Here is a 144179-nt window from a genome sequence, read left to right as displayed (position 1 = left end):
TAATGGCGACCGTAGAAATGTTGACGTATTAAATAGATATGTAAGCTACTTACCCCAGAACGCTGTACTGATTTGTATTAATTCATATTGTCACCCCTTACGTCATCTTTGACTAAATAGAGTCGGCAATATGTGTTAATACAAATTTCAACACATACATAATTACACGACTTCTCTTCAGAAACAGATTTAATATCACCAAAACATGCATCATTATCATCATCATCATCAGTCAAATCATCCGATACGCAAATCTCGGTAAAGACTCCGAATGCGTCTCAGTTGCTCGAAGACATAATAGCGGTAAGTTCATATAAGTGAGACTTCATTATTGTTACAACTGTACTACATCCCTTTTATTTTCTTTGTATAAAACAAAGACAGCTTGTTTGTACACATGTTACGATAATTGAATTTCACGATAACATCGCTTTCAGACATATATCATTATTACATAGCACACGTAACCTGGAGGCAGAGATTATGAGTTTACCGCAATTCAGGCACGCCTTGTACGCTTCTTTTGCATACCGACATAACCTTGTATAGATGATACAAGCCATGTCGGTTACGGTACCTAATGCTTATAAATAAATAAAAATCCTACAAACACTGAAGTTTACATTTAAATGTACAATCAAGAACCTTTATTTTCTACCCAGTTCGGTGATACAACTTACGGTGACAGTTTGCTTTATTCGATGTAAAGTGGGAAGCGAATTTAATTCTTTGACTAGAGATGGTTCATTCGTTCAACTGTTCTAACACTTTTTAGATGAAATGTGTAATTATTTATTATTGATTGTTTATTTATTAATTATTTATTTATTTATAATACAGGGTTAACCTTGGGAATACAACTACGTCCCGTAAAACTATTTAAAATAATTTGACTGCATAATTCTTGTCATTAAAGTATTAAGTGTATTTAAAGTATGAAGAATGTATATTATATTTCATCTTGAAACCTTACAACTTTAACTTCAAATCTTGTAAAGCCACTGCGCATAAATAGTTACACACTACGGATCCATCTATGTAAGGTTTCTGAACCAATTGTTATAGAAAATGCTTCTAAAGGTATTTCAAATCCGATTTGAACGAAACACTTTACGAAAATATATCGCTGTCATTCTGTTTGTAAAACACAAAGATACTTAATATGTTTTTATACATAATGTTTTGTTAAAAGTAATATTTGTATCGACATAACGATATTCTTTTCTAGATACCCATTAATACACTTGGAGCGGTAAATAAATTCTTAGAAAACAATGTTCCTGCGAGAAGAAGGGTAAGAATTTTTAACTTAATATTTATTTAACACTACCAGTTGCCTGAGAATCTTTTCGCGCGGAATTAAAAAAATCTCTTCATAAGAAGTCTATGTGTTCTTACAGACTATGTATTACATCCATACTAAATTTCAGCGAGATCCGTTGAGGAGTTTTGAAGATATCTTCTGACATCTATCAATTCATCCACCCATCCATCTAAATATTAGCATTTATAATATTAGTAAGATATAGCGTATAGTTTATATCAAATATTTATTTAGTAATATAATAAAAATAATGTATGTGATTGTTTCTCATCACATCGTTAGCAAACATAGAACAGTAATTGTGAAGGTATATGTGAGTATATAGCTTAGTGAGGAAAATAGAACACCTTTCATGATGGCGCACCAATCACATCCTTCATTATATAACCTTCTATAAATACGAAAAAAATCTTCTATATTTTACGCTATAGTGAGGTGCCTTATATTTCTAATCATATTACGTTAACATAAATACGATGATCTCAAAATTATTGATAAGTGTTGAAACTCGCCGAATTTCACACTCGAATTATTATTTTTCAGGTAACTATACAAAATGGGGACGTACCACAAGTTATTAGATATCCAGGCCGTCACGCAAGACGACGGGCTTTTAAGAAGGAAATCATCGCTTCTCAAGAACAAAACAACGACAATTTGGATAAAATAGAGGCAACTAACTAAATAAACTAAAACTTTTGAGTACAAATACAAAAAGTATAGTTAAAAAACTGTGGTTTATTCTTAGTAATATAATATTTAAGGAAATATATGAACAATTGTTTTATTAGCATATTTACCCTAATTAGGCAAATTAAATTAAAACAATGGCAAAAGAGGGTAACTTCCCGGCAGAATTCGAGCCGCTTTACAGTCGCTAATATTAGGTCCTTACATATGAAATTGGCGTTTTTCGTACTGGCCAATTTAATCACGAATTTCTCCTCTTTGGTAAGGAATTCCAAATTCAAATTTGTACAGCTATAGACTCATGTATCTGTGGTTCGATGACCGTCATTCGTTTGTTTTTTTTCTTCTGTTTTTTTCTGTTTGCGTCACTCGTTTTACAAAATGGAAAACTAAAAATATCGCATTATTTACGAGTACGAGTTCCACGGTGGCACTAGTGCTGCGGAAACGACTCGAAGGGTGAATGATGTGTATGGCGGTCGTGTTGCAAAAGAAAACACAGTTCGTTTTTGGTTCAACGTTTTCGTTCTGGAAATTTCGATCTGCAAAACAAGCCCCGTGGACGGCCTGAGACTCAAGTTGATAATGAAGAGTTGAAGGCTATTTTGGAAGCGGATCCATCGCAAACCACGTCCGAGTTAGCTGCAGGCTGCGATGTTAGTGATAAAACTGTTTTAATTCACTTGAAGCAAATTGGGACGATTAAAAAGCTTGAAAGGTGGGTACCTCACAAATTGACTGAAGCAAACCGGCAAACGCGCGTCGACTGTTGCGTTACATTACTAAACCGGCACAATAATGAAGGTATTTTAAACCGAATCATTACCTGTGATGAAAAATGGGTTCTTTACGATAATCGGAAGCGCTCAGCGCAATGGTTGGATCCTGGCCAGCCAGCCAAATCCTGCCCCAAGCGAAAATTAACCCCAAAAAAGTTACTTGTAAGCGTTTGGTGGACTAGTGCCGGTATTGTTCATTACAGTTTTCTCAAATCTGGCCAGACTATTACGGCTGATGTCTATTGTCAGCAATTGCAAACCATGATGGAAAAGCTATCGGCTAAACAACCTAGGCTGGTCAATCGCTCCACGCCACTGCTGCTTCACGACAACGCTAGACCACACACTGCGTAACAGACGGCTACTAAATTAGAAGAGCTTCAATTGGAAAGTCTAAGACATCCTCCGTACTCCCCGGACCTTGCTCCAACAGATTACCATTTTTTTCGAAATTTGGATAACTTCTTGCAAGGGAAAAAATTCAACTCCGATGGGGCAGTCCAAATCGTCTTCAAAGATTTTATTGATTCCCGTCCGACTGGTTTTTTTAGTAAAGGGATCAATGAACTACCTATGAGATGGCAAAAGTGCATAGAAAATAATGGTTCATACTTTGATTAATTAAATATATTATATTAAAAAATATTCGACTTTTTTTCCTCCCATACAAAACGCCAATTTCATATGTAAGGACCTAATATTAAAAAAATTTCATTCTTCTTTATTTTATCTCCTGTCACTTTCATTATACCTACGTGTTTGACATTAAAAATTATAACAAAAACAATATTTCAACAATACTAGAAAAAGCTCTAGAAATTTATTTTAATAAAGTTGAGGCTTCATCTGAATGCAGATGTTAAGAATTTATTCGAGCTATCTTTTAAAAACGCTCGCTCGAAAAACTATTATGTAAACTCGCTTGACAGAGAGAGTGCTATTATATTTTATACAAGTTTTGAATTTGAAAAACCTTTAGGTATTTTTTGAAGTGCACACACTACATAGTGAAAAGTTAAATTCCCAAACCAAGGACGCAAGGTTTATTATACTTATTAATTTTATATCATCAAAGTAAAAGTAAGATATTATTCGCTTAATTTTATTTCTATTGACATTCGTCGCTTACATCGAAGAGTAATCTTAGCTTTAAGAAAAAATTGAGTGTATCGTTTCAAGAATATTTAAATTTTGCGAGTACCATAGCAACTAATTTTGTTCTAGCATATAACATTAATGCAAATTAGATAGCGATTATGTATTAGTCTTTAATTCGAATAACATAGGCATCTGCTTACTACAAAGACATATATCAAATTTCAACAAACAAGTACCAACTGTGTAGATTGTAATGTGTGTATTTAATTCACTTAACTTTGCTACTTGAACGTCTCGGCAATATTGCTGTAATACTGACCTAACATTTCACAACGACATATCCAATTTTCCGAGTACAGTTACAAGTGGTCAGCATAATGGATCTCAGAGTTGGTTGGCCATTGTACATCGAGCTCCTATCCCGGTACCATATCCTGTTTTTGAAAGATTAATATCAGAGCAAGACGTACAACTATTATACAAAAGCGAAAATCTGATTTTATACTTCAAAAACCTTTTAGAAGTATTTGAAAAGTGACATTTTAACATTAACATGATACAGATTTAATGTGAAAAATGAAAATTCTATTTTTGTTACGAAACAGTCGACAATTACATACGACATTATTTTTATTTAGTAGTAAAATGTTTGTATCCATCTGGCTAGCTGTTAGATAACGTGAATACAATAAATATATATATAAATAAATTATAAAGGCTTCTAACTTTTTGTCTCCGCTTGATTATCTTATACGTACTCATTTATTTACTTATTATCTATATAATACACTACTTGTCGCCCGTGACTCCGTCCGCGCGGCATTAAAATAAAACATAATAAGTAGCCTATGTGTTCTTCCAGACTATTTTCTACATTTGTGCTAAATTTCATCAAGATCCGTAGAGACGTTTCGGAGATACTTTCAAACATCCATGCATCCATCTAAACATTCGCATTTATAATGTTAGTATGATAAATTGATGATAAAAAATAATATTATTATGATTTAACTTCTTTATTATATTTATGTACAAAAATTATATAAAAAAGAAATCGCTAACCTTCAAAATACAACTTAAGTACTTCAATGATTCATTTTACAACAATTTTAGACTAAGATAAACATAGGTTAATAATAGGTTTACATTAAACTTACTATAAAATGTTAACTGATTAAAGCATGAAGCGAATGACGTCTCACACTTTAAAAAGCAATCTTTAAAACGACAATCGATCAACACGGAATACGGAATAACATATACGTGAATATAAAGATTATAAAATAGTAAGGTTATATTTGTATGAACTGTTTGGTCACGGTCTACTAGTCTTTCTTGTTACGAAATGTGACTTAAGTTGTAACTTATCCCATAAAATTCAAAGATGAGATATGTTGACGTCGTGGTCGTTTAAGTTATTGTTAGACGATTTGCTACATCTGCTGCCTAGTATTTTACCAAAGTAACAAGATAGTTGGCTTTACTTTCGGCGAACTTCTTTTAGCTGCTTTAATTATGTAATAATGACCCAAACGAATTCAATGACATTGTTCATTGAAGTTAAAAATTATTCTTGGAATATTTACATGACTTTCAAATGCGGTACATGTATTTCCAAACCGCTACGACTTAGGGTCCTTCAAGAAGCGAGCGTATCACCTTCTCAAAGGCTGGCAACGCGTCTACGATTCCTCTGGTATTGCAGATGTCCATGGGCGTCGATGAACACCTTGGTGTTCCCGCTGCTCGTTTGCCCCCTTCTCTTATAAAAAAAAAAGTAAATTTTGAGTAAAAAAGTAATTATTTCTTGTATTTCCATCACATTCCCGAAAAAAGAAGTCAAAAAATTCCACTTTGCCTAAAATTGATGATAAATTTAAAACCAACTCTGTACGAAAAAAATATTTAATGGTAATTCTGTGAACTTTTAATTAAGGTTCTAAATGTGTCTAGAAAATGGCGGTACTTTAGACAATATTAATGTGAATCTCGTGAAATCTGTCCGCTGCCATGAAAAACTGCGGTAAGGGCTAAGCCCGTGCCTGGGATAGAAACCAAAATCTGTACGCTGCTTTAAATTCAATTTATTTAAACACTTAGAATAATAAATTACTACATAGTTTAGCCGAGAACTCCGTACTCCGTACTCTATCGACTAATCTCTTGAGAGTCTTGTACGCTTCTGAGTCACTTGTATTATTAAATTATAGTTATATTCAGGACAACGTGATACTTTATTAATTTTTAAAATCTGAGTAGATTATCTATATAATGATTTATATTTATTTTAATCGTTCCTTATTAGCTTAAACCTTGTAAGGATATGTTTTACGGCAATAATCAAATGACAGATTTGAACCCACGGCCACGAGGTCTGAGATACTAATACCTCAACCTATTGGCACTTACATATAGGATGGTAGTATTTTTCTGAATCGAAATAGTAATTGTTCCACTATAACTAGTTAATACTTACAATCGCACTACTATATGATTGACATTGTCGGTCAAAGTAATAACAAATACTAGTCTACGTAATGATATTAACTAATTCATTTGAAAATCACTCTACGAAATAATCTGCCAATATAATCTTGTTCCATTGTTCAATGTGACATTTCAATGATCAATTGTGTAAAATTAATTAGTCAAGCGCTATTATAGACCGACAAACTTATCTGACCCGGTGGCACTAACCTCTATATATGGACAGGCTATAAACCGTGGTATTTTGTCTCGACGTGGTGTTTGGTTTCTCGCTGTGGTATTTTGATTCTGGCTTACTATCGTTTCTCGATTTTGGCGCTGATGATAGCGTTGGTGGCGGCGGTGAGATTTCAAACTAATTTTTATTTTGATATTAAATTTGTAACGAAGCCATTTCCAATAAGCTACCTTATAGAGCTACCTTTTTTTAATTACCATAAATAAAGAAACAGTAATACTTATACGATATTAAATGTATTATCATTATTTTTTTTACGCAACGATCAATTTTACTAAAGTTAGACACTTTGATAAAAAAAATCTTGTTTTAGGTTTAATTGCCCGGCTAAAAATTGAGTAATTACTGAGTAAACACATAGCATAAATTTCTACACCGTGTTTTTATTATTCCTGACGTGACAATTTCCAATAACCTAAGACAGAATACCCCAATAGGATATTTTAAGTACACCTTCATTATATATATGTCAAAAGTTCCTCTGCGCTATATAAAACTCGGCACGTACGTTATCGACCTAAGGCTTAATTTATTCATTGCTCAAACCAAATATCCAATCCATCCTTTGAGTTCAGTGTACGTATAACCTATAACGTATTACAACCCAATGATATCGCGTGCGGAATAACAATTCACACTCCGTGATTTGTTAATATTTTTATTTAAGAAGTCTTTTTTTATTCTCGCGTTATAAGGAAAGATAACACTGGGCTTCATTGTACCGGAGATTTACTTTCTAAAAAGGACCCGTATGACTTAGCGACCGTTGTTACTTAACAAAGCCTATCCCTGCTTAGGGACCGTTGCCTATGCCCGGAACGCTATTATATTACTCTATAGTTGACAGCTAAATACACAACTAGCATGGCAATATGACACACATTTTTAATGAAAGTTAAATACTTTTTGCATAAAACAATATATGTTGAAAAACCAAAAAATAGCATTAAATGATTAAACAAGATAAAAAATAATAAATGTCTTATAGAGACCAAGAAAGGAAAAAGTTAAATAATAAAGGTTGTAAAACCATGTATATACGAATTCAATGGAAATGAGAAATTATAATAAACCTATATAACGAATTTTACCTTTTTTGTATGATTAATTTAAACACTAAATACGTTCCAAAATAAATCGTAGACAATAAACAGCATTGTCAGCGAGTGAAATGTGTAAATACAATCTCATTTCCGTGTAATTTGACTATAATATTGTAATTATCCAGGAAGCATTACTAATATTTTTGCATACAAACGAAATACCACCAAAAAATAAAAGAAAACAATATTATAAATTGGTACCACTTTTACTCTTCCTCTTTATAGCCCATTTCCGATCATACTAGTTTTTTAACCGAACACAAGCAAATATAGAAGTACTACTAATTGCTTGCACACAAAAACCGAAGCAACGATACACGAAATCAAACAGCATCCGATGCTCTGAGCCGCTTTAGTATTCTATGACGGTAACTCACGTCTCCAGTAAAATCGTTCCGTACGCATACTGCCATTATATGTATGTAGGACGTCAGCACTAAGCAATATTGCTGTGCAGTAGTAAAAAATTACGTTTCAAAAGATTAAGTGAACAAAAACTTGTAATTTTCTCATTATTAGTCTCCACCGCGGGGCTCAGAGCTTCCACAGTTAAGACCAGGCCATAGTCAACCACGTTCGTCGAGTGCGAGTTGGTTGACTTCGCTGGTATATTCAGGTAGCATCAATAGCATACAGCATAAGGGTCGTGGTGAAGCACAATTTCATTCATTATAAATTAAAATCTAATCTAAATATAAATCTTATTGCAATGGTTTTGGATTACGGTAATGTGGAAGCAGAATTTTATAAGGAGTATAAAATAAGTATTATTCGAAGTGTGCTTACTATTACGTTAAATTAATATGCAGTATTAATATATACTTTGTTTATTGTCAGTAAAATTGATTAGAATAAAATTACAATTTATGAATATATAATGACGTCTCGTACTTCGGTCTTCATTAAAAGCTTTTACTTGCGCGCTATTCATTTCAGTACTTTTCTGACATTTTTTATTTATGTCACTATAAATATCTTTCCGACTGACTGGAGAGTAGTTTCTTTGCGGGTATATAAGTATGATGATAAGTCTCTTAGCAAAACTTTGAATGTATGTATTTGTCTTTATTTTAAAAATAAAGTTGTCTTTGAGGAAAAAAATCAGAATACTTTCTCAAGAGGTGACATAAAATTCTATTTTTAGTACAAGACGTAAGCACAAAATTATGTCGATTACTCATCTCTCATTTTGTAGAAATCTCAGAGTTTTGTTAAAACAATACATAAGTTACAGAAAAGCGACGCTAATGATGTCTTCTCTACCGAGTCTAAAAATGTGACACGACAATTTTTTATTTTATGTAGTATTTTATGACTTTTGTGAATACGAAATTAAAATTATTTTTAAAATTAGGACACAGATGAAACTAATCGTCGTTTTGAAATGAAAGAAAACATTGTATTGCGACCTGCAGTCAGTGCAGTCAACCGGCACTGGGCCAGAGTAGTTGACTAAGCCCTAGTCACTCTAAACTCAGTCCGTAGGACCGGAGCCCCTCATAATATATGAGGTGCAGACGGTACCATTATTTTTTTTCCTGTTAATAATTTCAATATTTGATTTTATAGTACAAATATGATAATTAATATCTATGCAGGCGTTTTCTATAATATTCATTACGAAAACAAAATCTAAATGATCACTCTCGATAACGTTATTATCATAGTAACGTGCACCTAGTGAGTAAAAAAAAAAGTATAGGTGTGATGTTAAACGCTCGGGCTAAATTAAACAAGAATATCCGACATGCGGGCGAATTGATTAACGCCACTACGTAGAAGCAATAAAGCGAATGGCATCTGGTACACGCTGTTTATATAATTGTAAAACCAATTATGCGCTTAAAATTTCCTACTGTACAATATTATCATTTATTTCATCGTTATGACTTTCAAAAATAACGTTAAATTTGGCACGTGTTTTTTAACTAAATTAATTTATTATACTCGTAGCACTCTTGACTATTTGTACGAGTATTATCATGCTGGAAATATGAAATATTTTGTTTTTCACAACCACTACGACTGAAAAATAATCTATATTGTAATAGTCACTTTGGGGATAATATGATTTTTGGGACAATTCAAGACAATCGGGCGTCAAAGTTCCTAGCAGGGTAAATGTCTTAAAAGTTGTCAAACAAACAAATTAGCAAAAGATAGAACTCGGTTATCTTTACCTAGTGTTTATTATTTTATTGTATGTTGGCAAATTACTATCAATTAATTAATTGTTTTGCACACTACCGCGAAAGCGAACGGGATGCGAATCGAAGCGGATAACAAACGTGAAAACGTAGCACAAAGGGAACACTGGAGCATATACGTGTCAGTTCGAATCCAAATTATTCGTTAGATTCGCTTCGCCTTCGGTTCACTATTGCGTCAGAGAGTTAGAGGCGGAAATACTCTCATTCGCAAAACGCGAATGTAAACTGGATGTGGAACTTATACTCGTAGTAGGGGAGGCGAAGCGTGATCACGTATTTATATTTAACATATTATACTGGATAATACTTTTATTGCTTGCAATTATAATTTTCCAAAATATTTCGAAATAAATTTGTTTTGACTCTTAATTTATGTAGAAATAAAACCAATTATAATTAAATTTATTTTATTTATCTTACTCATTTACATTACACTTATGATGGACACAATTAAAACATTTACAAAAGATTAACATTTTCTTTGAAAACTCAGATGTAACAAACTTTATACATCTGTCCTGTAGAGGCCGTCAAAACCGTTCATAATGAACTAAACTTAACCTTTACTTAAGTAATTTGTCATTAGACATAGTGATAAAACGTTAATGTGATATATGGATATCACAAAAGATTTGAAGTCTTGAGCAGACGAACGAATTCGTTCATCGGACATAACACTAGAAGCAACGATAATATTACGTTTTCTTGTTTCGTTGTTCCTTGTTTCTTCAACAATAGATCCCTGCGTTACCTCTGGTTGACTGCAATTCTGAGTAACCTATAATAAAATACGATATTTTAATGACATAGTAAAGTTTCCTAATTAGTTTATCCTAATTATTAGATGTAGGGAAAGTTAAGTCGTTAACTAAACCCTTTCACAGGAGTTTATGAACAAGGGTAACACGTGGTCACTCAACCGTCGATTTTATAAAGTAGCGGATCAATAATCATCCACCGCTTGGCTATTGTTAGGAATAAAAACTCCCGAAATATTTTTACCCAAAAGAATTTTGTAAATTTTTTTCTTGAAATTTGGCACAGATGTGCCATAACATAGTCTGGAAGAACACATAGGCTACTTATTAAGTTTTTTTTAATGCCGCGCGAACAGAGTCGCCGGCGACAGCTAGTTCATAATATTAGTATGATTAAACAGCCTACCTTTCTTTCGGTTGTATTATTGGTAATACATCGATGTGATTGATGAGCTAGACAGGCTGCATAAGCTATCGCATGCGGTATATAGCTTTGCTCCACCACACCCGCAAATAATATTGTCGCCATAGGACCTTAAAAATATGTGATAAAACAACTCATATATTTTCTACGTAACATTGGATAAATGTAGTTAAATATCAAAAAGTCCTACGGGTTTTATAAAGATCGTGGGAAGAATACGAGTCAATTGACACCATAAACATCGAAACAGTTCCAGCTATTTATATGCCAGGCACGGTCACAATTAAACGGACATCCAATCCCACATTTTAATATTTATTACCCGCTTGAAAATCGGCTGATTAGTAATCAAAATCTTTCACTGTCATTGCTTCTTTCGAGTAAATTGTGCAAGCTAAGAAACTTACCTAAAGCATAAACAGGTACATCTTCTCCACCATGTGTAGACCACATCTTAGGTACAGCGGCAGCGTGTACTACATCATGCTTCGCTATAAACTTAGTGCCGCTGCTTGGCAACGTCCGTGGTTCAGAATGGCCAGGGCCAGTCCCGTAGAGTATTGTTGTGTACCCCAAATCATCAACATCTGATATAACTGAATCGGCACCTTTAAAATATTTGAAACTATAATAATGTCTCAAGAAACTTTTCTAATTTGGCAATCAATATCTCAGGTAACTTTGAGTTCATTTTACTTTAATATGTATCATACCTAGAATTGGATGTCCTCTAGGTGTGGATAGACCTCCAAAAGTCATTACTTGCCCGTGATCAGCTGTAACTACTACTAACGTCTCTGCGGTATTAACTAGTTCCAATGCAGCTAGGAGCGCAGTTTCCATTTCCAATGTTTCATCAAGAGCTCTGTACGGATTATTGTTATGATGACCGTGATCAATTCTTCCTCCTAAAAGACAACATTGATATACGACAAACAACACTCTCATCTTAAGTCTAAAAAAAAGTTGTTCTACCTTCAATAAACAAGAAAAATCCTTTTTCATTCTTCAGTAGTATGGACAGTGCTTTTCTAGTCATGTCAGCGAGCGAAGGATCGCTCTCTTTCTTCGTTTTTGAAGTCTCGTCTTCGTGTACGACATCACGATCAACGTTAAAGTCCATATGACTGTACTCGAATAAACCTATGTGAAAAATGTTTTCAAGTAATATGATTGGTAAAACCGTTAATTAATTATAATATCTTATATTATTTTAACATAAATCGGTATCGTTGAATTAAAGACAAAGAAGAGCCTAAGACTGTACAGTTGGAAATTTACACGTCAGTTGACTGTAGGATTTCGTATAGTGATCACAGGTAATCTACTGTACTGAGTGAGTAAAACCAGAGTTGTTTTGACGTCCAGTTACATTAATTAAAACACTTATTTTATTATCGAATGAGGTGAACGTGGTATAAAAGCTGTCACTTGTAGTCCACTAACTGTAGAAATTCTATACTTCTAGCGAATTCCCACGTAATGCTAAATACGTGCCTGACACGAACTGAACCGATATAAATGTAAGAAAAGAAAAAAGTTTTACTGTTGAAATAAATTAATAAACAACCGGGTGAAATCTGATGTCCAAGATCCTATTACATAAGTATTTTCCGTTCCAAGAACATTGGAATTTAATTTGACCTGTGTGGATCTGTCAACTTAATTTCGGCGTCAAGTTCAGCTAATGTTATATCTATGTTAATAATAGCTATGATAAGTTTAATACCTAATAAATAATCAGTTGTTAGTGGATCGACTTTGGAGAGTTGATCCCGCGAATAAATGTACTGGGCACGTTGTCGTCTCTTCATTTTGTCTCTGAGCCAATCCTCCGCAAGGTTACGTCCATCAAGTCTTTTCCCTTCTTTGTCTGGATGCTCCGGATCCATTGTAATTGTTGGCAAGAAATGTCTTCTTCCACCTCCCAAAATTACCTTTTTAAAATAATGTTACAATTATGTAATAAGCGTAGATTTCGAATTTAAACTTAAATGAATTGTTTTGTTATTGCTAACAATAATATTGATAACATTGCAAATGTAGGACAAAACCAAGATCAAAATGTTTAAATTGACTCATATAAGATTACAGAAAAATTAAATTTACTTCTTTTATTCATCCTCAACAGTTTGAAAAAATTAAAACATTACTTCAACACTAAAATAAAAATCATCTCATGAAAAACGAAGCGCTGTATTGTACGAGTATTACGTCAAATGCAAAAATTAAACTTTTTGGATTAATTCATATCAATTAAATGAAATTAAAACTTAAAAATAAAAGCCTTGATAAAAAAAACTACACTTATTTTAGTTATCGAATTCTGATTAATCGTATTTTATTATTCCAATTACAGGCTAAAATATTTTTTTTGCTAAAAGACTTTTTATTCAAAGTATTTTGCTTACTCAGCAACATTTCCTTCCTTGCTGTTAGGCACGTTTTGAATTGTCAAGATTGTCTGCAAACTTGTAAAGATCGTTGCTTCCTTTTTTATAATTTTTACTTTAAAGATAAATAAAATATATCGCTTTTTGTTTATAAAACGAAACTTGGTTGTCAAATAAATACGAGGACCTCATAAAGTACATTTGCTTTACCGCCTACCCAGAACCTTGGCGAGAAAAAAAATCAGACCTGTCTCTGTGTCAAAATATGATCAGCTTTATTGCTAATTACTAAACAGAGTTAAACTTAACTAACTTAACCTTACTTAAATAAAACGGAATTACGAAAAATTACTTTTATGTTATGTCCTTTGAAAAATTCGTAATTAGTTAGTATAACATCAGTTTAAAAGAAATACAATTTATGTTACAATTCAGTTAAGAAAAACATTATTTAACCTTTTCCAGAAATAAATTTTTCAAAAAAAATCTTACTTTTATACTTCTGCCTGGTTCATTTTCTAGAAGCTGGAGGGCAATATCTTTACAGTCTCGTCGGACGGTTGGTGGAACGCGGCTGTCGTCCTCCCAGAACCGGGACGGTGAGTGAGCGTACAACGCCGCGGGTGTCGCGTGCGTCACTCTAGATGTTGTTACAATCCCACTCCATTTGCCTAAGAACATTAAACCACTAAAGAAAGTTCTAACTGACACACATCAAATTAATGATTCTACGATATCTTTTTGGAGGTGGTTAGCTAAGAGTGCATGATTTCCCAGTCGACTGGTGCAATATCCCGCCAATGTATAGTCGCCAATATATTTGAAATGTACTATACAACTGGTAAGCATTACTCAAAAACTATTGAGAGAGGAAGTAACTCTTACCTGCAGCGTGTGCCCAATCTATTAATGATGTGACTTTGGTGTTAATAGTCGATGCGCAGTTGTTAAATCGTCCTCCAGCGTCGATACCCAGAGTTTCATATCGCGCTTTGACTCCGCAGAGAAGTGCCGTGGCGCAAGCTGATGACTCGCCCGTTTGAACGTCAATATTATACGTCTGTAGAAATTGATAAATTAATTAGAAACGGCTTAACTCACCTATGATCGTCCGGTAACAGTACCGAATAGTTTCGGACCCGTCGGGGGTCCATTTTCAGGGCGAGAGTTTATTTTAAAAACTTCGCGGTCGCTTCGCGTCAGCGAGAGAAAATACTTAATCTCTTATTTTTCAGTCTGCCTCTATTATAGCTACAGCTCAAGTTTGATCGTTTTTGTACGTATCAATATGCAAATAAAATGTAAATTACCTTAGCTAGAGCGACTGCGGGAAATGTATCCCAAACTAAATCTGTATCCTCTCCGGGGAGGCCCTTCCGTTGACCTCGCAATATCCTCGCCGCTGTGGATGTCGTCAGGCTCATACCGTCACCCACCACAAGAATGATGTTTCTAAATATAGAAATTAAGTGTTATTAATAATTTCTTTAAATGATATTTCCCTATACGTCCCCTCCTCCGCGAAATCCACTTCTCCTTCCCATCCTTATAAAAAATGGTGAGACGGGAAGGTGACTAAAATTAGTCCTCCGGCACGCACACTCATCAGACCAAAAGCGGATTGCTTCCACTTGGTCTTCTGTGTGGTCGGGGTAGTAGTAGTAGTAGTAGTAGGGGCTCAGTTATACGCAACTCCACGACAAGCGCGTATTTTGCGTGAAGGCAGGCTGTCGGTTACTCCAGCCAGCCCAGCTCGCCAGTGGTCGGGGTATTTCACCGAGGTTGAGCCGGCCCAATCGTGCAACAGATGTTATTGTTGCTGGCGTGTACCACTGATACGTATTTGAATTTCACGTAACTGTTATTTCTTATTTCCCTTGCGTTTTTTATTTCCTTCAAAAATAAAATTAAAAAGCATTCAAACTAAAAGCCAAAGTTAAAATAGTAAAAGTATTCTTACTTGGCAATTGGTTTCTTGTCCGTAGCGTACTGTAAACGCTTTTGGAGCGTTTGCTCTGCTTGAGCATACCAATAATGGCGATCTGTGCCAAGAAAAATACTAAGCATCGTTGGAAAGAAGCAAGCAAGTCTTAAAATATATAAATGTTGAAAAGATTACACTGAACACTTTAGAAAAAAATAAATGATGTCATTGACAAGAATTTTGTTATACATCTTTTATATGTGAAGTTAAGAAAATAAGAAGTAGTTACAGTTTAATGCCAAATGAAATACTTTTTTAACATTAAACTGACAAAACTTAACAGTAGATTTAATCTTTTATACAATGACATATAAAGCCTGTACTAAAATTGTAAAGGTCAAAGTTTTTCACATCAACCGCTTAAGTAATTATGAAATATTTTAGAACGTAGATAATCTAAGGCTAATAAAATTATATTCTTTGTTGTCAATTGAGATTTTGTTACAGAAAATACATTTATTATTTAGTTTTTGTTAATAAAATGTTCCTGTAGATTAAGAAATGACTATGTATTCTCTCGTATTCACTATTCGATAGTATATATAAGATTTATAAAAGATCTGACTGATTGGACTAATTGTAACATATGTAGTAACGATTTCTCAACGACGCGAATCAATATCGATAGCTCGTCCCTAAACTCCTTCTTAATAAAAAGAATAAAAATTGTTACTTATTACCTACCATAGACCTCCTTCTCCTCACTTTGCTGTGGTAATTTGAGTAGAGCGCCATGATTCATAGTGGTAAATATGATCACGAGACAGCACAAAGCACTCATGGTTAATAACTCGCTTTAGTACCTCATCGGTCTCACTTGTGGTAAAACCAACAGCACTATTCTTCTTACATTTATACTGCTTTTTCCTGAAACAAAATTACGTTTAACGTCCCAGCAGTTTGTTTGCCCAGGCTTTCGTTTCATTGGAAGTCCCGGATCTTTATAACCGACTTCAAAAAAGAGGAGGTTCTAATTAGTCTGTATGTTTTTTTTATTTATTTATCTTTTGTTATTTTGTAACTCCGCTCTTGATTGTCCGATTTTCATAATTCTTTTTTATTCGAAAGGTCTAGCGTAATAGCGTCTCATTTGGTCCCATTTTTTTTGAAAAATTAAAAATTATCTAGTAGTTTTACAGTTATTTTTAATAAACCGTGCAAAAAGTCGGTGAAAAATAGAACAATTTTACGTTCTTCGCTTTCGTGGTCTAAACTATTGTACCTACATAAAAATGATGTATGAAAAATTGTAGCTCTTGAAATGTGCTAAAGTGCGACACCGTCTCCGAAATAACAATAATTGTACAATATTGACATTATAAGAAAGACGAGAACTTTTTTACTTCCGGGTGTATTCATTACATTATTTTGTTACTTTTGCATTTTGTTGAGAATGTTTTTTTTTATTGAAGTCAGGTTTTCTTTTTTTTTGTTAAGTTAATTTTATGGTCTAAATATAATTCAAAGCAATATTGTTTTGTTTGTTTCTAATATACAAAGTGTCCGGGAAAGCTGTACAAGCACAATGAAGTCCTCAGATTCCTTGGTCGAAAATATGACGATTTAACCCCACTTATCCCTGTGCAAAGTTGCTTCGATTAGGCGCTAATAAGATTTAAAGGTTGCAAATTATTTAACAATTATAATATATCACGAAAAGTCTTTATTAGATATATTCATATTAAAACCATAGTTTTTATTTGATAAAATACATCTTTTTGTAAAATAAACCTTTGTTATAGATTCAACAAGGGACTCGAAAACATGACTGTCATATAAAATTTCAATCACATTTTTGCAACCGCCTGTACAATCTTACATATTTTTATTTCGCTAGAAAATTTCATTTACCAAATTTTAGATGACTGATAAGATTTTGATTTGTCAAGCGGTTTTTCCACAAAACACATTTTTCTAAAATCTTTTGCATTTTGTTTAATTTTTTTACATGAATAACATAACTGATGTTATTTAGTGAAATAAGTGAGGATGCAAATGCCACATCTACAGCCATACCCTAGATCCAATTACAATTAAAATAAACAATTATGTATGAAGCTGTAACGTGGTATATAAACCTGAATTAAATTTTGATAAAAATTTTAGTAGCGTTATCTCGTAGCTCCAGAGTTAAGCGTACAGTACTTCGTAAACATTACTTTGTGGCAAAACCGCTGAACAATTAAAAATTTACCAGAGAATTAAAATCTTGTAAATTAAACTTCCTATCTAAAAAAAAGTTGAAAGCGATTATTGCGATTGCAAAAGTATGACTATTCTTTCGATATTCGTGTTTTCGAGACCCCTGTAGGTTTTATGAAAAAGGTTTGTTTTACAACATGGTCTAGTTTATCCATTGTACACATCTTTCCTGGACATCTAGTATAAACAGCTAAACACTCACTATTTGTCAGGTGACGGCACCGAGGTGGGGGCCGCGTTGTGCGCCGGCGTCTGATGAGGGGCTTCCGATGAGCTCGAAACTAGTCGGTGCCATCACCGGACAAATACGTGAGTGTTTAGCCGTTTATATATTAATTCACATAAGCATGTGTTATTTGGTAGTTTCTTTTAAAAATCATATTGCATTTGTGTCAGAATTTGAATTTTACTCTGGTCTCCTTTGCTTTGCTCCATTAGATTTAGTCCGTAATCCCCTAAATAGATGTAATTCACGGTGATGTTTCATGCATCCGTTACATTAAGACGATCCGTTTGATATTGTAATTCGTGCAACGGCAAATATCAATTGGGCTTTAGTAGACATTTGAGATATTATATCAACTATATAATATATTATATTGGAATCTTATTAGGATCTATTATGTGTGTGTAACATTGTTAGGAAAACTTCCATCAAGTTACAAAAATAAGGTCCGAATTAAGGTTGTTACAAGCACTTTTATATGACGATCACGTATTATTGACTATGTATAACGTTATTTTAAGTATCTTACAAGCCAATATTATTACAATCCTATATAATGTTATGTACGTTTATAGATCAATATTAAAAAAAAGATCGATAGTTACAAGTCTTTCTGGGAAGCGGATATATGACCATTGTATTGTGACCTCCTTAATGTTAAATGTTTTCATAATTTTCTGACTTCCACTCAATTACCTTATAAAAACCGTTTATTACGTGAAACCATTTTTCCTGTACCTATTTTAAGGCACGTCATGTTTTAACCTTGTAAGCATTACCGACTAGAATAACAGAATTTCATGGTACACAGGCCCTTCGTACACAAGACACCGTATACCTATACACAACGTTGAATCGTCGACGCCAGTCATCTATCTGATCAATACAGGCATAGCGACTACATGTCAACTGTATAGATTTTGAAAATTGCAGTAAATTTTCTCACGACAATCTTGACACACAGGTTTCGAGCGACTGTGGTTGGCAATGACAGATAAAAATGTCGGTGACACGCGCTGTGTACAAACCTCTATGACATTCTCCTCCAAACCTCTATGTATTGCGGAAGTCACTTAGCAACTTAATTCGCCGGGTTTGGAAAATATACGTTGGCTTGTGTACGAAGGGCCTGATTGTACAGTAAGATCAAAACCATCATGTAACACCTAAAGTGTGCTAAGAAACACTGCCTGCTACGGCCTGCCACTGCACTGCTACTGCCTGCACGGCCTGCTAAGAATACACTTTACAGTTATCAGTATAAAAAATTAAACTTATCGTTTCCTTATTTATTGAATATTTTTTATACTTAAAATACTTTGCATGCTCGTATTTTATATACTAAAACTTTAACCTGTCTTTTAACAGCAAAGAAATAATGATTGTAATAAAAAGTAACTGGTTTGAGACAATCACAACAAAATAATTGCATTGTCTAGGACGAAAACCCTTTACCTCTCCGCTGTCCGCTTTAGTAATCTTCTTTTATCGCTTTCCTAATATAATATTGGACCTTTGTACAATTTTATCCTACAATTTCTTTCAGACATTGCGTGAGATAATTAATTTTTACGTCGTTAGCTACGTTTAACTGTAACGTGTTCATTCCATGTTTTTAGTGTTCGTTTTGTCGGTTCGATTGGAAATTTAGATACTTACTGTGACAGCACTTTTTTGCTGGTACTATGTGTGTGTGTCTTAACTCATATTTGTCCTACCAAGTAACTAGGCATTTGTCAACCACGCTAGCCCAGTGCAGATTGATTGACTTCACCCAGGCCGCTGGACAGAAAAGGGCGCCACAGATCTGCGAATTGCACAGTATCAAATAACCCTGGTAACCCCCACACAAAAGAATGCTAAAAAGGCCAGGTCGCCGTAGAAATCTCGCCCAGTCCGCTAATAAAATAAAAACTGTTCCATACTTCACATTCATCTTTGAATTTCTTTTCAGATAAGAAAGTTGCATCACGATGTTATTCATCACCGTCAATAGTAACTATTAGTGGTTTAAGTCATACAAATTTATTAAATTAAAGCATTTTTTTTAGAAACGCAACATCTGTGTCTATTTATATTAACATCCTCTATTTATTAAACTGTGGAATGCTTGCGTTTTTTATTGATGGAATTTTCACTCTCAGTTGTTTTTATAAAAGGTTCTATCTTATAATATGAGACATCTTAAATCGTCTCGACGTGAAGATATCCCTTATCTAGCAACTTGAAAATTGAGTTTATAAACTGAAGTTTGCCAATTGTGCAATCGCGTTTTCTTCCCCTCAGTTTTGCCTTTAAGGGTCTCATGATATTATAGAACGCCTTACTGTCGATTTTCATTGCCGAAACACTTCTTATAAAACTTCTGCAATTCTCCTAGTGTTGCGGATGTCCATGGGCGTCGATGATCACTTCGGTGTTCGCGCCGCTCGTTTGCCCCCTTCTCTTATAAAAAAAATATATTAATATCTCTATTTTCATATTAAAAATTAGAGTGATGACACTATGTTTGAACAAATGTTTTGACTATGGAGACACAAAATTGACTTTATCTTATGGTAAATCAAGAATTGTCAATTTAAGCGACCTTAAAAGCCCCCATTCGCACGAACGTTTTTTATAACTTAGGCTAAAAATAAACCCAATGCATTCGGCAGCGCTTTTAATATGCATCGCTTTTTATTGCATATATGAAACAAGTGTGATTTTAAAACGCTCATCGCTATGATATGCAGAGTTTTATCGCGGCGTTAAAAAAGCGCCCGTGCGTATTCGCTCTAAGCGACAGTCAAGACTGTATTGAGCTAACAGAATGAAATTTAAATACAATACAAAATATTTATTTTTAAATAAAGACCATTTTCATGTAATTTTTGTGCAAAATTTCAATTGTATATGAACGCAAACTGACTCAATTTACACGAAAGGAGCACACGAGTGAACAAGTGACAGGTCCTGGCATTTAAAGTTTGTCATGTTGACATCCCTTACATTATTTTTGACAAAACGGAGATAACAATATGTAATACAAGTGTCACGGCAATAGAGTTCTGCGGTTAAAATACATGTTTTTCCCGGATTATCATAATTGAATATTAGATTGTTGTTTTTTTTCTGTCGATCAGCCTCACAGATCAGCCAAAGCGACTAAAGTTTTAATTTATTCATTACTTTGAAATATTGTTGAAGTTCAATGTGGTAACGCAAATCTAAAAATTCGAAAGAGGAAAAAAACACGTCGACCTTGAGATGACATTGACACTACGTAGAGGACACAGCGAAGCTAAATTATACTTTACTAGCTTTTGCCCCCGACACCTTCAAACCTCCGTCTGCCAAATTTCATCAAGAACCGTTGAGCCGTTCCGGAGATACCTTCAAACAAACATCCATCCATCTATCTAAACTTTCGCATTTATAATATTAGTAAGAATATGGTTCCTTATGAACGCATAATACTGACTTATACCTATAACATTAAACATGGGAGTATGATTGAGTGTGTCAAAATATCTCGGAAATGTAGCGATTTGTATTTAAATCTTTTACTTGAATTAGGCCAAAATATAAATAATCCTTGTTTTGTAAAAAGCTTGTTATTATTGAAAAAAGTTAGGATTACGAGAGAAATACTAGAGGTTGAATGGAGGATTCGTATTTACGAATGCCGTAAAACGGTAATAACCGAACTGTCAACGTATTTACGGTTTGGGTTCCGGCGGCAAAATATTGCCAACGCATCGAATAACCTGGTAGCAACAGTTATGCAGATTGTTAAACTGAATACGTGTTTTCAGTTGTTAAAAATTGCATCGGCTTTTTTTTTTAATGAAAAATGTATTACTTTACCGCAAAGTTTTTTTTTTATAAGACGCGTAGCGTACATAGTAAAATTTGTTCAATTGTGTTTTCCTTGAAAATATGCCTTTGTTATTTTAATTATCTCTCTCTTTATTTGGGTCAAATTTAAATTAACCCCCCCCCCCCCTATGATGGCATTGTTAATACAATATGAAAATGAAATCGCATGATGCTAGAAATTATTTGAACGAATTTATGTTTCACTAGTTGACCTCGGAATAATATCAATAGTCAAAATAATGTGTACAAGCAAAGTCTCAATATTTTAGTCAATATCGGTTTTTAGGGCACAAATCTTGTCTTTACCTCCCCAGAACTTCAAAGTGACACTGACAAACGTTACATTTAAATTAAGAGCTCGGTGACCACCCAATCCGGCAATAATAATGAAGTAACAGCCCGAGCCGAGGCTCCTGATGGAGCCCTCGAGCCTAGTTACTCTTAAACGAGGTTTAGGCTAAACGCCATCCGCGCCCGGCCACCTCAAGCCCGGTGAAACTGTTAATGCCTCCTCAAGGCAAACAGTGACAACTCAGTCACAAAAAAAAGTTACATTTAACAACGTGGAAACTTCCAATTACACAAAAACATAGTGATGTACCAAACTCTAAGGCCCTTTGTACAAGGCAACGTAAATCTTCGACACCTAGCGGCGTCGCCTAATGTACAATAGGTCAAAATGTTTTTTTTATTCCATTTTACCTCTGATAAATATAGGTCAGAGATCTTATGAGACTTTGTGTTTTATCTTGTTTACATTGATTCTTATGTTATGATTTTAATTTTACTTATACAATATTTAATTACTTTTATATATTTAGCTACGTTTAACAAGTTACATTTTTTATTACATTTTATATAATTTTTCTCTTAAAGTTATGATTTTTCCGAGTGTATAACTATATTACCATTTCTTAATATTTCTCTATATTTTGTCTATTTGTTTATATTACATACGAGGTAGATGCTACTACGCTTCCAAGCATATTTATTCGAGACACTATTTTTGGTATTGTCTTTATTTATATTTTATTGTCCAAACTATCGCACACGAGTGTCACATCAGATATTACACATGTTTTGTAGTACGGTATGTCCTTAGTTTTAGTCTCACTATTTTGGCCATTTGGCCTCTTGAATCCAGTGCTTCCTAAGACTTCAGCATCTGGTAGCGGTTTTTATTACTTATTGTAAATGGTTGGACATACTGCAAATATGATCCAATGCATTTGCTTGTTTATCCGCCTGATTTTTTATGGCCTTTTGGAACATTGGTAACTTTCTCTTCTACTGTGATTTCTATTTATTCTGTTGCATTATTCTTCTTGTTTCGTTGCATTACTTCCTTAACTTACTTTCATAATTTTTCTACACTTGGTTTTGGACTGCTGCTATTTCTTAGACTTCTGGTAATTGGTCTAAATGTTAGCATGCATAAGAGCTGACCACAGTTAAACTAGGTGTATAAAACGAGTAAAGAACATTATAGATGGCAAGGGTAACTGTGGCTCGTTACGACTGCCAGTTCTTTTCATTACATGTAGCGTTTGAAAGATTGCTCGACATTTTAAATTTTAATTCACTTTAAATGATCTCATTCTTTTTCAAAGAAGTTACGTATTTTTTTATTTATAATTAAATAAGCGTGTTGTTTCAGAACAATGCAATTGGTATAAATAAGGATACAAATGCTGTATTCAAGCATGTAAATATCCGATTTTTATGAAAGCATAAAGAGTTTAGAGATCGTAAATGGCGCTGTGCTCCGCATAAAAGTCTCGGGAAAAATAAATATAATTGTAGAACTACCAATAGACAAGAATGGCATTTTTTCCAGCAAAGATGGGTGATATATGTTTTGCTATATATTTTACTATAACACGAAATACCTTCCTAAGACTACATTGTCTTTTAGAAGTTTATTGTGCTTAAGTAAACCGGTATATAGATTACACTGTTTACTTTTTTTGGCTAGTTTTCCTATTATCTAATTTTTTTGATTATTTTGATAAATTCATGTATTACATATTAAACAGACACAATATTAAAGGAAAGCAACACATCTGCAATTGCTAATGTCCATGGGCAGCGTTCGTTTCGCTATTTCTGCGAATTCAGGTGGCCGTTTGCTCGTTTGCCACCTTATGATATAAAAAAGCAATAATATATTTAGTATAGCTTTAATACGTTATGGTTACATCATATAAAAGCTCGGTCTACATCTATATGTATAGTAACTGTGTATAGTAAATAGTAACATATACATTACATTTTAAGTTTATATAAAATTTCATATTTGAAAACGTGAATTAATTAGGCCTTTATTGTATTGGCGTAACGTAACCGCGAATAAAGCCGGATAAATACTCGCCCTGAAAATAATCTACGACGGGTCCGAAACTAGTCGGTGCTGTAACCGGACTTATGTGTGTGTTAGAGCGTTTGTCCACCAACACCGCCACCGCCACCGGCACCGTCGCGAGATTATTTCTGGCCGAGATCGAAATGACGTGACGGCGGTCATTTGTTCACAGCGATGATCTCGTTGGAATTTTTTCGTTATATTTGTTTTGGCCCACAGACATTATTTACTTTCTACTAGCTCTTTTAATGATTAAATATCATTTTGAATTCCTTAGCCATTATTTATTTTAATCAACTAACTAATAATAACAAACAATAACCGTACGTTTACAACGTGACGGCGCCGGCGAGGTGGGCATGCACAAGTCTGTTTTGTATGGCCGGCACATTGGCCCGTCATAATCTCTCGCCATTCTAGTGGTAGCGCCGATCTACGCACGATATCGGCGGCCGGGATGACGGCGCTCTTGTGACGGGCGTGCGATGGACAAGCCACTATAGTAAATGTATTGTCGCTACCTGTGCTCCGTCAACTCGTTCCCGTTGACGTGACTTTGACGGCGTTGGTAGACTTAGCCTAGTGACTTAAATAATATAGATTATTATTAAGCGATTGTTTAGGTTACAATTTTAACGAAATCGACAAATTTTAATAGCCACTAAACAAATATTAGGTCCTTACATATGAAATTGGCGTTTTGTATGGGAGGAACAAAAAGTCGAATATTTTTTAATATAATATATTTAATTAATCAAAGTATGAACCATTATTTTCTATGCACTTTTGCCATCTCATAGGTAGTTCATTGATCCCTTTACTAAAAAAACCAGTCGGACGGGAATCAATAAAATCTTTGAAGGCGATTTGGACTGCCCCATCGGAGTTGAATTTTTTCCCTTGCAAGAAGTTATCCAAATTTCGAAAAAAATGGTAATCTGTTGGAGCAAGGTCCGGGGAGTACGGAGGATGTCTTAGACTTTCCAATTGAAGCTCTTCTAATTTAGTAGCCGTCTGTTGCGCAGTGTGTGGTCTAGCGTTGTCGTGAAGCAGCAGTGGCGTGGAGCGATTGACCAGCCTAGGTTGTTTAGCCGCTAGCTTTTCCATCATGGTTTGCAATTGCTGACAATAGACATCAGCCGTAATAGTCTGGCCAGATTTGAGAAAACTGTAATGAACAATACCGGCACTAGTCCACCAAACGCTTACAAGTAACTTTTTTGGGGTTAATTTTCGCTTGGGGCAGGATTTGGCTGGCTGGCCAGGATCCAACCATTGCGCTGAGCGCTACCGATTATCGTAAAGAACCCATTTTTCATCACAGGTAATGATTCGGTTTAAAATACCTTCATTATTGTGCCGGTTTAGTAATGTAACGCAACAGTCGACGCGCGTTTGCCGGTTTGCTTCAGTCAATTCGTGAGGTACCCACCTTTCAAGCTTTTTAATCTTCCCAATTTGCTTCAAGTGAATTAAAACAGTTTTATCACTAACATCGCAGCCTGCAGCTAACTCGGACGTGGTTTGCGATGGATCCGCTTCAACAATAGCCTTCAACTCTTCATTATCAACTTGAGTCTCAGGCCGTCCACGGGGCTTGTTCTGCAGATCGAAATTTCCAGAACGAAAACGTTGGAACCAAAAACGAACTGTGTTTTCTTTTGCAACACGACCGCCATACACATCATTCACCCTTCGAGTCGTTTCCGCAGCACTAGTGCCACGGCGGAACTCGTACTCGTAAATAATGCGATATTTTAAGTTTTCCATTATGTAAAATGAGTGACGCAAACAGAAAAAAACAGAAGAAAAAAAACAAATGAATGACGGTCATCGAACCACAAATACATGAGTCTATAGCTGTACAAATTTGAATTTGGAATTCCTTACCAAAGAGGAGAAATTCGTGATTAAAGTGGCCAGTACGAAAAACGCCAATTTCATATGTAAGGACCTAATATAAGACTTATATAAATTATGTTTGTAGAAATTACTAACAATTGTAACATGTAAATGTTAAGTTGAGCAGCCCCGAAAAATATGTTCCTTTTCCACTAACAGCAGCCAGACAATTGATTTATCTATTAATAATGTTGTAGACCTTGGCAGGCAAAGAGCGTTGTAAAAAGTTATAAATGATATTCCCAGCACTTATCTAACGTATATAACCGAAAGATATTTTGATTAGATAAAACTCGGCAGACCTGAAAATGGCTAAATGATCTAGCCTCCTTTTGAAAATATTGGCCACAAAAATCAAAGGCCAGATAAGTTAAAAAAAAGAACCCGAGTAATCTATCAATATATAAACTGTAACTATTTTATTCTTTAAATCGCCCTTGGAGTTTGCAAAAGATATTTGACAAAATACTACACCTATCAAAAATGTCTTTCGATAACTTGAAAGCTCCCTCTAACTTTTCAAAATAAGCTATTTTAACTAGTAACAGCAAGAATAAAAAAAAATTTATTGATCCACAAAAATTTTTACAAGGAAGATTTTTACAAGAATCCTAGGCTATATTTTGACCTTGTTTACGCGGAGGGTAAATGTACAATATGTTTTAAATCTGTGATATATGCTATATCAGCTAGTTATTGTTATATCTAACTATAAATCATCAACAGATTACAAAAGAAAATTCAACAAAGCATACGAATATTTGAACGAATACAAAGCGTTAAAGAAAAATGTGATGTACATTACTATTAGTCTAAATTGATGTAACTCAACCCAACTAAATTTGAGAAGAATACGCGGATAGTAAAGAAGGATTTATGATCGTTGGAGCTTACATTTATTTGGTTATTTTTACAGACTACTCGTGAAATGTGAGCTTAATCAATCTTTACGCCACGGGTTGAGAGCCGTGTTATTTCGAAAGCTATTAAATCCGCAATAGCTACCCTTTTAGATAAATAGTTACTTTAAGTATATAGCGAAGAAATAACAAAAAGACATCAAAAATAGTTTTGTATCACTAGCAAAAGTTGATTAAGTTTTAAAAAGGAATCTGTATAAAAGATAGTTATGTTGGACGCTCGCCCCTCAGCCTTAGATTAGGGCTCTGTACCTAAAGGTGCAGCGTCATAGTTTTAGGAATTAGATTATAAGTTTTACTAACATTAATTTTAAGAAATTAGATTATAACTTCCTTTATAACTTCCTAAACGATTAGAAGTAAGCAAACCTTTAATATTGTTCTAGCCTTCACATCGGCAGGACGTATTCATTAGTTTAGATAATATTGTTCTCGCCTTCGAATCGGCAGGACGTATTCGCTAGTTAAGTCCTAATTAAATGTATTTCTTTAATTAGTAGTTTATAAGTCTTAATTAAATGTATTTTTTTAATTAATAGTTTTAATAAATAAAGTTAGTTTTTAAAAACACACTAAGGGCATATAGAAACAAGACTGGCGCTGCGGACAGGATACGCTCGTTAACAGTAGTGTTGTCTTTCGTATTTGGGTATCCAAATTTGCCTGAATTTACGCGAGTGCGACGCGATTAATACTGGAGCGTTTCCTAAATCAAATAAATTTGTCTTTTTCGAGTAAAACCTAGTGGTGTCAACATGGGATTAGCAGTCGGTTGGTGAGTACAACTTTTTGCCTTCCTTAACATCCTATTCCATGTATATTCTTGAAGTTAAAATCCTTCGTTAGAAATTTAAGTCTATTAGATTGTGCTATTTGAGATAAGACTTTTCTCGGTAGCGCGTTATCTGGTTTTTAGCCATAACAACTCCACATCGTTGTATGGTATTGTAGCATTAAGTTATAACATTATTTCATGTGTGATTATTTTATATTTAATTTGTGTATTTCTAGTTTTTAATTGTGTAATTAATTTTAAGTGCTATAAAAATGGAAGTTCAAATAAAGCCCATTCCCGAGACAATGTTAAAAATCATCCCTATTTTTGAAGGAGATAATAGACATTTAAATTTATACATAAAAAAATGTGAATATGTAATCGAAAGATATCGCGGTAATGACGAACAAAATTTATATGTATACCACGTTGTTACTAGCCGTTTATCAGGTAATGCAGCCGCGTTATTATCTGAAAGAGACGATATAGTGACATGGTCACAACTAAAAGATTTACTAGAGCAACACTTTGGTGATCCTAGAAGTGAAGAATGTATAAATATCGAACTTGAGAGTTTAAAAATTAATCCCGGCGAAACATACCTTTCTTTTTGTAATAGGATTCAGACAGTACGATCTAATTTAATTTCAAAAGTAAATACCCATACAAATCAGGAATTAAGAACTGCTAAAATTGCCATTTATAATAATACGGCCTTAAACGTCTTTTTATATAATTTGCCAGAGAATATGGTACGTATAGTGCGTTTAAAATCACCCTCTACACTAGAAGCCGCATTAAGTGTGGTCCTTGAAGAAGTAAATTTCCATGATCAATATACTTTAAGAAATAAAATGTATGGATCTTCATCTAAGCCCGCGCAACATTCGAATCATTTAATGCCATCGCATCCACCCATTGGATTACGTTACAAGCCTAACATGCAACAAATGCCAAGTAGAACGCAACAAATTTTTGGTAACTCCGTTAATCAAAATTCCGGTTTCCGTTTACCTCAACCTGGGTTTCGGCCACCAATAAAAGGTTTTAGTAATCATCCCCAAGGTCAGCAGTTTGGCTACCGCCCTCAGTTACAGCAGTTTGGCTACCGCCCTCAGTTACAACAGTTTGGCTACCGCCCTCAGTTACAACAGTTTGGCTATCGCCCTCAGTTAACCCAACAACAATTCGGTTATAAACCCCCAATAGGACAGACATCCTTTAATAAATCCATGCCCCCACAACAGTTTCAAACAGACGTATCAATGCGAACTGCCCCACTTAACAATAATGCCTTTAAAGTCAACGAACTTACGGAATCAGATTACGTAAACGAAGATTATTATTACGACCCCAATTACTATGAGCAACATCAATACAATACAGACAACTACGATGAATACCCCATTGAAAATGATACCGACGAGAGTATGAACAACCCTAATCAAGTTAACACTGACCAAAACCACCCTTTCGAGAAACAAGCCTCTCTCCCGAACAACACATAGAGTTAAATTGCGACCCAAGTCTAAAACTCCCATATATTTATATACCAGAAATAAATGCAAAAATGATGATAGATACCGGTAGTACAAGATCCTTTCTTAGCCCTTCAAAAGCTTACCAATATTTTCCTGAATACATTAATTACGAACCCTTTAAAGTAGTCAGTACACATTCATCAAGCCAACATAACCAAGTCGCACAAATACCCCTTTTTCCAACCTTCCAAAGTAACGACGAACATAAATTCTATCTATATGACGTCGATAAAAGATATGATGGACTCATAGGTAATGATTTGTTAAAGCAACTAGATGCAGTCATTGATTTAAAAAACTTGAAATTACATACTAATACGACATCTATTACTATAATCAACAACAACTTAGATTATGTCTTACAATTACAACCGCGTAGTGAACAGCGAGTTAAGGTCCCTACAGACCAATATTCCGGCCATGCTATACTTGATTATTGTGAATTTCAACCCAACGTAAGAATGCCTTCAGCAATAGTAAATTGTACCAATGGATATGCTACTACGGTTATCCAAAATACTTCTAATAAATCAATTACTTTAACATTCTCAAGACCACTAAAAGTGACGACATATGACGACGTACAATGTAATATAAATTTTATGACAGACAACGATAACAAACAGACTGACGACTTATTAGATAAAAATTTACGTAACAAACTTAGACTGGAACATACTAATGACGAAGAAAGACACAAGATACAGAACCTTTGTAATGAATATAAAGACATCTTCTATTGTGAAGACATTCCATTATCATTCTCCAGCCAAGTCAAACATGAAATTAGAACGCGTAACGATGATCCTATATATGTGAAACCTTATAGATTAGCTCCTTTCCAAAACCAAGAAATAAATAGACAAGTCGAACAGCTATTACATGACAATGTCATACAGGAATCGCATTCACCGTGGAATGCACCTGTCCATTTAGTGCCTAAAAAGCCTGACGCATCAGGACAACAGAAGTACCGAATGGTGATAGACTTTAGACGATTAAACGAAATAACCATAGACGATAAATATCCCTTGCCCAACATTACAGACTTATTCGATAAATTAGGTAAAAGTACATATTTCAGCACGCTAGATCTCGCTAGCGGTTATCATCAATTAGAGGTTAAGCCAGAGGATAGACAGAAAACAGCCTTCAGCACACAACACGGACATTTTGAGTTTACCCGAATGCCGTTTGGCCTTAAAACAGCTCCTGCAACATTCCAAAGAGCCATGGATAGTGTTCTAAGAGGTCTTCAGGGAATCCATTGCATGATCTATCTTGATGACGTAATTGTATTCTCATCCAGTCTCGATGAACACATTCAAAAGTTACGAACCATTTTTGACAGATTCCGGCAGACAAATTTTAAGATTCAACTTGATAAATCCGAATTCTTACGTAAAGAGGTATTGTATCTTGGACATACTATAACTAAAGACGGACTACGACCAAATAACGACAAGATAAAAGCAGTACTTGACTATCCCCTTCCCAAGACTACAACTGAAATTAAAAGTTTCCTAGGTTTGATAGGCTACTATCGACGTTTTATTAAAGATTTTTCCAAAATTACCCAACCATTAACCTCGTGTCTCAAAAAGCGAAATAGAATGGTTATAGATCAAAAGTACATTGACGCATTCAACAAGTGTAAAGAACTTTTAACTAACGCCCCACTTTTGCAATATCCAGATTATTCAAAACCATTCATTCTAACAACTGACGCGTCTAACGTCGCCCTAGGCGCAGTATTGTCACAAGGTCAGGTAGGCAGTGACAAACCTATTGCGTACGCAAGTCGCACCCTTAGCGACACCGAGTCACGATATAGTACAATAGAAAAAGAGCTATTATCCATTGTATGGGCTGTAAAGCATTTCCGCCCATATCTCTACGGAAGAAAGTTCATAATTTATACTGATCACAGACCCCTTGCTTGGTTAAATTCATTAAAAGATCCTAGTAGTAAACTAACCAGATGGAGACTCCGACTACAAGACTACGACTTTGACATTATCTATAAAAACGGGAAACAAAACACAAACGCTGACGCTCTCTCCCGCATAAAACTTAACGCCCTTGACTCTGACGACGACTCTATGAAGGTTAACATAGATCCGAACTATCAAGCTAAAATTTCCGAAATAGTAGAGGAACTCGAGAAACATTGTGCTAAGAAACAAAACCGACATGATTCCTCGACCATAACAATTTCTGATAAAAGTGCCACAATTAGCCCCACTGATAGATCTGAAACACTTTCTGTAGCAAGCACTGGCAAACCTAACAAACATCGTACAAATACACCCTTAGGCTACCCCGTTAGGTCACCTTCGAACTCTAACAATTCGCAAACAATACATTCAGCACCTGATTTAGAGCCTATCGGAATTCCCATATTAAGAGAAGCAATAGATACTAAGCCTAATCAAATTTTAGTTCACTCTTGGTTTAAATCCGAATTTCAAGTTAAAAATTTATCGCATAATCAACAGAAAATCTTAGAAGTTTTTATGCCAATCGGTAATGATGATTTAATTAAACAATTTTTAAAGGAATACATAAAGCCGAAAGTTAAATATTTTATATACTTTGAGGAGGAAGAACATAGACATCAATTTAGCAGAGTAGTTATACAGTTATTTAAGAAAGATCAGGTTAAATTAATCGAATGTACAGAGCGAGTAATAAGAGTAGAGGACGAAGAGGAACAACGTGCGATAATTCTTAAATATCATGAAGGAAAACAATGCCACCGTGGTATTAAGGAAACACTAGTTAGATTACGTAGAACTTACTTTTGGGAGAAAATGCAGGAAACTGTATCAGCCGTTATTAATGCATGTACCCTTTGTAAACGAATGAAATATGATCGCAAACCCTTAAAGCCATTCTTACAATTAACACAAACTCAAGACGCCCCTTTTCAAGAAGTTTTCATCGATATATTTAGTATTGAAAGCAAGTATTATCTCACATTAGTCGATTCATTTAGCAAATTAGGACAAGCGATTGAAATTACAAACAGATCAACTCCTGAAGTAATTAGAGCCCTCATGAAATACTTTGCATTTTACGGTATTCCCAAAAGAATTAGCGCTGATCCAGGAATGGAATTTAACAATGTTTTATTAAAAGAATTCCTTAGTTTACACAAAATCGAACTCCACATTAGCACTCCCCGAAATCCTAATTCCATGGGACTTATTGAACGTTTTCATTCAACATTAATTGAAATTTACCGACTTGCGAAATACGAGAGGAAGTGCACTGATGCCGCCTCTGTAATGACGTACTCTATTATCGCCTATAATAACACAATTCACACGACAACCGGCCTTACGCCTTTTGAAGTGACATTCGGTCACACTGATACAGATAGCCCATTCAATACTCATTTTGAAAAAAGTTACACACAACAACTCGTCCGAGATCATGCTAAACGTACAAAGTTTCTATATAAACATTTAGCGGAAAGCATGTTAGACAAAAAGGAAAAGATTAGAGAAAAGAAAGGAGGAGAAGGCGAAATTCAATTTAATAAAGATGATATCATTTTTGCTAAAGCAGTCAACACCCGGAATAGTAAAGATAAAGCCAAATACACAAAAGCAAAAATCATAGGTCCCATAGAAAGAAACGTAGTCCCCGTACAAATAGGAGAACGAGAAACGAGAGTCCCTATTAAAAATATAAAACGACCTTCACAGGTGGTGGCTGATGTTGATAGGCGCACCGTCGCTGGCCCTTCATCTGAAATCACTTGAAGGCAATCCTGGAATCTTACCCGTTAAGAAAGGAAGTGCGTATTTACAAAAAGACCATTGGACAATATTAAAAGTTCTAAATTTAGACCAATTATATACTGATCTTATTAATATCGATACAAACTACCAAGTATTAGAAAACTTGTTAAATTATAATCGTTCCATACCTCTAGAATTTCTCTCTCTTGAGAAACACGTTCAATATCATCGTTTTATTACATTTGAAAAATACAGCCAACTTGTTCCTCAGCGTCTGAAAAGAGGCCTAGTTGATCCCTTAGGTTCTTTAATAAAAATTATTACCGGCAACCTTGATCACGAAGACGCTCTCAAGTACGATAAGCTTACCACAGAATTAAATAAAAACCAAATTGTTATCTCTAACAGGCTCACTTTAATCACTAAAATAATAGATGGTTTAATTAATAATACAGACCTAGTTAATACTAATATTAGACAGTTAGAAGAGAGACTTAAAATCTTTGAAACCGAATTGAGAACTCAAAAGAATTGGATATTTGGCACATATTTAATGGGATTACTTAATTTGTTTATCAATAATTATCGTACAATATTCATTAAGTTAAGTGAAATTGAAACAGCCTTAGCTCTAAGCAAATTGTCAGTTTTACATCAAAGTATTGTAAACTCTACTGAATTATTAGGTCATCTACAAGCTATATCTTTGTATGGTAATTTACTGTATACACCTACTGAAATGAATTTAGTAAAAATTGAAGAAACCATTATTGTAAAATCGTATATTAAGAAAAACCAGATAACGTTCATATTGGAAATTCCTCTTATTCATAATGAAACTTATAATTATTATAAAATCTATTCCTTACCCATCTATAATGAAAAGATAAACCTCACTATTACCATATTTCCTAATTACCCCTTCCTCATGGCAAAAGGTACGAAAACTATTCCGATTGTAAAACCTTGTCGCACCCTAGCCGCTGGAGAAGAGTTTCTTTGCACAGACAATGATAGAGCTCTATATGCAGAACCTACATGTTTGGAACAATTAATACCGTGTTACAAAATTGCAAAGACGATATTACTAGATTCTCTGTTTTTGGAACATATATGATGACCCTAAATGAACCCTGCGAGATCGTGGTGGACAATATTAAAATTTACCATCACTCCGCCTACTCCATGAATGCCGAGATTGAGCCAATGCCCATAGTGAGCCTGCCACAACTACATAGCGACATCGATACATTATCCGGTGCGCATGCACTCGATATAAAGGACGTCAACCTCGACGAGATCAAGTACATGTCACACGCGTTGAAAAACAGTGAATTAGTGCATAGTGTTACAAGTGATACCAATGTGTACAGCTCTAGCTGGTTTATACTTACGTGTGTTTTAATGTTCATCTTTATAATTTCTGCCTTTATAATTTTAAGAAAATATTTGTTAAAATTTGTATGTTTGCAAAATTATCGGAAAAGCCGTAAAAACGACAAATCCGATAATTTCGCTCTTGAGGGGGGAAAAGTTATGTTGGACGCTCGCCCCTCAGCCTTAGATTAGGGCTCTGTACCTAAAGGTGCAGCGTCATAGTTTTAGGAATTAGATTATAAGTTTTACTAACATTAATTTTAAGAAATTAGATTATAACTTCCTTTATAACTTCCTAAACGATTAGAAGTAAGCAAACCTTTAATATTGTTCTAGCCTTCACATCGGCAGGACGTATTCATTAGTTTAGATAATATTGTTCTCGCCTTCGAATCGGCAGGACGTATTCGCTAGTTAAGTCCTAATTAAATGTATTTCTTTAATTAGTAGTTTATAAGTCTTAATTAAATGTATTTTTTTAATTAATAGTTTTAATAAATAAAGTTAGTTTTTAAAAACACACTAAGGGCATATAGAAACAAGACTAGATTTTTTACATATTTTAAGAAATAAAATCACACCTTTTTCAATAACAAAGGCATAAAATCTTGTACTTCATAAATATACATTTTTAAAACAATCAACTTTTGCTAGTGGTCGCAATTTTCTTTTTTGACAAAACATTCATAGATATATAAATAAATGTTCATGAATTAATTAATTAACGCACCTGCAATTGCAGATGTCTATGGACAAACGTAGTTTCGATATTTCGGCTAATTCAGGTGGCCGCTTGCTCGTTTGCCAATTTATAATTTAAAAAATAATGTTCATTTTTATTATCTTTTACTGTGCAAGGTTTATTCCGTTCATTTATTTAACTAGATTTTAAGAGGGTGTCTAATATTGGTCATATTATACAGCCTCCCCTTAGAATTCTAGTAGTCCAAAGGTGATCGTAATGAAAGATTTTTAAGAAATAAAATAAAAATAAAAACGAATGTGTATAAAGTTAAAGGGATAACAGCCAACTAACCATAAAATACTCCATATATAATTTTGATGGATTTTTCAAAGCTTTTGTTAGAGTAAAACGAATTTTAAAATAAAACCAATAGAAGCACAAAGCAATAAAATCACAAAATCTCAATTTATTCGATCTGTTAATCCGTTAGCTGTTATGCCTCTCCGGAAAACAATAATTGTAAGATATGAGAGAGTTATTCATTAAATAAATATTTTATTTTTACAATCGCTGGACATCTGTTGCATTATTTGAATGTTACAACTTACCACCAAACTACCCGAATTCTGTAAAAGTTGGTATCGTTTGCGAAACTAGTGTCGGGTCGTAAGTCGAACGCCCGCATCGCGTAAATAGTTCCCAGTACGACTTTTACGACTCACACGGGAAAATTCGTCGGTGAATTCTTTGCACGCGGCGACTATTTTTATGTTCAACAAGTTATTTAATCACCACACATTAAAATATATGTAAATATTTATAGCTTTAAGACTTATTCTCTGTTTTTGTTTGTAATTTTTTTTTTATTAATTACAATAAAAAACTTGTACACGTCAAAGTAATTTCTTCGGAAATTTTCATAGTGGAATGTATAAAGAATAAGTAAATTTTATTTCCCTGCAACTATTTCTGTAACAGAATGTTATGTAGCACGTCTGGATTTTAGGATTTTTTTAAAAATACATATTTTTAAATTTATTTGTAATTTTCGATAATAATTTTTTTCCTAAACATTATAAAATAGTCAGTACATATATGAAATAAAATTTCGTAGGTACTTGGAGAACAAAAAAAAATATCATAAGGGGGCAAAAGAGCAATCGACCACCTGATTCGCTGAAATAGCGAAGCAACCGCTGATCATAGACATCCGCAATTCCAGAAGCGTTGCCTGTTTTTAATCGACGGAGGATGGGACGCACAGAAAGTGAATAATTCCCCTTACTATAATAAAAGATGAGGAAACGTATACGTCCTCTCTTCCGACAAATGTCGATTCCATTCCCATCCTTTACTTTATAAGAAATGGGTGGCAAGGGAAAGAGGACTAAAATTAGGCCTCCGGCGCCACACTCATCAGTCGAAACGCGAAAATTGCTTTCACTTCACGCCTGTGTGGTCGTGGTACTGCATCGGGCGAGCCGACCCATTCGAGCAACAGATGTTGTTGCTGGCGTCTTCCACTATTAAACGGTCTATTCTTGTGTATTTTCACATGTTTATACATTTTATCTGAATCCTTATGTACAAATGAAGTAAAAACTCCTTATTTTATAATGTAATCATCGTTCGAAAGATGTTTGTTTGTTCAAAGCAAATAAAACTATTTTGATTAAACCACCTTAATTTTTAAATTTTGTTTCCATATTATTCTTCGGTTTCAGAGCACACCATCTAAAATTATTATGCATCAAAACTTAAAGGACAGATTTTTTTTTAAACAAGAGTTTTTATTAATACTCGCTAATAGTAAACAACAATCGCCCACTGAATTTAGATACACAGATCCCTTATAGACGTGGTACATTGACGGTTCTGATTCAAAGTATGACTTCTAAGTTGTCGTCCTTCTTTCATAATAACCATACCTAAGAACATTTATTCATTAAAAATGTTTGACTCGGAAGCTGATTAAAGCACAAAAAATCTATATTAAACATTAAAATTACACAATTTTTTGTACATAGTAGAAAAAATTATAATATAAAATAACTACTTATTGCCAAAGTATATAATTGCAGTGTCACTAATGATAAATACGTGTAAAATCAAATCAAAATACATGTTTTATTATTACTTTTTTTTAATATGCAGTAACATTACCCAAAAAAAGATTTATATAGTCTCATTTTTATAATCAAAATTAACATTTTTTATTAATAAATTAACAAAATAATGAATATATTTAAAACTTACAAAATTATCAGTTATTAAATGTACTACAAATACTCACTCAGTTGTTTTCTAATCTCGATTGAATCCTTTAATAAATTACATACACGTCACTTCTTAACTTTATATTTGCACGTTCAATTTAAGTTTTACAAACTGTTGTAAAGTTTTTAAACTTTTAATAAATTAAATTAAATCACCATTCACACTAAAATAATGTTCAGAATGCATGTTAACGAAAACCATTTTTTTTAAATAAACTAACGTAATCGTATTCGAAATTTAGAAGCACTGAAAATTCAAATAGGGATAACTTAAACACAGAACAGCACATTGCGAAACCCTGGAGTAAACTGACGAGTAAGTACGACCCTTACACGCATGCGTCAGGGATTTCCTCGAAACATAAGTTCGGTAAGTAATATGTTATTATTGCTCAATCATAAATTGTCTACTTTTACCTGTATTCTATATAACATTTATTTTATATTAGAGACTTGCCAAAGATCAACGTACAGAGAAAATACTTATTCATCTATACGTTTTAACATTTCATATATTAAATGTAATGCAAAAGAGACATCACTATTTGAGACTGAAACATTTAGGTGTCGTAAAAACCTCGACTTACGCTCACTTCCACAATACCAACTTCTTACATATTTTAATTTAAAAAGCTGAAGTCTAAAGCAAATTTAGAGATAAATTAGATTTCAATTCGAACTTACCTAAGTAAGTAGTGGAAGTAAGCAAAAGCTGTAACAAGTTTGGATTCGAGATACACGTATGTTATTGAAACACAAAGTGTACGTTATAAATTACCTTTTCCGTATTTTATTACTTTATGGTATTTAATTGGTCATTCAAGTGTTTAAATACAAATTAAACTTTTCTACAAATCAATAAGTATACAAGTACAACGACTCGTACATGTCAGTGTGTATGTGATAAAATTAAGTGAATTTAGGACCTGATTCACAATGTTCAATTAAGTCCAGAATAAGTAACTTGGAAGTTATTTATCAAATAAAGTTTTCGTTGGCGTTTTACAATATCCAAATAAGTTGTGAAACAAAAACTATTTGTACAGGAAGTCTTATGTGTCAGTTAATTTATTTGTTAGTTATCTAGCAATTTACATGGCCGTAGTGAAACAAATCCTTAGGTACATAACTTTGAGAACGTACAAACACGAAGCTTTTGTATTCATACTGCGGGAGTTTTTTTTATTTGTACCACGACTACGGGATTATGCGGGGTTTTCACGAAGACACCAATTAGTGACTATTGTGTAGCTAAATTTTTGTGTTGGCCTTTTCGTAGTGAAACATGTTTTTATCCAAATGAAGTAAACAGCTAGAAACAACCACTCTTCACTTAATTAGGCTGAGTTACTCGCTTTGACAATAATCCTTTTGTAATAAACCCAAAATAAAAACAACAATTTTTTTCTACATCATCATGATCATGTCAAATGGAAAATCAATCTCAACTTATTTCAAAAGCGTCGCAAGTTGTTTTTAATAAATAAACGTAGACATCTCAAAAACATTTTTTAATCATATTTATAGTTAAATGAAAAATCTCTAGTTACAAATGATCGTAAAGGTGCACATAGTTCAAGTTTGAAACTTCGTAATTCTGACGCAGTCGGCATATCCCTACGAGATGGTGTTTTGTTTAATTTTCCAGATATTATTTGACTTATCTTTATCATAGCCTGAAACAAAAACATATTTCAGGGTATTTTCAAAATTCACTCTAAATATCCGTCCCTTGTCAGTGCCATTGATCATTACCAGATTATTCGACATTTTATTGCATTTCCATGTTCATTATTTCTAGAAGCACTGTCATCAATCTAGCAAATTAGATTTAGCAATTCTAAGATAAATTAGGGTCTAAATACACGCACAGTTTTAAACAGTAGGTATTGACACCTTCAAGTGGGTGGCATAATGTGATCAGCGGTTAAAATTCACCGTACAGGGGAATCAGTTTGCATTCGTCATTAAAAAAAATGACGCTCGTACGCCGACCGCATGTAGCCAAGCATTGCTGGAAGAAGTCCGTGCATGTCGACCCTTAATTACAATATTTACCGTTCGTGAGGGCAAAGGTAACGTAGGAAGGGCGTAGACTGGAGGGCAAGCCAACAAAGACGATAGCGATACACGCATTTTTAAAACATCGAAAGGCCTATTAGAAGTAACCATTTCTGGAACAAAAACATTCAACGTTATCAACAAGAAACCCAATTATAAAATATGTAAAATATGTACGAATTAACTCGCTGACAATTAAGCTGTTAACTGGAAAAAAGATCCAAAACGCTTAAGTAATATTAAAAATCTATTACAATGTATAAATTATACAGAATTGTTATAAAATAAATACACATAAGGCATTGTTGCTATGACAAAAATAATAAATAGAGATATAGGAGAAAATGTTTATTAAAAAGGTACGGTCGCTTCAATACAGACTGGACGTTCAACACAATGTTTTTTGTCTTCTGCAATATATTTCAGGAAATATTAAAAATGCACAAAAAAATGGTGGGCGTTAATAAGTCACTTTGGACAAAGTTAACTAACGCTAGTTTTTTTAATAATCGAACAAAAGCGATATTACTTTTCGATAGAACATTAAACTAAAAAATGCGTACCTGGGTAAATTCTCTCCAAATAGGTATCTGAACTAGAGAAATTACATATAACATTAGGATAATAATCTTCAATTTCTTCCCAAAGTTTGATAATATCCTTATTCTTTTCACCTTCTATAAAAATGAAATGTTTGTCACCGGTATCGAGGTAAAATCCTGTTAAATAATGTTCTTTCGAGCGTATTCTTTGATTCAACTCTTCAATATTTTCTAAAACATCATATGCTACTTTCGCGCTTTTAGCTAATGCATAAACTCGGGAATAACTTTTCCATAAATGTATTTCACATCCAAGTAAACCAATTGATAGTTCAAGCATCATTTGTGAATCAAGTACGATATGCGGTTGAAAACCATTCTTGTTCTTTTGCATAGAACATATTTCATTGATATCATTTGTGCAGTCACTTCTTAAATTTGAAATGTCAGTATGTTCTGGATACAAGGAGAACTCTCCAGATATGACTTTATTTGATCCTTTGGACAATTCTCGGACATCGATACGAGTGACTGCTATAAGAATATCTTCTTCATTATTAACATTCATAGAACCAGAAGTCGTATTATTCGATTGTACACTAAATAAATTTTGAAAATTTTCCATCTCTGGATTTTTTCTAATTCCGCGCAACTGAGGTGAAAATAAATTTACATTTTAAAACATCCACATTTTCTTACACTAGAAAAATACAACAAATTATTCATAACAAGAAGTAATATTTATTTACCTGCACATCAAAGGCATTATCCATAAGTGCATTAAATAAATCAATTATTAATGATTTATCAATCGGTATAACATGGTTGTCATTAAATACAACTTTGATGTCAGTGGTCACATTTTGCAACACAGAATCATGCTCTGTTTTTCCCACTTTCCAACGTGTATAAATTTGATGAATACTAAATTGAAATATAAAATGTTATCTTTGCCTTTATCTATTTGTTTTTTCCCAACTTTAAAGAGTGATTTATGCCAGTATGAAAAGTGTTCTCAGTATCCCTGGACTGGTTCTTCTACTGGTAGAAATTATTTCAATATGTTTATTTATGCAAGAGACATACCAGGAATAATAAGTAGAAGATTAAATAATAAGTAGAAAAGAAATCGATAATAAAGTTTTCTAATATAGGTATTAATGGGAACTTGTTAGAAGGGATTATTCGCTTTAAAAGTAATAAAGAAAATATTAAATCTAAGAATCTCAAGCAACGTACAAAAAATTTAAAGATGAAGAAAATAAATTTTAAATACGTGTAGGTGTTTTTTTCTTATTAATTTACCCGGCTTTTAGAAATTCATCTGTAGGTATATTCTCCAAGTTTTGAATATTAACGAACATAATAGGTAAATCGTCTTGTGCCGGCAAGTTGTTAGCACTAACTACAGTCAAAATGCGACCGTGTAGTGTCGAACGATGTCCGACTTCGAGAAATCGATTTAATTTTCCAGACCCTGCAATATTCAGAGTCAACTATTACTCAATGAAGTAATTGAACAAAGTTAAATAGAACTAAATTATTATGTCTTTCTGTTGACCTTGCTTTTTCTTGTATATATTTTATACAAAACCTTTGTTGACTATGGCTTAGTCACCCTTAACTTTGGGTAGGCTAGGGCCCCTCAGTGGAGACGTAAAGTGAGCTGATGACGATATAGCTTATTGAAATTTTTAGTTCGACCTTTTTCATTTTTGTTTTGTAAACATGTTTAGTCTTTTAATGGAAATGTAATAATCACCAGCAAGAATGGCTTCTCCGTTTATTTTCAGTTTATAACTTTCCGATTCAGGCATAGGCTTTTTTAATTTATCTTTATGATTCGATGATTCACTATCTCCACCAATGTTATTGAATTGAAGGTTAGATGTCAACATTGTTTCTCTTATAAATCCTATGATTGCGTCTTGATGTCGAACATCTGAACACATGGTAAATACTTAAATTACTATTTTTATATTGTAAAAAAAAACATACTACCTAACTCATTTTATGCATATTTGTCTATTTTAAGTAATAATTTCAGGATTTTTAAAGGAACATTCTAGTTTTACAGCTTGAAAATAGTGCGGTATGCATACTGAATTTCAAGTTCCCGGAAAACTAGTGCATTAGTAATTTTTACAAGTGATGGATGATCTAATTGTAATAAATACTAAAGCAACATATTGAAGTAAAAAAAATAAATTCAAACCTGACACTAATAACGGAGTATCGAATGCTCCATCAAAACACGACGCTGGAATGTATTTAATAACATTTTTCCAAATGTAATTTATAATTGATTTAATAATACCCTCTTCTTCATTTTCCACTATTTTTCCAAAATATCGAGGCTCGCCAAACACTAGAGGTGGAATCAATATTAAAAAATCCTTGTCGTTTCTTGCGCTAGGAAGAAAAAACAAAATATTTCTTTACAGGTAAAATTATTTGCAAACATATTTAATTGGTACAGAACTTACTTGATACCTAACGATCCAACTCCGACTGTTGGTACTATGACAATTTCAAGATGGCGGAATTCTTCAACTTTTACTGGAAACTTATGTCGTATAGTGAACACCATCCAATGCTTATTAAAGAATTGCCAAGTTCTCACCCAACCATATTTGTTCCCACACCATATCTTTCATGAAATGAAAACAATGTTTTTTTTTTGTTTTTGTTTTTTGTGGGCGGCGCTATGCCGCCCTCTCGTTCTCCCCCTGGCATGTTTTTGGCCAGAGACTTTTGGGTTCTTTATTGATAATCGTAAAATTCTTATGCTAGTTACTTATAATATAATACATATTTTCTTAGTGCTAATTTAAAACTTAATGCTATATAAAATAAAATTGAGTAATAAAATTTCTATCTATGTCATTTATATTACGTTAAAAAGTACATTTATATATATATATTTTTTTTTTGTTGCTAAGATTACAATATAAAAAATAAAGATATATTTACAATTAAAATTTCCTAATACTACAGCTAATGTCGAAGGCTAAAATGTAAATAATTAAAATAAAATAATATCACAATAATTCGGTAACTAGCTAACTTTTTATTAACTAAGGTCGACAACATTCGGATTATGTTTTATTCCTTTCTATTAATTTGTTTGCTATTTTTCTGCTATACTCTATGAATTTTTCTCTGCTTTCTTTACTTCTTATTAATTTACTTATGTTTTCTAATACTAATTTCTGTTTTATTTCAGTTTCCAAATCTACTCTACTTCTACCAAATACAGGACATTCTACAAGGGCGTGCAGCACTGATTCGCCCCGTGCCGGATCGCAGATGCACGAGGGGCTCGTCTTACACTTGAACCTGTGTAAGTATTCTGCGAACCCCCCGTGACCTGTTAAAACTTGTACCAGCACGGGGTCCAACTCTATCTTGCGGAGCACTGGGTAGGCGCTGATCACGTCAGGGAAGAAGACTCTCGTTGTCGAGGCCGTGACTCCCTCTTTGTAGCGCCTGTTCCACTCGTCAAGCGAGTCCAATCGGAGTTGTCGCTTGACGAATGAAACAGGGACTTTGTCGTAATGAGGTTTGGTCTTTACTCCGACTGCCGCTTGTTTTGCAAGTTGGTCCGCCCTCTCGTTTCCCTCCACCCCCACGTGCGCTTTTATCCAATTCAGTCTCACTTCCTTCCCCACTTCCACACAACCTTTCACCATTTTCCTTATTTTCCCTACGAGGGGGTGGAGGGACTCGATACTTCGCAGCGACTCTAGGGCGGACCTGGAGTCGGAGTAAATACCAAACCTCCTTGAGGGGCTCCTAACTACAAACTTCACGGCCTCATATAGGGCATACAGTTCCGCCTGATATACGGTGCAGAAGTTCCCCAGCTTTAATTTCCGGCAGGAAGTCTCCGCGGCGCCATCCCATATGGATATCGCCGCGCCGACTCTGCCGTCAATTTTGCTCCCGTCGGTGTAAATTCTTACATCGACGGTAGCTCGCTGCGCAACTTCGTCACCGTCCGTCAGGCAGTCGAACTGCAGCCCTTCCAGGTGGGCGGGGTGCTCGGCCTCTTCGTACTTTGTCGGTCTCTCCAAATCTCGGTCCCGCAGCACTCGCTGGCTGTGGCCCTTCTTGTACCCGTAGGTCCAGAGGAAGCAGGCCAGCGAGTGCTACGGCAGCGTTTAGAGAGACCGTCCTATAGGCCCTTACGATTTTTTGAGCGAACCCGCGCTGCACCCGGTCTAACAACTTTTGAGTAGTCTTCTTCCGTGCCGCCGGCGCCCACACACTGGCGGCGTAGAGGACGATGGGCTCCACTACCGCGACGTATATGGTTCTGATGATCTCGGGGTTCAGTCCCCATGATATCCTAGCGGCGGTTGACAGTTGACGATAGAGCTTTTGCACTTTTATTGCAACATTTTCAATGTGCTTGTTAAAAGTGAGCTTATCGTCAACTGTCAACCCCAAGATCTTCATGCTGGTGACCAGCTCAATGTGTCCCCCTCCCATGCTCAGACGTGGGGAGTCGTATTTACGCTTTCTGGTGAAAACCATGGCCCGGGTCTTATGGGCTGCAAACTTTAGCTTATTACGGACTCCCCACCCCTGAACGTGGTCGAGAGCCACATTGGCGGCACCTTGTATGTCCGCGGTGCTGTTGCCCGAGAACATCAGAACCACATCGTCGGCAAACGCTTGGCAGCGGACGCCCATCTCCCTCAGTTCCACCAGGAGCGGATTCAGCAGTAGGTTCCAGAGCGTAGGACCCCCAATGGAGCCCTGCACGCACCCCTTGGTCGGCTTTCGGGTCCACTCGGACCCCGCATACCTGACGCGCACTATTCTGTCACTAAAGTAGTGGTCGAATAGGCGCCTCAGGTTTACGGGGCACCGAGTCTCGGCTAAGCTGCACCTCACAGCCGGCCACCAGGCGTTATCGAAGGCTCCCTCTATGTCTAATGATATCAGCACAACGAGCCTCCGTTTTTCAACTTCGGCTCGAATGTGCTGAATCATGTCATAGAGGGAGTCTTCGGTACCGCGTTGCGGCATGAAGCCGTACTGGTGGCGGCTGATCATTGGCGCAGTGTGCCAGCGGACCCGCCGTACCAGCATCTTCTCTAGGACCTTGCCCATAATGGGCAAGAGTCCTATAGGCCGGTACGATCTGGGGTGCGTGTAGTCCTCCTTATTGGGTTTCCTAAGCACTGCAACCACTGCCTCTTTCCATCTCCTGGGGAAACACGCCAGCGCCAGACAGCGATTTGCTATCGCCAGGAACAGCTCTGGATCCAGAGTGATGGCAGCCAGGCAGATGTCCGCCGTGAGGCCGTCGGGACCAGGGGCTTTTTTGGGGTTGAAACTGGACGCGGCCCACATGAGCTCATGCCTAGTGAAGGGCGGGTCACATATTTCATTATGTGACCCCCCATTTACTGTTTCGGCTGTCTTTCTCATTTCTGTGTGGGCCGCGTCGTCATCCCCGAGTGAATCCTCGGGGAAGAAAGTTTCCGCCAGCATGAAAACAATGTTGTCAAAGTAACTGTGTACAAATAATGTAATGCCGTCAGCTTATACACGTCCCCAATAAAGTTGCTCGGAGCCTATCCAAGCTAAAAATGACCAGGTCTGAGCACCAACGCTGGCCCGGCCCTGTGCGGATTGGTTGTCTTCACACATCTTTTTTCTGCAGATTGGTGGAGCGGAGTGGTGATTGCTTCACGATGTCTAGCATCACCATAAAAATCTAGTAATCTTGCAAAACTAACTTATGGCCGTCGAATTCAAACTTATGAAACTCATGAAACTTAAATTTTAATAGTGCAAGCTATTTAAAATAGTTTTGTAATTTAGAATCACTTCAAATATACCTAATTGTAAACAAAAGTTACATACTTTACCAGCATTCGACCACATTAGAACATCTAGGTCATACGTATAGCCTTGATATAATGTGTAGTGAAGCCTTAAACCTTGGCTACACGGCCCTAATTCCGTCCAGTCCATACTTAAGTTGTCATTCTGAGAATTTTCTTCATTTAATACGACTTCTATCGCAAATGTTAGAGTGAAACAACTATCCAACATATTAAATAGAAAATAGATTTAGTCGAAATCTGAAAATAATTATTTTAAAATTTTTTAGATAAGCTTTTCAATTCTATTTGTGTATGAAAACAATACTAAATTTAAATTTGTTTAATTTAGGAAAAAATACAGATCTTACGACAGTACAATGACATAAAGTCATAGACAATTATTATTGATTGTTATTAGAGTCCCATAAGGATATTATTGCAGTTTTTTGACATTGACAAAGGGGCACCTACAAGTTTTAATTGGGTTAAAATATACATTATTGACGGTCGAGTTGGCGATTGTAGCTTTTATGGCGAACACAATTATATCTAAGGACTTACTAGCCAAAATTAAAAGTTGCGGAGACTGGTAGTTTTTTAGTTATTGAATAAATTTTAGGTTAGTTATTTCCACTACTTTTGATGTAACTTTGACAGTTTTTATTATTAGTGGTCAAAGGCTTTTATTTTATACAGCCATAAGTCATGTATGCTGCTTAAGTAAATTAAAAAAAATAACAAAAAAACATATGAAATAGGCAGAATTTGATTCCCTAACAAGAGAAATTTGCAACGTCTTCGGCGCTATGGGATGAGCAGCCCCTCCGCCTTAGCGTACCAAGGCGGGGGCTGCTCCCCCTCCGCGCCTCCGGCTTTTCATAAACACTCTAGGGGTAGGGCAGAAAGTACCACGTGAAGTCGGGGTTGACTGATTCGGTTCTGTGACTCAAATCCAACCTTACAATTCAAATTTACAAAGAACTGAATTTACAGGAAGCATCTGAAAAATCGTTGATGGATAATGCCAAAGAGTATGTAACTATTTCGCTAGTATACTACGAAGTAGTTACATACTCTTTGCTACTTCGTAGTTTTGCGTTCCGTGTCTTCAAAATTATGAAATAATTAAACAATGTAAATGTCAGATTTTTATTATTTTTAATCAATTAAAGATAACATTTCGCTTTAAAAATTAAAATAAATAATATGTTTGGTTTAAAAAACTTTAATCGAATTAAATAGAGTATTTTTTTAATTTATTTAAGCAGCATACATGACTTATGGCTGTATAAAATAAAAGCCTTTGCCCATTTTTTAAATAAAACTGTCAAAGTTACGTCAAAAGTAGTGGAAATCTAACCTAAAATACGATTTTATTTATTCAATAACTAAAAATCTACCAGTCTCCGCAACTTTTAACTTTGGATAGTAAGTCTATACTATAACGAAGAGCTACGTCTGGAGATGTAAGTGTTAAGACAATTTGTTTTATTAGAAACTATCTGTCATGCTTTACTATATCAAAATTAAACAACGTCAAAATACATAATAAAAATAAAATCATCAGTCATGGGGAACGGTTTCAGGAACCAACAAACAAACATTGATTTTTATTTATATAGAATACAGCGGAAGATAGAAATCAATGAAGCCGTTACTTTACCGACGAATTAATCCTATGAATTATATCTTTTTACTGTCCGTGTACTAGTCAGTGAAATTCAGTCGTTGGAATAAAAATAAAAGTAAAATAGAAACGTGAAAATCTCGTGGGCTTACCTTTAAAATTATAACAATCTAACTCAAGCCTGCATAGGGAAAAAGCTTTAATTATAAAATCTTTTATGTTATATTTTTCTCTTTTCTTAAATCCCATGTGTCGAGGAAAAGGCATAATTTAATATGTGACTATTTCAGAGATTAAAACAAAGTAAAATGAAACATAAAAACATTTATCCATTGTTTAATTAAACGATAGGAATAGTTGAGTTCGACATTGCTTTATGAGTGGCTTACCCTTTGAAACAAGATAATTAACTGTTAAAAGATTTTAGAACAAGCAAATTACGCAAACAGAGTCAGGCGGAATATTTTAACTTACTTTCTTATTCGCTTTGAAAAAGATTAAAGTCATCTTTTTTATATCATAAGGTGGCAAACGAGCAAGCGACCACACTCAGCAGACGAAACGCGGAATTGCTTCCACTGAAGCCTGTCGTGGTATTGCCCCGGGCGAGCCGACCCATTGGTGCAACAGAAGTTTTTGTTGCTGACGTCTACCACTGTTAAGGAAAAAAAGCTTATTAAATCTACTTAATATTACAGCTCTTAATATGCGAATTAATTTGTTCCTAATTAAATATTATAGCAGTTCTTCTACAAAAATATCTACGTTATCTTAAGAAAATTCTTTATGGTTACTAGTTGCCACATAACGTTTAGCCAAAGAAAAAGTAAGTAAAAACTTATTTTTTCTCGTTTTCCTTCATCTTGCGAACAGGTCATAATGTTGCGAATGTATAAAGGTTGATTGACATTACCAGAATTGCGAAGTGTAATTTACTCATCTTTCACTCACTATATATCTTGTATTTAAATATTATCTGTTGCCCACGACTTCGTTCACGTGGAATTAATAAATATTAAATCAAATGTTACTTTGATTTATAAACTTTTATTCAATTAAAAAAACGGCGCAGGTCGGAATAAACTATCTTTTGCTTGGACATTCCCAGATGAAAAATTGACATGACTATTTTTATTTTGCACTAAGTAATTAAGATGAATCAAACGCTTATGTTGAGTCAAACCTACAACTATGTACTACGAATTATATTAATTAAATCCTATAGAAAATACGTTAATTTTTTTTCTAAAGGTAAGCAATGAGTTCTTATTTTTATATAAATTCATTTATGAATTTAATTTTATCTATTCACCGATATTATTCTTCTAAAAAAACCACTTCTAAAAAGTCATTCTAAAGAACAAAAATAAAAAATTTGATAAAAATAAGCACCTACGTCCGTAATCCTGAGTTAGGTCGATATTAGGTGGCAAAAAGTTTTAAATCATTTGTTCATCTTATCCGCGGCATTAAATATTATCCTATTAATTTTATGTTTACGATAAATGTTTACCATAAAATATTTTATATAATTTTTGTATTTTTATATGCTTTCATTCATTATAAGAAATTATTTTAAATCAACGGAATAACCGAAACCGAGCCGTTTCGTATCACCTTAAGCCCAGCGAAAAGCATTTGTTATTTAAATTAACCGGAAAATAAACAGTGCTGATGCGGAATACGCTATACTTCGTAAATAATCTACATCGTATATTTCAAATTTATCTGAATAATAATCTTACGTTAACATTTATTTATATTATTAAGATAAAAGATCCTATTCCCAGTTGTTAGTAGCATATTTAACTTTTAGGCATCTAGTTCGGAGATACCTAAATTGTCAAATATTGAAATATTTTTCGATTTCCCTGGAGGATTAAAAATCGTCCTTGCTAGTCAAAGGAAAAAGTGTACCTTGAATTCAGTGCTCAAACATTTTCCATTTAGACGTCCATTCGAATTTAAATAAACCAATATTTGTGTATTCCCTAAACACAATCTGAATTTTACTTTTAAGAAAAGATTATGTAAACTTATGTGCACACTTAAAACCTTTTTCATTATTTCATCAAAATTAATCATTTAATCAATAAAAAGAATAATACATTCAGTAAAAGGTTTTAAATCGAAAAGAAAACGATGAAAACACTAGTCGGAACAAACAAGGTTCGCGCAACATCGTAATTGACAATTTCGTAAATTTTACATAATTATTGATGTTCTGAAGCCTTCGATAGACTATTATGTATTTTTATATGTATTGCTTTTTGTTACAAGACTGATGTTTTTTTATTGAAGTGAGAAAACAATGAATAAAATGCCAACAAGAAAAAGTAAAGAAAAATAAACATACAAAAAAGGTTGCGCTGTGCGCAATGGCCACACAAGCCCGGGGCCGGTGTTGCCGCAACAATAATAACGGAACGTTTTCGTGCAGTCAAAATCAACAAAATTGGTATAGATTTATTTGGAAAATCGCTTTTTTTCCAAATAAATTCCAAACAAATAGTTTCGAAATGAAACAGACAGGTCAAGTGGTCATTAAAAGTTGAATTTAATAAATTTAACCTCTCGACAATCTCCAGTGTTGTTTTTCGCCGGTTTACAACAAAGAAACCTACCATAATGTGGTGATCTTCGACATTTAATTTGCTAGAGAGATTTGATTTCGCAAACACATCTTCTGTAAACACATTGGTAAATTTCTTTCTAACGTAAACAGTATTTATATTCTAAAACAAAAATATTACAAAGATGCTGCTGTCCCCATTTAAAAAGGCACCAACTAAAAACTGCTACGTGTAAACTCTAATGGACTCTTTCACTCGAAATTAATTAAATGAACATGCGGCTTAAGTGTAAAAAGCATAATGAAAATCTCAGCCAGGAAAAAATAATTTGCATACAGACTCATTATTTTTTAACTATTATAAATTGAACTTAATTACGCAACTTAAAGTATCAGCAAAAATAACATATTTCCGGTAAGCACTATTTGGTGACGTTAATCCTAATGTAAAAAACTGTTTCGTATCTCATTCCATTCATTTTAACGTAATAAGAAAATTATATATAAAACATAACATTTCTTTTTCAGTACGTATCTTTAATGGAATAAATTAATAAACCCACTGTTTCTTAAGTCAGAATCTTGCGGAAAGTTTCATACGACGAATTTGGAAGTTTAAAATATAATAATACTCTGCTCATTTCATATATCTCTTCCAACATGTGCTGAGTTTAGTTACAAACTGAAGAAGTGCCTTATGTATCATAATGTCGGTGGAATAACATTTAAATATGTTTAATGCTTATTACTATTACATATTAATGTAAAAATAATAAAATACTTTTATATTACAAGTGAAAGAACTTCTAGAGAGAAAACTCAAAAAAAAATTCAAGCTCACTTCGGTGGATTTCAATTATTTTCATGGTACAGTGAGTAAGTGTGGCATTTGTAAAACAAGCGAAACTAAGTTTCATTGTTTGCAATATAAAAAATATTTCACAGTCTAACGAGCAGCTAAGCTACTATTTTAATGTGAACCTGGATTATATATTAAAAAATATATTAGATATAAAAATTTGGGCCAAAAATCTTCGCCCTACATTGGTCTTTAGAACAGCCTACCAAAATAGTTTTCATGAATGAAAGAAAATGCTTATTAAAAATAGCAAGAATCTCTCACAAATATAGATTAAGATATTTTCCAATTATTAAAACTTTTTTAAACTCTTGCAGTGTAAGTTATATTAGGCAAAGTTAAGCCACAGGCTCCACTTCTTGAGACAGACATTGAAATATTAAAGTTCCAGTCTGTTTACAAACTTTTTAGCAAGAATGTGCTTTAATATTAAATTTATATTTAGACACAACTAAAAAACATGTTGAAAAGTTACAGATTGGGATTTTAGTCAGCCACAGCAATGTCTATAGTTAAGTGCAATAATTTCTAGGAATATTAATTCAATGTTACCTAGACAACTAACACCAAAGATCATTATTATTTTATTTAACAACGTAAATCGGTCCGGATAGTCAACGGACAGTCGACGGTTTATATCAGGACCCGCAAAGGTCTGCAATTAGACCGCCAAAAATAACATTTTCATAAAACAAGCCATATTTTCAGTCCGTCAAAAGCATTAAAATGTTATATAACTGAACCACAGTTAAAATTGTGCGGCTTACATTATTTTTGTCTTCAAGTTTATCAGAACTACCTGAAATTTACTAATGATCTTTTATTACAAACTAGCTTTTACCCGCGACTCCGTCCGCGCGGAATAAAAAAATAAATAGAAAACGGGGTAAAAATTATCCTATGTCCGTTTCCTGGTTCTAAGCTACCTGCCCACCAATTTTCAGTCAAATCGATTCAGCCGTTCTTGAGTTATAAATGGTGTAACTAACACAACTTTCTTTTATATATATAGATGATCAAAACCTTGCTGCTAGATTTGAAATACAAAGTAATCGTAAAATTTTATTAAAAAGTGTAACAGCAAGGCATGGCTTTTTGAATGATGCAGGTTTAACCATTTAGCGAAATTCTTCGCCATTTCGCCCGAGACGGAGCACAGTTGTTTGTATAAGTTGGAGATGGCGTCAGGCGTCATTAAACTCTCTACTTCTGCTCAGAATTCCAAAGGTTATTTTAACTTTATTCTTTGCATTCGTTGCTTCTTTCTATACAAGTTGTTTAATTGATAAATATAATGTACTAGCTGTCGCCCACGACTCCGTTCGCACGGAATCAAAAAATAACTTAATATTAGCCTATGTATTCTTCCAGACATCTATGTCCAATTTTAGCAAGATCCGTTGAGTCGTTCTGGATATACCTTCTTACAAACACCCATCCATCCAACCGTCCAGTCATCTATCCGTCGTAACATTCGCATTTATAATATAAGATTTTTAAATGAATACATTTCAAAAATAGAAGTTCAAGAATTCGTTTATTTTTATTTTAACAAACAAGACTATTATAAAAAAAAAACATGTGTTAGGATATTATATTCTATCAGCACAAATCACATACGGTAGATGTAAGAAATAAAAATCTAAATTAGTGAAAATCGAATACGAACCTCATTCTTCAGAACTTTTTTTTACATTGTTTTTTTTTCTTTTCGCCCATGGCGCAGGCTTTCGACCATACCGCCTAGTCTGATTTTTTCCTTTAATTATATTTTAAGGTCATTTAAGTCTTTCGTAAAACGCTAAAGTAATTGATTAGTAAATTTCAATTTCTTTTCAAATCCATGTTTTTAGTTATGTCAAATCTTTGTCTAGTGGTGTCAGATGTAGATGTTGATTATGACTTGTTTTGTCAGTGATCGAATCCGTGCAAATATCATAGTACATATAAAGATCTGGATTGTAACCTTAAATCTTATCAAATTACTACTAATTATTACAAGTATTAAATATTAATGTAAGTATAAGTATTAAATTAAATAATTATATGTCCTTTACAGTCTCCAAAATGTATCTGTACAAACATAAATAAGTTGAGGCATTCATATGTACCAGTGTTCAGCGGGACCTTTTCAGGCTTTTCTTACATTGTTGAATAATTTTTCGATGTTTTCGAATGTGTTCTAAACTAAGTGTGACATATAAAATTAAAGTTTATTTAGTACAAATCTATACAAAAATGTTTTAAAATACAGGCAATAGATGGCGCTATTTCATCCAATAGAACCTAAGTCAGTCGGGTTATGGTTAAGCTATAATACACGTGTCTTACCGTGGCTTTCTGAGACCGAAATCACTGTATTTAACATATAACCATCCCTGTCACTATCCTTGACAAAACAGAGATAACAATATGTTTTGAATGCAGATTTCGGTCTCAGAAACCCACGGTTAAACGATAACACCAAAATCACATTTAAAAGCAAATTGAGATCGTTTTTGATGAAAATTCAAAAAGAGTTGTGAATGCTTAATCAGACCTGTAGTTCTGATTAAGCATTAAGAGGGGTCTGTAGACCCCTCTTTTGTTTTTCAGCAATGATCGGAAGATTCTCCAATTATTACTATTTTTTCCCCTTTCCAAATTATACTTTTCACTCTCAACCTAACCAAAATTCGTAATTATATATCTTTTTTTAGAATCACCTTATTTCACTTATACTTGTATGAAAATTAACAATTATTTACTGCTGTAACTGACGCACTGACGCACTGACGTACAGGCTTTTACAGAATATCAGCGCTTATTTCTGAAAAGAAATAAGCACAATGCTGAGTAAAGGCCTTGTCCATTCAGCATTGCAAACCTAGTAGGAACTTTGATTTTTCTATACTTGTTAATATGTGCATGCCTGTTGCTTTTTTATTATTATTTTTTTATAGTTTTTGTGTTTTTTTCCCTCCTTTCAGCATGTTTGTTATTTTTTTTTACTTTTTTATTGTTTAGTTTCTAAGTAATGTTTTGCTTTCTGAATGGATTAAATGAGTTTATTATTATTATTATTATTATAAAACTTAAGGAGCACTTAAGCTTTATTCGATTTCTACTAATAGGTCAATCACTCCCTTATTTTGTTACCTTGTTTTAATTTTCAATCGTAAGTAAGATTATTGTTCATCTACTCTTTTAAACTTGTAATTGACGACAATTGAAGTTACACTACATACACTTCCTATATAAAAAAGTAGCTATAACATTGGTTTCTTCTAAGTCTCAATACAAGGGAATAATTAAATTGGCCATTAAATATAAATTGTATATTTTCTTTCGTTAAATATGAGCAAATAATTCGGCTGCCCTTTTATTATTTTACATTGAATAAAGGGAAGCTAAAACGGGGTAACATCCAAAACAGTCCATTTAGAGCAATCAAAATAACGAAAATTAGCTTTATTAACTCAGTTCGTAAGTAACGATCTTAAAACCGTGTTCATTAACTAAGTAAGGAAAACAGAACCCTTTTACTAATTAAACCTCTGCTGCCAGTCGTATGTTTTTCCTCACAATGTTAAAGATTACATTCTTGATAATCTTAAAATATTAAGAAAAACTCCTAAATCAACAACAAAAAAAAACGAACTTCCCATCGTTACTTTTATTCAATTTCTTTACTTTCATGTATAACTTAGTTTGAAATAAGTGGCCGGTTCAATGACGTCGATTTGTTAAAAATTTCTACAAAAAAATAACGTCGTAAAAAGGCACATCTCATTAGCTGTCCTTGTTAAAAAAAACTTTATCCCAAATTACTTTTATCAAAATTAAAAGTTGATAGAGGCGATGCTATAGTCCGGCAAGGATCTTAGGGCAGTTTTTTCAGCAAGGAAGGATCTATTAACAGGGGCGTCCCACTATAAGTTTTAGGGCTACCAGTGAGCAAAAATTTCCTAGCTACTACGGAATATCGCCATTGTTAAATACATAAACATTTTATAACCTTATTATTGGTGGTCTTAACAGTGGTTGGTGGTAACAGTGGTAGACGCCAGCAACAACAACATCAGTTGCAAGAATTGGCCGGTGAAATACCACGACCACACAGAAGACAGGCGTGAAGTGGAAGTAATTCCGCGTTTCGTCTGATGAGTGTGGTGCCGGAGGCCTAATTTTAGTCCTCTTTCCCTTCCCACCCTTTTCTTATAAGGAAAGGATGGGAAGGGGAGGTGGATTTGATGGAGGAGGAGATACATAGGCAGGTTAAATATTCTCTTTTTGTGCGTCTCGTCCTTTTTTGTCCTTCGTCGATTGAGGGTAGGCAACGCATCTGCAATTGCGAATGTCTATGGGCAGCGGTCGCTTCGCCATTTCGGCGAATTCATGTGGCCTCTTGCTCGTTTGTCACCTTGTAATATAAAAAAATTAAAAAAAATTAACTCTTAACCTGAATGCCTTTAGTAATTGCATTAATCTACACAAATTGATAGCTTTTGGATTAAAAAAAAACAAAGGTAGTTTTACATTTTTTAATTATTATGTTCATCATAAACATTATATCCATGGTTCTAATATTAGCAATTAAAATTACATGTTAAATCGTCAAACGTGATATTTTTTCTGGAATTTCGAAAATATTAAAATATCAACATTATCCCGTGCCGCTAAATATAACGCTGTTAAGATGACATTGTTAGTTCACATATTTTCCGACAGCCATTATATCCTTTTGAAACTTATTTATATTGTAATTTAATTTAAAATTGCCCACCGGATCAAATAAGTTTGTCGTTCTGTACAATATTAAGTGACGTTTGTTTTCATAATTTAGATGTAGAATTGGATTTACAGTTTCCTTTATGCATCAGTAAATTTCAGTAGCTTAATTTTGAATTCGCAGCTATGAACTAAACACAGTTTGTCACACGTTGGAGCAATATTAAAGTCTTATAACTCTCTACAGTTAAAATAAGTTATTTTAGCCATGCTCTTCGTATGAAACTCATCTCTCAAAAACACTATCATATCTCATTTCCCTTGTATAGTATGTTATGCGAACAGTGTCCCAGTTAACGTTTGTATTTTATGGTAAAGTGACATTTAACAGTGGGTATAGTCGTATTTTTATAAGAGAACGGGGTTCACCCTCTTGAACTTTAAGTGTGTAATTGCAAAGAATTTTACGTATCATTCAGCCATGTAACAGTACCTCGTAAAAACAGATTACTTTAGCTAATTTTTTCCGAAATTTCCTCGAAGAACTTTATCACGACAACGTATATACTAATGTATTTTCTTCAATAAATTGTCTCTAGACCAATATTAGAGTAGATCACAGATTTATCACCATGGTAGGAACTTAAAACCAGTATTCTAAGTCAGGTCCTAAACTACCTATATACCTCCATTAACCTACGAATTTAATAAACTATCAAAATGAAATAAAATGAAAATGAATTATAATTTGAAATGAAATAAAATGTTATTTTAAACACAAAAACTGTGATTAAGATTTGTTCCGTCTATTTTGACATAAAGGATATATTCTAAATATGTTTTGAATTGAATTGAAATTGATTAGGATCGACCGGTGAAATACCACGACCACACAGAAGACAAGCGTGAAGTGGAAGCAATTCCGCGTTTCGTCGCCGGAAGCCTAATTTTACTCCATGTTTCTTCCAGCCCTTTTCTTATAAATAAATGATGGGAAGCAGAAGTGGATTTGGCGGAGTAGGGGACGCATAGGATGGGGAAGGGGATATCACATTCTGTGCGACCCCTCCTCCGTTGATTAAAGGTAGGCAAATGCATTTGCAATTGTAGATGTCCAAGAGCAGTAGGCACTTCCCTATTTCACCGAATTCAGGTAGTTTGTTTGTTACTTTATTGGCTACCTAGGTAACGGTAGCCAATAAAGTAAAAATTTTATGTGAGAGGCAGATTTGAAAAATACGTATACCAGCAGGTACCCGTTGCCAAAATATATCTAATATATAAAATTCTCGTGTCACAGTTTTCGTCACCGTACTCCTCCGAAACGGCTTGACCGATTCTCATGAAATTTTGTGAGCATATTCAGTAGGTCTGAGAATCGGCCAACATCTATTTTTTCATTTTTTTTTTAACTGCGCGCGGACGGTTTCGCGGCCGACAGCTAGTGCTTGTATAAAAACATACTATCTTCTCTTTCATTCTCTTAATTAAACACACACACACAAGAATGTGATTTAATTACGTCAGTCAGTTCATGGATATTCGCCGAGGTTTCAGACGTGTACGGAAAATACGTTTCGAGCTCATAGCGGTTCAATGAATTCTATACCATCCATTGTGCTGGCTCTGTTTTAAACCGATTTCCGTTCATTTTATTAGTACTGCTCACTATATCAGCTAAGACATTCTAACGTTAGCCACGTTCAGCAAATCCTACAATGGTCAAAGTGACGTTGACAGCCTAATCAACTGACCTATTTTTCGCAACTGACTATGGTTTCAACGTATTATTTTTAAATCGCAGTCTTTGTTCATGTTTTCTATCACTATTGATTTTATTTGCAATGTACTATAGAAAGTATAACTAATTTTCATACTCTCTAGCACTTATTTTTATTTTAAGCAACCAAGATTTAAACTGTGCTATCATAAACGTCGCTTTATTTTACACTCAAGTTTCGGGAACTATAAATTAGCGTTTGTGTTAGCTACATATATGTAGTTTATTGACGCAGTGAAACAAACTCAGTATTTAAAAGAATGTTTACAATTAACAATCTCCCAAATGCGTAAAGAAATGCTGTGAATACATGCGGCAGCAACTTTCAGCGACTTACATTTATGAGACTTTCACGGAGACGTCGCGGAATAAAATTCACCAATGGCTTATTCTAACCTTGTAGAATTTGTTCAACCTACAAAAAAACTAATTTAACATTTCAGTATATTTTTAGAATAGTAAAAAACAAATTACATATGTAAATAATTATTAGTCCATATTCATTTATTTACTTATTTTATATATTATACGTTTTATAAATAAAAAATATATAATATGTATCCTACAGCACTAACAGAGCATTCACACGTAGTTAGCTCTATACATGACCACGACATACACCTCGCTTATTACCGAGTTTAGTCTCGGTAAAAAGGACTGTTGACATAACGAGGTAGCAAACATAGGTGAAGGTAAGTTCAGTTAGATGGATGGATGTATAGATGGATGGATGTTTGTTAGAAGGTATCTCCGGAACGGTTGAACAGATCTTGATGAAATTTGGCATAGACTTAGAAAACGGTCTGGAAGAACACATAGGCTACTAATTAAGGTTTTTTTCCGCGCGGACGGAGTCTTCGACGACAGAAAGTATAGTATATTTTTTAACGATGTTCAGTAATAACAGTCATAAAAACGAAAGTGATTAATTAAGAGATACGAAGAATACAAAGTTTGTATATAAACGTTATCTTAAAGATTATTTCTCGCAAGGAGTAAAGTATGATCGCTTTCTAAATTACAATATTTATTTTTATTACGAAAACGCCTGTCAAGAAGAACATGTAAAGTATCGTTAAATGTTATGTTTCTCGGCTTTAATACAAAAATAATACTGTTCGGAAATTTCCCCGTTATATTTTATTCTCTGTGGTTATTCATGGGAGAACATATTCAAAAATAAAGGTCAACTTTTTTTTATTCAGCGTCAAAATAAATTAATAAATGGTACAAAATCTATTCTCCAAATCGATTTGAAAAACAATAAATAAACAGAAGTATTAGTTAATATTTGGTGAACATTCTCTTTTTGATTTACATTTTTTTTAATAATTAAAACTGGACAATGATTGCAAAAAATTCACGATTGCTACAGAAATAATAATTTAAAAGTTAAAATTGAATTTGGATTGATCGTAGGAATCGAAACGAATTTGGTCTTTATTTAACCCTTTATTCGACCAATTCGTAATTACTACACCAGGATACCATATCAGGCCGCATTTATCAACATTACATGAGGATTTTTTTTATAAAAAAACACATCCCCTGATACGACCTGTATCATAAAACTTTATGACGTAACTGTAATGACAAAAGAAATAACAAGCCGTTATTCGCTTTAATTTTGTGAAGGACCATTTCTCACTACCATGATATAAAATAAATACATTTAACATAAAGTGTAATTATTTTTCACTTACCAGTAATACAATAAATTACACACATAGATAAACACATAATCCTATAGATAGAAACATAATACGAACCAGAAAGGTGAGACCCACCGTAAGTACAAAGGCCTCTGACAGCCCTTTTTGGTGTTAATAAGTCGTTCCACTTTTCCGTTAACAAAAACAAAAACTTTCACACAATTTTTCTGTATTCTTATGCCACGGCGTCATCGCGTGACCGTTGCTAGCTCGATATATAATAATATATATCTAATAGACTTGCTGTAACAAAAAGCTCCATTGCAGTAATTTTTATCATAATAAATAACAATGGTCGCGGACGTGGGCGCTGGGAAGATAATTTACTGCCGTTTAAATTGACAAGATGCGTCCATAAATTGTATTTACAATATTCACAAAGAAGTACTAAAAAAAACTGACATATAATAATAAAATTTGTAACAAATTTCGTCAATTTTCTTTTTTACAACCTAATTAAACCTTAATTAAAAAAGACACCTATTTAAAGGAAATACATTTTTTCTGTAAGAAATATTTTCCATATAAAATCCGGGTCAGAGAGTAAGGTATATCAACCATCCGTATATGTATATGTACCTATATTGCGCGAAGTCGGATGTTCCGCAAGTCTGTACTAGATATTGTACAATTGTGCTTGAATATTCGAAGTTCCGTTGTAGTTCATTACATTAAAATGTTTAAAGTAAATTAAATTGTTTTAAACTTTGATTTCATATAATTTCCTTTGGGTGTTCAAATGCCATCGGCCCAACGGTAAACACTCTTTCCATTGGCTTTTTCTTTTGTTGAATATAGTTATCTCTGATCTGTCAAAGAAAATGAGAAGTTTTTTTGTGTTGGTGGCAAACGAGCGAAGGACCATCTGAATTCGCCCAAACAGCGAAGCGATCTCTTTCCATCCTTTCCTTTTAATAAGGTGGGTATGGAAAGAAAACTAAAATTTGGCCTCTGGCACGCACGCTGATCAGACGAAACGCGGAATTACTTCCACTTCACGTCTGTCAACTGTATGGTCGTGGCATTGCACCGGTCGAGCAGGCTCATTCGTGCAACAGATGTTGGAGTTGCTGGTATCTACCACTGTTAAAAAATGAATGTGAATGAGAAAAAGTTAATCAACTGTTCCCCAATTTTCATTCGTAGCTTCGTGGGGTTAAAATGATGTTAATCAATACTTAAAAAGAGTTTAATTTTAACTGGAATGTAACATTTCAAAGTTGTCTTATTCAGAACTATAACAGAACTGTCGAACAATTGTTATCAAACTTGCTTTACAAGACAGAAGCAACTTACTAACAATTCTCACCGTAATTTTAAAGTGAATAACTAAAGCACAAGCTCCTTAATGCTTAAATAAACTATAAGGACCGGATGACAAGGGTCGGCAACCAAACCCCGAGAAGTCGAAAATTAGAATGAGAAACGTACATTTTAATTTAAATAACATTTTTAGAGCTACTGAACTCCTGTGTACATGAGTTTTTAACCCCTAAGGTAATTCTTCAAGTCATTTTGTATATTTATATAACTGTGTAATATCCCGGTAAATCCTAACTCATTCAAGATTAAATTAAGCCATTGCTTGTATTGTAAAGAAAGGCTGAAACGACGTAACCTTATGCTTATTACGGTCGTAAGTGTTTGCCATTTGTGAGCAATTTGAAAATTACTTCACCCCTTTTATCTTAAGTAACTCGAAAACCCCCTGAGAAATCCCGTTAAAAGGCAAAATAACTTGGTTTTTTAAGGGTTCTCTCGATAAATAATACGTGGGTTGAAAATAAAAAAAGGGTTTTTTACTAATCGATGGGATTCCTTTTTTACTTTTATACAGAATTTCTTTGATGAAACGTTAATATAACGCACCTTTAATAATAATTTCAAGTTTCAACTCAACTGAAGTCGAATAGTTTTAATTACAATACTTAAGATTAAATTAAGCAGAGTATATAAGTTGTGTGACAAAGGTACATCATGAAATGCAGTAACATACTAGTTTGAAAAGTACACCAACTAATTAGTTATTAACTTTGCTAAGACGCTGTATGCTATAATTTAAGTCTTGCAACTTTTACATAAATAATTGTATTATATACTTACCATGTTTCTTATGTTCTTAAGTCACTATTTTCGTTACAAAAAGGTTGGTACCAGCAGGACACTATTACTTTACACAGACCCTTCCCACCCTTTTATATTATAATGGTCATCCTTATATAATGGCAGGTAGGCAACCCAACTGCTATGACATGTCCATAGGCAGTGATCGTTTCGCTATTTAGGTGACCAAACGCACGTTGACCACCTTATAATATTAAAAAAAAGACCATAGTGGGTATTTCCAGATGAGCCGATAGGTCAACTAGCAGTTTGCAGACGGCACTACAAATGCAGCCGGCCTTCACCATCACCACAAGCTGTCTGAGTAATTCTTGGTTTTATAACAAACAATCAAATCTTTTCTCTTTGTAGTAACATATAAAAATATTTAGTCATTTAAAATTGTATTAAAGTATCACTTACGTTGGGACATTGATTGAGCCCACATTTCGTTTAGGGTTTGTGCGTTCCTTTTTAACCAAAACGCGTTCCATTATGCGTTAAAATAATAATTAGCCCCGAAATTATTACTAATATAATTCACGATGATAGTTGAATAGTGGGATTGGAACACCAGACAGGTTAGCAATCCGTACCCTTATCCATTAAACTATTGGCGCGTCAAAAACTAGTATTAAATAATTATACAAAAATACAAGAGCTTCTATACAGAAAGATAACATTGTATCTACTACGAGTGCCAAGATAGTCGAAAAAACCGGATGACAAATGTTGTCTTGAAAGTAAACTTACAGACTATAAAATTTATTGTATTGTAGAGCTAATAAAATTCTTGAACGTTCTGATAAGCACAAATTTATAGTGCGCTAAAATGGCAACGTATCAGTGGTGCAGTAGTTAAGGCGAATGATGTGGTCAGGCACTAGTCTTGTTATCTACAGGTCTGGCGACCCCCGCCATACACCATTGTGTTTTAGATTTTCAAATTTCATAATATGTATATATATGATACCTGCACATACTCGTATCTACAAAAAAAAATTAATATTCTTGTGAAATCAACTTGCACGGGACCAGTGTGATTGACTAAAACCTAGTCACCTGTCCCCCACACGGCGTTAGGGTAGGGTGCGGTTGGGCTACGGCCCAGGATACTGGACGGAAAGGTGTGCCTCAGGTGTGCGAATTACACAGTCTCACTTGTTAACCTGTAACCCCCTCCCCCAACATGGTTAAAAAAGGGCGCCGTAAAAATCTCGCACCCACGGCGCTCGTAGAACTGAAACTGTTACTGCACCCCTAACATAGGGTGGCCTTCAGTGGAGACGTATATGAGGTGACGTTGATTGGAAATATTATAGTTTATTTATATTCATAAAAAAGAGAAACATAAATATAGTGCACTTCTTTTGTATCGTAGTATTCACATATTTTTTCGTTTTGCTACAATACAAAGCTGCTTTGTATTATTCTTCATTACACATACAGTATAAAATCAGAAGCTGTAAATAGTTTTACTGCCACGCTCGTATTTCTTTGGCTTCTAGTTACTTTTATGTGCCCAATATATAAAACAATAACAATTCTACTAATTTAGTTACTAATATATATATATATTATATATTGGTAGGCCTTGAGGATTAAACCTAAAATTACAAAGTATTGTTACTATACACATTGTGAAAGGTAGCTGAACACGTTCCGGTGTCCTTTATAAAGCCCGCTACACAACTTCAGTTTTAACTGTACATACGAAATTTTAAATCAAATCGTACATGTATAGACAAAACTAAAAATTGTTTAAATTTTGCCAACAGTTTTTGCCATTTTAATTGCAGAGTTCAACTGTTCAGTAAAAACAGTCGAACTGAACTATGCAGTTAAAACTGAACGTATAGCGGGCTTCATAGATATGAAAATAAGACAATGTTCATTCGAATAGTGAAAAAATGCAAAGTCATCTTTCGTTATTGGCAACAGATCATCCAAAGGACTATTTCCTTTGGTTATGTACGGCTGTCTACCAGTTCATTGTAAAACGTGCTAATAAACATCTTCGATTTCTACAAATAAAAAGCAGTAAAGCGTTTCGACAATCTAACCCGTGCCTCAGGGATAATCCGAGTTTGGATAAAGTTTAAGTATCTTTGATTCCGAAAAAAACAAGAAAATTAGAAACGTTATTTTTACAAGGCCTTCGAGTATTGAAGTCCACGTGTACCGCGTTTTGGGTAAAAGCAAATAAAGTATTAATTACATAACTTATACTTTCTGAATGACTACTGTTATATCGTCTAACTGCCTCTTGGACAATGAGGCTTAGGTTACAAGAACTACATTAAAGACCAACTTCTAAATGGTTGGTTTCGAGCCAAACAATAATCATCAAGATAATATTTGACACTAATGGTTTGCATAGTGAGATGTAGTGCGACAAAGTTATCTGGCCCGGTGAGAGAGATTCGCGGCTACTTCTGTAAGAAAATATGTAAAAAACTATCCTTCGTCTTGATCCAAACACGAAATTAAGTAAGCAAACGAATTCCGAATTCCATACAGGGCGGCCATAACACTATTTCACATTTTAAGTTATTTTATGAAAATAGTGGGATAAATTGAAATTATATTGTAGAATAAAGATACCTCACGTTTATAGTTATGTGAAAAAACTTTTCCGTATACGGACACCGATCAATTTTCATCATACTTCAAACTAATATTATATACTTATACTGTACTATACTATACTATGATATACTATGTTTTCACGACATTTCAAGTTAAGTAGTTTTCTATTACAAATTGCGATATAAATTTTATTATTCACTGTACATAGAATACACATATGTTTTTACATGAGCAACACAACCCACCTCTTCCACGTAATCGTATTAGAAGATATTTATTTCGCGAATATTATAACTACTTTCTCGTTTGATTTCTTATTAATAATGTGTTTTATTGTTCCGAACCATTCATGCTCAACTGCTAACAGATCATTAATTAACCTTTCGTGTTAAGGATATCTAAAAATAAATAATAACGTCCTGTCGTTTAATACTTGCTGATTGTTTCGTAGAATGACAACACGTACGAAAATAATAAATCTTAAATATATATATATATATTAGGGTGGCCCAAAAAAATAAAAATTTTGTTTTTTCGATTCTCGTGTGATAATATGTGAGTTTACTATGTTTTAAGAACCTCCACCAAAGGACAGGTTAAAAAAAAATCTTAAAAGGTCGCTCAGAATTTTTGAAAAATTCCAAAATTGCCGAAAATCAGATTTTTTTTTGTTTTAATTTTTTTTTTCTCGTCATGTCATCTTTTTAAGTGTAAAATAATATAAGGATTCTGAAAATTTGACGTCAAAATTTTATTTTCTAAAGGTCGCTCCGAATTTTTATATATTTCCAAGGTAAATACTTTATATCTTCATATAAGAGATATAACTTCGTATCTACAAATATTTTTAATAGCTTAGATACCTGGCCTAGAAACTGAAAATTTTGCATAGGAGTTTTTTTTTAACTACGTTGAGGAGCACTGTAAATGGCTCTGATGTAATTCATCTCCTAAGGGTCCAAAGTGGGGGTGAAAGTTTGTATGGAGAGATGTTATTTTTAGCAGAATTACTTTAAAATTTACATTAATACTTATCAGAACAGTTAATGGGACGTTAAAGTTCGTATCTAACCGTTTGTTTATGATGTCATCGACTTACATTTGGTGATGCACAGGATGCAAATAAAATATCTACATCCACCGGGAACGGCTGTTGAAAAAACAACGTTCGCTTAGTCGCGTAATTAGGACCAAAATGGTTGCAATATAATGGCATAAAACATATATAATCAAGTAATCCACGCGTGTTAATGTGATATTAAACACAAAGCCGATGCGGAATATGCCGCGTTTGGACATGAATTATGATACTATTTTAACAATTAAACGCACATTTGCACGTTTACGTTAGCCTGAGTCATTTTTTAATCGTACAGGCATAATAATTATTTTAAATATCTTAAAGTTGACGAGAGACCTCTACAACATTTCAGGGAAGCACGAATCGAGAGACGTCACACTTTACAATGAGTAAAACCGCTTAGGATACAGGCGATTACAAGAGGCATAATATACGAGGCATAGTACGTAGTAACATTTAGATACCCACTATAAACAATATCCTCTTATAAGTTATGCAATAAATAGATAATATTATTTGACTAAAAAGGATATACCTTGGGATCGAAACTGCAGAACCAATTTTAATAGTTTGAAATTTAAAAATATATATTTCGTATACATGATGTATTTGGGTTTGGATGTGCTCGGGAATATGATAAAATACTTTTTTTTTTTAAACTCCGCGCTGACGTAGTTGCGGGCGACTGCTAGTGTTTGATACAACTCATGGTGAATTACATAAAATTATTTAATTAAGTCAAATCAAAGCAGATAAAAGTAAGATAATTGTAGTTTTGTTATCTTATTAAAAATGCTTTGACTTACCGTTAGTTTCTGAGATCAAAATCTCTGTATAAAACATATCGTCATCCCTCTCATTGTATTTGACAAATCGGAGATAACAACATGTTTTAAACGGAGGTTTTGGTCTCAAAAACCCCCGGTAATATTTTATATACTTAACAATAGGTACCTTATATTAAACATTTTACACCTATTTTACACGATAGAAGAATACATCCGAAAGAGAAATGTAGCACCTGTTAAGTAAAAAAGTAAGTTAAGTCGTTAGTATCCATTTCATTGCGACTCCTGAAATCCTCCCCTCATTACACGGAAAGTCAAAGTTAATGATAGCTTAATGAACAAGCACATATTACTGAATAAAAAACTGTTCATATGATTCTGCAATTATTGTTAAGACGAGATACCTTTTTATTTTTCTGTTAAGAAAAAAATTGCAATTACTGAAGCAATTTTGATAATCGTTTTCCCTAATAATAGGAATGATTTTGCCCGTTTCATTGAGACCACTTACTTGCAGCTTGATATGATTGATGATATATAACTTTTCTGAATGGCCTATCAAGTATGAAAGACCTAGCAGACAAGTGCATCTTACCATGCTAAATCGTAACTTACTATTTATTAAAATGCAGTAAAAAATTTGAGAATCTCTGTCACTACGAATCCACAACTTAATTCGTTTTTAATCAGCAGAATTCTAATAACAAAACTCCACAAATAAATGTTATGAAAGTTTGAGGTTATATTTCTTTGAATTTACAATCATCATGTTTATTGAAAATAACAGTAAAAAGAATTCGATTAATAATTAGAGCTTTAAATCAATTCTAGATATTTTGGCTTTATTTTAAATGAAAGTCGCTTTTCGTGATCTCTGTTTGACTCAAATGTTCTACTAAATTATGAAACGAATAAAAATACGGTTTTCACCATCATGTAGGTTCCGGATGGTTTGTGTGTATATATGTACTTCATTGTATTAAAAATTAGTATACACGAAGGAACAGCGTATTTCTGAACCCCTTAAAATTATCTTTTTTTGACTTACTATGACTAAACAGTTAAGCCTATATAAAAATGACATATCAGAGAACTATAAATCTCAAAAAGTTCTAGAAAAAAAATTCAGCGCTGACATATCACTATCTTTTAATTTTTTCCCACAATAACCACTTTTTGCTTTAGAAAATACAATTAAAAATCGTATGTTATTTGCGGCGTAATTTTTTTGGCTTTAATATTAATCCTTATCAAAATAAATGTAGAATTTTATGTACATTAACAACAGTTGCCTTTTTGCCAGTTGCAGTTGCCTTGTACAACATAAGTAGTTTAGAAGATATCACGATCACAAACAATGAGCTCTACCGAAAACGAACTCGCGGGCCGTGCGCGCCAGTCTTTACAAGGTTTTTACGAGACGCGACGTCACGGGAAAGGGTAATACTGATTTGCCAGAAAAGACATCATTTATATGCTTGGCACGTGGGCGAAGACGGGTTGGGTCTGTAGTGTTTACTATTTTCATGGAAGCATTCGTTTGCTACGTGAACCGTAACTCGTGGACAGCGTATGATTTCTGTGAAGTATCTATACAAGTAAATGAAATTGGAGTATCAGAATGTGATATCGAGTTACTTCAATGGTGTGATACCATTTATTACATATAAATAATTGAAAGATAATTAGTTAGAAAAAATAATTTACTTTCTCGCTGGAAAGATCTAAACGTTAGGGGTTATCAAATTTCATTCCAATAATACAGCGTTTCACAGTAAGCGTTATCCTTACAAATATTATAAATGCGAAAGTAACTCTGTCTGTCTGTCTCGCTTTCACACCAAAACTACTGAAACGATTTAAATGAAAAAACGCGAAAAAGGGGTTGAAAGTGGGGGTGAAAGTTTGTATGGCAGTACCGCCAACTAACGTCTACTGAACCGATTTAAATGAACTTTGGTACACAGATATTCTAGAGCCTCAAAAAGAAAATAGGATACTTTTTAAAGCGAAAAAAGGGTTGTAAGGGGTTGAAAGTGGGGGTGGTAGTTTGTATGGAAATATCGTAATTTTCACAGTAAGGAGCTTGAAACTTCTTTCTACGGCTGCTAATTTGATATAAATAAATATGAAATTCAATTTTTGTAAAAATTTTACCATTAAGGGTGCAAAATAGCAATAGGGAATGAAATTTTGTTTGGGAAAATGTGAGGTTTTGGTGAATGTTTTGTTTAATATGTTTTGCTGTTACCCTTACTAATATTTACTCTTGAGCCTCAGAAAGAACATAGGATACTTTTTAGCGCGAAAAAAGGGTTGTAAGGGGTTGAAAGTTGGGGTGGTAATTTGTATGGAAGTATCGTCATTTTTACAGTTAGAAGCTTGAAAATTATTTCTAAGTCTGCTAATTTGATATAAATAAATATGAAATAAAATTTTCGTACCAATTTTACCCCCAAGGGTGCTAAATAACAATAGGGGATGAAATTTTGTTTGGCAATATGTGAGGTTTTGGTGAATGAAAAAAAATGAAAATGAAAAAGACTTATTGACAAAAGGAATTTACAGTTTAGATTTGGCGATATAGATTAACAAAGTTTACGTATAGGGTATGAAAGTTTGTATGGGAGAATATGATGTTTATGTAAATGTTTTGAAAGTTTATATGATTTGTTGTAATCCTTACTAATATTTCTACTTTGTCTACAGCCGGTAAGGACACACAGCTTCTTTTTAACACGAAAAAGAGGTAAGAGGGGTAAAAGTGGGTGTGAAAATTTGTTTGGAAGTATCGTCATTTTGCAGTTAGAAGCTTGAAAATTATTTTTTAGGCTGATAATTTGATATAAATAAATAGGACATTTAAAGATTGTAAAAGTTTTACCCTCAATGTTGCAATATAACAAAAGAGAATAGGGGATGAAAGTTTGTATGGGAGTATATGATGTTTATGTGAATATTTGGTAAGTTTAATCTGTTTTATTGTATTTTTTTATAAGTTTAAGTAAAATTCCACAACAACAACAACTAAATTCACGCCCGTAACCCAGATGGGTAGGCAGAGACCAAACACCTACATTTGGCGCGGTCCTGGCACACCTCTCTCTAAGTCTACATCCATACATCAACGCATAGCACGTCGGTTTAGTAAAATAATAAGCCTTAAAAAAATGCTACCCGAAAACAGTATTTCACGCGGACGAAGTCGCGGGCACAGCTAGTATTTTACTTAATTATTTTACCTAGTAATGCAATGTATAACGTAAAACGAAACGTCATTTGTCAAATTAGATTCAGTCGTTTAGGGTCTTTGGGGTCACAATGCAACTTATAAACAAAGCCACATACACAAATATCGTACTTGTAACCCTAGTTATAGTTAATGCCGTATATTACAGTGATAATGTTCCGCAAAAGCCGTAAGACGTTATTTTAATACGGACAATTGTGAGTCAAACAGCATTAAAAAGCATAAAAGATAATGAGGGCCTCATTATTTTTTACGTAGCCTTATTAACAATTAACACCTATAATAAAATACCTTTTAGGTATTTATCTCATAACACTCAATTTTTATCAGGCCATTATAAAGAGATTTAAGGCAGACCACAACATTTCATAATGAAAATTTGGATAGCTATGAAAGTTTATTATATAGTAACATTCTCTGTGTTTTTAAAATTTTACAAAAAGATGGTATTTCTGCGTTCACCAGAATAAGTACATTTTATTTTTTTAATGAATAATATTTCCGTGTTCGTTCTATTTTTTGTATAACTTTATATTCAGAAAAAAATTCTTGGCATCGTTAGTATTTTGCATAATAACTGAACACATTTTGAAGAAACTTCAACGATGATGTACTAAATACAAGAAAACGCCATTAACGAATTTACGAATTATGATTAGAACCTTACGGAAAAGTATTCAAAAGCGTACGTGTGTGATGAAATTATTCTCATTTATATGTCTATTAAACGACGTTTTTTTAACGCCTTTTTATCCCTAGTTAATATTTACTTAACTAGCAAAAAGCGATTCTTAAGGTGGGCTCGCGAAGCTTTCTACCCTGCAAAATTTTGTAAAATGTAATTAAAGAAAAATTATGATTTTTAATGTTAGATGTAATGTTTAGATTATTAATTTTGGATACTATGTTATACTGTATTATTGGTTTTATAATTTTCTAACAGATGGCGTTAGAAATGCGATAAAATTCTGATAAAATAAAATAGCATAAAATTGAATTTTTACGATAGATAACACATGTAAATAAATTTAAATAGCTTTGCCAAAGCCCAGATCTGAAAGACTAATTGTTTTTTAGTGAAGTGTACCACAAAACTGTAAATGTTGTGCGCTGTCCCTGATGAAAATTCAACATTTGATGGTAGAGCGTAGTTTTATAAAACCCGAGGGAAAATGTACGCGGAAAATATATTCCACGCACCCTACTCGTCTCTATTTACTAACAAAGCAAACTATGGACTACAAAGCCTTTCCACCAAATACCGTCAACAAAAGGGTAAATACGACAGTTTTTTTTTATTTTTATTAATCTATCACGTTTGCTTCAATGGACGGTATCTAAAGGCGGATGGCCAGTACGATCCTTATTTAACTTTCACACTTTTAGAAATTACATTGCTATTTGTCTATAGTTGTCATCTATCTACACCTTATAGTAAAAAAATCAAATAGTCAAAAATATCAAACATCGGACTAATATTTTCAGTAAAATCCAAATCATACCAATGTTGCGACATATCCTGGTCAAAGGTTCAAAAACACGTAGAAAACAACATTGACTTTTAAACAATCACATTTTTTTAAAACACTAAGATTCTGTTAAGTGCTACGTGTATTTAATCCGGGCGAGAAAAACTCACGGACCCTGAGAATTATAGCTGTTTCAGCTACTAAGTTCCCCTCTACATTCGCGGTGACCCACTTGCATAAGTCTGCTTTCATTTGTCCTCGTTTTTGCCGTAAATGTAGTCCGACACTGATATATGTACCATGCCGTGCCATCTTATAGGTTAACGTAAATTATAACACAACCTAAAGAAATTAAATCAAATAAATGCGATTAAAAATAAAACTAGATTCTCGAAATAGTTCTCAAAACTCATTTTATATATTTTGTTCGACCATTTTTAACCAACCATTTCTAGACACCGAGCTTCATAGCTTCTAAATCCATATATTCAGTCTCAGTCAACTTCGGAAAAAATTGTTATTCAATGTATCAGAAGACATCAAATTCCCATTATCTTAAAGCCGTAGCCCTAAAATATAGTTCTGAGTATATTCTAACACCGAAGCGCTAGCACATATTCCTTCCAAACCGGAATATAATAAATGATTAGATCACCACCACTATACCCAGCTGGTATCAGTTATATATATATACTAGCTGTCGCCCGCGACTCCGTCCGCGCGGAATTAAAAAAAAACTTAATAAGTAAATAAATAAAAGTAATAGAATTAATATTCTAAGAAACAGAACACAGCGCCATCTATTAGGTGTATTTGCAACCTAGATGTCAAACAATATTGGAGAATTTTATCGATGAATCAACGTACACCGCCATCTATGAGAACTTAAAACTAAACAGTAAATAAACACTTGCTTAAGAAACAATTAATTGAATACATTTTATTCGTTTACATTCACGACATAAGCGAATAATTGAGATGATAACTATTCTATCCAGTAAGTTACGTTACCAAAATACGGGTACATATGAAATTTGATTAAAATCGGTTCAGTAGTTTTGGAGTTTATTGGTAACATACATCGTGACACAAGATTTAAACATATATATAAATAAATAAATATATATATATATATATATATATATATATATATAAGTACCTTCAACTTTGTGAAACTTTCATCATTCATGCAATTATGCATACATCTCTTTCAGAGCACTTTCTTTAAGTCCTTGCACTCTTAAACTTAATTTATATTGGTGCGTCTAGTGTAATGATAATAATAATTTATTATTATTTTTTATTTTTATGTAAATATTTTCTTTATTACTCTCTGCATACCTCCTTAAAAGTACTACAAATTTATATTAATTAACAATATATTAATATATTTACATTCATTTTTAACTTTTTTGGAATTTCTCATTTTTCCACTTACGTCACACCACACACCCACATATATCGCTATATCCCTGGTTACTGGTGGTTGTTGCGGCCTCGGGGTTGCATACAACCTTTTTGCTTCAGCCTTTTTGGACATTTTTACTAAATGTTTTTCTTTTATTTGACATATAATATTTTGTTTTGACGTTTTTGTTTGATATCTTGTACATTTTTATATAACTATCTTGTTCCTGTCTTTTTATATTACATTTCATAGTGAAAAGTATATCAGTTCATAGTAAAAATTAACATCATCGCGAAACAATTTAATGGTCCTTCGAGCCGGATGTCTTCTAGGGCACCAGGATCGGCATTGACGTCGGCATAAGGCGCCTGCGAGACCCGTGCCTAAAATCATCAATGGACGTGGCCTCGGCATTGGCGTCGACATTGGGCGTCTGCGAGGCCGTGTCCAACATCGACGGAACTGATCGCGGCATTGGCGTCGACATTGGGCGTCTGCGAGGCCGTGTCCAACATCGACGGAACTGATCGCGGCATTGGCGTCGACATTGGGCGTCTGCGAGGCCAGTTCCACATCCAAACTCTACCATCATCAACATAGTTGAAGTTTCCTTCAACGCCGGAGAGTATGTTACGGCCTCGGGGTTGCATACGGCCTTTTTGCTTCAGCCTTTTTTGGACATTTTTATAAAATGTTTTTCTTTTATTTGACATATTTTGTTTTGACGTTTTGGTTTGATATCTTGTACATTTTTATATAACTATCTTGTTCATGTCTTTATATATTAAACTAGCTTTTTCCCGCGACTCCGTCCGCGCGGAATAAAAAAAGAAAAAAAAAAGAAAAGAAAACGGGGTAAAAATTATCCTATGTCCTATTCCTGGTTCTAAGCTACCTGCCCACCAATTTTCAGTCAAATCGATTCAGCCGTTCTTGAGTTATAAATGGTGTAACTAACACAACTTTCTTTTATATATATAGATTTCATAGTGAAAAATATATCAGTTCATAGTGAAAATTAACATCATCGCGAATCAATTCAGTGGTACTTCCTAAACCTGGTTAAACTTCCTACCACGAAGCTCTTTTTTGTCATTGTCATTCACGTATTAAGATCAACATTTATACTTTAAGTATTTTATTAAAAACTAGCTTTTACCCGCGACTCCGTCCGCGCGGAATAAAAAGAATAGAAAACGGGGTAAAAATTATCCTATGTCCTTTTCCTGGTTCTAAGCTACCTGCCCACCAATTTTCAGTCAAATCGATTCAGCAGTTCTTGAGTTATAAATGGTGTAACTAACACGACTTTCTTTTATATATATAGATTAATCTTTCCACTTCAATTCTAAATCCATAAATATACATTTTATTTATTTAAAAAAAATAATCAATACATGAACAACCAATGGAACTTAGAAAATTTTCCTAAATTTTTCATTACGCGTACTATCTACTATTTATTTATAGTTTTTTCTGGTGCTCCCACATTGCCGTTAGAAAATGTTTAATAACGTTAGTAAACATTTGTTAGCAAACATTTAATCACAAATATGAAGGGGCAGGAGGGCCTTCATCAGAAATCATATTGTGCGAGTATAAAAGCGGGTATGTCGGCAGGTGGGCGTGAACAGATCACGAGTCCTTGTTGCAATCGCAGTTGTTTAATAAGGGTAAGGTAACCAAAAATACACAGTGGAATGAACACTGTAGTGTCTAACCAATGCGACATCAACTTAATTAAGCGGTAAATTTAATTTGTTAATTAGATGCTAAGCGATTCGTCGCAAGCGTGGTGCGCGGGCGCCGTCTCGAACAACACTGTTCAATGGCCGCCCTCACAACCATCGACAGTGACGCTTCGCTTGGCTGAAAAAGTCAACCAGTCATTTGACTTTGGCGGATACGCCGTCACGGCCGGACTGACATTCGACCGTCCTCGGGCGATTCTCTGAAACAATGAACTGCAGTTGTACCTATTCCGTTCGGCATCCTGACGGACTACTCATTACAATCCTCATATGATACTTAAGACTTAAGGCGAGCGTCTCGTAACAATTAAGTCAGATGACACCGCCTTGTCACTCAACAGCATGTAGGTTAACTGTTCACAATCGGTACTATTGGACAGGTCAATCCTTTGGTGGATGTGACCCGGACGACAATATTCGTCTTAACACAATCTGCAAGGCATCCAGAACAAGTCAGCCAACATAAAGGGCTCTGACTCGGACGACAATATTCGTCTTAACACAATCTGCAAGGCATCCAGGACAAGTCATCCAACATAAATGGCTCTGACTCGGACGACAATATTCGTCTTACCACAATCTGCAAGGCATCCAGGACAAGTCATCCAACATAAATGGCTCTGACTCGGACGACAATAATCGTCTTATCACAATCTGCAAGGCATCCAGGACAAGTCATCCAACATAAATGGCTCTGACTCGGACGACAATATTCGTCTTACCACAACCAAAACATCTCTTATCTGAACTAGAACTTTGCGGTTCATTCTTAATTGTCATGAATGGTTTACGATTATCAGTTTTAACATTAAATTAGGTTTAGTATAGTTGGCTAAGAACGAAACTACACGACGGCGGCGCTGCGAAGAACGGTTACGAGCACGATCACGACCTCGCGTTCTATCACTACCTTATCTCGGATAATGTTTTCGACTATGCACCGAAGATCGTTCACTAATCACTATCACTATCACTAGACGTAGACATATTTCTATTACGACCGGCACAACGCCTCCTCATGCGAGACTCGTTTGTTCGCAGAGGTGGAGTACCTTCCGACCTGCTACGCGATCTAAACCGGTTACGCATCCCGAGCAAATTTTAATTAAAAACGCAAGAGATTTGATTAACGGCCGTTGTTTTTTTTTCACCCTCTTATAAAGCAATTTGGAAAGAAGATAGTGGGCTGAAAGGCCTATCCCACTTCTGATGAAGGGGCAGGAGGGCCTTCATCAGAAATCATATTGTGCGAGTATAAAAGCGGGTATGTCGGCAGGTGGGCGTGAACAGATCACGAGTCCTTGTTGCAATCGCAGTTGTTTAATAAGGGTAAGGTAACCAAAAATACACAGTGGAATGAACACTGTAGTGTCTAACCAATGCGACATCAACTTAATTAAGCGGTAAATTTAATTTGTTAATTAGATGCTAAGCGATTCGTCGCAAGCGTGGTGCGCGGGCGCCGTCTCGAACAACACTGTTCAATGGCCGCCCTCACAACCATCGACAGTGACGCTTCGCTTGGCTGAAAAAGTCAACCAGTCATTTGACTTTGGCGGATACGCCGTCAAATAAATTTTCATGTTAGAAAATGTTTAGTAATGTTAGTAAACATTTTATAACAAAACAAATTATAACAAAATAAAACATGTGTTATCTTTTGTTTGTAAACATTTTATAAGGGTGATGGCGGGATAGGCGGTGCGGTGCGGTGGGGGTTAGAGTACGCAGGTCGCTGCGCGTGGTGTCTCGCTTGTCAGTTCCTTTGTGTCAGCGTGCATCGCTGTGCGTGTGTATTAGTGGTTGCGCGTGCGCCAAGCAATAAAATATGTCCGGTAATTGGAATAACGATGATGTTTACAAACTGATTGAAATGTTTCAAGCAAGAGAAGTACTATGGAACACGATGTCAGAGAGCTACAAAGACCGAAATAAAAAACACGATGCTTGGATGGAAATTGCCAGTGAATTTAATATGGATAAAAAAGTAATTGAAAAAAAGATTCGATCACTCGTAGGTCAATTTAACCGAGAATGTAAATCTAATAAATCTGGTGCAGGAGCTAATGAGTCAAGTAAATGGTTTGCATTTAAAAAACTCATGTTCCTTAAAGGCAAAAATATTCCAAGTTTAACTGTCGATGGAGGGTTGCAGGTGAGTTTTATTTTAACGTCTTTTAATAATATTTAGATGCCCAGTCCAAAAACCCTTCATTTGAAAAATATTCTGCGAATTCTTTTCTTATTTCTTTCCCATCATCTGTCAGGGATTCACATGCTTCAAGTGGTGTTAATTGCTGCTGTTCTAATCTCCATTGTCCATCGATACGTGTACCAGTTACTATGTCATCTCCATCATAGTATTGAGATGGAGCGTAAATCATGCTCGATTCAGTTTTTCTTATAAAATTATGCAGTAGCACGCATGTCATAATTAAAGTAGTAGTTTTTTCTGGATCTAATAATATTGTAGTTCGTAAAACTCTAAATCTGGCTGACAAAATCCCAAATGCGTTCTCTACTGTTCTCCTCGCACGACTCAGTCTATAACTGAAGATTCTTTCCTTAGAATTGCTATCCTGTGGTCCTGGAAAAGGTTTTAATAAGTGTTTTTGTAAAGGGAACGCATCATCTGTTACGAACACATAAGGAAGAGGTTTGTTTCTGCCTGGTAGTGAGCTGTCACTGGGTATTTTTAAACTATTGTCGTTAATTTTATTTCGAAATTTTGTGTTTGCGAAAACTCCGCCATCACTTATGCGTCCTTGGCAGCCAATATTCACGTACAGAAAGTTGTATTCTGCGTCCACTATCGCTAAAAGTACAACGCTGTAAAATCCTTTATAGTTGTAATATTCACTGCCGCTATCAATTGGCTTTTGTATGGCTACGTGCTTTCCATCGATACTTCCTAAGCAATTTGGGAAATTCCATTTTTCTTCAAATGAATTTGCCACGTGTAGCCACTCTTGAGGTGTTGTTGGTATCTGGAACAAAAATAGAAGATTAAGAAATAGGCGCGAAAAATAAATTTATAACTCGTTATTCTAACAAATTTTATTGGATATTTTTATTAAGTATGAAATATTAATAGAATACACTGTAAAAAAATATGATTTCAGTTAAGGGTTGTTAAGTAATAGAAAAAGAAAATCGCGGTTATAGATTTTTTTACAATTTTAGCTAATTTGACGCGCCTATAACTTGAAATTATCGTTTAGTTCTATTCTTTCAGGGTAACGAAGAAAACAGAATTGCTTCAGAAAACACTCTCAGTTTGAACGAAACAGGAAATACTGTCACTGATGAAACTACGGGCACGCCTTTCGCCACCCCAAAACCATTTCGGAAAAGAAGACGGCCTGAAGTAGAACAAGATCCAACACAACAAGAAGCTGTAAATATTTTACAAAGAATGTACGAATCTAGAAAAAGCAGGGATGAAAATGACGCATTTGGAGAGTATGTCTCGATGAAACTGAAACAAATAAAAAACAGTCATGCTAAGAATACTGCTCAACATCACATTAACAATATTTTGTACAATGCGACAATGGGACAATATGATTTTCCAACAACCTTTACAGACCCAACCGCTAGTAGTTCCTGGGGATACAACTCTGAACCAAATCTATCCACTTTTTCGGAAAATAATGCTGACTGTAGCTCGAGAGGATACTACACCGCACCGAGTCCCTCGGCTTCATTTGAAACCAGTTCTTCGGATAACTCCAGGACACATACTCGTACCAGCGCAAGAACACAGAGTCCGTCTAATTTATCGGAATCAAGCCAAGATTCGACCCAATCATTAAACGATTTGTTGGAATCAATCAAAAATTAAAAAATACATGTTTGGTTTGTTAAGTATTAAAAAAATTATTAGTAAGGTAAGATAGGTACCTACCTAAAGTATGATTAGATTAGATCATATTAAAAGTAAATAAAAAAATAATTAAAAATGTTGTTTGACTTACCTGTATGTATTCCTTTAAAACCTCATTGAGAGCCTCGCACACTTCTGGTACGATAATAGATATCACTTGGTCTGACAACTTGAACACATTTCCAAGACTTTTATAACTGCTACCAGTTGCCAAAAATCTTAACGTTACCGCAAGTCTTTCCGTCACACTTACAGATTTTCTAAATGTAGTGTCTCGTTTGCCTATTTTTGCCCCAATTAAATTTTGTAGATATTCAAATTCGGAACTGTTCATTCTTATAAAATCTTTTAAGCAACCATCAATACCTAAATCCTTGAGATAGTCTGTGGCACTATATTTTCCTCTAGCTTTTAGCGTTTGGCGCATCCAATAAGAGCGCTTTTTCTTCTTTTTTAAACAAAAAATAAAAGCTATTCCAATGAGCAAATCTTCTTCCATTTTCGTGTAGACGTCCTCAGCCCTCAGAAGGCGAAACCAAACTGCGAGCCAATACTAGATGTTATAAAATGTTTAAACATTTTCCATCAATGTAGGAGCACTTATAACATGTAACAGTTTCTAACAAAGTGCAACAATTGTTAACATTTGTTAGTAAATGTTTTGGTGTTATAAAATGTTTACAAACATTTTATAACGGCAATGTGGGAGCACCATAACACATTTTTCTTTAACTAAATTACTGAATCTTTAATAATATATTTTATTAATATATTATATGACTACTAAATCCATTGAAAATTAAACTTTTTAATAAGTAATTAATAATGTCAGTTACACTATGATAAGAAGATGTTGTTCTTAGGACTTTCGTACACAAGGTAACGTAAATCTTCGAAACCCCGCGATTTTAGTCGCCTAGCGACTTACGCAATACAACGTCATGGAGGTTAATACATAGTGCGCGTCGCCGACATTTTATTATTTTTTCATTTTGCCATCACCTGTCGCTCGCAACCTGTTTGTCAAGAATGTCGCGTCGTCGTGAGAAAAGTCGCTTTTTTCAAGGTACAAATCTATACAGTTGACATGTATCGCTGTACTGAGTACGGAGCACTTGCAACGCGATACTCGCGAAGTAAGGATACAACGCTAATTTCAAAGATTTTTGCTTTGTATACGAAGGACCTTAGAGTTAATTAGCAATCTAAGAAAACTCTGTCTGCTAGACAGACGGATGTACGGTCGATCTAATAAAATAAAACTTGGGGTTTATTATCCGAAGCTTTACTTTAAATTAATTGAATTTGTATTAAGTACAAAAAATATGTTATATGTCATACAAATTTAAAACTTGCAATGTTTAACAGAAACTTTCTTTTTAACTTTCGCAACAGGCTTAAGCGCTCATACAACGCTATTCACAACAATGGCTAAGTAGCACAGTAGCCTGCGGCGGCCGACATCAGAAACGAACCCTTTTACACCTGCCCATTGTTCTAAAGTAGAAAACGTCTGAACAGAATATTACATCTTCACAATACCTAACTAGTTTACTAGGAAGACTATTCTAAGACAATAGAACAGTCCATGTCAATCATATGTTAAAGTGGCAATTCCGACCCCTCTGCATTCGATAGCTAAGAAATCTTACTAATGATATAAATGCGAATGTTTAGATGGATGGATGGATGGATGATAGAAAGTATCTCTCGAACTGCTGATCTGATCTCGTTGAAATTTGGCATAAATGTAGAACGTAGTCTAGAACACATAGGCACCTAAGTAGGGACATAAACGTAAGTATGTCTAATACATCTCAAATATAAAATGTCACCTATTTACTTCGGCCGACACCGACTGCGAAATAACAATAAATATATACAATACAGACATGTTACAAGAAAGAAGAGAACTTTCTTTAGAGTTTAGAGAGTTTTCATGACATTGTTTTGTTTCTTTTTAGTGCATTTTGTTTGAAATCGTTTTTTATGTTACTTTTGAGTGCATTTTGTTTGAAATTGTTTTTTATGTTACTTTTGAGTGCATTTTGTTTGAAATTGTTTTTTTTTTGAAGTCGGCTATTTTTTTATGATCCTTTTAAACATTCAAAACAAGTAAAATCATGTCTCACTTTAAATATCATAAAAATATTTATATGTACGTATTATAGAATTATAGAATTTTTTATAACCGGTTTAAAAAAAAAAAATTGTAAAGTATGAGTGCGCATAATTTAATATCCTCTGTGAGAAGTTTGTGAAAATTGTGCGCATTTTTCATTTCACTATAAAATAGCTCTTCGGGGAAGTTAAACTAGTGAAAATCTTCCTCAGATATTGTTAGGGACAAACATGATTTTTACAACAATACCATTTGTGCAATTAGTGTACGCGTACAGTGTGCAAAAATGTACGCCCTGATACAGCCTAATAAGCCTCATGAACATGATGTAGCTATATCCTTAACTGTACGAATTATATGAGGAGATGTAAGTATATAGAGTTGGCATCACATTCCACTGTGTTTTTCTGTTATTTGGCGTACTTTTACATTATGTTTTTACTACACGTGCATGTTCACTTAAATCCATGTACAACATTATTTTAAACTTGTAGTGGTGATGCTTGTTAATATTACAAATATTTTTTATAATCAAGAGGAAATAACGTATTTGTATTACTTCTTGTACTTAGATAAAATAACCAGCAGGCTTTTGTTAATCCTGTTAATAGACACTTCTAAATTAGATTTCAAATTGGAATTAGACAGTGTGTACTAAAATTATATTTGGTCTATTAAGACGATGCCGCTCGCGTACAATTTTCACCAGCGCTAAATTGAATTGGTGTAATTCATTTTCATGGAAGTACTGTTTACGTTGCCTTGCCCTAATTTCTACTCAAATATTAAGAAATGAAATTAAAAATTTGAAACAAAAATTAAAAGTACCAACCGTCCATATAAGTTTTTAAATAAACTGGATATTCCAGAAGTATTTTCTTTAATGAAGTACTTAAACCGAAAGCAGTGTCGTTATTCATATTTATAGTGAAAAACATAACCACTTTGACCTTCATAATATCAATTAGTGGCATGAGTCAAAACACGTGTTTAACTAAACTATATATTTTTGGGTTAATACAGTTAAAGTTTAATTTTTTTGAAGTCGGTTTTGTTTCACTACGAAAATATTTAATATTTATTATATATTTATTTAATTACATTTAATATTACTACTGATAAAACTACTGTTTTTTGCATAATATATTTTGAAACTTGTACACTGACACAGACAAAGTTAAAATAACAATGTCAACAGAAACACAAATAGTTAGCTAAAACTTTATACGCTTTGTCTTTAGTTCTAGCTTTTCGCCAGCGTTTTGTACACCCTCAATAAAAGTTAATGTGTTTACTTAAACTTTGAGATTACAGTACATAAATTGTAAAAACTTCGTATCGGGGATTTCTATGGTATGCTTGAAAAGTATCTATCGCATAAACCCAAAATTATCAAACTTGAGCGTCGCTCGCAGAATGGACTTCAGAATCTACAGGTCCTGGGTTTTTAAATTTCATATTTGTTTTATCTCCTGCACATATCCGAGAAGAAATTCAAAGATGTTTATGAAGTTAACCGATTTATACTGGACTAGTGTGATTTGACTAAGGCCTAGTCACCCCTGACTTATCTTACTAAAATTATGAATGCGATTGATGTTTGTTAGAAGGTATTTCTGGAACGGCTCAATGGATCTTGATGAAATTTGGCACACGTATAGAACATAGTCTGAAAGAACACATAGGCTACTTATTGAGTTTTTTTTTAATTTCGCGCGGACGGAGTCTCGGGTGACAGCTAGTTGACTATAACACAAATTTAAAAAAAAATGTTAGCTTAACAAGCTTTTGCTGGTTAAAGATTTATAAAAGCGTTGTTGTCGGCAATATCTTTACTCGTAGCTAACGAAATTCCACCGCATAGAGAATTAAACAAGGAATCTTAAGAGTTTGTTATTTACAGCTTTGGTAGTGACTGCCTTTGTAGTTGGTTAATAAATTTCTTAATAAAAGCCATTCAAGCACCTTGATTATTTAAGTCACTTTAAACTTTAAAGTGGTACGAAACTTAACTACATTTTATTTTCTATCGCAAGACAACAAACTTAAATTCTTTGTCGTGATGTTCCCTAAAAAGGTCACTTCGTTTTCATATGGAAGCTTATTATTAAACACTAGCTGTCGTCCGCGACTCCGTTCGCGCTGAATTTAAAAAAACGTAATAAGTAGCCTATGTGTTTTTCCAGACTACGTTTTACATCTGTGTCAAATTTCATCAAGATCCGTTGAGCCGTTCCGAAGATATCTTCAAACTAATAGCTCAATGGATGGATCCATTAAGCCATCCATCCATCCATCCATCTAAACTTTCGCAATTATAATATTAGTAAGATTGAGAAATTGTGAGTCGTGTTTTAATTTACCAAATATTATATGTGTGCTAAAATAAAAAAACACATAGGAATCTATTTTTTGTAAATTTAGAAATGTGGGGCAAGGAACGAAAGAGGGCTGAATATAGAAAAATACACAGAGGCTTTCGAATTCAATTTAGATTATTTTATTAAAATTATAGGTAAATGACAGAGGCTACATAAGTTTATGTATGTGTTTTTTTCATTTCATTCAAAGGCATGCTTTCAGCCTCTAATCGTTCCTCTTCACATGAAAAGCGCAGAAAAATGTCTGCATCATACTTTTGCAATAAATAAGTAAGAAGAATTGTATATTAATATTCACCTTTGTATTCCTAAAAGATTGGGAATTCATCTTTCAAAATATATCAATTCGCTAAGTTAAATCTTAAAAGACCTCAATTTTAAACAAACTTTTGCAAGGTCTAAAACCACTTTTTACAGACGTTAATTTTACCAGCTCTATTTCTTGATATCATTAAACATATCGAAAGCTTGTTGCTACCATAAAGGAAAATTAGAGCCATATAAAAAAGAAGAAATTAACCTTCGATCGTCAGATATAAATTAGCGATTAGAAAATTACCAGTTTTGTTCGTATTTACTTCGTTTTACTAACATTTCAAAACAAACCACTTGTTATATAATATATCAACATCTCAACAAATTATAATTATTTAATTTCTATCTTATAATTTATAAATTCTATTTTATCTATAAAATATCCCTGATACGCACATAATTAAATTAATAAACATGCTCTGTGTATCCAAACTCTTGTTGAAATTCTTTTTTTTGTAACTGTGTTTTGAATAGAAAAAAACGATTTATTAAATGTTTTGTTACTAAAAATATAATTGAGAAGCTTTTAAGAAATCTTTCTTAAAAGGATCTTAAACGAAAAACATTTAAGAAAAATAATTTAAGTAGACTTTTTTATTTAAGTATTTGTACTCGGCCGTATGAATTATTTATAAGATCCTTGTAAGATTGTTTAGGATCTAAGTACCTCAATAAATATAAAAAATATTTAGGGACATGTTTTAAAAGGCAAAAAAAAAGAATTTTCTTTTACATTTTATTATAAACAATTAGATAAACATTTTATAACAATTCCATGAATTACTTAAGGGACAAGACGTCATTTTGTTTTTTCTATAATATTGAAGCGTCCCATAACAGGTGCGAATCTCTAATCTCCTGTTTAATTTCGCTTAATTCTGTTCTATCAATAAATATGATGAACTACTGAAATTGTCATATTTTTTATCAAAAGATGACAAACGAGCGAAATAGCGAAGCGATCGCTGCCCATAGACATCCACAATTGCAGATGCGTTGCCAACCTTCATTGAAAGGAGACGCCTTACTTATGTCCACCGAGTCAGATAAGTTTTTCAGACTTTTTACATTTATTTTTTTGTCATGAAATCATCACCAACCAGTTATGAATGTCCCCACTGAGAGGCCTACCCTAAGTCAGGGGTGACTAGGCCATAACCACCCGCCCACCCCGGGAGGGGTCGATTATGACCTAGTCGCCTACATCTTTCCTATCAGCTTAGCTACATCTTTCAAAATCTCCAAAGATATGTGCAGTTTGCATCACGACGTTTTCCTTTATCGTAAGCTCATCGGATATGTAAATCGAAAAACGACCAACAGTAAAAGAATTTTTCAAAACGCTTCATTAGTTTCAGAGCCTATTACTTAAATGCAAACAAAAAACAAAAACAATATGCGTGCAGAAAAATATAACAAACGTAACATGGCCATTCAGTGGTAATAATTTTTAAGATTTTTTTCCATAAAAGCTTAACGGAATGAACATAAATTTTCACAGTGCCCTTTTAAAAAAAACTTCTAAAAGTATTTCCATTTACACGTAATAATTTTAAACTTCAAGGAATTCCTTCGTGCTGCGGCACAATCCACCCCTCGTCGAAGTATCAATTAATTTTCAAATAAAAAACGCAGCGCAACAAATTAACTTTTACCATTACGTCAAGTATATTTTTAGAGTATTCCAAATCGTTTTACTTATAATTCATCTGAATCAATGTTTCATTCATTTTATTAATATCTCTTTATATAGGTTATACACATGCATTTAAACAAATACTGTATAACTCCAAAAAATACTTTTAGACACTGTTTAGTTAAACAAGTGTTTTAATCCTTTGACGGCAGCTGATTGTTTTAGAGGTACCGATTTTTTCATTTCGTTTTTATATTTTAAATCTGAACTGTATTAAAAAGTAGGAAAAATCTATAACAAAATGTATTTTTATATGATAAGGGGGCAAACGAGCAGCGAATCGCCTAACATAAATTGATCCGACGCCCATGGAGATCCGCAACACCAGAGTAACCTCAGATGCGTTGCCGGCCTAAAATAAGAATTGTACTCCATTTAAAACAAATTGTAAGTTAAAATATACGAAAAAAGAGGGCTAGTAATTACGTCGTTATTTTGATAAAACGATTTATTTAAAAAGCACTTCTTATTTTCACGGACAATCTTAGTAAATTAAAATCATTTGGAAGGACATAAAATTTTCCTTCTTACAAATTTGCCGCTTCTTAAGAAAGCCAGTGCTTTTGTTTTCGTAGTCTGTCGTCGTTAAAATTCGATTAGTGTTCTTCATTGTCCACGCTTTTACGAATTTAAAAAAAATGCTACTTCATTTGAGACAAATTAAATTAAATTCAAGATTTCTCTGACATAAAAATTCTATTTTCACTTACCTTCAAGTTGATATTGAAAATTATTTTTGGTATACTTCTTTGTGTAATACACAGTACTAGTTTTTTTTTTTTTTTTCACTAATATAAGTTAACAAGATACCTGTGTGACTGTTACTTATGAATATCCTTTATACATAACTGGCTGTCGCCCGCGACTCCGTCCGCGTCCAATGAAAAAAACCTAACTGTCTATGCGTTCTTCCAGACTATGTTCTACATCTATACCAAATTTCATCAAAATCCATGTAGCCGTTCTGGAGATACCAACAAACAAACATCCATCCAACATCCAACATTCGCATTTATAATATTAGTAAGAAGTAAGATTATGGTAAAACAGACAATTTGTACATTACAGTTCCAGTTGTTAAATAATATACTACTGGAATAAAGACTACTTACCTTCTTGTTCCCCGTTCGCCGCTTGTAGCCCATTAGCGCGAACCCGTTGTGTCGTTGAATGGGGAACCGATAATTCAATGCATTCCAAATTCTTCGGAGTAGTTCTACGGCTAGGAGACTGCAATCCCCCGCCTTCTCCTCAAAGCCCGCGCGCTGTCAATCGGGTTTTTCGCTGTACCCACTTGTGCGATTAAAACACCGAAATAAGGCGGTTTATCTACATTTAGTTTCAAAATTACCCTAAAGCAAAATATGAAACACAAAAAAAATAACAACATACAGTGGAGCGCCGATTATCCGCACTTAAAATACAACATTTAACAATGGTAGACGCCAGCAGCAACAACATCTGATGCATTAATTGGCTGGCTCGACCGATGAAATACCGCGACCACACCGAAGACAGGCGTGATATGGAAGCAATTCCGCGTTTCATCTGATGAGTGTGCTTGCCGGAGGCCCAAATTTAGTCCGTTTCCCTTCCTACCCTTTTCTTACAAGGAAAGGATAGGAAGAGGAAGTAGATTTGACGGAGAAGGCGACGCGTGGGAAAAGAAAATATTCACTTCCTGTGCGTTCCCTCCTCCGTTCATTAAAGGTAACCAAGGCAACGCATTTGTAATTGCAGATGTTTACGGGCAACGATCGCTTTGCTATTTCCGCGAATTTAGGTGGCCGCTTATTCGTTTGCCACCTACTAATATATAGGTAATAAAACATAAATTCTGAAAATTGAACTTTATTGTTTCAGCTACACAACATAAACTTTTTAAATAACTTAAAAAGTACAGGCCTTACAAAAAAACTATTGATGACAGGTTATAAAAACATTAATAAGTTCCTTTTTTAGCCGACTTCAAAAAGAAGGAGGTTATCAATTCGACTGTATTTTTTTTTTATGTGTGTTACCGCGAAACTCCGCCCCTGGTGGTCCGATTTTGATGAAAAATATTTTAATCGAAAGGAAGTGCTTGCAGGTGGGTCCCATTTTTTTGTTTTTTTTTTTAAATAACTAGAAGACTAGTAGATTTTGAATATAGCTTCAAAATTTGTTGCGACAATTAGGGACATTTTTGCTTTCAGCGCTTACGTAGGCTAAACTATAGGACCTACATAAAAATGATGTATGGCGAATTGTAGCTCTTTAAATGTGCTAAATAAAAGTCCGCGATAGCATATATCTATCTTTTATAGTTTTCTCACAATAACCATTTTTTTCTTCAGAAACATCAATTAAATTCATGCCCTATTTCCGACGCTATTATTCGAGATCAGTATTAACCCTTATGTAAATAAACATGTTCATTATCAAGAGAATTTAATGTAGATTATATTTGCAAGTGAAACTATATCATTCTGTCTAATAGTTTAGGAGATATCGTAAGAATAAAATTACGCGGAAACGAAAAATGCTATAGTAGGGGAGCCCAAGCGGGGATTTCGGGATTTCCTAAAGCACGGCAGATTAATATACAGGGGGATACCTTGTACCCGGTTAAGTACCTCCACAAAACATGGGGCCCATGTATAAGGCCGAACCGTTTTTCTAATTTTTTTTTGTCAAATCAGGCGAATCCCTCTACATAATCGTCAGATTATGAGACAGTACGTTTAGAACATAAAGATAAACCATATATATCTTAATCTGACGCGCTTGAGTATTTCAAAATGGCGAATTTTTTTGCACATTATAAAAATGACCGCGAGTTTGCGTCCCATCGAAATCGTCAGATTAGTGAATGAGAGCTTTTTTTGGTGCACTTAACACTCCCTTAGAAAATCTGACGCGCTCGATAAAAAATTTTTTTTTTACATTTTTAAAAATCTATAGCCGCTTCCCCCACTGATGTAAAGGTATATATCATATAACATTTTTTTCTTCTTATCATCTAAGCTTTGCATCCCAATAGGTCTCTACGATGCTCGAGTAAATCCCCATTTAGCCTCGTGGGCTCCCCTACTACTACACGAAAAGCACAATTTTGCTTTCTGGGCTTACGTAGGTCAAACTATATGACTTACATAAAAATGATGTATGGAGTAATTGTAGATCCTTAAATTTGCTACATAAAAGTCTTCGGTGGCATATATCTATCATCTATGGATGTCTCACAAAAACCATGTTATTGTGAACAAACTTCGATTAAAATGCACACGAAAAACAGCGTCGTAAGCTTACGGCGCTATTATATAATATTCGATATGAATCCTTATCCAAATAAATATGTTTGATGGCTAGACTATTAAATGCAGATTACATTAGCCTTTAAACTATGTAATTCTGATCAATAGTTTGGGAGATATTAAATAATTAAAAACTACGCGCATTCGAAAAATGCTAGTGCGGCGCGCGGCTGGACAAAATTAAAGGCACGCTACGATGTATTAGTTCGGTAATATTCAATTTGTATACCGATTTTGATAATTATTTCATTGTTTAAAGGATAAGTGGTTATCTGCTGCATTCTAAATTAGTTTTTGAATTGAAGTACACACATATCAAATAGGAAAGTCCTTTTCTTTATTTGTCTTATTTATGTCTTTATACGTATTAAGAAAATTTGTAATTGAACTTCAAATTCACTAAAAATTGTGAAATAAAACAAAAATTTTAAGAAAAAAAAAATAGCCGACTTCAAAAAAAAACAATCTCAAACAAAATGCACTCAAAAGTAACCTAAAAAAACCAATTTCAAACAAAATGCACTCAAAAGTAACATAAAAAAACAATTTCAAACAAAATGCACTCAAAAGTAACATAAAAAAATTTTTCAAACAAAATGCACTAAAAAGAAACAAAATAATGTCATGAAAACTCTCTAAACTCTAGTAGTTAGTAGTAGGGGCTCAGTTTTCCGCAACTCCACGACAAGCGCGTATTTTGCGTGTCTCTAAACTCTAATTAAGTTAAAATTTGTATAAAAAGTTTTGTTTTAAGATGAAATTCGCATTCAATCATTCAATTCATAGCAATTTTGAGAAGACGACTGCATGAAGTCCACCTACGCGCTCGTAGGCCACTTCGGGTACCAGCACTAAGGAGAGGCAATCGAGGAAGAAGATTACAATGGGCTATTGCTGGAACTATTCTCAATGGTCACTTGTGCTTTTCACTGATGAATCCAGGTTTGGATTTCATCCTGATTCGGGAAGAGTACGCGTTTGGAGAAAACCTGACCGTTGGAATCGACTGCAGCACCCACAACAAGTTCATGCATATCAAGGTGGCACGATTATGGTTTGGGCAGGAATTCGTCTTGGCGGTAGAACGGACCTCGTTTGGATACAAGGCAATATGACTGCTCTAAAATACCGAGATGAGGTACTAGAGCCTGTAATCTTGCCCCACAGACAGCAAATGGGACAAAATTTCCAGCGAATGCACGACAATGCCCGTCCACATACGGCGCGTATCGTTACAAGTTAGTTACAACAGCATGATATCCAAGCTTTAGACTGGCCTACACAATCCCCTGACTTAAATCCTATTGAGCATGCCTGAGATATGCTTCAGAGAAGAGCTCTTAGGAATTTACCTGAAGATATTGTGCATGAAAACCAGCTTTTCTTGCATCTAAGCAGGACTTGGGGCAGTATTCCACAACAGGATATTGACACCCTTGTTTTGAGTATGCAGAACCGCTGCAGATGTGTCAGGAGAGTCTTAGGTGGATCCACGGATTATTAATTTTAAGTTTTCAACAATTTTTATAAAAAAAATAGTTGTTTTGTTTAGGTTTTGATGTTTCAAAAATAAAGTTAAGATTGAAATTTTGTCTGATTTTTTCCTCTTATTCGCTTCGACTTCCTTGGCGAGAGCATTACTATGGCCCCATGCCTCAAGTTTTGTAAGTAATTAAAACTTGACCCTGAACTTAATAAACGTAACAAACGTGAACATTTCCCTCCCAAGTACAGTAAACAAAATACAAGGTTAGCTACTTTTAAGACTTGTTCACATTGACTACCGGGCGCGGGCGAAGACACGAGCGTTTTAAACGTACGTTTAAATCTTATCGACTTGTAATATAAATACGCGATAAACTTGAGGCGCGTGCAACAAAACTTCAAATCCAAGACATCACAGTATGCTTTGCTCAGTTTTGTATGCTTATATTAAATTGCATCTTGTACATGTACATTAGACAGCATTTTGTGTTTTAACTTTGACAACTGACAAGATTGAGAAGTTGATAAGTGGCAAGTTGTTTTCACTGAAACTGACTGTCACATTGACATTGACACCGTATGTTATTGTTAATTGCAAATTCTTTCATTGCTTGGGAAAAAAATCTTATTTTTTATATAAAAGAACTTATGGATTTATGGAACGATTATACCACAGAAAACTTTAAAATGTAATGTTTTTGCGTGTGTTTATTTTCTATGACTATATTTTGGAATGTGGTAAAAAATCAAATAAATAAAAATAACTAATAAACACGTGAGTATAACCAATATGCATTTGCTTGATTTTATGCATAATCTTTACATGATTAAAACACTTTGTATTTAAGACCAACCGGTAGAAGCTCTTTATTTTTTATCACATATTTTCCCCCACTCTCCCCACCCACAAGCCACACTTGGTTAAATATAATAATCGTTTGATTTATTTTGTTATAAATGTTTTGTTGCAGTGATGGTTACAGTGTTTAAGGATCACTGTGTTGACATAATTTAACATTTGCATTGTTACAAAATTGTCATTTGTTGTTCTATAAATTATCTTAAAATGAACCTACTTCAAAGGAAAGTATTACGGACAGGATTGTAAGTATTAATGATCTTATTTGCCTATTTAAATTATTATAGTAAATTTATTTGCTATAAATTAAAACTCTATTTTCTTTATACATGATCTTGATGAATTTCAATAAAAAAGACAAATTTGGATTAAAGTTGTCATCCTTGTAAAATGTAAAGAAATTTGAATAAAAAGAATTAAAAAACTTTGGCTTTTCAAATGCTTTTAACATTTTACATATCCGTTCATTAAAATTTAATGACTGATTAATAATTACTTTTGGTAAATGACTGCACAATCTCATGTATTGAATAATTGTTACAATATCCAACAAAAATGTAATACTATACTTTGCATGTAATTAAAAATATTTATATCTTTAGGATAGCCAATATACAAAAATGTCAGTTGTTTGGTACTACAAGTACACTTCAACAGAATCAAGCAGAAGCACAAGCTAAGTCAACCATTGATAGCAAAGATGTACATCACCATGAAGGTCTCATGAAGACTTGGTGGGATGAACTCGGACCCATCAAACCATTACACAGCATGAATTTAGTGAGGTAATAACTATTTAATTAAAATTATTTTTATAAGCTTTGGTTAATCTCATAAGTCAATACAACTGACTATAATAAAATGGTTTATTATATTATTTTTCTATGTTGAAGCTGATTTCACCATCAATAACAATGTCCTGCTTTTCATATGTAACCATTAACAATAAACCTTCATTGTATCCATCCTAATGACAATGAAATAGTATTTCATTTCAGAGTACCATTCATAAGAGATGGTCTAGTCCCATGTTCACCGGAGGAAAGAAATGCGGCACCATTACGTGATAAAAAAATTTTAGATGTTGGTTGCGGTGGAGGAATTCTTTCCGAGGTAAATATTAATGCCTGAAATAAACAGTTAGGTGCAAAGAATTAAAAAAAACATTACAAAACCGAAAGATGATAATATGATATATAAACTCCGTCTAAAATTAAAAAAAAAACTTAGTAAGTAGCCTATGTATTCGTCCAGACTATATTCTATATCTGTGCCAAATTTTATTAAGATTCACTGAACCTTTCTGAATACCTTCTAAAAAACATCCAACCATCAAAACTTTCGCATTTATAATATTAGTAAGAAGTGTTTAACTATCAGAAGCTCACAGTTAGACAATGTTTACAATGTTAACTATTTTAAATAATGCTCACAAGCTGTCCCTTAACTTAAAACTTATCAGGGTAGATAGACTTAGCAAATTGCCATGTAATTTTCTTATACCTTGTACTCTTTAATGAATCCATATTAATATATTATTTCAATATCTTAGGCTTTGGCGAAAATAGGAGCATCAGTAACGGGCATAGATGCTGGTAAAGATTTGATAGACCTGGCCACAGAGCACAGTAAAATGAATCCCAAACTAGCAAACAATCTCCCTTCATACATCTGTACAAGTGTTGAGGTATGCATAATATTATTTAATATGTATTATATTTCCTATTCTTGCTTTTTAGTGAAATTTTAAACTCTTATTATGACTTGTACCATTAAAAAAATTAAAAAGTTTCTGTTAAATTATCTTTATTTATTACTAGCCGTCGGCCGCGACTCCGTCCGCACAGAATAAAAAAAACGTAATAAGTAGCCTATGTGTTCTTCCAGACTAGTGTCTACATCTGTGCTACATTTCTTCAAGATCCGTTGAGCCGTTCTGGAGATACCTTCAAACAAACATCCATCCATACATCTAAACATTCGCATTTATAATATTAGAAATATTTTTCCAGGACCATTGTAAGGAACGTAAAAATTACTATGATGCAGTTGTAGCTTCGGAAGTAATAGAACATGTGAACAATCAAGAATTATTTCTGAAGAGTTGCATTGAAGCGGTCAAGACCGGAGGAAAGATATTCATTACAACACCAAACAGATCACGAGCAACGCAGTTCTTTGGTATATTTCTAGCTGAATATGTCTTCAATCTTATACCAAAAGGAACTCATCAATATGAGAAATTTTTAACAGTGCCTGAATTGACATTTTTACTAGAACGAAGTAAGTATTTGTATTTTTACGTTTATGATATTTACATATTTTTTAAATATTAGTTATAAGAAAAATATAAACTAAAATAGCTCTTAGTAATGTACATTTTTTTATAATTATTGATTCAATGATTTTTTTGACATCTCAGTTATATATGTTAAAATAAATTGCCACCTTAAAAACAATGTGAATAAACAAAAAAGTAGTAGGTAAATGACATTGGTTAAGGACACTCAAAATGCCTTTGAAATACAGGTTTTTGGGTTCTAACATCTTCTAACAAATGTTCTCCTGACCTTTAGTTGCTTCAAGATTAATTGTGCAAAAAAAAAAAACAAACTGTTTATATATAGTCAAAGAATTATTATTCGCTTCTTACTTAAAATTGAATATCTTACAGAAAAATAGCTCCTTAGGAGATATAATTTGGCTTGTATGTTGCTATTATTATTCGGATTATGAGAGTAAAATGATTTTACTTGGGTAGGAAATAAACGTCCTTGACTGTACATGTTTTTAGACAGTAGAAATTCACTGTTAAATTGTATTTGTTACAGACAACTGTCACGTAGAATCAACATGTGGCTTAATTTATCGACCATTGTCTAACAAATGGGAGTTTTCAACCTCACAGCTTATCATGTTTGCGCTTCAAGCTAGAAAGTTGGAATAAGAAAAGACAAAAGGCTACTTGCAACGACGACCATAGACAACGAAATATTATTTCCTATGTTTCATTGTTTATGGTAATTGTTTTGTAAAATAATAAACTATAAATTGATTAAAAAAATTAGCTTAAAGTGTTGGATTTTATTTTATCTTTCATTGTCTCGTCTTCTTACTTATAATGCAAAATTCCGATAATAACTAATGACTAAAGATATATATGTTTTTTTTTGCAAAAAAAAAATGATAAAAACCTATGATTCAGTTTGCGGTTTTGATGATGCCATCAACGTAAATAGGAAACTCTATTATTTATAATTTTCTGTTAATTGAATTTTTGTTCTTTTTGAACTTATTTTATTGGATATAATACCAATATTATAAATGCGAATGTTTTATTAAAGATGGATGTTTGTTTGAAGGTATCCTCAGAACGGCTCAACGGATCTCGATAAAATTTGGTATAGATGTAGAACATGTTTGGAACAATACATAGGCTAATAATTAAGTTTTTTATATTCCACGCGGACGAAGTCGCGTACGACAGCTGGTTTTACCAATAATTATATTTTTATGTATAAAACGTTTGTGATACTATGAAATAAAAGAGGTCTTACATTTTCTGAGCATTTTAAAAGAGTATTTTATACCTTAGAATATTTTAGAACGTTGCAAACCTTTTTTGTCAATGAAGTAGAGTTTTGTTGGCAAATGTCAGATAATTTTTATTTGAAACAAAATGAAATTACAAAAAATGTTATGATATTCGAAGGTGGTAGAGGAAAATGTCGCTTATAAATCTTTTGAAGGCTCCCAGTAAATTGCTTAAAAAGCATGTTATTACATTTCTGTTAATTCGTCGCCATGATTTGGGATGTAAGTACATTATTTTTTACAGAGTAACAATTCGTCTGTTTTCTTTTTCTTATTTCTTTGCAAATATATGTATCACGCCCTTGAACAATATGTGAAAGTGGCTAGGGAAGTTTGCCGGAACTGCGTCAAATGGAACTCTGTAATCTCTTCCTAACCTCCCCCCTCCCTAACGGGTGGGTTACGATGATGAGTTCTCTTCTTGTTACAACAATTCAAAAACAGAAAACTTTAACTTCATTTTTCTCTAAGACTGCATTCCTTTTAATTACTTTATGAGACACGACGTCTACTTTCTCCATGAAAGTTCCCCCCTCTTCCCCTCATTTTATCAACAAAACTGAAGTTGCTTTTTCCTTATTTATTTATATCTTATAGTAACAGAGCAGAGCCTTCGTTACGTGGCCGTAAGACCATCAGCATCTGTGTCACGATTGCGACGTAAGATATGGTACTTACTGGATCTACCGGACTACTGCGATGAGGTCATAGTGCTAAAGTCTAGCGATGAGCGAGAGATACCACTCACGTCACTATGCCGTGGAAACGACCCTCAACATCCGTACATATTAGAAGTCTGGTTACCTGAGAAACCAATGCTCTGTATGTATACAAGCTGACTTATCCTTTATTACCTTTAATATTTTTCAAGAAATTAAAGTCTGAATTTTTTTCTCGGGTATATAATGTCAGATAGGGTATAGAATTTTTAATGACCAATTGGGGCTAATAAGGAGTCGGTGGCGCTGTTGTTAAGCGCTTAATCGGACCAGACGTAATCTAAAAAACGTCCAGGTTCGATCCCCGTCATGTACCAATGTGTTTTTCGACTTTCATATGTATTCGACTTTCTTACTGCTGTGAAGGAAAAGATCGCGATGCAACGTTCACGTATCGAATAAATTAAAAGATTTGTAAAGTCAAACAACACGCCCTGGGCCAGTGTAGTTGACTATGACCTAGTCACCGGGTCACCTAGTCGGGTAGGCTCTGAGCCCCTCGGTGGAGACATACATGAGCTGACGACAACAGAGACAGGGTAAAAACCTTGCAAAAACTAAGGATATATATTTTAAAACAATTCGTTTAAAATTAAAATGGTAGCAATTTCAGTTTTAAAGTAAAATAATACCGATCATTGATGTCGAAGGTTGTAATTTAAACTGCTGGCTATTTATACTTATCGAATGCACGAGCGCAGTAAAAGTAAAATAACGAAGCGAGGCCAAAAGGTCAGCGGAAATAAATCGACGGAATGCGACCGTAAACAACTGTTATTCGGCTTCATGATATTTCCGTTGCAAACTTCTTTCCTGATTAATTATGTTTGACATGAAATATCAGTAAATTTCAGTGAATCACACGTCTTGAAAAATCAAATTTTTTTTTAGTATAGTTATTACTTTGAATTAACCAAATTAAAATCTCAACAGATAAATTACGAACTGTGTTAATATGTTTTTAAATGTGACTTAAGTGAGATGTTTGCCGTAATTCTAGGCTAGGGAAAACATAAAGAAAATTTTAGTCCAATCAATTTATATAGCTAACACCAAAGACAATTACGGTACTTGTTCATATTAATACGTACGAATTTATTTGTCTCCAAAATTATTGAATGTGAACGTAATGAAGCCCCGGGAGGTTAAAACAGAATACGACATTTACGAGCGAATACATCACGAATTAAGCCCAAATGCGCCGACTCGTTTACACACCGAATTAATTTATCGCCATTTATTTAAACGAAGGATTGTAATGGACATAATGCACTTTAACAAAATTAAATACAATACACATGTCGTACTATTTTAGGTATATCTGCGGGTAACAAAAATATGTTAACAATGGGTAACAAAAAATCAATTACGGATACTAATGGGGAATCACAAGACAATATACGTGAGGAGACATTGCAAGAAGAGGTTGGCAAAACTGTTGGTAAGAACACATTTTTTATCTGGCGGTGCGGCAGAACCCAATGCCAAGCGTGTACTATCGAAGAGAAAAAAAAGTTTCTCGATGCGGCTTATTACAATTTTACGATCTTTTTCAACTAAAGAATTATAATCTGTTTTTTTTTAAACCATGCACAGTTTTAGACAAAAGAAGCGATTCCAATCCAAGAAATATTAGGTCCTTACATATGAAATTGGAGTTTTGTATGAGAGGAACAAAAAGTCGAATATTTTTTAATATAATATATTTATTTAATCAAAGTATGAACCATTATTTTCTATGCACTTTTGCCATCTCATAGGTAGTTCATTGATCCCTTTACTAAAAAAACCAGTCGGACGGGAATCAATAAAATCTTTGAAGGCGATTTGGACTGCCCCATCGGAGTTGAATTTTTTCCCTTGCAAGAAGTTATCCAAATTTCGAAAAAAATGGTAATCTGTTGGAGCAAGGTCCGGGGAGTACGGAGGATGTCTTAGACTTTCCAATTGAAGCTCTTCTAATTTAGTAGCCGTCTGTTGCGCAGTGTGTGGTCTAGCGTTGTCGTGAAGCAGCAGTGGCGTGGAGCGATTGACCAGCCTAGGTTGTTTAGCCGCTAGCTTTTCCATCATGGTTTGCAATTGCTGACAATAGACATCAGTCGTAATAGTCTGGCCAGATTTGAGAAAACTGTAATGAACAATACCGGCACTAGTCCACCAAACGCTTACAAGTAACTTTTTTGGGGTTAATTTTCGCTTGGGGCAGGATTTGGCTGGCTGGCCAGGATCCAACCATTGCGCTGAGCGCTTCCGATTATCGTAAAGAACCCATTTTTCATCACAGGTAATGATTCGGTTTGAAATACCTTCATTATTGTGCCGGTTTAGTAATGTAACGCAACAGTCGACGCGCGTTTGCCGGTTTGCTTCAGTCAATTCGTGAGGTACCCACCTTTCAAGCTTTTTAATCTTCCCAATTTGCTTCAAGTGAATTAAAACAGTTTTATCACTAACATCGCAGCCTGCAGCTAACTCGGACGTGGTTTGCGATGGATCCGCTTCCACAATAGCCTTCAACTCTTCATTATCAACTTCAGTCTCAGGCCGTCCACGGGGCTTGTTCTGCAGATCGAAATTTCCAGAACGAAAACGTTGGAACCAAAAACGAACTGTGTTTTCTTTTGCAACACGACCGCCATACACATCATTCACCCTTCGAGTCGTTTCCGCAGCACTAGTGCCACGGCGGAACTCGTACTCGTAAATAATGCGATATTTTAAGTTTTCCATTTTGTAAAATGAGTGACGCAAACAGAAAAAAACAGAAGAAAAAAAACAAATGAATGACGGTCATCGAACCACAAATACATGAGTCTATAGCTGTACAAATTTGAATTTGGAATTCCTTACCAAAGAGGAGAAATTCGTGATTAAAGTGGCCTGTACGAAAAACGCCAATTTCATATGTAAGGACCTAATATTTAAAACAACCAACTAAAATATTACAGAACTTTAAATCCTAAATAACAACTTGACCAATTTTGCAGATAATGTGTCGTTGGATTCGTATTGTTCCTTGTAGTTTAATAATTGTTTTTCTAATTTTTGCGTTTACAGAAACTAATCAGAAGACTGTAGATTCTACAGGAGTATTGGAAAGTCATCGTTTGACTAATATACTGCATGCGGATCAAAAGAGATCGGATCTTTCGTTTAAATTCTCTAATTCTTCGTTATTCTTTAAAATTCCTCGACGGAATAGCGCAGACAGCTTCACTGGTATTTTATTGAAGATACAAAACGATTTGTCAACACTCAGCTCTAAACTTACTCATCTCGAAAACAAAATTCATGTATGACTTACCATAAACCATTTTAAGTTTTTCCTGGACATTTTGAATTTTTCATAGACAATTTTTTTTTACTTTTTTGTTTATTGTTAAATAAAACAAGATTTCTTTCAATTCTGGTTTATTTCTATATATATCATACAATTTATACAAAATAAATATTAAAAAATAGCTTTAACTACTTTGCCTCTCCTAAGTTGGTTTGTCATAAACAATAAGTACATTCAGCATAATTTTAATTTTAAAAACAACAAAATGTCCAAATTCCTCATCTTCAAGCCGTCGGTGTTGGGCAATATTAAGTTGACATTTGCCATAAAACGGACCGCAGTTTGCAGTCTCCGCTTTAAAGTATGTTATTAAATTCAATTTATTTAGGTTTTACAAAATCTTTAAAAATTTAATTACACCCATAACCAAAATTTACAAGGTTATTATTTGACACTTAAAAATTATATAAATAAAAACCCTTTATATTATGGCCAAATAATCTGTTTTTAAACAAAATTAGTTCAATGAAAAACTGTTATTCAAAGGGTATGTTCCGATATGCACTGCGAGCACTGCACAGTGCTATCACTGTAGAAATATTCGTTCCGTTATGGACTGTCAGTAAACTGCCGCAGTACCCTAGGGAAATATATGACGTCATAAATCGCCGCCATATTCTACTGTGAGCACTGGCGTTTTCGAGGTAAGGTACTCGCAGTACTTTGATCACGTGATCAGTCAAAACCACACGAGTGCCTGACGTCTTATAAACAGTTTAATCAGAAAATTTTAAAGTTCTATAATTAGTTTGGATTAATAAATATTACAATAAAACAATGGAAGAATTGCAAAAATTAACCTTATTAGACTGTGTTGATAATGTAAAACATATTCTTTTTAGCCGACTTCAAAAAGAAGGAGGTTATCAATTCGACTGAATTTTTTTTTTATGAAAAAGTACTTACTTTTATTACATTATAAATTCAATTTACAATAAATATTAATTAAAATATTTTTAATTTGGCAGTACTCCAAAACAGTTTTTTTTTTATGTACTAGAAAACTTGAATACACTCATTTGAATGTCGCGTCAAAAAATGCGGCTGACAGTATACGAGATTGCGTTCCGTTTTAAATCGTAACCAGTATAACTGGCTATAAAGGAACGGCTTCACAGTATACTGAATTGACGTCACACTCTACAGTGGTCGCAGTGCATATCGGAACACACCCAAAATAAAGTATTTACAATCACCTACTTAAGGTAAAAATTTGACTAAAACAATGTAATATTTCGACTAGGAAACAACTTCCTTGGAACATTAATTGCATGGCATCATGTATTATAAAAAAATAAGTCAAATTATAAAAATGGACTACACAATAAATATTTTTGGTAATGTCAGACCATTTACATCTTAAATGTACATTGATTTAATATATTTTCAATACTAACTGTACATAACAAATTTTTCTCTAAGCTTGAGAAAAACATTGTACACATAAAGTAGTAACAAGGACCAAATATACTTCGTGTTGAGATATTGTCGCCTTAATAAGGAATTTTCTTTCTGTAATACAAAATTTACATATTAATAAAATTGGACTGTCTGTATGTCGTTTGTTCCGGGTAATCTCTTATCTTACTAATATTATAAATACAAATGATGAATGGATAAATGTTTACTTGAAGGTATCTCCGGAACGGCTCAACGGAGCTTGATGAAATTTGGCATAAATGTAGAACATAGTCTGGAAGAACACATAGGCTACTAATAAGGTTTTTTCAATTCCGCGCGGATAGAGTCGCAGTCATCAGCTAGTTTTATCGAAGAATGGTTTACATGTGTACTTTAATAAAATGGTTAACCATATCAATTTATTCAAAAGTCTTAATACATACAAAAGTAATTGATAAAATTAATTACGTCAGCTTTATAACATATATAAAATATTTTTATGTGGTGATATCATTTTATTTGGTAACTATATTACAATACAATTGTTTAAAAACCTTGACTCACCTTATATTCAAGCTGGTATATACTCTGTGTGCAACATTTGGTCATGACCATAAACCCACACATTCGCTCCTGCATCCCCAATGCATACTCAATGCTACGGATCAAATCATTTGTCTTCAAAACTAGTAGCGCTTCACGATTCACATGTTCCAAACATTGAGTCACGTGATGCAAGAAATTAGGTAACTCATTCTGAAATGTCGATTTCTGAAATACATAGAACAAGTTTTAGAAAAGTTTCTAAATACATGTATAATGTAATTTTAATTTGCAAACATTAAATTGTTGTCAGATATCAGTTTTGTGGTTACTACACATTATGAGCAGATAATTTCTAGTAATAACAAATTCAATTAGTACCCTATTTCTTTTATGATTGTAGTAACTTACTATCTTTCTAATATTATAAATGTGAAAGATTGGATGGATGTATAGATGTTGTAACCTAGCTTGCTTGCTTGATAGCTACCTAGCTAACTGCTGAACAGATCTGGATTAAATTTAAAACCGAAATAAATTACCATCTGTAATTCCGTTCATACACAAGGCAACATAAATCTTCGAAACCGTGCGATTTGATTCAATAAACAACTGGCACAATACAATTAGAAATAGACAACTCGCATCAACAATTCAACAAAGTCTGTATGGACACACACAATATTAGTTTTAAAGATTTAAATTACCTTGTGTATGAAAGTCTTAAGCCAGTTTTTTAAACTTCACAAACATAGTAGTTAAGGACAGCTTGCTTAAAAATATAACATTATTTATGTAACTTATACAAACCTCTTGAGATGATGGTTTAGTCCGATCAATACCCTTTAATATGACATCCCACGGCCGTCCAGTCACCATACAGGCAAACAAACCATACAGGTCTTTGGGTATGCCAAGTTTCTCTGCATGCAATTTCATTTCATCCTTATCTCTAGCTATTATAGACAGCCATAACTTTGAATAATGATATCTGAATTTGTCAGATAATTGCTGTAATAACAAATATCAAGTTAGAAATATCCACATAAAAATTAAACATTTTAGTTCAAATTTAATTTAACTTTAAGAATTTTTATCTACCAAAGCATAGCACGAGTTAAATGTTAGTTCTCACAGTATTTTTACTCAGTATTTTGACTTCGCTGATCCTTATTATTACAAATTATAGTCTCTGTTTTCTCAGATAATTAAAGCAATGATATAAATAAATACATATTAACTGGCTTAGATATGATTGTCTCTTATTCAATATTCACTAATCTATAACTTACAGCATACAAACCGTGGTCCAACAGGAATACCGTTACATCTTTGTCACCGGGGTCTTTCTTCACAAGTATATTTCCTGGATGTGGATCGCTATGCACAAATCCACTCACAAATATCATATGTGAGTACAGATCACCGAGTTTTAAACATAGATTGTATTTATCTATTTTATGTTCCTAGAATAGAAACAAATTATCAGGAAACTTAACTTTACAATTGTTTTAAAAATATAGTAATAATTAACAGCAGATTTACAAGCAACAATTACTCTAGTGTTGTTCATGTTTAAGGTCTCCAGTAATTGCTTGTTGCTAATTATTTTACCCTTGTAGGATTGTCTTTATTTTTTATTAGTTTTCAACCGCGACTCTGTCCGTGCGGAATTTTTAAAAAAAAAAAGTAGCCTATGTGTTTTTCCAGACATCTACATTTATGCCAAATTTCATCAAGATCCAATGAGCTGTTATGTAACTTCAAACAAACATCCATCCATCCATCCAAACATTCACATATATAATATTAGTAAGATTGGTTATTAATGTGTACTTAACAAAATAAACAGACAACTCTGTGATTATTAGTTGACAATATTTTGTAGTTATCAGTTAATAAAAAACATATGTAAACATATACTTACATTAATATATTTCACATCATTTACTTGACCACCATTTACATACTCCATGACCAAGACCCTCTCTGTGCTGTAGTCCCAAAATATTTTTGGTACCTTTAACCACTTGTAATCACTAAACAAAGCAGACACCCTTTCTGCATTTTTACCTTCTTGCATAAAATCCAACTCTTTTGCTATATTCTTCTTTGTTTCATCAATAAGCCATTGCATTTGGAAATCAGGGAATACTTTGGACATTGTGGTTATTATGAATTCCATCCATTTTAAGTCAATTTTTGTATTCTTTCTAACAAAATGATGCTGAACTTTAACAGCTACCTCAGTACCATCTTTTAGTTTAGCTCTATGTACTTGTGCAAGGGATGCAGTGCCAAGTGGTTCAGGGTCAAACTCAATAAACAATTCATGGGGCTGAAATTTAGATATTTAAATGATTAACAGAATTGTTCAGGTAAGTCTTATTTTTAAATTAGATGTAAAAAATATGCAATAATTATGAAATTAAAATGATGCAATACTTGAGGTATCTGAACAAAATACAATGATTTACACACTTACATCCTGATTTAAATCTTCCTTAATAACCTTGTAAAGTTCCTCAATTGTGTTTCTAGGGGCATCTTTATGCAAAACACGCATTGTCGTCACGTATTCCGAAGGCAGCAGGTAGTCGAGCGCACCTACGTGTTGCCCGACTTTTATGTACACACCTTTATTTGTTCGGCATAATTCAAGCAATTTCTCCGCGCCAATTTGATGCGCCTCACTTTTGATTTGAATGTACTCTTTGGAGTTTTTATCCCACTCTTTGCTGTATAACATAGACTTATAAGTTCTTCCAATATCCACAGCGGTATATGCTGCCCTCATAAGCCTCACAACAGCCAAAGAATTATAATCGGTTTCACGATATTTCATGGCAGCTACAGCACTACCAATCGCTACTCCCCCACTTAAACCGTACCTAACTAATCGAGGGACTTTACTATAAACCATTTTAGCTAGTATCTTTACAACCTCTATCACATTTTAAAACTTATCAACAACTCCTCACAGAAGAAAGAAGTTTTTGTTTAATACAAAATCTTCCGTCTTCATGTTACGTGCATTGATGACTGTCAAACTGTCAAATGCTTCTGACATTGATGAGTGGAATGAGAACATCAACTTCATCTTGACAAGTTGCTATACAACAAAGAGCTATAATATTAAATGACGTCTGTTAACCGTAAAGCAGTATTTTCTACATAATTTTTTTCCGAGTTTATTGTAAAACTATCAGGTTATCAAAAATTACACCGCGATTACATAAAAAAAAAAATCAACTCGACGACAATCAACCGCGCCAATGCAATTTTTTTAATTTTGTGCTACGATTAGTAGAAATTAGTTCCCTAGGGTTTCCGCAAAATGGTAAGGAGTGAGGAATATTATTTTTCTGGGCAGCTAATAATTCCCGTTTACTTTTTTTATCTTTGCAAGAATATTTTCTTAAAATTGCATTTGCTTCGTACCCAAAGATCCTCGTTCCAAAGAGTATCTAGAAGATAAAGTGCAACACTAGCAACTTTTGCCACTACGCCATCTTTCTTTCGTTTGTGTTCCGCTTCCGTTGACAGATCTTTTTCAGGTTTGATCTGCAAAAATGAAGGCGAAAGGAGAGGTAAGGGAATTAAAAATAAAATTTATTATAAAAGAAGAAGTGTTGTTTCGATCTAAAAAGTTAGAGAACAGCTAAATTGGTGACAGTCTTATAATTATCTGAATTATAATAGATACAGTGAAGATGTCGGTGGTACACGTTGTCTCACTGCCGCATTTGTTTCTTTTTTGTGATTTAAATATAATGGAAGTGTATTATTGTTTCGAAACATTTCGAAAAATTGCACAACTATCAAAATGTATCACGTTATAAAAGTTGTAGTACTAATAAATCTATGAATCAATCCTATAATTTATAGGTTAGGTAAGGCATGTCATGTTGTTCTTGTGCATCAAACATAACAGAAAACATTTATTACAATGAAAACAAGTACTGTGTTATTTTTTTGAGTTCTAAATAAGATTACTTAGAACCTTATTAATTCTTACGAGGCAAATAATATTTTTTTATTTCAGTTGAAGGAATACGAAGTGATAGGCCGTAAGCAGCCATCAGACAGCGAGCCCAAGCCGCCGCTGTACAAAATGAGAATTTTCTCTCCGGACCCAATTGTTGCTAAATCCCGGTTTTGGTATTTCTTGCGACAACTGAAGAAGTTCAAGAAAACCACTGGAGAAATTGTCTCTATTAAGGTAGTACAACTCGATATTGACCAATTGCGAATACAGTTATATTTTACTTTTACTAGCTATTAACATGTTTACTTATTTTCCAATGCTATGAAGTGATATTTATCTTCATTATATGTTTTGTTTTGGTTATGTAAATATGTAAACATTGGAAGACCCCATAATAGCTAATTACCCCATGGATGTGAAATGTGTTGTTGGAATAAATACCCATTTATTAATAATTCAGGTACTAAAATCAAACTAAGTGCTGATAATTGTAGAATCATCCTTTTCAAATATCTTGGTGGCTCAAGGTCAAGTGTGCTGCGCAGTCTCCTCCCTAAACACACTGCTAAACCTATAATTGTGTTCTGTGTATCTCATCAACTCGTAGAAAAAAGAGCTGCCTAGATATCTGATAACTACTCTTACTGCATTGCATAGATCAGGGATCCCCAAACTATTTTTGACATGTGACCCCTTTTCCAAAATGAACTGTTACCTCAGACCCCGGTGGCCAAATTACCTACTTTTAAGATCAATTATTATTATTTTTCATTCTGACTTAGGTCAATAGAAGAAGAGAGAGTGAGAATTGGCAATGCTTCAAGTTCGATATCAACCACTTTGGGAATACCTGGCATAGATCATAACAATGGTGTAGAAAACATGGGTGTCACATCTTAGTAGAAAAACAATATCACTACACACACTTACACAGTAATTGATATGTTACAATCCTATACTTTCTTCCAGCTTAAAAATTGTAAATAAAATTCTTGTAATTAAACTGTTTTAACTTTTTTGAGATTTAAACAAAATAAATTTCAATTACAGGAAATTCCAGAAAAGAGTCCGATTAAGATCAAGAACTTTGGTATCTGGCTGCGCTATGAGTCTCGGTCTGGTGTGCACAACATGTACCGCGAGTACCGCGACCTGAGCGTTGGCGGCGCCGTCACACAGTGCTATCGCGACATGGGCGCACGGCACAGAGCACGTGCTCACTCCATACATGTATGATATGATTTATTTATTATAACAGTCTTGAGTATCTTTCTAGGAGGTTTTGTGTTGTACTATTATTATAAAGTTACAAGCTGTCGCCCGCGACTCCGTCCGCGCGCAGTTAAAAAAAACTTAACAGGGGTATGAAAAATAGATGTTGACCGATTCTCAGACCTACTGAATATGCTCACAAAATTTCATGAGAATCGGTAAAGCCGTTTCGGAGGAGTACGGGAACGAACATTGTGACACGAGAATTTTATATATAATATTGAGACAGGGTCTTATTGTTGAATAAAGGTGTATTTATCACCTTTTAATATGTATTATTCCATAACTTACAAACATCTTCATTACTTGGCTCGGAACATTGCATGTCTGCTGTACATAACATAATTTTAGGTATAAAAGCAAGTAAAGAGATGCAAGGGAGGAACACACACACAAAGATTTAAATTGATAATACCTGTTTATAAATCATCTTTTTTTCTAATATTTCAGATAATCAAAGTGGAAGTAATCAAAGCGTCGGCGTGCCGGCGGCCGCAGGTGAAGCAGTTCCACAACAGTGGCATCAAGTTCCCGCTGCCCAAGCGCGTCCACCACCACAAGCGCCTCAACACCTTCGCATACAAGAGGCCCAGCACATACTTCTTGTAGTTTTGTAACATATGACACCTAATAAAAACCATGTGATGTGGAATTTATTGCATTATTATTTATCAAACAACCTATCAAGATCATAAAAATGATAGAATGGTTATAGTCTAACAAAGTTATCTGGCCCTTGTGATACTTTTTGATATTGAGTGTTAATGAGCTATTGTAACTTGCGTATGTTCAAGTTGAACGCGCGGATCTTGCGACTAATTCAAACTGGTAAAACAGACAGACTTAACTAATCCATCGCGTATAAATCTCAAAGATAACTTTGCCTGTCTACACTTCTTTTTTATCAAAGGCAATGAGATGACAAAATCTAAGAGACTACAAACTCACCGGAGCAGCATTAGCTGATGCACAATAGCTCGCTCGACCACACAAGACACACTGCTAGCAGAACTTTTTCTACCGGAGGCCTTTTCTGTGCCCTACTCTTCCTAACCCTTTTCTTAAAATGAAATGTTGGTTAGTGGATTTTTTTTTAGGAGGAAGAAATATCCTCTTGTACTTCCTCTAACATAGAAAATAACAATCGTGTATACAACAACACAATGATTTGCTTTAATTGTAAAGTGTAAGGTCTTCTATTATGGTGGTTAGGGAATTTCTTCTAAATAATAAAATAAAAATAAAATCATTACAATCTGCTTTATTTTCTTTTAAAGTAATAGATTAAAAATAAGGAAACTTCCATTTAAAATCTAAATAAAAATTCATAAAATAAAAAATAATATTCAAAAATTTGACAATAAAAAAATTTCATCTTCATAACATAAATATTTTCAGATATCTTGGCGGCTCTTAACTTAGCGCAAGTCTTAGGTGTGTTGGGACGTAGCTGGAGACGGGTGCACTTTTGGCCGCCGACATATTTGATACGAGTCGTTACTTTTTAACAATTTATTCTTCTTCATTTGTGTATAACTTATTATCTAATCGTCATGCTTTTGGCTTAATACTATTAAATTGTAACGTAAAATAATGCAACTTTTTAAGGAAAACGGACATTTTTTTTTGTCCTTCCATAAATCACATTATATAGGAGTTACAAACCTTCATGTAGAAAAGGATAATAATTGGAGACAAAAAGAGAATTATCCATATCGCTCAACAGACGGAAAGAAATACAAACATCTACACGAGATATCAAACTAAATTTGTTTTAGGAATGTATTTCAATATTACAAAAAAGATATCAATAACCATGTTAAAAGTTATCTAAATAACTGTGGATCGAGCACGAATATATGTGACAATCGCCAACGTATCATTCAAAATTTGTATTGTAATTTGTGCAGCGCCCCAATAAAGTATATGGCGTAAAGTACCTATATATCAAAAAACTTATACTACTTTTAACTTAATTGACAATACCAAGGCGATTGTCACAAATATATCTGCTTAGGCCCACTGACCTATATACATGGACAGGTTATAAGTCGTGATATTTTGTGCCTATTTGATTTTCGCCATTTAGACGCTAAAAAAAATTTAATACAACTTTTGTATAAGACTCTACAAAAACCTTCTTACGAAATGTTGGCCCAGTACGAATATTTGTGACAATCGTCTTCGTATCGTTATCGTTAATTATCATGAGTATATCAGTAAAATTAACCTGAGGTTTATAGTGTACGTATACAAATTCTAATACAAATTTCGATGAAGATACGATGGCAATTGTCATTAACATTGGTTCTAAACTCAATGGCGGTTTTAAATTGGAACGAAACAAAAGCTGTCATTTCTAAGCAGCGACCTGTCCATATATATAGAGGTCAGTAACTTACACAAATTTGTGACAACCTCACTATTGGTCTCCACTGTCGATATATTTAAAAAAATTATGAAGTGGCATCCTTCGGTTACAGTCTCAGATGAAGAATTATATAGATATGGCATGCGCGTTCACCCGTAAGGGACAGATAGAGAGTACTATAGACTATACCTATATATAAGTAAAAGGATTGGGGGTTACCAGTTATTTGTTTTGTCCCGAAAATGAATAATTACGATATAATTTAATATATACCAATTTATATATTCCCAATTAAATTGTAATTAATAAACGTAATAAATATAAAAAACAATGCGTAATTTTTGTTTATGTGACTAAGATTACATAAACAGATTTTTTTAGTAATACTTAGTCAGGTCATAAATTCTGTTACATGTTTAATATAAAATAATTGAAACAAGTTTATTCATTATGTGACCATTTATATACCAAAATGAACTTAACAAAACATAGATTCTTATGACACTAAAGTTTATTCAAAATGACATCCGTGATTTTGAATACAGGCCTTCAATCTGCTCGGCCAGTCGTCTATCACAGCACGAACGAGGTCCATGTCAATATCGGCGGCTGCCTTAATCAAGGATGTCTTGAGTGACTCCAAAAAAAGAATTTCCCGATATTTTTTTCCCGCGTACCGCTTCAACAAAGCGCGGCATCTCTTCAGTCTTAGGTCCATTAGACGAGCATTCAAACGATGTCCTATTTTTCTTCGATATGCACGAAGCCCTAAGTCTTCATAAAAAGCTACAAAAAACATACCAATATTATAGTCATATAATTTTAAATTACTCTGTATATCATTACAGTGAACACTACATGTAAAACTACTTAATATTAAACTATTTTGATTGTAATTTCTAAGAAACAAAATTTACATGGGACAAATTAAAAAGCACACTCTTTAAAATCAACGGGATAAGAAAGTATCAAATATTTAAAAACACAGCATATACCAGAATTAAAAACTCCTTTTGAAATCTGTTGAAAATAGTATAAAAAATGTGAATTGTTTCATTTATATACATTATACATACTATAATTTATTTCCCCTAAATTCAGGGTAATTTTTACAACAAGATGGTGGTATTATTTTTACGGGTAATAACCAACCAATTTGAAAAGAAGTTTAATATGGCCGCTTGTTTCCCAGATCTACAGTATATTATTTGACACAAATGACATCTGCGTTTGGGCGCATAATGTTCGAAAAATACTATTTTATTTTAGCTGATTTTACCCGTATTTTAACATATTAGTTATTACAAAGACTGTAAAGAACAACTAGTTTGTATTTTCTTCCTTATTTTGTATGAATACATGTGAATAAGTGCGTAGTTTCAGTACTTACGAGTGAAAGGTTATGTTTTCCTCTTTTCGCTCACTACGGCTTTTACATCCAACAATACAGCAGTATACCATGTTTTATAAACTTTACCTTACTAAAACTGTAATATCAAAATATTTTTGCACAATTACAGCCACTAAGTACTCACAATTTTCGAAAAATAGCACGAATGTCAAACTTTGTTAGGGACAACCTAGGTTGTTTGTAGGGGACAACCTTTGTTCCAAACAAAGCCCAAACCCTGGTACGCAGAAAGGGGCGGAAGATAGTTATCCCTGTCTTTGTCACGTCACAGGAATTGTGTATAACTGTATCTCTCTCACTCGCGGTATTATTATTACCGTGTCATAGACTTGGTTACAGTCATTACATCTTGAAATTAAATTCCGTTACAAGTACACAATATAATGGATTTGAATGTAATTATTTCGACAAATATTATAATATAAAAGTATTTAAATTTTATTTACAGAATAGTCATAGACATTAATATCTAGTGTTCAATTTCATTGATAGACAATTTGTTTTTAAATAAAAATATTCAAACATTTCATAAAAAGAAAATACAATTATAAATTCGTCTTTGGGAATACAAGGGGTGATTTTGAAAATAAATATCACTTAACTATTCGGTTACAATATATAAAAAAACAGTAAAATATAATTAAGGAAGTAAAATACCCTTCAGCATTCCGGGCTTAAATAAATTCATTGGCATTCGAATAGTATAAAAAATATTAGTGGTTATTAAAAAAAATTAAAATAAATTACATTTTATAGTAAGTGCAAAACTCACGGATTTTGCACATTGAGACACCGTTTTCATGCAAATAAAAACAAATTTTTAATTTTTTTTTTAAGCTAATGGTGGAATTCGAACCCTCAACCACGTGATAAACATGGCTTATAGTGCTGTATACATAAAACATGTTGTTCAACAGGCGAGCACTTTGAGGGCCAGTTTGGCGGCGGCGCGCTTGGCCTGCAGCTTGTTGTTGCCGACACCGTACACTGTGTGCTGGCGGCCGTCCTTCGTGAACGTCACAGGAACCATCACCTTTGATTGTTCAGTCTTTGATACTGTGGCGGTTCTGTAACATATAATTGTAACTTTGAAAATTGTAGTTATAATTAAATTTGTTAATCGTAAACTTTGAATGCTGCCTAAACAATAACAAAAGTCTTATTCATTTAATTTACATTTTCATAAAGTTAATTATAAAAAAAACTATTAAAATCGTGCATATTTAAAAAAATTTGGTTTAGGTTTTTTACTTAGCAACCTAGTTTTGATTTAACGCCGAAACTAAGGGAACGTCTAATTTCATACATTGCAATCATAAATATTCCACTTTTTCGTTTACAAATTGTAACCTGGGGGTTTGTGCTGCAGTGGCAACTGAATTATTGTTACACACATATTGTTGTCAATGTTTTTTCCAAAGGCTATGTAAGGAATGACAAACGTCATTGCAGTCCAAACCAACAGAAGATAGAATGAAGCGATATCAATATCCCATACAATTATTAAAATTAGACTGTCTTGTTATACCGAAAAAAAAAATTTATGAACATTATGTATTTGCGTTGCTTATAACAAAAGTACAGTTTTTAATTTTTTTGTCTGTATTTGTTCCGGGTAATCTCCGAAACAGGTGAACCGATTTTGACGGGACTTGGACTGGAAGAAAACTAATGTATGAGAGAGTAACATAGGATGTTTTTTAAAGTTCTGCGATGACGAAGTAGCAGGCAGTTATAAGTTATAAAATAATGGTTAATGTTGACAGTTGTAGTGGTTATTGTGCATACCCGAAGTGCGGGCAGGCGTAGATCATCTCTGAGAGTACGGCGACGGGTTGTCGCGGGATGCTGCGCGAGAAGGCGTGTATCTCGCGATGCATGATGCGGTACACGACCGCCCACAGCGTGCTCAGACTGCCGCCACTGTCCAGGTAGATCGCGCCCGCCAGAGACTCGAATATGTCGCTCAACGTCTGCTCGATAGTAGCATTCATATTTATAGTAAACGGTCGTTTATATTTTACATTTATTACAACTAAAATCTTTGAATACAGAGAAACGGACTAGGCCAAAAACCGCCGTCTTTTCGCAGTTGAGGTAATTAAAATATTTATAAATATTGTTCGCTTTATAATACCTTTGGTACTTCAACGTATTCTGCGATCTGGCATTCCTCCTCTTCGATCAGGTAGAGGATGTCCTCCACTATCTCGTGGTTCCTCTGCTCCTGATGTTCTACGAAGGCCATTATAGCGCCACCCAATACTGGGTTCAGCTGCGAGCAAAGGTATCTGAAAGAATATTTCATTCAAATAACGCAATTTCGACATGAATCATTATAGTGAAACTATAAACAGAACTATTCTGACTAGATGAAAATCATTGTTATGGCACACTTTGTTGCCATTGAAGTATTCTGCAAGCCGTATCCAACTTTTGTGAGATGATGACGCCCTCCCCCGCATCCCTTTATGACAGCAATTCGTGCGATGTTCTGAGCCCGCAACATATTTGAAAAATTACACAACATACTTATTAAGTAAAACTTACTTTTGTAATCCTAGTTTGACGACATAGGCTGCAAAAGTGACATTATTGACGAGAGCTGATCTCAAGTCGGTGAGATCTCCGGGCTTGAAGTCCTGGCACTGCTCGAATATGTGCGACGTGATGAGGAAGTCCAACACCGCGTCGCCGAGGAACTCGAGCCGCTCGTAGGAGCGCGTGTAACGATTGCGAATGTACGACGGGTGTGATAAAGCCTACGTAAAACATTCAATTTAAAGGTAATTAAGGGACTAAGTAAATACGTAACAAACAAAAATAAGTAGTCGATCAATACATCTGTACTATCTTACTAATATTATAAATGCGAATGTTTAGATGAAGCTATCTCCAGAACGCATTAACGGATCTGGATGAAATTTGGTATGGATATAGAACATGGTCTGGAAGAACATATAGGCTACTTTTTAAGATTTTTTTTTAATTCCGCGCGGACGAAGTTGCGTGCGACAGCTAGTATTATATAAAGAGGAAAGATTTGTTAAATTGTTTCACTGTTGGGAAGCAACATTATCCCCGAGTCACATAGGCTATATTTATGAATAGATTTTTTTAATTTTGCGCGGAATCTTACTTCCTACTAATATAAACGAAGTTTATAAATATAATATATAAATACTAGCTGTCGCCCACGACTCCGTCCGCGCGCAGTTAAAAAAAAAAACAAAATGAAAAATAGATGTTGGCCGATTCTCAGACCTACTGAATATGCTCACAAAATTTCATGAGAATCGGTCAAGCCGTTTCGGAGGAGTTCGGTGACGAAAACTGTGACACGAGAATTTTATATATTAGATAATAAAGTTTAGATAGATGGATGTTTGTTGTTACGTATCTCTAGAATTTCTAAACGGATCTCGCTGAATTTTGGCATAGATGCAGATTACAGTCTGATAGAACTCAGGTAGAAGATAGCATCTTTATAAAACATACCTCTAGTAAAAGCGCGGGATCATTGAATTTATAGTTCAATATCTCCTCAACTTCTTGTCGGCTATAGTTTAAGAGGAAATCGATCTCCGTGAGGGGTACGGTGTTCGTTGTTAACACTGTTGTCATCGGTCGTGTCAGAAGAGATGTTAAATTGTCCTAAAATAAACACAGATAATTATGGATTTCGACTGCAGTGAAACTTCTAACATCATTCTTACGAATAACAACTTCGATATTAAAATTAAAAATCTTGAAAATGTAAAAACAAATAAAGTTTGGGATTCGAATCGCCAAAACTGAGTATTACAGCGAACAGTTAACCCCTAATGCCAAACTGGCATATATGGTGACAAACTAAAATTTGATATTGCTTATGTATCTATCTCTATCTGTCATGCGGGACGTAAACTTGTGGTATATAACAGAAAAATGTTTTGATATAAAATGTCAAATGAATTTAACGTCAAGTGTATTTCAAATAAATAGAGTTCAATTTCGTCTAATGTTACTATATTTTTGCATACTTTGGATGCTTAGATACTATTGACGCTATGTCTGTTACTATAATTATGTGCACCTTGAATGTACTCATATATGTATTTGACGATGTGTACGCTTCGATGTATTTGCAGAGTGGGTGTTTCAATTAATTTGACGACTTTAGTTGTACTTATATAATTGATCACTTTAGGAGTTCCTATATATCTGGATATCTTGTCTGCCACTATATGTATGCAGCTGACTGTATACTTTGGCCCATTTTAATTACTACGTTCTGGGTGGCAAATAAACGTAAAATGATGACATCGTAGGGAATGACTTTTGTCTTTACAAAATTCATGAAAGAGCTATGTAATGATTGTTAAGTATTTTATAAGTATATAAACTGAAATCATAATTAATAAGCATTTTATATAAATTATCTTCAAATATACAAGTCACCTAATTACTATATGTTCTGTTTCACTAAATCATACTGATTAATAATTTTAATCTGATATCTTTTGTGGCTGAATAATTGTTATCTTACGTAATGAATGCTGCTAGAGTTGCTTATATTAAGATACGTACCCTATAATTTTAATAACGAACATATAATGTACATACACAAGAAAAATCAATAGAAATGCACTATTTGTTACCTTCTTAGGTATAATTTTCATCCACTCCAAAACTTTGATACCTGCCAAAACGCCACCATGCATCAGATAAGTGCCCACTAACGCTTCCACACAATCTGCCACAGTCTGAAAATAAAAATTGATTATTATTTCTATACAAAGACTCAACACGATTTAAAATAGAGGTAACGAGAAAAATCTTAAAACTGTTGAATTCGATTACAATGACAATTGTATTGACGGTTGTCTCTTTTTTGTCAGAATGTAAAAGATGACAATATGTACTAACACTTGTCAATGCAATGAAGTTCTGAGGTAACATTGAATAAATCATACATTTGCAAATCATTAAAGGACCTGCACATGCGTTAAGGGCCTTTGAAGATGTACTCATTGTATGACCCTAATGCAATATACATTAGGTTTGGAAATAATACAGAAAAAATTTACATGACGCATTAAGCGAGGTTGTTGTCGAAAACCAACCATCAAGAGTTAAGATCAACTCTTTTCGTATTATGAGTAGATTTGCCGGTATCTTGTCGTACCTTGTCGTGCGTGACCTGGACGGACACATAGCACTGCATGGAGTTCTGCGCCCCAAACTGCGGCTCCTGCTCGGCCACACCGTCGCATTCTGTGTATCTCTTCTCTATTTGTGCGATGCTTTCACTCGACAGCTTGCCGCTTAGTGCGTCTTCCAGTGGGAATTGCATGCCTAGTAAGAACGACGGTCTGATCTGGAAATCGCAAAGCAGAAAAAACACATAGGCTATTTATTACGTCTTACTTTAATTCCGCACGAACGGAGTCGTAGGCGACTGCTAGTTGGAAAAAAAAGGCGGGCAAGACAACTTTATCTTGGTAATCCTTGTTCATGTTTCAACATGATCTAATAAAATGAATCGGCTGAAAAAAACTAAATATCTATTCTAATATTATAAAGAGGAAATATTTGTTATTTTGTATATAACGAATTTAGTCAAAAACCAGACCGTTTTCAAAAATTATTTTTAATTAAAAAGCTACATTATACTGAGTAACTAGGCTATAATTTAATAATGTATTTTTTATTTTGCTAATTCTGCACGGACGAAGTCGCTAGCAAAAATTATATTTAAAACGATAATTAATAGCGTCCTGATGCTCAAATTAATTTAGAGATTGACTGGGACTGGATAATAGCCTAGGGATTTCTTGAGGGAGACAAATCAGCAAGTTACCCGTTTTAACAGCAGTTATGTGTAGCATAAAACCTACCTATGTATATTCTAAGTTCCCAACGAACAAAAGACTCACAAGAACGTTATTATAATTTTAAAATTATTCAACATTCAAATCCAACGGTCGAATTGAACACCTGGAAGATCTTTATTATGTAAAATACATACATATGTATCGAGTACAGCATTAGTTGCGTATCCCATCCCATGACACTTTGGGTAATATTAGGAGTAAATAAGCTTAGACTAAGAGACGCCATTTTCAGAGGGGATCATGAATAACCATTGCTCACTTTAATTTGAAAATTCTTTCTTATGTAAAAAATACAGTTTTTGGTTGTGATTTAATTTAAAAGATTAAAAGTCATTAGTTAATTTAAAATTTAAAAGATTAAATTAAAAAGAAAAAAGATATTATTATTTTTATCAAAAAGCTAGCAATGATGCTTGTGCGGTGTCAAGGTCGCATTATACATCGGCCGTAGATATATCAATACATCATCGAAATTCATAATTCCGGCACGCGACGCCGTTGCGAGCGGTTGTGACGTCCCTTTACACTCGTGTTTTAAATTGCCTCAGTCCATTTTTTTAACACTAGCAGTGAACAACTGGTTGATATAAGGTACGGTGTTTTTGTGCCAATGTTTTATTTTATTCGATAAACTGATTTTTTTTTACTTTTTGTTTACTTCATGTTTTTTTTAATTGTCATTATTTATTACTTACTTTTATCAATTCAAAAGTAACATTAGTGAAACGTTAAAATTTTAATTAAGATGATATAGGAGCATTTTTCACATGACCAGTAAATTTGTTTACGAGAGAGCAACCGCCAATTACGACATTAAAAAGAAATTAGCACAATCTTTCGTAAAATACCTTAAATTACTCTTTCAGTTTGTCGTGGTTTGTACATAAAATCATAAACAGAAGAATACATACTAAAAGATACAATTAAAAACAAAGGTAAAGTATAAAACGATAAATAAAAATAAAAAATACTATTTTTTTTGCTTTTATTATATGATACATAAAAATTGACCACCAAAAAAAAACAGATTTTGATACGTCGTAATTATAGTTTAACTGATTTGTTTTGTAAATTTATTTTAAATAATAAAGGCACATTAATCTGATTTTAGAATATGCACTTCTTAAACATACAAACTTTTAACATCCATTTTTATGTTGCCAAAAAATTACATTCAAAACTTGAATGAAATAACGGAGTCAATTTTAAGTAGGTACTTAGGTACATTTTTGCTTTCATCGTAACTAAACTAAGTACGGTTCTCTTTTCCAAAAATAAAATAAACATATCTTAATACAAAGGATTGATATACACGCATTCGCAGAAAATACTTGTAACTTTACTCCTCTACACGTATTATGAGTAAATGCTCACCAAGCGGTATTTATTAACACTGTACCGTAAAATAATGCCTCTGCTATCAAATGCAACCGACTTCACTGATAATATTTAAATCCAATAAAAATAGACCGTCAAAGTTAAGATATATCGCAGAGTCCTAAATAAAAAATCATAGATGATTATAACTTTTTTTTTTACATCAATTGAAGGAAAGGTGCTAAAATTAATTAAAAGTTTCGTTATAGAACTTTTTAATATCTACCCTTATTAACATTTTAATATTATAAATGCGAATGTTTACATGGATGGATGGATGGATGTTTGTCTCCAGAACGGTTCAACGGATCTTGATGAAATTTGGCATAGCTGTAAGAGCACAGTCTGGAAGGACATATAGGCTACTAATTATTACTTTTTATTCCGCGCGGACGGATTCGCAGGCGACTGCTAGTTATCGATAATGTAAATAATAACGTCAATTTCGATGTTTTACTACAGTTACTATAAGGCATATAATCCAAAGTCGTCCGCAAAAAACGATGTAGATGTGAACGCCGAAAAAGTAATAGAACCCTTGTTTATGTAAAATATAAGTTTTTCCATATCTTCGTCTGCTCGGACAATTGAAAAAAAAATCTTTTATCAATTATACGTACTAAATAGTTAATAGAAAACATTTTCCCAAACTCCCCCCTTTTTATGACCTTTTGAGGATATTACTTTAAAAAATGTAATTATTTTCAAAAATTTGCCTGAGTTAGCGTTTCAATTATTTGTTCTGAAAATAGTTGCTTTACTGTACTTATAACATGTTTGAACTATAAAAATGTGTTATCAACACACGAGTTACAGATACTATGCTTATCTAATTATAAATCATCGATAAAAATTGCATCGTACGGTACGATTGTTTTTTATCTTGTTGTTATGATCTTAAACCGAAATATAATTAGTTAGATAAGAAACCAAAGAAATTTAACGCTTCAGACTTCAACATCGGTCAAAACTATGAGAAAAGTACATACTTGCATGCGTTATCATATTAGCTGTCGCCCGCGACTTCGTCAGGGCGGAATAAAAAAAAAACTTAATTAGTAGCCTATGTGTTCTTCCAGGCGATGTTATGCCAAATTTCAGCGAGATCCATGCAGCCGTTTTGGAGATAACTTCTAACAAACATCCATCCATTGTCATTTATTAGTTAGATGGTATTTAAAGCGTCATTTATTTGTGACCTCGTCCGTGAAGAACACGTTGCGTGTTAGTAATATTCGTCTGCTATTTTTTTTCTAAACGCTCTAACCGTGATTTCTGAAACCAAAATCTCCATTTAAAACATATTGTTATCTCTGTTTGGTCAAAGAAAATGACAGGGATGACGATATGCTTTATACAGAGATTTTAATCTCTGAAACCAACGGTAAAGTTTATTTCTGTACAGACTAGACTATATGTTTTATTCATTAACTACTACTAGTAGTAAGTTTCATACATACCTTTTTAAAATATGTATGTATTTAATAACTCTTAACAGTCACCATTTTATCAGATTCTCTACGAGATTATATCAATGCCCCGAAAAAAGCAAACCATAAGGATTTTTACAAATAAAAAGATATAAAAAGGTTTATAAAGTATATATCATTATATAAAGTAAAAACAATAACATCCGCTGATAATAAAAATATTTATGGACTTCGGTAAAAAGTATGTGATAAAATACATAAAAGAGGTCAATTTCAGTCCATTACATATCATGTGTCTACATATGGACATAATATGTATTACAGGTATATACATCTTAATAATCCTAGTAATATTATAAATGCGATTGTTTAGATTAGATGGATGGATGTTTGTTACAAGGTATCTCCAGAAAGGCTGAAAGGATCTCGATGAAATTTGGTGTATATGTAGAACACAGTGTGGAGAAACACATATGCTACTAATTATTTAATTCCGTGCGGACAGTGTTGCGAGTGAAGGCTAGTAAATAATAAATTCAAAAATTTAAAGACAAAGAATTAAACATTTACAGGAAACTATAAATAACAAAGAAATAGAAATAATATGTGTCAAACTTTATCTTTACAGATGTTGAAGGGTTTAACAATTATCATCGCTCTGATTGCGATTGCAACTTATGGATTCATAAGTTATCTGCAGCGATCACCCGAACTACCTGAAATTGACTACGAGAGGTGGTGGGGCAATGGACCAAAAGTTGCCGAAGACGGAACGGTTCGACCGTACAAAATTGAATTTAACGATACGGTAATTATTATTTTTTGTAAATTCTTGTGTGACTATGAAATTTATTTGGAATAACGAAGAGTCAAATTCAATAATCATCAAAATCTGTGAAGTACAAAAGTTTGTAGAAGTAACGTCCTAAAACTCAGCATTAGATGATCGACGTTTGTTTTATTTTCGATTATTTCAATATTTGCTTTTATTAATTTCTATCAAAAAATAGTATAAAAATCTTGCAAATATGCAATTGACAGAATTGGTTTATAAGGAAAATAATGTAGGCTTTTTATTACAGATGATAGCTGATTTGAAATCCAGATTGAAAAACAGGCGTCCGCTTACAAAACCTTTGGAAGGTATCAAATCGGAATATGGAATGAACACGATATATTTGGAGAAGGTTTTAAACTACTGGGTTGAAAAGTATGATTTTAAGGAAAGGGCCAACCAATTGAATCAGTTGCCACGATACAAGACACGTATACAAGGATTAGATATTCATTCCATCAGAATGAAACCAAAAGTGCAAGGTATGAAAACATTGCCTCTTCTTGTGTTACATGGATGGCCAAGTTCTTCTAAAGAGTTCCAGAAAGTTGTACCTTTGCTAACAACCCCAAGAACTGGACACGATTTCGTGTTCGAAGTAATCGCCGCAGATTTACCCGGCTTTGGTTTCTCTGAGGTAAAAAGAAATCTGTCGATTTATTGTATGTAGTATAAGAATAATGGTGGTACAACATAATAAAAATCTTGTAATTTTAATTCAGGGCACAAATAAGCCAGGTCTATCTGGTCTGCACATTGGCGTGATACTGAGGAATTTGATGCGACGCCTCGGTTTCAACCAGTTCTACATACACGCCGGTGATTGGGGATCAAATGTCGCCACTCACATGATTACCGTATTCCCCGATGAGATTTTAGGGTGAGTATACAAAGAGTTAAATACACAGAATAGACAGTAGATAGCACAGCTTTAAAAGCGTAGTAGTTTTACATGTATATGTAGAAAGAGAGAGATAAATAGATATTCGGAAAAAATCGTAAAAATACGTTCTAATATAAATTTCAATCAATATAACACGCTGTCATGTGTAAATCAATGTGTCAGGGGAATATTATGATAAAATGAATATAACTCATTACAGATACCACTCCACCTTCGCGATATCCTTCAGACCTTATAGTTATTTGAAACTATTCCTCGGATCTTTCGTACCCAACTTCGTAATGGATCCGAAGTACGTGAACAGAGTATACCCCCTGACAGATCTCATCCAATACTTCTTGAGAGAAACCGGATATTTGCATATACAATCCACCAAGCCAGATACCATCGGTGCGTATTGTTATTCTCACGCGACGCGATTTTTATGTCTGTCATATTACAATGCAATCATTGTTTATTCACTGTCAGTTAAAGTGTACCTTTATTGTGAAAATGTAAAGTCACATAAACAAATGTACCTACTTTTGCTCATTTTAAGAAAATGGGTGACAGGAATTACTACCATTGTAATTTTATGAAATAAATTAGTTTTTATGGACGATACAAGACCATAATGATAAGCGGGTTATAGTAAACATTTTTGTAGTAACGATGAGATGAAAAGAAAGATAAGGGGATGATCTTTCGTCCGAAAGATATGATACTTATGTTGATTGGTATTATTTGTAGGCGTTGGCTTAACCGATTCCCCTGCGGGCTTGGCCGGCTACGTCATGGAGAAGATCGGCGTGTGCACAAACAGGGACCAGACGAACACTGACCACGGCGGTCTCGCCGCCTTGGAGCTCGAGGACTTGCTCGATACCCTCACTATATTATGGAACAATAACTGCATCGTCACCTCCTCGAGACTGTACGCCGAGGGCACCACTAAGGAGACCAGAATTGTTGATAAGTTAGTTTCCTTTTCACGTAACGATTCCAAAAGATAATAGTTTGAGAATTCTTATTGGATTGTTTTATAATGATAAAGAATGTACCGCACTGCCACGAAAGCGAACTAAAATTGAAGCATAAAGCAAAATACATGAAGTGTGCGACAATTTAACGCTAATTTCCACGAAGAAAATAATACTGGGTCATAAGAGATCTCTTTCAATGAAGATGTATCAGATGATCAGTTTACGCCCGTAAAAATTGAGAGCCAATTAGAAATAAATAATTTCATCTATACTACCACTTATATATTGGGAAGGGTCTCAGATCTTGACTTGTAATGTTTACTATTATAAATGCGAAAGTAAGTCTGTCTATCTGTCCTATTGTTACGACAAAACTATTTAACTGATTTAAAAGAAATTTGGTACACAGATAATTTACTTTTTAATGCGAAAAAAGGCTTGTAAGGGGGAAAAGTTTTATGGAAGTACCGTCACTTTACAGTTCGAAGCTGGAAACTTATTTTTAGGCTTGATATAAATAAATGACAAATGATATAAATATGACATTCAAAGTTTGTATAAGTTTAACCCTCAAGGGTGCAAAATAACAATACAACAAATAGGGGATAAAAGTTTATATGTGAATATGTAAGGTTTATGAGAGTCTTAGTGTAATGTTTTGTGAATAATTTTATGTAAAATAATTAAAATGACACAAGAAGACCGTATTTCTCGCGAAGTCGCGGGCACAGTTAGTATAAGATATCATACTTATGCGAAAGTTGAGATGGATGGATGGATGTTAAAAGGTATCTCCGGAACGGTTCAACGGATCTTGATAAAATTGTACATAGATGTAGAACATATTCTAGAAGAACACATAGGCTACTTGTTAAGTTTTATTTACTCCGCTCGGATGGAGTCGCGGGCGACAGCTAGTAGATTTATTACATAAGATTTTGGATCTAATTTAGTTACGAAATAAAAAGCTTTTTTTTATAAATGAAATTTTTGATTAGATGTATTTTTTTCCAGCATTCCCACAAAAGTACCCACCGCTATCGTCAACTTCCGCTACGAAGTCCTGCACCTGCCGGAATGGATGCTTCGAGACAAGTTCAACAATCTAGTTCATTTCACTTTTTACGATTACGGCGGCCATTTTGCCGGCTTAGAAGTACCTAAAGAGCTAGCCGACGACATATTCAAAGGGATGGTAGCAATTTTAGAGTTTAACAAGAAAAAATCGATAAATTTGTAAAAAAAAAAACTTTTCCTTTTATAGGTTCTTTGATGATTCAATTTAAGGCAATCGCCAATATCAAATGATCAACCAGTGATTTGTTATATCAAATGTTATATATGTTCATTTCTAGCACGTTACGACGTAAGGAGATTTATGTTATAACGTTGCTGCGACTGATATTCGTAATTTATGTCCATATTATATTATGTACTATTTATTTCTCATTTCAAAATGTATAGAACAATAAGGCAACATCTTTAAAAACTTTGCATTTTCCGTTGGTTTTCACTGCCTTATATTCTCTTTGAAAAGTCTGAGTTAGCAATATGTTTTTGACGGTTGTTTCAGCAATGGAACCGCAAGGTTACGTTTGCTTACTTTGTTTCGTTTGATTATATGAAGAAAATAACAGTTCCCAGAAATAACAAGAAGCAATATTATAAAAAAAAATATTATACAAATATAATTTAATAAAAAATTCACATGGGCTTTTATTATTACTAACGAATGAAACATGACTGCGTAGTATCTCATAATCGTTAAGGTCAAAGTTAATAAAAAAAAAACTTACCCCCTTTTCTTCAATAAACTTCTGAACTTCTTTGGGCGCAAGAAAACCTGGCACTACGAAATCGGTTCTTGGACTGAATCCTTCAATCTTCATACGTCCGCCCAAACGCATTTTTTCACCGGCATAATAGAGATTTCTAAAACCAAACAAATACAATATACCTAAACCTTGTAAAACATATTAGTATGAAAACATTATTCGCAAGAACTCATATCAACTCGTAAGTACATATTTCTATTTTTTATTTTTTTATTTTGCGCTGACAAAGTCGCAGGCAATCACTTGTGCTAAATATATCCTGCGCTCCAATTCAAACCCTTAACCATAGACAAGTTAGTAATCACGGTGAAACTTTTTTTACAAATTAAGTTAAATATAGTAACTGTTTACTTAATTTAGGCGTTGCATTGAAACGAGGTAGATACTAAGGCTCCCTCAGTCATTATTTAATAACTGAATATGGAAGTTACATACCATAGTCGAGGATGAGCGTCGGTGGCTCAGGGGTTGAGCACTTGACTTGCAAGCTGCAGGTTCTGGGTTCGAATCCCGCCATGTACCAATGTGTTTTTCGAGTTTTCGATTTACATATGTACATTTATACAACGTTCTTACGGTGAAGGAAAACATCGTGATGCAACCTGCACACATATGTGAGAAGAAATTCAAAGATATGTGTGAAGTCAACCCGCACTTGGCTGTGGTTGACTATGGCCTAGTTACCCCTAACTTGGGGTAGGCTTCGAGCCCCTCAGTGGTGACGTATAAGTGAGCTGATGATGATGATACCATAGTCATCACTAAAACATTAGTAATCTTATAAATCTTAATAATATTATAAATGAGTTACTAATAATTTTAATGCAATAGTTTGGATGGCTGGATGGATGCCACCAGAACGCCTGCAGTAATAAGAACGCATAGGCTACTTACTAAGTTTTTTTTTTTAATTCCGCGCGGAGGAAGGGATGGGCAAAAGCTAGTCTATAATAGGAATACTATAAACATACCTATTACCAATAAGTCGGCCTTTGATATTAGTGAGTTGTCCCTCGTTCAAAGTTGGGAACTTGTGGAACAGATACAAGGTGGCTGCAAACTTGAGAAAAGCGTCTCCCAACGTCTCCACACGCTCCAAGTTGAAGTTGTCGTGGGATTTGATGGTCGTGAGAGCTGTCAGGATATCTTTCTGTTCCGGTCCTCGGCCGACCGGCTCTCTTAATAGTATATCTATCTCGTCGTTATATCTGTACAGGAATCACGAAAAATAATGACTCTTACTGTCGTAATCAGACGTCACTTGCTCACTAAGGTGGTATTCGAAAATGAGTAGCTTAACGTTGGTTTCTGAGACCAAAGTCTCTGTAAAACTTAAATTCTTGTCACTGTTTTGTCAAAAATTTAGATTCGTGCACTGTTTTAAGGAAGAACGATATCATTATGATAATTTTATTGTACAAATAGAATACAAACTTCTCAAAATCGCAAATACCCAAAATGATAGCCAACCTAGGAAAGGATGTGTTGTTAGATAAATTGATCGGCTCACACTCACACGATCGGCGGTGGCAAGATGGCAGCGGAGATGTGGGGTCCGACCGTGACATTCGGAGTGTCAACGGGCACAGCATTGGGCACCGTTAACAGAGGCGCGCTAATAAACTCGTCATAACACTCTATATCCATCACGGTCACTGTGCTCAAGTTACGATCTATATCGATTGGCTCCATGTTTTCCTGATTACAAAATATTTCACAACCGTAATATACCGCAAAATATACTCTTGTACCAATATATTATCTACTTTGGAAAGACATACTGGTACAAGAGTCACTTTTAACAGTTTTAGGTTGATTAATCTCTTGAATATTGTTAGTATATAGCAATATCTATACAATAAGGAAAAATCAATTTTCCCTCACTTCGACTTTTGAACGAATTAGTATGAGACTATGACTTTTCAAATTATGAGAAACGCATGTGATGTCATAGGATAGTAAATATAAAATGGTGTTAAAACGAATTTTAATTTGAATGTGTTATAACACAACATAGTTATGCTTCACTTCGACAAAATCTTGTTAAAGGGGTTATAGTATATGTAATAAAGATTTTTCATGTGTAAATATAAGGAATAAATTATAAAGTTAATTAATGACCTTACAACATAATCTTGGCGTCTATCTTAGTTATACTATATCTGGAATAAAGGAGAGCGACTGCGAAAGTAGACATACTTTATAAAAGAGGAAAGGGATGATCTAATTACTCACATCCAATATTCCGGTGGCGGTAATTTGATGAGTAAATAAAAATCACATTATGACAATATGATAACATTTTAAATGTGATCATAAGTCTGTAGTGCATTTTTGTCTGTAAATCAATTTGTAACTAACTTCACCGCGGAAAAAGTTCAAGACGAACTCCTAGACTATCCTTCGATTCGTAATAGGCATCAAGGTAGGAAATAGATTTTTCTGGAATAATGTGGATCGCTTTGAATATGGACCCCCGAATCTATTCGATTCTACCACCGGAAAATTAGACTAATCTATAATACTGTCTTACAAAAGTTTAAACAATCTAATTGAGGAAATGAATGTTTAGAACCTATAAGCGTTTGTGTACGTTTCTTCTCGTTTTATGTCCATACTAGTCAGAAATCTCACTAATATTATAAACTAGCTTTTACCCGGGACTCCGTCCGCGCGGAAAAAAGAAAACGGGGTAAAAATTATCCTATGTCCGTTTCCTGGTTCTAAGCTACCTGCCCACCAATTTTCAGTCAAATCGATTCAGCCGTTCTTGAGTTATAAATAGTGTAACTAACACGACTTTCTTTTATATATATAGATAGATACCAAGGTTTGGATGGATTTTTGTTAGAAGGTATCTCCAGAACGGCTGCATGAATCTCGCTGAAATTTGGAAGGACACATAAGTTACTAATTAAGTATTTTTTTTAATTCCGTGTGGGCGGAGTGACGGGCGACAGCTAGTTTGCAATAAAACTTACCTCCCAGGGATATTCTTTGTTTATCTTTTGCTTCTGCAGCTGGTACACGCTATCTTTCATTGACATTAATGTGACAGGTCTCGGCGCGCTCTCATCTATAGGGTTGTTTATTCTGAAACAAGAACCACATTTGAATTTGTTTCTCTGATATAAAAAACCAAAACCAAAAAAAAAAACAAATTATGGTGTTTATATTGAAAATAATAATATAGCGTAAATTTGTTTAATTTTGTTTCATATCATAAAGTTTAAACAAATATTGTATGGATAATAATGGCACTAGCGAAAAGTCAAGGTTACGTAACACACATCCTGGTTTTAAATTTTAGCTAACTGAAAACAGTATTGAAGATGATATAAAATACATTATTTCCTTTTTATTTCAAAGTTACCTGTCCACGGTATTTTTGAGGGCTGCCATCTGATCTTCGGGGCCTTCAACTTGCGACAACAGAGACTTTTTCGCGACCTCCATATCTACTCCCACTGGCTCCCATTTCTCACCTGTTTATTTTATAAAATAATATCTACACTAATATTGTGAAGAGGTAAGATTTTATTGATCCAAAACTACTAAATAGATTTGTAAAATTCTTTCACTGTTCGGAAGCTACACTATTCCCGGATCATATTACTAATTTTTTTTTAATCCTCCGGGCGAACAAAATATTATAACATGATTTAATTTTGTATTACGAAAGAACTCGCACTGTTTAACTAAGCAACTACATCCGTGTGAAATTAAATAAAAAACTTAATAAGTATCCTATGTGTTCTTAAAGACTATTTACTATTCTGTGCTAAATTTCATTAAGATCCGTTGAGCCGTTCCGGAGACACCTTGTAACAAAAATCCATCCATTCAAACTTTCTTCTTTGCGATTAAGCGAGCTAGATATATAACATTTCTTTGGAAATAACAGGCAGTTTTGTTTCAATTGCACTAGAAAATTTACCTCTATTCAATTTGACTTGTCCATATTTGGTGGCTGTTGCGATTTCAACACGAAGTTCCTCCGCCACAAGCAACATATGGACCCTGAAATATTGAAATAGTAATGATTCTCAAAATATGTGTCTCAGACATATAGTATACTAACTGTCGTCCGCGACATCGTCCGCGCGGAACTTAAAAAAACATGAAATGCCTATGTGTTCTTCCAGACTATGAACTATGTCTATTCCAAATTTCATCGACATCTGTTGAGCCGTTCTGGAGATACCTTCAAACAAACATCCATCCATCGATCCAAACATACGATAACTAACTATATTGCAAATACCTGTGCAATATACTTGGCAGGATGGTAGCCTTGTACCACAAGACGCCGGGGAATTCGTATTTGATGCAGAACTCGGCTATGAATATTTCTGAGAACCCTCTCGGCTTGTCATCTCCCTGCGCCGCGCTGATCAACTTGCGTTGCTTCTCCGAGAAAGACCTGATTGTAGACGCCCTCGGCATCAGACAGTTCATACGCGTGCTGATGTTACGTACCTGTTCAAGGGGTTTTTTTATCTCTTTAAAAATGGAGAAGAAATTAATATTTATTACACGACAAAAAAAAACATTTTAAAGAGTACCAATCTACTTATGTAGAAAGTTATCTCCTACGCCCTTTGTTCACAAGGTGATGTAAATTTTCTAAATCTGCTCATTTTAGACGCTAAGGCCGTAAATTCGGAACGGCGGGGCGTCGACATTTTTATATCATAGCCAAAGCCAGTCGCACACAACCTGTTTGTCAAGAATATAATGTGAGAAGTCACTGATATTTTCAAGATGGCGGAGCAAAACAGTACCTCCCTCAAAACCCCTCTTATAGTAATAAAAAAAACCATTTTAATAAATTGTTACCTCAAGTAGTGGTTGATGTCTGTCGCCTTCTATTTCCAAATTGTATTTATTCGAATAGTAGTTAGCGTACGTCGCAAACGTATTAGAACCGAACAGAGACTGCGGACTCATGTACTCCAGTACATCGGACACTACATATCTACAAATCAAGAGAAAACTTTAATATCTTACCTTATTTATTAAAACATGGTTTTGTCATGTCAATTGTCAAAAGGAAATTAAAAATATGAGGAAAACTTCAAATTGAGTGAGATAATTGTCATAGGGAAAGAGAGGGATAATATTATGTTTGTAAAGCCCTTCGTACACAAGGCAATATAAATCTTCGAAACCCGACCTAATTTTAGTCGTTAAGCAGCAAGACTTACGCATTGCAATGCTATATAGATTTTTACACAGGCACGCGTTGCAAATATTTTGTTCCTTACCAAAATCAGTCGCTTGCAAACTATATATCAAGATCGTCGTAAGAAAAGTCACTGCGATTTGATGGTGGAGCAGGTGATTTACCGTATAGACACCCGCGTCGGCGATTCAATGTTTATGTACAGATTACGGGCAACGCGATACTCGCGACGCAAGGATGCAATCGAGAGAACAAAATCGAAAAAAAGTGAGTAAGTTAGAGAACACACAAATGAAAGAATCAAAACCAATAGAAAATAATGAATGAACAAACCTGTCTGGGAAGATGGTGGCGCGGTACCAGGGCGACACAACTTTATATTGATAGCTCTCTCTTGTCACATTCACCGCTTTGCGCTCCTGTACCAAAATGTTTTACTTCAAGTTGTGATTACGAGTTAAAAAGCTAATTAAAAGTTTAAAATCCACGATTATTGCATTTATGTTCGTAAATGAGTGAAAATATATTTTTTTTTTTAGAAAATAAGTAATATACTAGTTGTCCCCCGTGACTCCGTCGAAGACATAGGCTGTTAAGAATTTAAAAAAAACTTCATAGGCTATGCCTTCTTCCAGACTTTGTTGTACATCTATATCAAATCACAGCAAGATCCATTTAATGATTCTGGGGAAACTTTCAAACAAACATTCATCCATCCATCTAAACATTCTCTTTTAAAATATTAGTAAAATGGATTATAATTATATAGACAATGATTATTTACCGTAATACTAAAAATATATATATTTAAAAATAAATCTGTCAAATTTTGATCCTTTTCTAGTTCTACCATAGAACAGTACCATAAACTGTCAACAAAACATGTGCTCATAATATTTTTTTATCTGTTATTTGTCAAACAAAATGGGAAGGATAAAAATATGTTTTCATCAGTTGTTTCGGCAATGGAAACACAATAGTGGCAGATATTTCTCACCTCTAAAGTGGGTACCGTAACTGGTGGTATATCTTTGTAATGTTGAATGACGTTCCAATCAATGTCGTAACCATCGCCGTCGTTCTTAACAGGAACTACGTACATGCTGTTCTTTGTGCCATCGAAAACGAGAAACTTTTTGGCAACTTCGAGTACGTAATAAAATATAAAATAGTGAAATCTGAAATTACAAGAAAATCAACGTTAGATTTTTTTTCTAGTGGATTTCATAGATAATAAATATAGCAAATGATCGACACATAAGACTGAGATTTGAATTTATTGTTGACTAGTTATCTCTAGCTGACTCAGTTGTGCGGAATTAAAAAAAAAACTTAGTAAGAAGCATATGTGTTCTTCCACACTATTATGTTCTTTGAAACCAAACCATAAATAACTAGACAAATAAATAAAAAACTACTTACTCTTTGATAAATTCAAATAAATTCAAATCAATTTCAATCTTTGCGTAATTAATCTTTATGGAGGTGGTAACTTCGCCGACTGAGAGGAACATTGGGAAGTCACAGAGCTGGGGGAGAGGCTTCGAAGTGAGGAAACCGTAGCCTTCCCCTCTATGGATAAAGTTATACAGCGCCTTCTCGCGGGAGTCCTTCGGCTCCGGGAAGGCGGCCTTCAACTGTATAATGTGCAGGTAAAAGGTATTTTGACCGCACGCCCAACTACCAGGACCATTAAGTATCTCGGGATACTGAAAATATAAAAAAAAATATTCTTCATAATCTTCATATTAAAAAGTCAAAAATAACTTAAACGTCACTGTGTGAAAGCAAATAGTTTCATTAAATTTGATATGCTATTTTATTTCTTTTTTTTCTGTTATCCTAAAAACCTTCATCGAAATCTGTGGTAATTTGGAAGTGCTTAAGGGACGCATACACAATCTTTTTTATAGTGTAAAAATAAAAAAGCATAAATCTATTTATCTACAATAACTTCAGCGAAATGTAAAAAAAAAACTTATAGACTAAGAAACTTACCACTTTAGCGTGCTTGCGTATTCTTTTCTTAGTACCGACAGCGGGGACATTTTTGTTACCTTTGTCTTCTTCATGTTCTGGCCAATTCGGAAAACATTGTTTTATATCGACCTGATCGAAATCAACGCGGCTGAAAATATATTTACAATACGATATATATATAATTAACTATTAATATATTATTTGTATAGGGAAACTTAAAAAAATTCTTACCTATAAGATTCTGGTAAAAGAGTATATTCATTTAATTCTCCATTTTTATGTAACAAAATGCATGCATTTAATGCAGCTGAACGTTTCGCCGATTTATTGTCAAACATCGGTTTACCCTGACAAATATCAAATACATAAAAAAAAGGGAACATTACAATAAAAAAAGAAACATTAGAATAAAGAAAAGAAATGGGGAGGTGGATTTGGTAAAGAAGTGACATTTAAGGAGAAATATCCCCTTTACCTTTCCCTCCTCTGTCGATTAAAGGCAGAAAACGCTAATGCAGATGTTTATGGCAACCGTCACTTCGCTATTTTGACTAAATAACTTAGAAAAAAAAATAGAGATAACATTATAGTGTATTTACAACACTGTGCATATTCTTTTCCACGTACCTTTATTGGGTCCTTAATAGTGCTAGCTATAGGCAACAAAATAGTAATTAGAACATGCTCACAATCACGATAATTAAGTTTTTCTCTTATCCACATCGGTGTGATAACAGTGAACTGATCGTGAGGTAACGTGGCGCAGTATCTGTGCAACAACTGGATAGCTGACTGCGCTGAGAGACGATCTGTGTACAAGGGAATTAAACATTAAGGCTGGTTCATTAATCACGTGATGCTTTTACATACTTTTTGAACACTCATCTAACGAAAATCTCGTGTATTTTTTTAGTAATATTAAATTTACTAAATTTTCATTACATTTTCGTCGTCAGGCAGATAATAAATATACGTATTTTTAGGTCCCCCATTCTACACGTGATGTTTTTTTATTTTTTCCAAACCCCTCTCTCCAAACTTTCGAGCCTCACGTGATTAATGGATGATCCCTTATAACACGCAATCAAATATCCATCCATCCATCAAAACTTTCGCATTTATAATATTACTAGCTGTTGCCCACGGCTCGGTCCGCACGACATTAAAAAAACGAAATAGGTAGCCTATGTATTCTTTCCGATTATGTTCTACATCTGTGCCAAATTTCATCTTGATATGTTAAGCCGTTCTGGAGATACCTTCAAAAAAACATCCATCCATCCATCTAAACATGTGCTTTTACAATATTAGTAACCTACAGTCAAAATCAAACACTAACGTTGACAACTTGCCGCAATCCTTTGCCTCACTTACTGTAAAAGAGTTATTAACTTACTTCCATGCTCAGTTACATATGTCGGTATATCTTCATCGTTATATAAGTTATCACTGATGTCTTTCTTCGTAGGTTCATCACGACTATCTGTTTTTCCCACTAACATCTATAACAATTCACTTGTATTAACCCTTTGACCGCTGGTGATTGATATTATGAAAGTAAATGTATAAAAAGTATGTTTTACTTTAATACGTATTAACTAACTACAATAACTACAGCTAAAATAAAACTGCTTACAGTTAAAGTACTGTGTTATTTATTTTGTAATTTTTATTTATCTCATTTAGGAAGCTTACACACTATATTTAAACATTTCTCGTAATGTCTTTACCCACCTAACCCCCCCCCCTTAACCTTGGAATACATTTGCGTGTCCGTCTTCTAAAATGTTACATCTGGGCCATCCTTCTGTACGGATGCGAAGCTTGGACAATAAAAGAAGATCTCAGGAAACGTATAGAAGCGTTCGAGATGTGGGCATATAGACGCATGTTGGCCATAAGCTGGATTCAAAGAGTGACAAACGAGGAGGTTCTGCGACGAGTCCACCAAAAAAGGGAACTTTTGCAGACCGTCAAGATGAGAAAAGTATCCTATCTCGGACACGTGCTCAGACACGACAGATATGATCTCCTCCAACTCATCCTGATGGGAAAAGTTGCCGGCAAAAGCAGTGTTGGTCGTCGGAAGAAATCGTGGTTGCGCAACATCAGAGAGTGAACTGGAATTGCGAGTGCCGTCCAACTGTTTCGCCTCGCAAGGGATAAACAGAAATATGGAGAACTGACCGTCAACCTTCGCTAGTCGGAGAGGCACCTCAAGAAGAAGGTAATGTCTAATATTAACTTGTGATAAAAATCTTGACAAATGTTTAAGTTAATATGTAATAGGAAAGTTAATGCATTGTAACGCGCGTTTACTAGTAAAAAAGATTACATTTAATTTTTTAAATCTTTTAAGCGTATCTCAAAAAAGTATTTTTCTTACCCTTTGCACGTGTTGCTCTATTTTTTGAAATTCTTCATATCTCCGCATAAATTTGACTTTATTTTCATTTGATATTAATATTACGTACGCCGATTCAGAGGATCTTGCTCGACCTAAATACACGTAACATATTAAAGTGGGTTTCCACTGTCCAAACACATGCATTACAAATTGTAATCCTTATCATTTTATTCGAAAAAAAAAAACAAAGATATTAATAATATACAAGTCATGTATATAACTTATGTAATAAGTCCGAGGCAAACACTATATTTATATACGATACATTTATGTCAATTAGGCTTTACCATTCAAATGATTTTTTATCAAAATTCAATTACTAAATGTTGTTCAACCTTTTTTCCACTAAGCGATAAGTCGTGCGCCTGAAAAGTTTAACAAAATTTAAATTTACCTTTGCTTTGAATGTAAGAACGATATTCAGCTGGCGGGTCAAAGCGCAAGACTAAGCGACATTGCGGAATGTCTATTCCTTCCTCTATAACACTTGTCGCAATCAGAGTGTTGAGGTCTCTGGAATGTTAATGAAATATCAAAAATGTTAAATAAATTGAGCGAAAAATTTAAAGACAATTCAACCAAAATCATTAGTGGGAGGTCACATTTTAAGCGACTATCATGTTTTCGTGATCGCATAGTAGGCACTCTAGTAGATGTATCAAACGGCGTGACACTATAGCTTTATTATATCCGTTTTTTTTTTTCTTTCAAAGGCAAGAGGTTAGCATGGTATGGGCTTCTTGTACTTTACGAGTAAGAACTTTAATTATGAAAGTGGAAGGGTTCATCGGTAGGGAGAGGCACCAGGGGATAGGTGACTTGATTAAGAAGGGAGCGATGACTAAGATGTCGGAAGATAAATCTACAGAGAGATAATATTGATGAATGAGCGAGATAGCAACATTGTCTGAACACAGGTGTTACGACAAAGCAGCTTTACCGTAGCTGTGGGTTTCAAAAAAATTTAACTAATAGGTAAACTAAATATATCTAAAACTAAAAATATAATTAACACGCCAGTTCGCAACCTAACATTGTAAAAGAATACCAACAACATCTACCCTCGGAATGATTTGTTAATTTAGTTAGTTCTATGATAAGATTTTATATTGTATAATTGGTACACTTTAAGTTGTTATATATATTAGATATGTAAACATATGGTGAACTGCGCAGTGCTGGGATAAACATTCCATGTTTAATGGCACTAAGTCACACAACTGAGCAAAAAACTGTAAATTTTGTTGATTAATAAAAAAAAAACTGGATTCAGTATTAATGTTGTCTATGTTTTATCAAAGGAAATATAGTATAACTAGGATGACAATATGTATTAAATTGTGAGGCTTCTTTGGGTAATACTCACTTGTTAGCAAACTTCAGCAACGCCTGCTGGCTTTGTTTCTTCGTGAAATACTGCTCCCTTGTATTATTGTACGGATTCACATTGAAGCCAACGATGAAATCGTGTTTCAAAAAACCAAAATCTTGTGGATTCACTTCAATCACCTCCTTTAGTAAGTTGTACAATATTTTTGCAGAAAATCTCTTCTGTGTAAATATTATTGCCGATATTGATTGCCTTGAGCAGTTAACTTTTAATGGACCTGAAATATTTATAACACATCTATCAGAGTCAAAAAGTGGTCTTGTATACTGGATTTCAATAAAAACCCTAAAACATAGACAAACTACAATTTACTTTTAAATTCCAAAATATTTCTGGTGAAAAGCTTTTTCTCACATAACTATATAACTTTAGCTATCTTTATTTTACAATGTCACATCATTTTATCTCACAATTTTCAGAAAATATAAAATATTGTATAAAGTATGGCTTTTCTTTATAACTTAATTTAGGTTTTCAATCGAAACGAAGTACATATAGTATATATGATATCTTGTAAAAGAAATCTATACTAAGGGTCCGCTCAAGTCAAAAACTAACGACTTTTATTACAGCAGTAAAATTGTTAAATATTGAAGCGGAAAATTTTTACCAGTAAAAATAAAGCAAAATAGTTTTTTTTTCATTTATGCTTCATATTAAAATGATTCTTCTATTCTTTTAAAATGTCATTAAAAAGGCTTAACTTACTGTCACTTTTAATAATATCTGGATTGTATTCTTTTAATATATTTAAAAGATGAAGTACTTTGTCCGATGAATGTCTAACAACCCTTTCAAATCCTGTCTCATTCTTCATTATGTCGCTTAAAATCATCCTGACCCTGAATAAATTGCATTTATAAATTTAATATCAGTTATAACTATTACTATAATAGTGTTACGAAGACACATGAAACCCCCACTCAATACTAGATGGCGTTAGAAGTACTACTATAGAACTACAGTCAAAATCTGTTATAACGACATCGAAGGGACTACTCATATTGAGTCGTAAAAACCGATAGTTGTTACAACCGGTGACAGCTATTAATAGGAAAGATATGTATATAACATTCAGCCAGGACCTTTGATTTTGGTCAATTTAACCGGTATGTTGTTCTAAACGATGTCGCCATAAACGGTTTTGACTGTATATAGAAGTATCTCGAAAATCGGGTACATGCTTCAACTTTCTGGAATCATCCATCCTGGTCGATCACGTTCGCGCGAGTAAGGAACTTTCTGGAATGGTCTGGGATTCGTCTCGGCCTATATAAACAGCCGCAGGGAGGCGGCGAGCGAGTCAGTTCAGTTTGAGCTACCTTCAAGGCTACTTCGAAGTGAAAACTAGTCATCAAGAGTGATACCAGTGAAACCTACGATTTGTCTACGACCTAGGACATCGCTAGTGCTTAGTGTTGGACCTAGTGTTAGTGAATAAAGTTTTCAAATGAGTCAGCAGGTCTTTCTCTCCAAATCCTTCCTTCCTTTTGTATATGTTCTTTTTACAACCATATACTGAGAATTAATTCTTAAACTCTGACAATTAATTTTAGATCTAGTGGAAGAAACGCTACATACAGATTTTAAATATAAAGTCACATTTTTTTGCAGACGAAAATTATCCAAGTTAGATGACACATGCAAAGACTTACTCAACAAGATGTGTTATGGTAAAACGGTATAAATTCTCTTCTTCCAATGTTATAGCTTTTCTCTTCAGTTGCTCCAACAGAATAATATAAGCTATTATACTTATATTACCGCCATAAATTCCTAATTCAGTAATAAACTCTTCAATTGATACAATCATATTTTTTACCTGTTTCACAATCTGTAAGAATATTTTTTATTGCAATATAACAAATATATAACAAATATTCGATATTTTGATAAAGGATTGTATGGACGATTTTCTACTTGAATTGATCTAACGTTTTTAATCAAATCACACAATACTGAGTCAATACTAAAGTAAATATAAAATATTTTTCGAATATAATACTACTAGCTAACTTACTAATATTATAAACTAGCTTTTACCTGCGACATCGTCTGCGCAAAATAAAAAAAATGCTCACAAGAAAAGTTTCTATGTCCGTCTCGCAGTTCTAAGCTACCTCACCATCAATTTTCAGTCAAATCGATTCAGCCGTTCTTGAGTTATAAATAGTGTAACTAACAAGACTTTCTTTTATATATATAAGATGCCAAAGTTTAGATGGATGGATGTTTGTTTGAAGGTATCTCCGGAACGGCTCATCGGATCTTGATGAAATTTGGCACAGTTGTAGAACATAGTCTGTAAAATACATACATATTAAGTTTTTCCTTTAATTCCGCGCGGACGGAGTCGGAGGCGACAGCTAGTTTAATATATTTATGTATAAATAAGTAGCCTTCATGTTCTTCCAGACTAAGTTCAAATTCTAAGCGCATCATTCTGGATATACGTAATAAGAAACAAACATCCATCCATCTAAACTTTCGCACTTGTAATATTAGTAAGAAGTAAGATCGTTAGAAATACAACTATTTTTATTGTATTCTCAAAATAGATAGCAGTACAATTCTTTTTCCACATAAAATCACTTTATTTTTTTGTTATTCTTAGATTTTTAAAAATTCTCGAAGAAACATACCTTCTTAGGATCAACCGATATATCAATTTGGCCCTTCTTCAATTTCACATCGCTTCTCTCAACAGTTGGCAATTTCACCTTTTCAATTAAAGATTTAAGTTCACGTAGCAACGTGAAAGCTTCTTCGGCGATTATTGGTATTTTATAAGTTCTATATTCCACTATGAACTCGTTCGGGTTTGTTGAATAACTACAAATAAGAGAAAACACGTCATCAAAAAACGCAAAGCTAATCAATGCCTAATCATTTCATACTGACTCTACCAATATATTACATTACTAGGAATACACAATAAGTAAATTTTTTTAGCAAGCCCTTACTGATTAAACCTACACCGACAAAATTAGCAGAACATAAAAAGGGGAATAAATAAGTAACTAAACAATATGTGTTCAGTGAAACAAGACACTTTACTTTGATAAAAGAGACTGTTTATTTTTGATACAACTCAACTATTTAATACATAACAATACACTACGAAACGTAAATAAAACTTTATACAAAACAAACTCGTTAAAACGTGAAGAAAAAACACACACAAGAAGGAATAATAAAAATAAACAAAAGACAACTCTAATCGCTACATTTTTTCGTAAACAAGTCACGGCGCCAATATGTGCCAGTTCTACGTATTATTATCATTAGTGGCGCCATCTACTAAAATTGGATTGCTCTTACAATATGCATTATTTTAGATTTCGTAATAACAGAAACAGTTGAAAATTATAGTAACGGTTTACAATCAATTGAATGATTAATATTAATGACTGTTGACTAATGTACCATTTTCAAATTAGACCTAAAATTAAATAATGTAATGGGCCAGTGTTATTAAAAAAAAAAATCTTCCTTTTTTTGTGATCTGCTAATCGGCAGAATTATGTGTGTACATTTTATATTATGTGTTTGAAAATACTTACGTTAATACTTCTCCAAACTCATTAACAGTAGCGATTGTTGCGTGGAAAGTTGTTTCCAACTGTCGCAACGACTCTTCAACTTTATACAGGGTGACATTTGAATTTAGAAGTGTAGCAGTCAAACCTAGAACAATGTAACTGTGTGTTTTCACTGCAGCGATACTTGTATTAAAACATAATATTGTCTCCGTTTTGTTAGTGAGAATGTAAGGGATGGTAATCTGTATTAATACAAGTTGGAATTCTGGGGTAATACTTAAATATTATTTTATGATTATTATATAATTTTGATGATCTTAACTATTAAAATCAACAACTGTAATATGTATTTTTGAAGTACCGTTAGGTTATGCTTTATGTGTACAATAAAATTTTCTAAAACTAATTGCTCCTAGTTAGGAGCTTCAGCCAGATAAAGTGTTAATTGGCTTAACAATTGACACTATTTTAAGACATATCTAATTCAAAAGTATTTCTTATCACCAATATATTTATTGCAATCAAAAACTATAACACTACTTACCAACTACTCTTGGTTGTTCTTCTTTTGGACAAGCTTCAAAATGTTTCATTACCATTCGCATAGGATGGTCATCAATGGCATGATGGCATTCATCAAAAACCAACAGATTTATGTCTCTTACATTTATGTATTTATGTGTTATCATATCAAATAAGATTTGACTTGTCATAACAATAACCTAGAACAAAGTCAATGCTGAATAATTTCTTAATTATACCACATCACACAACAGTGATCCCGCAACAACAATATCTGTTGGGTGGTAACAATTCTGTGTTTCATCTGATGAGTATCTGTGCAGGAGGCCTAATTTTAGTCTAGGTTCCGTTCACACCCTTATCTTATAAGGAAATGATGGGAACAAGAAGTGGATTTGGTGGAGGGGGAGAGGGAGAGGGCTCATAGGATGGAGAAATATTGTCTTTCTGTGGGTCTCCTTCTCCATTCATTAAAGGTAGGCAATGCGTCTACAATTGTAAATGACCATATGCAGCGGTCGCTTTGCTATTTCGGCGAATCCAAGTGACCGTTTGCTTGTTTGCTACCTTATGATATAAAAAAATACATTCTTCATGTATTATTATTAAGGGTTAAGTTAACATTTTTCATTCATTAATTTTAATGGTCAATTTACCTCATTATTACTCAGTTCCTCGTCCCACTTCTTTTTGTTCCAAAAATCAACTCGATCTTCTCCGCTATAACCAGCAACTTTTTTTACGGGACATAAATCCATAATACATTTTCGCTAAAAAAAATTCACACTATAACATTTTATAAATATGGGAATGAGCACCCATAGTTTAAACCTGCCTAACAATCACAGAATATTTTGGGATATATAAATTAAAAAATATAATTTTGACAACTAGTTCACTAGAATGACTTATCAATTGTTGTCTAAAAATTAAACCATTAATAATCTGCATTCAAGATTTTAACTGTAGCAAGCAGTTGCTTTTATTTTACAATTTATAAGTATTCCATTTTCTAATAAACATTATCATAAGTACCCTTAAAGCCTTAACTGAAACAATAACACACTAAAGTTGGTAAAAAAAGTGAGACAATATTGTTAAAATATTGTCACTATTTAAAAAAAAATTAAATTTACCTGCTGTTGCACTAATGGCACCGTGTTGACAAGAAAAAATGTTCTTTTCGCACCATTTCCCCATTCTCCGCTCAAACTGTTCTTAAATCTTCCAATAAGGCTAATAGCAATAAAGGTTTTCCCAGAACCTTAAAATACCAAAATAATTAAAAAAGTTAATAAACAAAAAATATTTATTTATAAATTATTTTTTCTAATTATTGAATAATACCTGTTGGTAGATAAATTATTGTATTTTTCCTTAAAGCAATTTCTTCCAGTTGAGTCTGATATGATCTTGATATTAAACTTTCTTCGGAGGGAGGTTCCTCCATTGTTGTAATCTAAGTAAAAAAAAATACCATATTTTAAAATCTATGTTTCATCACCATCAGTCAATGAATAGACAGAGGCTTTAAAAATATATGTTCAATATTGGACAAGATAATTAATAGAAAAAAATTTAGAGATCATTAATTATGTTTTGCTTTTGCAGTCCTTTAGAACATTCAGTATCATTTTCTCTGACTTTACATGTACATCCTAGTCACTCTAAATATATTAAGAACATTTGACATCATATTAAAACCCTTGCAAGCAAGACTATAAGGAGTTGGAGAAAGCAAGTTGCAAATAATATTATTATATCGTGTGACAATTTTTATTCAATAACAATGTGTTAAAAAAAATTTAAAGCTCTTTAAAGAAAAAGAAGTGTGAATGAAAACAATCTTAAGGAATTGAGGAAGGATGTTCTCTTTTTGATAGTAAAGCTTGAAAATATGATGCAACAGTTTGGAAAATTGGCTTTTATCTGGTTGTGGTAAATAACAAGTACATATCAATAATGTTATTCAAACGAGAAAATCTATACTTCAATATTTAAAACTGAGAAAACGTAATTTTTACAACAATCCTAAAAAAAATCTTGCGAACCGTGGTAGCGATGATTTTGAAAAAAATAAATGTTTTTGAAAAAAAAAAGAACCTTAATATAAAACCAGCTGTCTGGAAACTTACCAAAAATTTGGATCAATAACTTGTACACAAATCAATTTACTATTATTGATTGTAAAATTTATAAAAAAAAAATATTTTCTTTGTGAATCCTAAACGATTTCGCGAATTGCCGGCAACTTATAAAAGGCACATACTGCAAGAAAACCGAATACTAACTAACAAATTCAAAAGAAAAAGCAAAGACTGACGTTCACATACAAACAAATACAATAAATGCTATCTGACAATCTGTCATTTCAGCTTTCAATACAACCTGCTCAATTATACGATTTAGCCAACACAAAAACACCCAATATTTAATTCGTTTGTTAACATTTAGCGTTAACATCGAAACGAATAGTTATAATAGAATTTTCAGTGCAAATTTACATCTTTTGTAAAAATCCGTTTATTTCATTAAAGTTGGTTCGTTTTTTAAATAGACCATTAATAGTTTCTACTCTCTTTAATTTTTATGGATTTTGTTAAAGTTCCAAGCGCATTATTTTTATGTCACGTTCACGTCCATATAAAAACACTCGTTGTGCAATTTCCCTAGAAGTCGGGATATTTTTTTATCTCTAAAACTTTATGGAAAACCGTTCCGTTTAAGCTTGAAACGATACATTTGGAAAAAATTATTTGCTTTAAATATGGGGCACATAATCTTCTAACTTGAAATGTTTTTTTTAGTAGTAGCTACATTGAGATTTTGAACCAAAAAGAGAAAAGAAATCTATTTTAGAGTCGTGGTAAATGTATTTTGCAAATTATTAAAATGCGTTAAATGGAATTTAAATGAAGTGCAAGTTTGGAGATCATGTGGTTTTTTCCCGGTCATAGACTACATCTGACCTCTTGCTATATTGTAGAAAAATGTTAGCCAGTTTACGTGGCGTTTTTTTATTGGACCACATCATAAAAGATAGGGGATACCATACAGGTACTATTTTATTTTTCATTTCTCTTCTCATTCATTTCTTTTTTCTATCAAAAACTACAAAATCTGTAAATCACTATTTTATTACAAAAAAGGACATTGGTCCTTTATTATCAATAATATTAATTGAACGGGAATCTAGTATACAATTCAAATCAAAATACTTGTGACATTTATTCATATTTTATTTTTATAAATATACATTTTTAAACTCAAACTGTTAGCTTGCTCATCGACTATATTTATTTATATATTTTATCTTCAACAAATCCGCCACTTCCCGTCATCAGAATTTTTTAAATTTGGTGGTAGGAATTGACTTAGAACATTTTTAATATTACTTATATTCAATATTACTTACAAACAATGGGTTTGAAATTTCATTAATATTGTTTTTTAAACTTTTGGGAAACAGCAATTTCTGTTTCTGATCTTATACAAGATTTTTTAATGACTTGTTGTTTATTTAATTTTATATGCACCCAGTCTTTTCACTGTTTTCTTCACTTTTAATTTCAACAAAATTGATTTCCTTTGTCTAATTACGTTTTTTGGAACACTAATTAAATATACATAAATTTGATAGCGTTCATAAATGGATACAAGAACATTTTTTCTATAAAATAAATTGAAAATAAAAAATACTTAAAATCGGAATCAATTATCAATAATTAAAAAAGGCTGCCCCTAACAAAAGTACTGAGAAACTAAAAATTTATAGTGAGCTTTACGCCTGTTACATTAAGATCAGCCGTAGGTCTTTAAATTAATATTTTCTGTCAGTAATTTGGGTATGAAATGTTAGCCCATTAGTTTTAGCATATGTTTCAGTAGTTTGCTTTCAATTAATTTCTGTGAGAGCTACAATAAATGTGTTTTTGAGCGGCCTCCGCAAATCCACCCAAGGTCCAAGGCACACAATTCGGCTTTTAACCTTTCAACCTATCCATCTGTATAGGTTAGTGACAGACAGTATGATAGCTGTCATAGAGACAGCAGTTGACAATGACACTGACATATTGTAAATAGAAATGATCGTGTTTCACAGAATTTTAAATGTTTGCACTTATTTACAGTTATATTTATTTATTTTCATTATTACATTTGTAAACGTAGCTTCTCCAGGAGGTAAATTAATTATTTTTAATAATAACAAGCAAACCTTACAAAATCCTGATGCTTAAGTGGAAATCTGTGGCAATTACAATTTTATACATTTCTTAAAAATATCACGTTTATCATATTATTTTATGTTCTTTCTTATTTTACAGCCAATGACTTGCATTTTAATGATGGTGCATCAATTGCCGATGTTATTGCAGGAGATGTATTTTTCGAAATTATTGATCCACCTGAATTGAGATATTCATATCGTATAAGACCGGCGAAGGATTTTGGCGCAACCTTCGTAAGTAATAATATTATATTTTTTTACAAAGTATAATATTACACTCGAAAACATGACAATTGCTTTTGGTTTACTGAAATATTGTAAATTTTTATTGTTTTAGAATGAAAGTCTTCAGTTTGAGAAAACACGTCTAGTCCCCACTTTACCATTGCACAGTTGTGGTGATATAATAAATAATGAAGAAGTATTTGGACACATTGCATTATCTGAAAGAGGGTTAGTATTTATTTTCATTATATTAAAGAGTAAAGAACCATTAAGACATGAGTGAGTGCCATGTCTCAGATGAAGATGTCGAGGACAGAGCAAAGTGAAAGAAACTAATTAGGAAAGCCGACCCCAACACCATGTGGGAAACAAGCTAGACAGAGAGAGAGGAAAGAACCATTAACAATATTTTCTTTTACATATCAATTCAATTGATGTAAAGAGTTATTAAGTTGACTTTAGTCTTAGTATTTAACATTAACATGCATTGCTTTTTAATTGCAGAGAATGTTCGTTTGTTTACAAAACAGCCAAAGCCCAACAGGCTGGAGCCCGTGCCATAATAATAACAGAATCAGTAGATAGGTGGGATGACACATTGGATCATCTCATAGAGATGGTGGATGACAAGTAAGTTGAGTAAATCAACATCTTTTCTAAAAGATCGAGAAGCTATTATGTGGTTATGATTTTAATAGAACTAATAAATGAATACCTAGGTTGTGGAGTTGCATTGATATTGCTTGCCTTTGCCGTTTTTTGTTTCCATCTCACAAAAGTTTGACCACTGCTATATGCAAAGGTTCACTTTAAAAGTTGAATCAAAAAGACAATAAGAGTCAATACAAAGCCACTTGCCATCCTTCTAATTCTATTAATGCAAAAAAGAGACAAGAGTGGCAGTACAAAGGACAGTGGAATTTTCTGAATTTTCAACAAGAAGGGCAGATGTTACATTTGTTGTAAAGTGCAATTTTTCTATAACTGGAATATTGTGAAATTAGGCTACCAAAACAAACAAATTCCTCATATCTAAAGTATCTCTGACTCTGTTGTCTATGTTATTTCAGAATGGACTTTGATGTTAACATCCCAGCCGCTTTCCTCCTGGGCCGTAGTGGCGCTACAATACTGAAAACTTTAAAAAAGTTACATAGGACTTATGCTGTTATTAATTTGCCTGTCAATATGACTCATGTACCTATAAACAAAATGAATCAACCACCATGGATCTCTTGGTAAAGATGTTATTTAAGCAAACATTGTTATTGTATATTTTGTTACATAATTTTGTTTTATTTATTAGAGTAATGTTTAAACATATAGACCAATAAAATCATCTGATCCGGAGGGCATGAGTCAAACTAAATTACAATCTAGTGTTACAGACGTATCTGGGCTTGTAAGAGAAGCGCCTATGTAGAAATAGGAAATTGCATTCATGAAAAAATCATGACAAGACAGCTAGAGTACAACATGGATCACCTATATAATTCTCCTTTTTGCATTGATAGACAAGAGCTAGTCATCATTAGTTCACTATAAGTCCCCACCGAGGGGCTCGGAGCATACTAAAGTTAGGGGTGACTAGACCATTGTCAACCATGCTGGGCCGGTGCGGGTTGGTTGACTTCACATATCGCCTCTTTACAAGAACAACGTGATATTTTAAAAACCACATCTTTACAGGAGAGCAATTTCAAACATTTAAGCGTTGATAAATTGAAAATGAAAATGAAAATGACAATTTATTGCAATCCAAAAAAATTAAGTTTAAGTTTACATCGAACAGTTAAGCTAAGAATCTTTATAATCTTTATTATCTAAATAAAATTTACACATTAATTACCGCAACAATTTTATTATTTTCCGACGGTAAAATTATCAATATTTTAGAATTTATCAACATTTAAATGTCAAAAATTGCTCTCCTCTAAAGTTGTGGTTTAAAAAATATCACGTTGTTCTTGTAAAGTGGCGATATATAACTGAAGTTAAACAAGAATATTTGGCCTGATGAGAGGTGCTGCTATCACTATTCGTTCAGTCAGAAAATATGGAAAACCTACATAGGCATAGACAATGGCATAGACAAAAAAATTGACATGTCAGCTACACAGTACGAAAACGATCTACTGACACTTTTTGATATTGTCAGGAGGGCGCTAGTGAGCTATTAGATTGTGAAGTCCACCGGGTCAGATAATTTTGTCGATTTATAACTAATTAGCGCACTTCCGTGCAAAAAAAGTTTTATACAATCCTATGCCTAAATAGGTTTTACATATTACATATTCACATATTCTCTCATGTAACTAACTGCGATAGCAGCGTTCCTCTTACGGGGCAGATATGTTTGTCGGACTATACTAGCTGAACCTGGTATGCCAAAACCAAAATGACGAAAGTTTCAATATTACAATAATTTGCTGCATCAAAGATATTGTCTAAAATACATATTTTTAATTAAATACACTCATAGGCAATATAGTTTAAATTGTTGTTTTTTAATTATCAGAAAAAATCAGGTTATGTTGAATACATAATAGATCTAAAATATGTAGTTATTACTTTTACTCAATAATGATAAGGTATTAACTTTAACAAATACGAATTTAAAAAAAATCCTGTAAAAACATGGATACTATAATTTTTACAAAAAAAATGAAAAGTCCTCTTTCCCTTCCCACCCTTTTCTTATTAGGAAAGGTTGGGAAGGGGAAGTGGATTTGGCGGAAGAGGGGACGCATAGGAAGGAGAAATATCCTCTTTCTGTGCGTCCCCTTCTCCGTTGATTAAAGGTAGGAAACGCATCTGCATTTGCGGATATCTCTGGGCAACGGTCGCCTCGCTATTGCGGCAAATCCAGGTGGCCGTTTGCTCATTTGCCACCTTATGATATAAAAATATATATGTATATATGTATCTCAAATATGCTCATTATCGCCAATAGGTTACCCTATTTTTTTTTCTGGTAATTACAAAATTAACCGTGTTTTATTTGATACCATTATTAATTTCAAAAGCACTAGTAAGCCATGTTAGCACACTATACTCTTACTTGAAATGTTTTTTTTGTTGCAAAAAAAAAATCATGGCAGTTATCTAATTTTATATCTAGTTAAAAATAACCCTCGTTTGTTTTCGCTACACATTTGTATAAATACTTTAAATGTTAATAACTATTTTTTGCTTAGTTTAATTGGATGTACAAAAGCTTTCAAGCCACAAAGAACCATAGAGCAAATATTTAGTTTATTTTTTAAACTACCTCCATATTTTTAGTAAAGTAC

At 33.8% G+C, this 144179-nt stretch overlaps 13 protein-coding genes across 15 annotated transcripts in view; 8 read left to right on the top strand and 5 right to left on the bottom strand.

Annotated features, from left to right (window-relative positions):
* LOC106714293 overlaps positions 1–2068 on the top strand; it is a 14989-nt gene extending 12921 nt beyond the window's left edge. The window contains exons 9-11 of one of the 3 annotated variants that reach the window (XM_014507314.2): positions 188–303; positions 1229–1294; positions 1868–2068. In XM_014507314.2, the coding sequence (XP_014362800.2) occupies positions 188–303; positions 1229–1294; positions 1868–2008 (323 nt within the window). In that variant the 3' untranslated portion in view covers positions 2009–2068. Of the gene's footprint in view, positions 1–181; positions 304–1228; positions 1295–1867 lie in introns of all 3 variants that reach the window. The other 2 variants (XM_014507306.2, XR_001357165.2) reach the window with 2 other exon arrangements.
* Positions 2069–10380: 8312 nt separating this feature from the next.
* LOC106713810 (alkaline phosphatase) lies at positions 10381–16319 on the bottom strand. Its single transcript, XM_045679965.1, has 11 exons — positions 16173–16319; positions 15465–15546; positions 14815–14956; positions 14390–14564; positions 13997–14175; positions 12841–13048; positions 12087–12254; positions 11825–12019; positions 11519–11719; positions 11094–11221; positions 10381–10707 (listed from the first exon to the last, which is right to left on the bottom strand). The coding sequence occupies exons 1-11, from the start codon at positions 16267–16269 to the stop codon at positions 10486–10488; spliced, it is 1797 nt and encodes a 598-aa protein (XP_045535921.1). The 5' UTR covers positions 16270–16319; the 3' UTR covers positions 10381–10485.
* Positions 16320–27941: 11622 nt separating this feature from the next.
* Positions 27942–29244, top strand: LOC123721411. The gene has a single exon (XM_045680094.1). The coding sequence runs from the start codon at positions 28009–28011 to the stop codon at positions 29242–29244; it is 1236 nt and encodes a 411-aa protein (XP_045536050.1). The 5' UTR covers positions 27942–28008.
* An 8358-nt stretch (positions 29245–37602) lies between these two features.
* On the bottom strand, positions 37603–46039 carry LOC123721410. The gene is made up of 10 exons (XM_045680093.1): positions 45848–46039; positions 42454–42617; positions 42285–42379; positions 41730–41909; positions 41273–41444; positions 40717–40891; positions 39989–40619; positions 39423–39538; positions 38915–39040; positions 37603–37611 (listed from the first exon to the last, which is right to left on the bottom strand). The coding sequence occupies exons 1-10, from the start codon at positions 46037–46039 to the stop codon at positions 37603–37605; spliced, it is 1860 nt and encodes a 619-aa protein (XP_045536049.1).
* A 29086-nt stretch (positions 46040–75125) lies between these two features.
* LOC123721375 lies at positions 75126–77569 on the top strand. Its single transcript, XM_045679914.1, has 2 exons — positions 75126–75664; positions 76745–77569. Exons 1-2 carry the CDS (start codon positions 75338–75340, stop codon positions 77351–77353), a joined length of 936 nt encoding a protein of 311 aa, XP_045535870.1. The 5' UTR covers positions 75126–75337; the 3' UTR covers positions 77354–77569.
* LOC123721374 (putative nuclease HARBI1) lies at positions 75586–78111 on the bottom strand. The gene is made up of 2 exons (XM_045679913.1): positions 77487–78111; positions 75586–76496 (listed from the first exon to the last, which is right to left on the bottom strand). Exons 1-2 carry the CDS (start codon positions 77892–77894, stop codon positions 75687–75689), a joined length of 1218 nt encoding a protein of 405 aa, XP_045535869.1. The 5' UTR covers positions 77895–78111; the 3' UTR covers positions 75586–75686.
* An 11466-nt stretch (positions 78112–89577) lies between these two features.
* LOC106713833 (ubiquinone biosynthesis O-methyltransferase, mitochondrial) lies at positions 89578–92557 on the top strand. The gene is made up of 6 exons (XM_014506715.2): positions 89578–89794; positions 90152–90334; positions 90548–90662; positions 91102–91236; positions 91562–91832; positions 92381–92557. The coding sequence occupies exons 1-6, from the start codon at positions 89757–89759 to the stop codon at positions 92494–92496; spliced, it is 858 nt and encodes a 285-aa protein (XP_014362201.2). The 5' UTR covers positions 89578–89756; the 3' UTR covers positions 92497–92557.
* A 656-nt stretch (positions 92558–93213) lies between these two features.
* On the top strand, positions 93214–97201 carry LOC106713609. Its single transcript, XM_045680092.1, has 4 exons — positions 93214–93365; positions 93741–93965; positions 95172–95303; positions 96920–97201. The coding sequence occupies exons 1-4, from the start codon at positions 93275–93277 to the stop codon at positions 97159–97161; spliced, it is 690 nt and encodes a 229-aa protein (XP_045536048.1). The 5' UTR covers positions 93214–93274; the 3' UTR covers positions 97162–97201.
* Positions 97202–98525: 1324 nt separating this feature from the next.
* Positions 98526–102203, bottom strand: LOC106713747 (aarF domain-containing kinase 1). The gene is made up of 6 exons (XM_014506599.2): positions 101632–102203; positions 101074–101484; positions 100439–100612; positions 99957–100157; positions 99168–99374; positions 98526–98714 (listed from the first exon to the last, which is right to left on the bottom strand). The coding sequence occupies exons 1-6, from the start codon at positions 102067–102069 to the stop codon at positions 98595–98597; spliced, it is 1551 nt and encodes a 516-aa protein (XP_014362085.1). The 5' UTR covers positions 102070–102203; the 3' UTR covers positions 98526–98594.
* Positions 102204–102643: 440 nt separating this feature from the next.
* Positions 102644–105058, top strand: LOC106713726 (60S ribosomal protein L18a). The gene is made up of 4 exons (XM_014506576.2): positions 102644–102736; positions 103192–103368; positions 104185–104364; positions 104857–105058. Exons 1-4 carry the CDS (start codon positions 102719–102721, stop codon positions 105013–105015), a joined length of 534 nt encoding a protein of 177 aa, XP_014362062.1. The 5' UTR covers positions 102644–102718; the 3' UTR covers positions 105016–105058.
* A 3824-nt stretch (positions 105059–108882) lies between these two features.
* Positions 108883–138860, bottom strand: LOC106714069 (endoribonuclease Dicer). The gene is made up of 34 exons (XM_045680003.1): positions 138569–138860; positions 137781–137892; positions 137570–137697; positions 137090–137203; positions 136456–136633; positions 135933–136056; positions 135012–135201; positions 134025–134203; positions 133078–133211; positions 132346–132586; positions 131374–131492; positions 130959–131071; positions 129969–130074; positions 129200–129381; positions 128804–128919; positions 128591–128720; positions 128015–128301; positions 127590–127770; positions 126926–127011; positions 126247–126385; positions 125672–125886; positions 125345–125427; positions 124781–124892; positions 124389–124500; positions 122924–123105; positions 122379–122615; positions 121369–121504; positions 113356–113547; positions 112829–112933; positions 111687–111842; positions 110739–110950; positions 110326–110479; positions 109977–110161; positions 108883–109255 (listed from the first exon to the last, which is right to left on the bottom strand). The coding sequence occupies exons 2-34, from the start codon at positions 137881–137883 to the stop codon at positions 109099–109101; spliced, it is 5088 nt and encodes a 1695-aa protein (XP_045535959.1). The 5' UTR covers positions 137884–137892; positions 138569–138860; the 3' UTR covers positions 108883–109098.
* On the top strand, positions 114479–120961 carry LOC106714062 (juvenile hormone epoxide hydrolase). The gene is made up of 7 exons (XM_014506999.2): positions 114479–114655; positions 117500–117679; positions 117954–118343; positions 118429–118586; positions 118810–119000; positions 119340–119565; positions 120587–120961. Exons 2-7 carry the CDS (start codon positions 117500–117502, stop codon positions 120810–120812), a joined length of 1371 nt encoding a protein of 456 aa, XP_014362485.2. The 5' UTR covers positions 114479–114655; the 3' UTR covers positions 120813–120961.
* Positions 138861–140504: 1644 nt separating the features above from the next.
* On the top strand, positions 140505–142401 carry LOC106713803 (PRADC1-like protein). The gene is made up of 5 exons (XM_014506669.2): positions 140505–140615; positions 140759–140895; positions 140999–141114; positions 141391–141516; positions 141957–142401. The coding sequence occupies exons 1-5, from the start codon at positions 140519–140521 to the stop codon at positions 142126–142128; spliced, it is 648 nt and encodes a 215-aa protein (XP_014362155.2). The 5' UTR covers positions 140505–140518; the 3' UTR covers positions 142129–142401.
* Positions 142402–144179: the final 1778 nt, after the last annotated feature.

The sequence above is a fragment of the Papilio machaon genome, chromosome 11 (assembly GCF_912999745.1).
Source record: "Papilio machaon chromosome 11, ilPapMach1.1, whole genome shotgun sequence".
Taxonomy (NCBI): Eukaryota; Metazoa; Arthropoda; class Insecta; order Lepidoptera; family Papilionidae; genus Papilio; species Papilio machaon.
The sequence above is the reverse complement of the archived record's forward strand: the minus strand, read 5'-3'. Positions and strand labels throughout refer to the sequence as shown.

Coding starts and splice junctions, on each gene's coding strand:
- LOC106713803 (XM_014506669.2), top strand. CDS start 140,519: ATGATCGTGTTTCACAGAATTTTAAATGTTTGCACTTATTTACAGTTA. Junction 140,896..140,998: donor AGGATTTTGGCGCAACCTTC/GTAAGTAATAAT, acceptor TTATTGTTTTAG/AATGAAAGTCTTCAGTTTGA. Junction 141,517..141,956: donor ATAGAGATGGTGGATGACAA/GTAAGTTGAGTA, acceptor ATGTTATTTCAG/AATGGACTTTGATGTTAACA.
- LOC123721374 (XM_045679913.1), bottom strand. CDS start 77,894: ATGGAAGAAGATTTGCTCATTGGAATAGCTTTTATTTTTTGTTTAAAA. Junction 76,497..77,486: donor TTTTAAAGGAATACATACAG/GTAAGTCAAACA, acceptor TTTTTGTTCCAG/ATACCAACAACACCTCAAGA.
- LOC106713609 (XM_045680092.1), top strand. CDS start 93,275: ATGTCGCTTATAAATCTTTTGAAGGCTCCCAGTAAATTGCTTAAAAAG. Junction 93,366..93,740: donor TCGTCGCCATGATTTGGGAT/GTAAGTACATTA, acceptor TATATCTTATAG/TAACAGAGCAGAGCCTTCGT. Junction 95,304..96,919: donor AGAGGTTGGCAAAACTGTTG/GTAAGAACACAT, acceptor TTGCGTTTACAG/AAACTAATCAGAAGACTGTA.
- LOC123721410 (XM_045680093.1), bottom strand. CDS start 46,039: ATGTTGGATAGTTGTTTCACTCTAACATTTGCGATAGAAGTCGTATTA. Junction 41,445..41,729: donor CGGAGAAGCCATTCTTGCTG/GTGATTATTACA, acceptor TGAATATTGCAG/GGTCTGGAAAATTAAATCGA. Junction 39,539..39,988: donor TTTGGAGAGAATTTACCCAG/GTACGCATTTTT, acceptor TTTTTGTTCCAG/AAATGGTTACTTCTAATAGG.
- LOC106714062 (XM_014506999.2), top strand. CDS start 117,500: ATGTTGAAGGGTTTAACAATTATCATCGCTCTGATTGCGATTGCAACT. Junction 118,344..118,428: donor CCGGCTTTGGTTTCTCTGAG/GTAAAAAGAAAT, acceptor ATTTTAATTCAG/GGCACAAATAAGCCAGGTCT. Junction 118,587..118,809: donor TTCCCCGATGAGATTTTAGG/GTGAGTATACAA, acceptor AACTCATTACAG/ATACCACTCCACCTTCGCGA.
- LOC106713810 (XM_045679965.1), bottom strand. CDS start 16,269: ATGAGTGCTTTGTGCTGTCTCGTGATCATATTTACCACTATGAATCAT. Junction 14,957..15,464: donor GACAAGAAACCAATTGCCAA/GTAAGAATACTT, acceptor TTCTATATTTAG/AAACATCATTCTTGTGGTGG. Junction 11,720..11,824: donor TAGAGGACATCCAATTCTAG/GTATGATACATA, acceptor AATATTTTAAAG/GTGCCGATTCAGTTATATCA.
- LOC106713747 (XM_014506599.2), bottom strand. CDS start 102,069: ATGGTTTATAGTAAAGTCCCTCGATTAGTTAGGTACGGTTTAAGTGGG. Junction 101,485..101,631: donor AGGAAGATTTAAATCAGGAT/GTAAGTGTGTAA, acceptor TCTAAATTTCAG/CCCCATGAATTGTTTATTGA. Junction 98,715..99,167: donor TATACCAGCTTGAATATAAG/GTGAGTCAAGGT, acceptor TTTGTATTACAG/AAAGAAAATTCCTTATTAAG.
- LOC106713726 (XM_014506576.2), top strand. Junction 103,369..104,184: donor GAGAAATTGTCTCTATTAAG/GTAGTACAACTC, acceptor TTTCAATTACAG/GAAATTCCAGAAAAGAGTCC. Junction 104,365..104,856: donor CACGTGCTCACTCCATACAT/GTATGATATGAT, acceptor CTAATATTTCAG/ATAATCAAAGTGGAAGTAAT.
- LOC123721375 (XM_045679914.1), top strand. CDS start 75,338: ATGTCCGGTAATTGGAATAACGATGATGTTTACAAACTGATTGAAATG. Junction 75,665..76,744: donor CTGTCGATGGAGGGTTGCAG/GTGAGTTTTATT, acceptor CTATTCTTTCAG/GGTAACGAAGAAAACAGAAT.
- LOC106713833 (XM_014506715.2), top strand. CDS start 89,757: ATGAACCTACTTCAAAGGAAAGTATTACGGACAGGATT. Junction 90,335..90,547: donor CACAGCATGAATTTAGTGAG/GTAATAACTATT, acceptor ATTTCATTTCAG/AGTACCATTCATAAGAGATG. Junction 91,833..92,380: donor GACATTTTTACTAGAACGAA/GTAAGTATTTGT, acceptor TATTTGTTACAG/ACAACTGTCACGTAGAATCA.
- LOC123721411 (XM_045680094.1), top strand. CDS start 28,009: ATGGAAGTTCAAATAAAGCCCATTCCCGAGACAATGTTAAAAATCATC.
- LOC106714069 (XM_045680003.1), bottom strand. CDS start 137,883: ATGGAGGAACCTCCCTCCGAAGAAAGTTTAATATCAAGATCATATCAG. Junction 135,202..135,932: donor GAGTTTGGAGAAGTATTAAC/GTAAGTATTTTC, acceptor TCTTATTTGTAG/TTATTCAACAAACCCGAACG. Junction 127,771..128,014: donor TTATTTGAATTTATCAAAGA/GTAAGTAGTTTT, acceptor TTGTAATTTCAG/ATTTCACTATTTTATATTTT.